This window comes from Diplotaxodon limnothrissa, linkage group LG15 (assembly GCF_057381915.1).
Source record: "Diplotaxodon limnothrissa isolate DT_005_m linkage group LG15, D_limnothrissa_male_GT1.1, whole genome shotgun sequence".
Lineage (NCBI taxonomy): Eukaryota > Metazoa > Chordata > Actinopteri > Cichliformes > Cichlidae > Diplotaxodon > Diplotaxodon limnothrissa.
The window spans coordinates 18,173,080-18,314,912 of NC_140610.1; the positions used below are offsets into that span (position 1 = coordinate 18,173,080).

Here is a 141,833-nt window from a genome sequence, read left to right on the forward strand (position 1 = left end):
AGGCCACCATACCTGCTCCTGTGCCAGTATCATTCTCTGAATGTCTTCAAACTCTTTCTTCAGTTTACTGATCTCCTCACTGTACAGAGTTGCATCCAGGCAGCCTGAACAGTTAGATGTGGTCCTCACATCTGGGATGGGAAGTTAAAAAGGACGTGAGATGGCACAGGAAAAGAGGCAGGATGCTCTAAATTACTGTATTTGACAGCTGACCACACAACCAAGTTCCTAATGTGTAATCAGGTGAATAGAAGAAGAAAACTAATGTATAAACGATCAGCTGAAGCTTGTAAGGTAAACCTTCCTGAATTCCAATATGTTAAAATGTGCTGATCCATGTGATAATATTCACAGACAGCCAACTCCTGTCATGCTTTAAATTGAAACACAATTAAAGCTGTTTTAGGAATATATAAAATCCCAGAAGTTAGTAGGAATGTAAGTAAAACAGTTCAATTCAACAAATGTGCAAAAACTTTGTTATCTGTGAAAAAACAATTATTCCTTGATATTTTCTCATAGTTCTTATAGGATCAAAGTGAGTATTAAAAAAAGTTACTTTACCCTCTATTCCTTGCTGGACCTTTGTGATCTTTTTGTAGTAAGCTGACTCTTCTTCAGAGAGGCTGTCCACCTTCCTGAACACTGAGTACACAGAATTACACATAAATATTTCAAAGTATTTTTAAACAGTTGTACTTATATATATATAACTTATATATAAGTAAAGGAACAATAACAGTGAGCGATCCGAGTGCTCTGGGGTAAATGGGGAATGAAATCATTAGATTTAATCATGTAAGGAGGAAATAATTAACAGCAGTAACTTGGTGTTAACAGGAAATAAGAGATATTTAAAGGAGTAAAAACAGGAAGTTGTCATTTAAGCCCTGACAACAAAACACCTAAAGTTTTCATTGGCCTAAACACTAATTATGTATGATGGTTTATCCAGCTGGTCAGGTTATAATCCCTCAACATATTTCCCAAGTGACTAACAGCAGTTTAGCAACAGTTAGCTTTTTAACATCCTAAGCTTTGAGCCAGGGCATTATTAGAGGCCGTTCTGTAGTTTGTTTGCATATATAAATGCTTCCACATGTGCGCATACTAGCAGTGCAGTTGAACATGGCCTGTGGCTTCTTCTATTCGTTGAAGCAACAGAATATATTTTAAATGTATGAATGTGAATGAGTAAATCTTTTTTTTATGGGTATGCAGGGGTGTGCATCTGGTGGCATATGTTTCAAAATAATGCTTTCAGTGTGACAAAACACATTTCATTCCCCAAACTATTTTTTCCATAAAGGGGTAAAACTGTGTCCATATTTTGTGCAGAAAAAAAACTGTTGCTAAAAAACAGATGTTCATCAGGGAATTGAATATCAAAGGTTACTGTTTCTCTTCTTGTGCATATTCACGGATGGGATTTGCGGCCAAGTGCATGACTTCTTCCAATGGTATTAAAGTTTTAGTACTTTGGTGCTGCACAGCTGTACTGGACGTTGACACAGTGTCAGTGTGTGTTATTCAAATGTATTTTGCAAAGCTAAGCCATGCTGTGGTGCACTTTTTAAAAAGAACTGGATTTCTCATAGCAAGACTCCTGGCAACTCTTGCAAACAAGCCATACGTCTTCAGTCTTTTTCTAATTGCGTTGTCATTAACTTTAACATGTAACATACCAAATGAGGGATGTAGAGTCTGAGATGTAGATCTTGGGTCTTTTGCAATCTTTCTGGCTATTGCACAGGATACTGCTTCTCTAAACTTTGGGTGAATTTGCTTAGACATTCAGTCCTGGGAAAATTGCAACATTGTGTTAAGATATGCAGTAAACTTCCAAAACTGCCCTTATAGAAGTGGTTAAACTTGCTGATGATCAGGTTTTAAAGGAAAAAGTGATATTTTTTATTCTTTTTGCGATTTGAGAACCTTTTGCAACAGTATCAGCTGTCAAATTAGTCAGCTAATTGTCCTTTATAGTAGAAAAAAACAAATGGTAAAATATGCATTTGATTTTCAGTGTAGCTCTGTATGAATTAGAGACAAGAGAAATACTTGAGGTTTCCTCTTTTTAGAGTTTGGAACAGTTTCTGGGGGAACAGTTTTGCTTCAGTAAAATAGTATTTTTGTAAATATAAAGGGAGAAAACTAAAGAAAAATCAAAGGCATATTTCCATCTGATATTCTGCTAAAACTCTTAACTAACTGTGGTTTAAATCCTACACTGAAAATGAATGGTGTCTGATTTGTGTGCTTTTCTTTACATGCAAAATAAAAAAAAACATTATTAGGTGCAGAAATGGTCTAAAAAGAAGGAAATTAAGCATAAAGGGGTCAAAAAAGTGGTTTCTCCTAACAACCAAATGTTTGCTGAAACCACTTGCTGATGGCAGATGATGAACATGCACACTCCGTCCAGGTTTCCAGCACACGTGCAAATGAAAAATTACACAAAACGCCCACACGCATTTTGTGGCACACCTAATTCAAAACTGGGCTTTATTAGGATGTGTATCTGAATGCAGCCTTCTGTGTGTTGAGGGATTTTGAATCAGTTCTTGCCTGACTCTGTCCTCTGATGTCCCTGAACAATTGTAAACCATAAAGATTTACGGCTTTCAAGCCCAATAAAAAGTGATGCTGATGTAAAAAGCACCTGCTGCTGCTGAGTAACTGTCAGGTAAAACATGGGCAACAGAATCCTGGAACACATTCACTTGATCTATGGGAGTTTGGGGAGTGCACTATTCAGGCAACTAAAATGTATGTAGAGAAATTTGATGTGCTTTTCACTCATTTTAATGCACAGAGCTGAATGCGTCCAACCAATCTCTGCATGAGGAAGACCTCTGTGTTTTCATTTAGAGCAAATCAAAAGTCAAGTTGAGCTCACCAAGTGAAGCCAGCACTGCAACAGTTATGATTAGGAAGGCAACAAATCCATAGAGGATTTTGACAGCCAGTTGAAGAGAATGGCTCTGCTGGCACCGCACACAGCCACCTCGACTACGACCTGGAGATCAAATCACACGAACAAAGTCAACAAAGTGAGTAAATTAGCAAACGAAAAACAAAATTGATTTTCTGATCTGATCGTTTAGTTGTAGCTACTGTAAAATGAAGCGCTCATAAAAGAAGTATCCAGATTCTTTAGTTAAACAAAACAAAAACAATAGTAGCTAAAACATAGAAACCACGTTCCTAAGGCAGAGACTGAAGCATCTCCAAAACGGTAAGGCTTGTCGGAGCCTTTAGTTGGCAGATACTGGAGGTACATGTTGAACTGATATGTATAGTATTTAAAATATCTACAGCTAATACCCTGGTCCAAGATATCATCTCCAAAGTTCTTAGTGGGACAGATCAGATTCGGCTGCAGGGACTGTCGTGATGTTTTGGCTCATCAGCACATGATTTTAACATTTAAATCTTTTCATTTTATTTATTTTCTCCTGCTTGGGGGCAACAGGAATAACACCAAACTGACTTATTCAGTATCATCTTAGAGTTAATATGAGAGACACACAACTATTCCATTTGTGTTTGTATTCATATATGCATGGAAAATGTAACTCCATTATTTTTTGTTCTTTTTTTCAATCAACTCCTGAGAAACAAATGTGCTCTTCAGCCTCTATCGTCTAACGATGTTCACTTAATCTCTGAATGTGCTACTTTAGAGGGTTTTTTGTCAATATTCTGCCATTTATTGACTCGACTGATGCAACTGATCTATTTAGTCAGTATATAGTGAATAATAATGTCCCAAAGCTAAAACTGATATAAAACTTGAAAATTGTTCACATCTGGTATTTTATTCTCTACGAATAACATTTTTGCTAAAATGCTTCAGTTAATTGTAACTTAACTGGTACGATTTCAATTACAAATAATGGATTGATTGGACTGACGTTAGGCAAACTTTAAAACTGTATTACTGGACTGGAGCTTTTTAACATAACAAACTCACCAAACCTACAATTTGTACACAATATGTCACTGCTGGGGGAAGAAAAAAAAGCCCATCCTAAGATGATGCTGTTTTTCATTGTTAGATTTGTTCATGTGGCCCTTACCTCTAAATGAAGGCATTTCCTCCTCCTCTCCAGTGAAGTCCTCCTCTGAAGAACAAAGAAAATGCAAACAAAAGAAGTTGAAAAGATAAAACAAGTTTTATTCATCATTATGTCATTTTCAATTCTTTAAATCTTCATTCCATGTCATAGAAAGGCTTAAAAAGAAGCACATAAGGGTTGAAAGGTGATGGATAAGTTTTCATATCTGAATAGTCAATGTTGATCCATTAAACAGGCTAGTTTCCACACACTTGTTATTAAACAGAGCTGTAATCATAGGTTTCTTATGATAAATCTCACAGGCTATGGATGTAATTACATCAGCCGAGAAGTTTACTCGAGGCCACTATTTGCAGTCAGTGTGAATGTGGTTTATGTCAACAGAGCCACATAACCTCCAGTATAGGCAGAAAGACCATTTTTAGTCCAAAGATATCCAACATGATTTGTGGAGAAACCCAGCAGGTAAAACAGTATTCCAAGGGACCCTTAAATTAACTGACTGGGTTCTGACAGCTTGTATACATGCTGTCCAATAAAAATGAGGTTTCTCCGAGGCTTCTTACCAGGAGCTTTAAAAAAATCCTACTTGTAGTTATGATCTGGATGTCAATATCACTGCTTTTACAAGTCAGAAAGAAGTAACATGAATACAGCACATGGCTTATTTGCTTTTCTCTGAGACCAGTTAGCTTGATTTCTCAGGAGAAAATTAAACCTGCATCTGTTCAATGTTAAATTTGTGTCTACAGAATGTGAATACAAGTGAGGGCAAATTGACAGTCGTGCATAATGAACTGGTTCACATCCATGGCTCTTCACCAAGGACAACAAAAGAGCTTGATCATTACCTTTGAAAAGCTGGTTCTCATATCCACCATAGTTGTCTGTCAAAGAGACACAAAAAGCAGACGTTTAAAAAATGAAGCTGAGTGAAATTCAGCTCCTCTGGAGCCACAAAGAGGTTTTATTACTCCTCTCATAAATCACACAAACCAGCTGCCTCCCTGTTTCCCTTGAAGTGTGCATTGTACCGAGTGCACACAGCATGAAGCTGCTGTCCCAGAAAATGCATGTTTTTGTTCTTTTTAGATGTTTTCTCTGAATTGTTGCTCACTCAGGACAAACCAGTCCCACGGTGGTGCAAAGCATGAGAAAATGTGTTTGTTTGTGAGTCTGAGAAATTTGTTATCACACACAGTCATGGAAAAGGCTGGAGTAAGCATGACTTGATATGACCACAGAGTGCCTAACAAACCAAATGAAGCTAGATTACTTAAAAATCCCCAGATGCATTTGACTTCATGTTTTCATAGCTGTAAGTAAGTGCTGGGGCTTTATTGCACGTTATTAAATGTGCAGCATACAACTGCACCTGGGACACTGTGGGTGTGGAGCTGGAAGTTTAGCAATCACTCATGCTGACCACAGGGGAAACTGTTTCTGAAGAAGAGGAGCTGGAAATCACAACAACAGTCATCTCAAGGTGATTTGTATTGTAAGGTAGACCCTACAATAATACATACAGAGAAACACCCAAGAATCATATTATCCCCTATGAGCAAGCACTTTAGCGACAGTGGGAAGCAAAAACTCCCTTTTAACAGGAAGAAACCTCCGGCAGAACCAGGCTCAGGGAGGAGCAGCCATCTGCAGCGAGAGTCTCCTGTTTGAATGATAGCTGTGTTTGTCGCACCTCCATCCTAACCGTCTTCGTGTGGAATCCTTAGAGTGAAAAACATCTCTATGGATTGTTTTTGGAATGTGACATTAAATGATTACTTTGACTGTTTTGTTGGTGACTTATTAGTCCCTGAATGTTTCCTTCAGCAGCAACGTAGCATGTCTAGTATTTCTTTCGTGACATTTTGACAAAGATATGGACATTTATTTAGACTATGTAATGAATGTTTAGAGCTATAAAAAAACAGTGTTTTTAAGGAACTACTCCTTTGCACAATACAGCTGTGGGAAAAAAGAGTCAGAGGTTGCAGCATTTAGTGAAAGGTTTGCCACATGCTAATGAGCAGGTGTAAGAGTTGTTTGGTCTGAGATTTCCACTGTGCAACATAACTTTGGTCTCTTTTGTGCATTGTTATATAAGTGAAAACTGCCTTAAATGTTTCTGTGTTGCAAAAACATGTTGGGGAATTTCTGCTATGGATCAGTCTCTGCAGTTAGCCACAAGATCATCTCAACATCAGGCGAGGTCTGGCCTCCGCTAGTGAGAAAAAATAGGACAAAAAACAGCAGGAGAATTAAACTAATGGTGGACTGTAAGACATTAATTTTTTTTAAACTAGAGAAACGGTTTTAGTACAACTTTTGTTGAAAAAAAAAAGAAGAAATGCCTGTGTAATGCAGACACACACAGTTGCCCTTAGATGACTGGGTTCTGGTTCCACATGGCACAAATGAGAAAACAAACAGGGATTCAAGGCTTGGATGAAATTAGGGAAAATATATGTTAGGTTAGGTCAAATGAAATTAAACCATGGGATCTATTTGGAGAACAATGTTAGTGAAGTTTTGATAGAAGAAAGTATACACTTGCAAAAGCAGCAATGAGGTAAATGTTTATGTGAGTCAGTGCTGAAATGGCTGAGGTCAGGTCTGGGTGGACAAGTCACAAAACACTGAGGCTGACATAAGGATGGGTGGAGGCAGAGAAAAGGGGAGGGAGTAGAAAGGGGAAAGAGTGAGAGAAAGAACTTCAGGTTAATATGGACTGAGGCCATGCTTACAGTGGCAAGAAAGACTTTTTATAATAATCTGCACCTGGTGGCCAGCTACTCTGATCAGCAGAAAATCTTTTTCATTAGCTTTCACAAATGTGTAGCTGTTACTGAAGTGTTCGATGTGATCTGCAGCCTGTGCTTGTTTAACTAAATACCTGCAACACTTGGCACTTACTGGTATTTTTTTTTTCTCTAACGCTCTTTATAAGTTAAAACCAAACCCGTATTGAGGGCCACAAGTGCCAAAGTGAATTAACTATATTTATAAATAAATAATTGATTGAACATGTCATCAGTTAAATTAAATTAAATTTGTGTCATTCAAATCATTTAATTATTTATCGGTAATTTTAATTAATTAATGATGCATTTATTGATGTCCCTATTTCAGTTAATTATTTCCCATTTTAATTAATTAATTATTTCATGATTTCTGTGCTGTATGGAGGGCCACAAGTGCCAGAATGGGTTAAATAAAAACATCATTAAATAAATCATTACATAGTAACACGGTGGTTAGCACTGTTGCCTAACAGCTTGTCCCCTCCATATCTTTCAGCCATGACTCATTTGTTGAATTTGTAATTTCCACTACTAGTTAAACTGGGACTCTGAAGTCTCTTCTGCTGACCTAAGTTGGCCAAAACACTAAATTTAACCCTGCAAACAGCAAGCAATTCAGAACTTTGTGTTCAGAACTTTACAACATAAGGTAAAAACAGAGTTTGTGCAATTCTATCTCCCATTTTCCTGACGAACCATAACGAAATTACGGATTGCTCAAAAATCTTGCAACTGGCTTCATGTTGTAACAGTGAAATTAAAAGTAGTAATACATTTAAATGGGGGTTTTAGTGAAGAGCCCTCATGTCTGTCTAAAAGAGGTATAAATCCTGTTCAGAGACCTTCCCACCCTGACTAAAGCACATACTTGGTGGAAAACTGAATTCCTGGAATTCTTTTGGACTTTTGTGGTATAAATATGTTTGAATGCCAGCACACTGTCTGTTACTGGAAGTTGAAATTCAAATTCTAAAACTGTATTCAACAAGAAATATCGAACAACCCTACATGTATGACTCTCCTTTGCTTCCTTTGACTTGCGCCTTTTTTTAGTCGTGTTTTCGCTTCTCTCAGTGGAAAAAAACCCCTCTTATGTCTGTCTCATTAGTGGGGAAGCTGTCGTGTCCAACACACACACAGACCAGAACTGAGCTGATCTGACAGCAGCACAACACAACCCTGCCATATTAAAAGGATGTTTTGGTTCAGTGGAAAGGCAGTCTTATTAATTTGCGGTGCTTCACAAACCTACCACCTATGGTCTGAAAGCATTTCCCTCCAAATTAAACAAACACAGAGCATCTGCATAAACAGCTCACATAAAACCCAACCCTTTGTTTTCCTGTCACTGATAAGGTCAGATTATTCAAAAGCACCCTTGCAACATTGATTCAGCTGGTTCAAATTTCATCATTAAGGGAGAATAACACCTTCAGGGTTTAGGATAACTGCTGCGAGGTGTAATAAGATAAAAGTGAAGAAAATGAAAAACAGATTTCTATCTAATAAACCAACCAAAACAATAAAACCTTCTGAAGGGTATTATGTAGGTAATCCATGCTGCTAAACAGCTGTGGTAATGGACACCTGTACATAGGTACCCCATCCTCCAGTTCATTCCAGTACATCCCAGGCATACTCAGCAGCAGTCAGGGGTTAGATCTCTGGCTAGACCTTTCTCCCTGAGGATGTGGTCACATGCAGATTACTTTTACACCCATAAAAATCTCATTGCTTTCAGATCCCAGTGCATTTATACTTCACATAACTGGGCATTTCCCCCCTGGCAGGTAAGTTATCTTGAAAGCAGCTGGCCCTGATTATATGGTAACTGTGCTTGTGACCTATGTAACAGAGTTACAGACCTTACATGGATATAGAGTAGTCAGAGTTTTCAGCATTGTTAATGTACATGCAGTTAGGTGTATATATTTTTGGACATGTGAAAGCACAATTTGCGTATAAAACATATTCAGGTCACAGTTATTTGATGAATGTGGCTATTTGCATAAAAAGTTTGAGGTCCACAGAGGACCAAGGTCGTGGATGATCATAGGATGCTTTCCATGGTCAAGCAAGGTGGTCGAGCCTTATCCAGGAGGAAGCCATGTCAATTTTCTATTTTTAAAAAAAAGTGTGTAATACAATACTTCACTATAGAAAATAGTTCAGAACATTCGCTCATTAGACAGATTAAACTAAGATAAGGATCAGGAAGATTCAGCTGGCTGCAGCTGGATGGTGCTCCACAGCACAGATTGGTAATGACCCAACAAATACAGCAAAAGCAAGCCAGGAATTTTTGAAAGATAGGAGGTGAAATATGCAGCGACGCTGGAGTTAATCAACTGATCTCAAATCGATCAAGAATGGATTTCACTTAAAAGAGAAAGCTGAAGGTAGAAAGACAAACAAAGAAATGGAAAATGAGGAGTTAGAGTTAGGAGAGAAGAACTAGAGGCCTGGAAAAACATCATAGTAGAAATTCCATTCTTTGGTGGTCCCCTGATTCCAAACTTCAAAGACCTCATTCACAAAGGATTTAAAATAAGTCTTTTGAGCCATGGCTGTGAAGGCATGGTGGTTAATACAATATTTGTTTACAATCTTTCAAATTAAAGCAAAGCCCATACTCATTATATGACGTTAGTATATTTTGTTAAACAGCTAAAAAAAGTGTTTAAAAATGTGTGAACCTTATTATATACAACAGATTTACACAGTTTAGGTAAACAAACATCACTGAACTCTTTGCTTTTTTAGAGGAAACATGTGAAGGACAGAATATGCAACATAAAGATGCATCATAATCAGAAAACAATCATAAACCAAGGACTAGAAATAGAAATAGATACATTCCGTGTCCAACAAGATTAAAAATAAGAATAAAAGTACAAAACAATCAAAATATATTTATATTTTGGACATTCTTTGTGAGACATTTGAGACATTCGGTATTTCTGTGCGCGATGAATAGTTCATGTCCTCAGTGTGAACACTAATAGGAATAAAGATTATAAAACACAGCCAGAAATGCCAAAAACCATCTGCTGCTACAACAGCCTCCATTCTTCTTGCAAAGTTTTTCTTGGTCCCGTTCACACAAAGTGGTCTCGCAGTCTACATTCCCATTTATCCCACAGGTGTTGGATGGAGCAGAGATCAGCTACACTTCCACACCAAACTCTGAAAGCCACCTCTTGGTGGACTGGTTTGGGGGCATTGCTTTATGCTGTAGCTTTACCATGAAAGCCACAGACAAAAACTACTGAGTCATGCAGACAAGCATCCACAGGTAACTCCTGTTGCTGTCAAAGCCCTCGTGTGTAGATGATGTACAAATATCAACACTAGCAGTTTTGAACAGCCTTTCCTGTGTCCCTGATATACTTCTAAGGGAAAAGTGTGCAGAAGAAAGGTTAAAATATATATAGAAACTTTGTGAAGTCTAACAGTCAGATCTCAGGATGTCGTTCTGATCTTTTACTCTCTGACTTTTAGTGTTCGTGAAAGCAGCACCACTTCAGTTTGTGGTTCCTTTGCTGAGGTTTTATCTCAGGGGGCTCTGGACTTTCCAAACCCCATACCCACCCTTTTTCTCCCTTTGGACTTTACTTTCGCTACAGGCATTGTGCAAAATGTTATCCTCTGTAAATAACAGGCTCTGTATGCCCTCTGACCTCCCCACATCACTCACTGCATTATCCAATTTTCTGTTCAAATAGAGATGCCTACTCCACATCATAATAGTTTTTCATGTTCCCATCCTTCATTGGTTCATTCTGCTGTTTTGACCAGTAAAATCTCCTCCTCCTGCAAATCCAAGCCTTAAGTGGAACCAGAGTTAGGAGATGGGGCCTCCTCCAGATCAGAGTGGAGGTCTTGACCACAACTCATAAAGTAAAATGAGTCCCTTTCTAAAGCTTTGTTGACATCTCAGCCATTTAGGTGCCCTGTGACTGGAATGCGTGGTTTCTGCAAAAGAATATAAATGGTCGGTATGTGTCGCTGCAAACTGTGAACCAGAATGTATAGAAAGGCCATTTCAATAGAGCACTCTTTTATTGTGGTTAGGCAGTAAAACACAAGATCTTTGCAGTTAACATCCAGTAAATGGATGATGTTTTTTCTAGATTAAACTGCTTTGGAAAACCAGGCTGAGAAAGTAAAAAAAGAAGCAAGAAAGGCCTGGTTAGTTTTATACAGTAAGACTGCAAGGCCAAAGGAAATGTACAATCTTCAACAACTAAGCCTTTCTGTATTTACTCACCCTCATATTTTATAATCATTTCTTCATCTTTTCACTCCAAAGGTTTTCTAGCCAAAGTGTACAGTTGACAGCTTGGACATCATTTTTCATTTTTTATTCTTTTTGTTCTGGAGTCTAATTAACACCAGTGTTTGCTCAACTGTACCAAATCAAAATAGGCCGCACCACAGAAACTAGTACTACAAAAACTTGAATGCCTTTGTTTGGCTCGACTAAAAACAACAGCAGCATAAGAAACAAAACAGTAATGGATCAAAATCCTATTAAATAATAACATCTCTGTAAGGATTTCAACTAAAACTCATAAAAATTAATCCAGTATACCTCAGAGTCCAAAAACTTACCTGCAAAGCTAACAGAATAAGCTAAATTAGCTACATTACTTGCCTTGGATAACTAAGAATCCATTCAAATTAACCTGCTTGAACCTGGGTGTTTTTTTCATCGTCATCTTAGTTTCAACTAGTGTGTTTATCCAGTCTTGTTTGCACAGATTAGAAACATGGCTGAGGTCAGACTAGTTGGTCCATGTAATATGACAGCTTATTCACACCCTCATCTCCTCCAGATTCGACCACTGTGATCACTGAGTTGAGATCAGATATGTCTGTGCATCTGTGCAAACATTTAAAAACAGACTCAAAACATTGTTGTTCATAAAGGTCTACACTTACTAGTCGTGTTTTTGCTTTATTATATTTTGCTGTTTTTACTGACATTGTCAATTAAGCTGCTGTTAACGCACACAGGATTTTATGTTTTTATCTTCATCTACCATTGCCATTGAAACTCACTGTATACATGCCTAAATGATCCAGCAGTTTCCCATTTATACTGTATAAGACACTGGCCTCCCATTCCCTACAGAAACAATTTAAGATTTTCTGATTACTTTTAAATCTGTTAATGGTATGGCTCCATTTTATCCATCTCAAAATGTCTAACACCATGTACTGCCACATACCCAAAAGATGGTAAATAGACCAGTTATTATACAGCACTTTTCCACAACTTGCCTCATTCACCAATTCACACCCACTCGCGCAGACTGGGATTGAACCCCTGACCTTCCAGTTAGTAGGTGACGCTACCACCTGAACTGCACTGAGCTACTGTTACTGTAGTTACTGTTACAGGTTCGACCGCCCAGGCTTAAAACAAAGGGGGACCATGTTTTCACAGTTTTAAGCCCAATGCTGTGGAACAAACTTTTTCAGCTAATATTAAACAACCTAAAAAAATCTATATCTATCTATTTGTATTTGGTTTTTTAAAATGATGTCATCTTAAATTTGTTCTTTTGTGTTCTTATTTTAGCTCATTTCATGGATTTTGGAATGTTTTAATGCTATTTTTTGTCAATTCTAGGAAGCAGCATGTAACTCTGATTGTGAGAGATACTGAGAGATGTAGAAATAAAGGTAATTAATGCTATTATTAATTAATTACACTAAAACGGTAAACAAGAGTTTTTGGTTTTGTTTTGGGTGTGGCATGGAAAGAGAGCAACATTTCAGTCAGTAGCAGGAGGCTTTGCTGTCTGTCTGACAAATTCAGTATCAAATTCTATTTGGGCACTGCCGTTACCTTAGTTTTGGCATTGTTTGTGTTTGTGTGAGTTAAACTGTCAACTACAACTAGAAGAATCTAGTATTTTGTGCAGTCAGGGGCTCAACAAGTTGCTATGACCCTGTCAAAGGTTTTTCATAAACAACTTAGTATGTAGTCCACATGGTTCATCGAAGTCCGGTAATGTAAGTATCCGAACTGTGATGCAGTGAAAGAATTAAGCTCTGTTTGCACATAAAAGTGGTGAGAAGAGGGAAGAAAAATAAACAAACAGCCACTGTTATAGCTGGAACTTATAATGTTGCTAAGGTCTTAATTAAAGATCAAGTTGCAGATTCAACATCACAGTCAACATTTTGTGCTGCCAGCTCTAGTGTGGAAACATGAAAATGCCCAGGAGAAACATTTAGATTATGAATCCAAGCTAGTAAAAACAAATGAGGAAACGCACTCTGAATACAGTGACAAGAAGCCAACACAGCTTCCAGATACTCAGTGTCCTTGTTCTCCTTTCACTTCAAATTCATGATGCGTTGACTGTAAATTTATATAAAGCTTCCACAGCAAAAATTGCACTCAGGCCTCCACTTTGCTCACTCTTTCCTTTTCCTTTGCCAGCCATACACCTGTCTGCCTGCTTTTCCTTTCCCTGCACCTCCTTGTTTTTGGACTCTCCCTCTCCTCTCCATTCTGGGAGGAATGTATGAGGCAGCATGTTTTGTTCTGGCTGGGCTGGACTGAAACCACTAACAGACCTCCTGCATTGTGTGGCTGAGAAGAGTACTGTTCTTGGAGTTAATTTGCTGTGTCGCCTTGTGGTTCATGTGCAGCTTCTCCCCCATTTAAGCTCGATGTACCAGTTAGAGGTAGAGATTGATATTTCCAGTAAATATACTCTTCTTATATGGTAAACATAAAACTTGAAAGTTAAAAGAGATCATTCAAAGTAAAAAAAAATAATTATCAGTTATGATAATGAATATGTGAGGACATCTCCACATATTTTCAAGCTGTTAGTTCTGTTTGGCTTCTCCCTCTCACTCCTGCTCAGTCATTCCCTCTGTATCCACTCCCCCACGTGACTGCTGTGCATACTGTATCTCTGGAAACTATCTAAGTACTTCTGCTTTCTTCACAGCTGTTGGCAGTTTTCCTTGCATAGACTGTTGTAAAAATACTCAAATTCAACTCGTATATTTTCACCCGCCCTATCTTAAGCGGAATATTAATTCAATCTGCGGTAGATTGGCATGGCTAGAGAGTATCTAAAGTTTTATGAGACCAGGCTGTGGTGCACGCATGTACGCATTACAGAGATTTAAAGATGACTCATCAAAGTGTCACATCCAACAACAACACACGTGCACTTTCTCAGGATCTGCACTGCCAGGTTTCAGAGATGATGAGAAGCATATGTGATTGCTAGTGCCCTGCGCAGGTGCCTGTCTGCATCTCACCATGAGACATAATGTTTCTCACTACATTTCTAAGTGTTTTCCACACTGGGAAATTCACCTACGTTTTCATCAGATGGATCTTTTGCATGTTCAAAAGTTGGTGAAACAGGGCAAAGTTGCATTTCTAGATGCTAAGATGTAATGTTGTAGGTGAAGTCTCTTTACCTTTCATGATTTCTGGCTCCAGATATCGTCTGCAGTATTGCCAACTTGTTGCGGTCTATTTTTTTTTCTTCTCAAAATCAAGTGCAAAGGAAAAGCAGAAGTAGTCAGCAGTGTACCAATGGCTCATTCATGCGCATCGTTCCAGTGGTGACCAAATTTCCAGAGAAAGTGAGAAAAAAAAAGCACCTCCAAATTTGAAAAAAAGAAGCAAATCATGCACAAAAGATGTTCATTCACATCCAGTGTAGTGAAGAATAAAACAATCTTTGTTAAAATTTAGAAAAAAAATAACTATGCAATATCTGGATTATTGGAAATATTCTGAAAAAATTGTCGATGCTGAAGGTAGGTGATCAAAGCTCATCTAACTTTTGCACATTTGCCTGCAGCTCTCTGGCATCATCCCTTCCCCATCCAGAGCCTGATAAAGCTAAACCTCCTTAGACAGAAACCATGTGTAGCTTTATAGAGGGAGGGACAACTGGAGCATGGCAGGATGAAGAGAAAGCACAAGATTGGTAAGAGAGATATAAGCAAGAAGGCAGGGAGGCAGAGAGAGAGAGAGAGAGAGAGAGAGAGAGAGAGATGGGAGGGAAACAAAGAAAGTAAAAAACGAGGGCGGGACAGGGAAAAGGACAGAATGCAAAGGCAAAGGGAGGGGGAGAGAGAGGCAGGGAGGGTCCGTGTGTTTTGTTGAATGTCAGTTTTGTGGCCGAGGCTAATTGCTAACAAATGTCAGAACACTGTGGAGTGAGCACCTTGAATATCTGTGGCCTGTGGCCAGGAAAATAGTTTCTTTGAAAACACACCAGTGCACACACTACAACACACATGTCGAGGCCATAATCCAGACCTGGCACCAGTTTGCAGGCCTCTCAGTTTGCTCCCCTTAACCTTGACTACCAGCGAGTTAGACTAACAGCAGGTGTAAATTTTGCACCAACACACACACACACACACACACACACACCCGGCCAGTCAGCTGACGAGGCAGCTCCAGTGGCCGTCTGTCAGACTTACAATTTTCGCTCTGTCTTCCCTCTCCTGCACTCACTGTGCAGTTTAATATAGCTGTTTACTGTTAAATAAATAGATAACTGTATTAGTTTTGAAAGGCAGGAAATGAAAAAGTCTCATCACATAATTAGTCTGAGCTGCAGTTCAGAACAGAAGGTCTATTAACTGTTTATGGTGTACTTGCTGATATTATTACTGATAAAGTATACACTCACGAACCACTTCATTTGGCTTCATTAGAAAGGTGATTTAAGTGGCTCTTGGTTATTGGTGTCAGATGTATTTCAGAGACTGCTGCTTACTGACATTTTCTCTCACAACCATCTCTAGGGTTTGCCGAGAACCATGTGAGAGAAAAAACATCCAGTGAGCAGCAGTTCTCTGGGTAAAAATATCTTGTTGTTGATGCCAGAGATCAGAGGGGAACAGCCAAACTGCTTCAAGTTAAAAGGAACGCAACAGTAACTCAACAGGAAACTGAGACAACGATTACCACAAGCTCTCTAACTGGACTATAGAAGATTGTAAAAACATTGCCTGGTCTGATGAGTCTTGATTTCCGCTGTGATGTTCAGATCGCAGGGTCAGAATTTGCTAAAAATGATATGAAAGCATGGCTCCATCAAGCCTGGGTTTAGGCATTTGCTGGTTGTGCAATGGTGTGGGAGATATGGACTCCCCTTTATGACCACAGTGTAGTCATTTTCTGATCGCAAAGCTCAAACCATCTCAAACTAGTTTCTTGAACATGATAATGAGTTCACTGTACTCTGATGACCTTCACAGTCTCCAGATGTAAACATTTAGACCCACTGGACACCTGGAGCCTAATGAAGCCTGGGGCTAAGCGACAGGCTGCACTCTGGAAAGGTCACCAGTACATCACAAGGCTAATAGAGAGAGACAGAAAGCCATTCACACTCATAGCTCCTGGATATGGCTGACATGAAAAGGAATGTTGAATAGGTAAGAAAAATAATACGAAGATGTTTTCATATAAATTGTGGCAACTGGGATAAGCTCCACCAGGATAAGCAGTTAAGAAAATGGACGACTGGACTTTCCAGTACAGAAATCTGTAACAACCCAAAGGACATTCTTTGCAGTCATTACTATGGTAAATATTCTTATCTGGATACTTCAGTGCTGCCAAATTGTCATTGTCTAAAATGTAGCCCCGGGAAATGCTCTTTTTCATCAGTATAAAGGTAAAAGATGCTACAGTTTCTAAAAAGCTTGAATTCCATGAGGTTATTTATTGTATGAACCCACCGGGCTTTGATCACACTGTGCAGTTTTGGGGTTTTTTAATCAGCTTCGTTGACGCACATTCCAGCGCACTCACACATCCATCCACACAGAAACACATTCTTCCCTAAATTGATACCAGAATCATCCAAATGTTTGAAGTTCCATGGTCTGTTAGCCACGGTCATTCAGCACGCCAGTGGGACCAATTAAGCCTGTTGATAATGATATTTTGTGTTAGACATCAGCGGAGTAAGCTCTCTGCTTGCATGTGTAGATACTGAAATACTCAAAGTCATGGCACCAACTGAGGGTTGGCTCCAGAGCTGGATGGTTTCAGTTCAGTATTTATCCAAGTGAACACAGCCGCAGCCCAGCAGTTGGCACACACACGCAACAGTACACCACACTTTGTCAACACCTGTATGAACTAACGCATATTCACACTGGGTGTAAAGTACATTTGCTATGGGTCACGCAACAGATAATTGGTTTAGCAACACTAGATCAGTTGCTGGTAAATCATCAAAACTGAGGAAAACAAGTTGAACATACGTGAGCGCTGCTGGTGTGCGTGAAGTTAAAATGTTGAATTTGTGAAAAACAAATTTGCAGCCTTGTAGCGTTTGGAACTACATCACACAGCTCAAACAAAGGAAGCAGCAGTGAGTGCGGATGGTTTATCTCACATCATCTGTAGTGTACAAGTCAATTAGGAACTGCATTTAAGTCTGATTTTGATCTATAAAATCGGTTTTTGGCCACTTAGTGCCAAAAACTGAGTAGGGGCAGGGTTTGGTTGGTGTCTACTCCTTTGTGAAAGGAAAGAGAAACTGTAAACCACAGTGTGTGAGGCTTAATTTGAAATGTAATATCTTCTCTTTTGAAAATATGCGTATGTGGCTAAAACCAATTCCATTTGTTTGAAGTTGTGTTTTTGACATCTTAGCAAATGTATGGCTAATCTTCTTTTACCTCTGTTTTGGTGTTCATCAGCTCATGTGGCAATAATAATTACAGGGCACTTTTTGACCAAAACAAAGATGGTTGCTCAAGCAACACAACACAAACCATAAAATGTTTCCCTGGAAGCTAAATGCTTCACTGGATGTGTTCACCAATCAGTTGGTGAAATAATGAAAGTTCAAGTATTAACCAGTGTCACGCAGGTCATGTGTAACCCAAAAGGCTTAATGTGAGTTGCAGATGACAAATTCATCCGACCTTTCTGACCTGGTTTTCTATTACAAATTACAAATTGTAAATTTAAAACACATTTCCCAGAATGCCTGAGTATGATGTTTCACTGGTATAGTATTTCTCTCGCTTTCACTCTCTGTTACCTCTCATTGTCAGGAATTCTGAAGGATGAGGTCATTGCTTTCTTACTGTTGTGTTACATACAGCAGATGTCCTGCATGCCTTGTCTAATGTCAGCCCACCACTCAGAGGAGCCAGATCTTTGCTTTGGTTCTTTCAAAGGACTTCTTTAAAGAATTTAAGCACAGCAGTGTTTAATTTGGTTGCTATATTTGTCTTACCAGCCACTGGGGGCACAATATGGGTAGGAAGGACAGTAAGTGGAGGAACTGGTAAAGGGATGACGTAGTGTTTGGAGATGGTGGTACTAACAAAAAGACAGGAGGCAGAACTGGAGGAAGATGCTAAGACTTTGGGGGGAATGACCGGGAGCAACAAATTTAGAGCGACAAGGCTTAGGTGGTTTATCCATGTGTAGAGGAAAGATGGAAGAAATACTGGACAAAGAATTTTGAAGATGGCGCTGGGAGAGTAAGGTGGAGGCCAATGAGCCCCGATGTTGACCCCTAGAAGGCAGCTAGAAGAATGTGCTATCCTGAATACATCACCTGCAACAGAGTTCAGAACACTTCATTCGCTACACCTTGCAAGTACCAAGTTGGACGGAGTTAAAATACTCAGACCAGCGCATTTGGCACCAAGAACCATGCCACTTTCAAAACTCTTAAATTAACTTTTTACCCAATTCTAATGCTCAGTTTGAACTTCAGTAGGTCATCTCCAGCGTGTGTACATGCTGAGCCGCTGCTATGTGATTGGTTGATTAGATATTGTTACGGATTCAAATATTGGGGATGGTGTTACATTCTGGGAGGCTGTGGGAATGTGTGGGCGTGGTGTTGTCTTCTCCCTCTCCTCCTCCTTCGTTCTGGCCCCTCCCCTTGTCTCTCTCTGCCCCTGCCTTCTCCTTTAGGTCACACCTGCTGCTCATCTGCTCTCGTTACAACCAATTACCCTCAGGGGTGATATAAGCTGGAGAAGAGCAGTGTGGAAGAGGAGGGAGAGGTTTCTGGTGGATTTCCTCTGTGCTGGTCAGAGTGTGCTACTGGCTTAGGTGTGGAACAGCCTGCTGTGTGTGACCAGCCTTCTGGTGTGTGGCTCTTTGTGAGTAGTGCTTAACTGAGCAGTGATTGCCCATGAGTGACGGCGGCCTTCACTAGTTTGTGTGGCCTGCCTGGATATTGTTTGCTAGCAGCGTTGCTGTCTCTTTCTGTTGAAGCCTTATTGTTGCTTTCTTTGTTGAAGTGGTCATTACCACTTTGGGTTGACCTCCCTGATTTCTCGTTAAAGCAGCGGTGCTGTCTCCTTTTGTTGTTGCCATTTATATGATTATTGAGGTGTTTGCCTACAATAAAGATCTATTTTATATTAAATACCTCTGCCTGGCGTTCTTTTCATTCCACCTGGATCTAACTGTTACTGTCCCCCACCCTCATCGCCTAGCTTTTAAGTGGGGACGTAACAGATGGATACAAGAGGAAAACCACAATAACAAGACTGGTCCGGCCAGGTTGAGTCAAAAGATGATTTTAATGATGACACGCGTGGGAGATGGACACCGTACGCAGACAGCATCAGATCTCAAAATGGTGGCGCATTGATCAAACTCTTATAGCCTCTAGTGGCCCCCACCTTATCATAAAAGCCTAAACATTCACATGCTTTCTCTCACACAGCGCCTAAGCTACGACCTTGGCTCCCTGTTTATCTGCTCCTGCTGAGATGGGGCAGAAAACTCCAGTATGTTCTGTTCTCTTCTAATCAGACAAATAAGGCGATGACTTTCTGCGAACAGTATTTCTTATAACTCAGCAGTATAATGCATCATAAAACAATATCATTCATTCACAATAAATCAGCAGTCTAATGTAATGCAAATCAGTTTAACAAATGCAATAGTTATCAGCTTCTTCTAATCCAGGAGAATAATGCAAACTAAAACTACATAATTCACAATCTTTAATTAGGGGTATAACATGGCATAAAATAATATTATAATCCAACAATATTGTGTTGAACTTGAGCTTAGATAAAATAGTGCATGTTTTTAAAGACTGTTTATCAAAACTGCTCTTCCTGTCAATATATTCTCATCTCATCAGAATTGTGTGCCTATTTGCGTAATAACCAGCTCTGGCTTGTAACTTCACAGATTAAATAGCTTAAATATAAGACTATTTAACATGTTTATATTTAATATAAACAGGTTAAAAAGAAATAAATGCCAAATGTGTGTTGTCATCTGAATTTTTCTATTATTTCAAGGTCAAGATGTAAAATATTTTAAGTTGGAAATGTAACCACGAGTGTGCTAATGATGTTTGGAAAGCATTAAACAATCCAGTCAAGTACCCTCACTGTAAGTCTTCAAACTTTAAGTCCTGGGAGGAGGAGACCTTATAAGAATGGAGTTTGTGCCACCTAGTGTAGCAACTTTACTTTTACACTTTGTCACAAAAAAGCATGGGAATTTAGTATACTGTGTGTTTATTGCTGTTTCTAATCTATGAATTTTAGTTACATACAGTTGTATTTTTCCAACTACAACTCCTGCCTGACCAAAGAGCTTTACACCAGTTTGATCAAACCACTCAACTGCTGTGACTCTAAGAGGACACGGATGCCTCTATGAACAACTTTACTAAGGAGTGTCGAACAGGTTAGTCTGTACTTGCGTTACACTGATCTAAACCACACAATTTAAGCTGCAGAGCTGTTTAAAGACTAACATCTAACTAACACTGCCGATCACAGCTCTGCAGAGACATGACTGCAGCTGACGCACAACAAAAGAATTTGTGTTTTACCCGCTGTGTTTGTGTGTCTTTGTGCGTGTCCATGAGATTTACTGGAACATCCGTGCCCTGAGATGACACAAGCCCTTGTAAGTTGTTTGTTAGGAGGATTAATTGTGTTTAAAGACACTAGGACTGTAACTACATTTGTATTTGACGTGCATTCATGAGCAGATTCTTCTGTTTTAACTTTCCTACATTCCTGGGTCATATGTTTCAAATTTCCATAATCTCACACTTCTCACACTCTCACACTTATGGAAAGCAGGTGCAGAATGACTAGTGTCAAAACAATCTCGGTGACCTCTGAGTTTTTTAACTAGAGTTTGTATTACATTGCTCTCCTGGGACAAACATGCAAGTGCAAAACATCAGCTGTAGATCAGCAAATACATGCAGCTCTGTTTTTCAGTTTTGGGAGCTTTTGTTTTTTAGAATTATCTATTTTTAAGATAACACTTAGTCCTTGAATTTATCTGAAAACTCACTGTCATCAGCAAAACAGGAGCCTACTCCAGCCTTGTTGGGTCTTTGTGTTAAGTGAAGCTTTAAAAAATAGAACGATAACCCCCGGTAACATTCTTACATTACACTAGTATTTTCTGTCTTATAGAAATAAACAAAGCTTTTCAAGTCTTTTCAACTCAGCCCAAATTCATTTAGCAAAATCAACCACATTATATATTTACAGAAGATCAGCACAAACGTCATTTTTTTCTGAATTCATTCATTCCTCATTCATTCTTATTAGTAACATCAGGCATCCTGTTTCTTTAAACAGTGTAAATCCTTTTGAACTGCATCTGTTGCAGAGAAAGTACTGCAGAAGAATCGTGTGATTATGACTAAACACAAACACTGTATATACAATGATACAGCAAACTAATTTAACCCAAATATTACATTGTGTACTTTTATATTTATACTTATATAATAGTATATCCATTAGGAAGCTTACATCCTCAGTAGTTTATTACAGGCAGTTATTGTTGGTTGTTATGAAACAGTGTTTTTCCAGTGTGGTTTGGTAAAATGCCAATAAAGAAACGTTTTAAATACTGAGTCACTGTCAGGATGAGTCAAATGTTTCTGTGTCTGCTCACCACCTCTGAGAGGCGCCAATAAATGACAAAAAACTTCTGGAAAAGTCTTCTCACTGATGTCAAGCCAGAAGCAATTGAACGCAACCATGACAGGAAACATTTTTTTATGTCAAAATAAAAGTCTGCTTTCCGTAATTTGTGGAAGAAGCATGTGGGGGGGAAAGTACATCAAATTTATGAATGAATCTGAATTTAATTTAAATAGCGCGTTAGTGAACACAATAACATATAATCAGTTATAAAATATTAATTGAAGACTATCTTGAGCATGTGTGTTACATCTTACAAAAAAGGTATTCTACACAAAAAAAACTCAACATAATTAATTGGCCTGATTTTTATTTTATTTTAGGGCCCTCGTTCATTCTGGGATGTACCACGTTAAAGGTGTAGGAGTCTCATATTGTTATTACTGTTGTATTAGTTTTAATACAAATACATATTATATGAAGGTCTATATATATGTGTGTGTGAAAAGTTTTTGTTATTAATTTTATGTTACAGCCCAAAAATATTATCTTCTTACTAAATGCGTCATTTTAAAAATATCAGTTTGTTTTAATTGTTCTTTTTTGTTATTGTTGCTGTTCAATAATTTATTTATTATTTTGTTCTTTTTTGCCTTTTTTTCTAATCAGCAGAGCAGATGTCAGTGCCAGCTATTGAAATGTTGTGCTTTTATATTTTGTAGTGTTGTTACATGATCTTAATCTTCTAGTTTTGGAGGTTTCTGACAGGCACTGTTCAGACTTATTCAGATGATTCAGTTTTTAAAAGAAGGAAACACGTTTGGCAAGTCTATCCATATTTGTTGTTAAAGGTTTACAAGAGGTAAGTAGAATTACTGAACTGCAATTCCTAAACTGGAACTGAGCAATTTGCATGAAAATATTTTCGTTTTGTTTTCTAAAGGTTTATTTTGAAGCGTATTACAGGAAGTTGGTGTTCACATTGCGGTACTTTTGAGAGCTGGATGCGGCGGCAGCAGGATGCTCGGTCAGTGAATCACATGTCTGCACCGTCCCCGTTATCCGCTGGTATAAATAAGAGCAGCAGCGAGCCTGGGGCAGCTTCGGACGAGCTGGAGTCTCAGGAAACAAACAGAGGTGAGTCAGAGGAGCTTTGCTTTTTGCAGGTCGGTGTTTTTGTGTGCAGACTGTGGTGGTTACATTTTTATATAAGCTATAACATATTTAAACAAAACAGAACAGACCTCGTTTGCATTTTTGCAGGTTTTGCAGAGAAAACGTCAGACTGTAAATATCACTTCTAACTTATTAATTAAAACCATGTCGTGTTATTCCCTTTCATGCGGTCGTGCTGACTGAAGGTGATTGCTGTTTAAATTGCTTACTCATGGGTGTGACCTCCATCTCTGGATCAAAACAACTGGATTAGGGGGTATGACGTCCCGCTGTGGTTTACTTCAATAACACGCTTCAGCATTTTACGCAGTGCTTGGTGCGTAAATAATAATAAAAACGTGAAACTAAATTATAAATCTGTAATCACATGCATGTTTGCAGGTTTTAAAATGTTAAACTATTAAAGCATTGCTGGATCTTTATCATTATTGTTACATTTTCTGGTTTATAAATAGAAATAGCCCTGACTCCTTCATGCCTATAGGACAGTTAAGTCCTATGGGTGAAGAAGTCCCCAAACACTTTAAATAATGAGGCCAGTGTCCCATTTTTGACAGATTAGTCCATTTTTTTCTTCTTATTTAAGCACTGGGAAAGTCATTAATGGGGGGACAGAAGCAAAAGGAGCAAATCCATCAGGCAAGATATTTTAGAAATACCTGGGTAATTTCACTGTCACTGTAACACTAGTTTAATAAAGAAATAGTAGAATAAAATGAAAGAAATTTAATTAAATCATTGCACAATATTAAACATTATAAGTGAAATGTGCGAATAGTTGTGCAGCAGTATACTGTAGGGCAACAACGTCATAAATACAAAGGTATGGTAGTGTAAGCTATTTTAGAGTATAAAGTGTAATTTGTATGAGATAAATGTTACAATAACAAAATGCAAAAAACAAAATTAGCAAGACATTTTGTATTTTTCTGATTTTATAAACATAAACTACAACATCAGACAAACACATTTGTTGTGTTCCCGATGCTTAAAGTGGCCGAGGTTTGCTTTAAAAATGAACAAAATTACTCTTCAGCAGCCAAGATTTCATTTCTCAGTACTAAATGTCTTTTAATAGTAATCTAAGTGTCAAATAAAATATTTACAATGGTAAATAAATACTTCCAGAAAATAAAGGTGACATGTGGGAGACTGAGCAGATGTTGATGTCATACTGGTAATGCTGAACTTTCTAGAGGAACATCTGGAGAGGAGGAGTGTTGGTATTTCAGTTGTGTAACCAGGATACTTGCAGTTGTTGTTCAGCAAATAACACAACTGGGCCCGTGCATTGTTAATACTTTTCATTTGCCTAACTTTCTCTCCATCTCTCTCTCTCACACTGTTTTTTCTGTGCTTTTCATGTCAGCATTGCTCATTCTTTCCCCTCACTGAATGTCTGGCCTTACTCATTAGTTTTTTCTCTCATTACAAAAGGCTGGATTGGAAATAGTGTTTACAAACCTTCTAATTCCGGGCATGCTCTAATTAAGCAAGACGTTTAGTATTATGTGGATGATGACCTCACTGTGTTTGCTGTATGTTTAAAAACGCAGAAAGTTCATATAAGCAGCAGAAAGTGGGACATTTTATCTGCTCCCAGGTGGACGTCCAGTCCAGCCCTGCTGGATTTAGAACATCTGATGACATTTTGCAGTTTTTGAAGGACTGAAAAAAATATCCAGGAAGGTTACATCAGCGCTGATTTAAGACTATACTGTGTACTGTAACAAGAACACAGACAATGGACACAAAAAATCTAAATTGAAACTCTTTTAAGATGGCATAAACCTTTTCTGATTAGTAATTATTAATTCGCTGTGGGCATTTAATCATATAGTGCAAGCAGACCCAAAAAGTTTCCAAAGATAGAGAGCTTTCATACTGATTCTGGGGAAGAGTGTGTAAGCTGATCTGCAGGTCATCTTAAATATTCTTATTTGACTGAACCCATGCAGAGTCATGGGTATGAATGGCCCTCTTTCAGTGGGATGATTGAATACATTCAGTAGGAGAGGGTTGAATAAATAAAGGGAACAGGAAATATAAACATCAACTACCAAACAATGAAAAAGTTCTTGACGGTTTTTGGGATGTTGCAGCAGATTTGTATGCATACTGTACTCTGCTTGTTTCCATAGAAACAGGAGGAGATTGTGGGCGAGCGACTGCAAACAAAAACACACTGTAGAAGATGAGCAAGACGCTCCTAAGACCTGTGCTTTTATACTGGGTGTGCAAACGCTTTGCTTCACCTGAAGTACCTGGTGCTTGCAGTGTGTCTGCATGAAGACACACTCATTAAGAACAGAACTAGAGGGGTAAATGCGTCGTTGGCTGAATCTTAATTCCAGCAGTTTAGAAGAAAGAAAAAGATGTTCATCTTGTCTCAACATGACAGATTTGCCCATTCACAAATCTTGTGGAAGACATTGGCAATCCTCTACATCAGTGATTTTCTTGATTTTTGGAAACCAACGAATCCCTCTTTAAATGTTTTCACTATACTTTCCTATTAAACAATGTCTGCTTTTTATGTGATCAGTTAGCTCTTTAAGCCTGAAAGCATCTGTGTAGCTACCCTTTTGCTCAATCAAAACTCTAAATCAGGGTGAAGAGCTTCATAAGAGTCTTGAAAAATTCTTAGTCGTAATTCTGCCAAATCTGATCCACAGCAAAAGCTACGTCCGGTTTAATCACCATAGAAATGGGCAGCCTTTCCACTGTGTGCGCCAAGTTCTGCAAACAAAACAAAAATAGCCTTTAAAAAAAGTCTTCTAAGTAGATTTTTTCCTTTCTGTTATGTTTTGTGTCAAGTAAGCATGCGCATTATCTAATGGTGTGTAATTGTGTAAGTGTGTAATTTTGGTTATTATGGATGGTTAAACACTGAGCTAATCCTGATAAAGACTAATCTCCAGAAGGCTCCAGAAAAACAGCAAAATGAATCAGCAAAGTTCAGCTAGACTGCTGCATGTGGCCATGTGTTTTTAGAGAAAATAAGGATTATTGCTGACTGCAGAAATAATCAGCAGAGATTAGACTCCCACATGGGAGAGATTATTTATGCTGCTTGGGGAAAAGCTGCACAGAGAGGAGAGAAGCCTGGTCCAACTGACTGGTGAACTTCTCTGTCTTTGTCCGTCTCATGTCAGCGTGAGTGGGGGGTCATACACCACAGACATCCTCTGCTGAATATGTCATTGTTGGGTGAACGGGCAGCTGACCAAGCACACGTCAGAGAAGAAATGGGTAAATAGAGAAAGAGCCTGCTGTTCTATTATATAATGCCTCTGAAAGGCACTTTGGTCATTGCCGCAGGAGAACGCTGATCTGAACTCAAAACATCCTTTAATGATTGAAACTGGGGACGAATAAGATGTTCATCAGTTTGAATTATTTAGTGTTATTGATTGGTTATTTTTAGCTGTTGCCATGTAAGGGCACAAAACCGCTGAGCAAACGTGATGATTTTTTACTGCGTAGCTCCCCACCTGCTTTTTCTCCAGCTTCCATCGCCCTCTGGTGGAGATAAGGAGTCTGTGCAATGACATTTTTCACAGTCCAGAGTCAGTTTGGACTGAAAGTGTGTTTGATTTACATTCCAGGTCTTTGGCATCATATTCACATCATTACCTGCTGGCCCTGCAAGAGTCAGAGAGGATGCTAATGATGATGATGATGATGATGAAGAGGAAAGGCTCGAAAGAGTCTTTGACCTTGGTGGCTCTTCTGGTGGCCTCAGCCAGCTGTATCCTTCCTCCGACAAAAGAAGATCTTAACCGTAAGTTTGCAGGGTGTGGAAAAAAGGGTTTAAAGGGCCAGTTCACACAAAAGGATTGATCTGATGACGTTAACAACTTGGTAGTTACGGAAGTAATGTTAGGGTTATCTAGATAAATAGCTTTTAATAGGGCAACAGATTTCTTTTCATGGTATTCCACTAATAGGAATCTTCCATTAGTGCTATAAAACTAAAGGTATTGAAGATGATGTCATTTTTTTCAAGCATATTTGTTAAAGTTTAGTCAAAGAGCAGCTTAAAAGATTAAAAAAATAGTTAAAGGAAATATATAAACAAAAAAGGTGTTAACAATAACCAATAAAAGGCCCCTCAATTAGGCCTGGATATTTAGTATTCATGCAGATCTCCTTGTCTGTCAAATTTCTGTGATTTGTGCAATGCCAAGAGCTTGTAATATGCATGCATTACTGTTATGGAGGTCCGTGTTGTGTCTAGACACAGGGTAGTTGATATTCTATCTGCATGAGCACATTTGTGGTCTGTTAGTCTGCCCTTCAAATGTCTTTTGGTTCCTCCAGGGTGATAAAATACTCTGCAGCTGGGACTCTACAGACTCTGGAGTCTGTGGATGACAGACAGGGTGCTGAGGTTAATTTAATGACTAAATTCTAAATTCATTATTAAAAGATAATGCATAAATGTCCAGGTCTGTGTTACATTTGTGCTGTGATTCTACATACCGGACCGCTTAGGATATGTAGAATAAAATAATCGCCTGAGCAGAAGTTGACAGTGAGCAGAACAAACAGAACAGACGTCATGTAATATCAGTAACATTCAAGGCCATTTTATGGAAGTTAACATTTTCTGCGTGTTGTTTGTGGTTTACAGAGATTTCCATTCAGGGAGAAAAGTATCTGGACAGACAAATTGAAAATGCCATCAATGGAGTGAAGGAAATGAAGAGTGTGATGCAGAAATCTTCAGAGGAGCACAAGAGGTTTTTGGATGATCTGGAGAAAACCGAGCAGAAGAAAGAGGTAGCACTAATATTAAGCACTATATGTTTTAACAGTATCTTTGTTGGCGATGCTCTAGGGGAATAAGTGAAGTAAAGATGTCTAGTGATTTGGGTTTTTTGGGCCACAACACACAGAAAAGTAATTTTTTAATGTTCCAGAGGTTTAGACTTTGTTTTTAAATGTTTAACAGCGAGAAAGTGTTCTCTTTTTTCACTTAAATCTGTCCGTGCTGCAGATAAGAACATATTTCCTGAGAGAATTTACTCTAAACTGACAATTCTCACATTTAACACAAAAGGACGAGATAATTATTACCAAAGATGGGGCCAGAATAAAGTTGGATGTTTTAATGTATAGGAAGCGATGCGTACAGCTCAGGAGATGGAGGCCAAGCTGGAGAAGGAGGAGGAGGTTTGTAACGAGACCATGAAGGCTCTGTGGGAGGAGTGCAAGCCTTGTCTGAAGAACACCTGTGTGAAATACTACTCCCGAACCTGCAGCAGCGGATCTGGACTGGTGGGACGTCAGGTCAGACACTAAAGGAGATACAACACTATGCATATTTCATCCTTTCGCCTTCATCATTCTTCTTCTCTCCCCTGAAATATTAAGCCATGAAAGACATTTTAAGTTTGATTCAAAATGATACCTGCTCCTTCGGTCTGCAGCTGGAGGAGGTTCTGAATAGAACATCTCCTTTCTCCATCTGGATCAATGGAGAGAAGATCGACATCCTGGAGCAAGAAGGACAACGGCAGAACAGAGAGTTCAAGAACCTGGAGGAAAAATACACAGAGATGGCCGACGGCGTGGACAACATATTCACAGATAGCATGAAGGTACAGTTTACCTTTGCTTGTTTATGTGCAGAATAAATCTTTAAGCACCACTTCCTCTTTGAACAAGTATACAGCAAACACACTCACTCACTACATCAGTACCAGCATCAGCTCGGTCTCTGTATTTGTTGTTTTCAGGTGGCCGATTATGTGCACTACAGCCCTCCTGTGATCTATTTGCCTAACTTCCTGTCGCCGTACGCTCGCCGCGGCAGAAGCATCCGCTCTCTGTTCCACGATCCTTTCCACGGCTTCCAGAACTTGTTCTCCCCTATGATGGGAATGAGCCGGAACTTCTTCAGTTCCATGGGCTCCATGATGGACATGGACAGTGACACTGTTCCCAATGAGGGTCGGTTTTTCTGTCAGGTTCAATGTTTTTATTCAGAAACTATCTAGAGAGCTATCGGCTGCAGAATCACACATGCTGTAAACTCAAAAACCCCTCGTTTTAATGAAAGTAATGTGTGCTGAGAGCTTTTAAGTCTAACTACAGACTGTCTATAAAATGTGGACGTCGCTTGTGGACCCTTAAGTTGCATTCTTTGTAATGACCAGCAGGGGGGGTTCAACTCATCTGGTTGCAAAAGGTAGTCAGGGTATATAGAAGCCTTTAGTGACTATATATCCACCATTTACTTGATCTTTGATCTCAGTGAACAGGTTCGTGATCAGACTATAGTCTCAAGTAATAGCTTGAGACCATAAACATAAAATTGTATTAATGACATTAGAGTACCGTTTGGTCTGTGATTTTAGCATGTTGTTAGGCGTTTTTTGTCAAAATGATGATATAATTGAAAATGCATAATTAAGGTTTTGTGGCTATAACTTAGATGTAATATATACCTGTGCAGCTGTAAACGGCATTGCTGCATTGGCTGGTAAATAACTTACTAGGTAATAATTGGTTTAGCTTAAATAAAAAGCAAATCTCCTCTGGTTTCTGTGGAGTCACATGACCAATAGTGACGTTCAGACAAGAAAAATTTAATTCGTGTGCAGAGGCACATCACTGTTGGGTTTTATTTTCACATGAAACGTTCATAACGCGCGTTTGTGTCATTCACACAGATGGTAACGTAAATGAGGACGTGATCATCACCAAACCTTACGGTAACGGCAGGATGACCTGCAGAGAGATCCGTCGCAACTCAGCCGGCTGCTTCAAGTTCCGCGACGAGTGTCAGAAGTGCAAAGAAATCCAGCACATTGGTAAGATGGTGTCTCGTTCATTGACTAAAACCTTTTATTCCCCCTGTTAACATGGATACAGGAGTAAAAATAGTTAAGATGGAGCATATGGGAAATATTACCAAAATAAATTAAAACATCATCCTTCATTATTTTAAAAAAAAAAATTATATAAGAAGCCATTTAACAGCTATGAGGGCCTCTTCAAACTGCCTTTCATCCAAATTCGACTGGCAGGAAGCCAGGCTCAGAGACCTGAATAATGATCCAGGGATGTCTTGATTAGAGCAGCACAATTAATATTTATAGAGAGTGTAATTTAATCATGTGATCTCTTCCTTTGTGTCGATGATGCTATTGTTACTCTTCCATTAAACGGCAGGACAGAACTGGGCTCTGACACAAAAGCATCTATTTATAGACTCTTGGAAAATACAAAGAGCTTTGTTTTGTTTTTGCGCTCAGAGGGATCCATCAGCTAGTTGATTTGAACTAGCTATAAATTATAGTTTCAATTTTAAACAATGAAAAGCAGCTGGAACTCTTTGTTTCCCTGTTTTTCATTTTTAAATCAGTGGCATAATATCAAGGCTCTATGTACGGTTGTCCTAACTAAAATACTCCGGTCTGGACAGAAGTAACGGTCTGCAGTGTCTCTTATTCTTGTAATTCAGGTGTTTTTCAGTCCCATTGCTACATTGTATAAAGTAAAACAGTTAGTCATGCAGTCTGTGAATGAACGGCTCATTCTAAAGACCTCATTCAATGGAGTGTGGTGCTATTATTGGATGCCACTACTGCAACAAATCAGTTCGGGAAATGACTTTGCATTATTACCACCTACAGTTGATCATGGGAAATCTGGGGGGAAAGTGGAAGAGTTTAGGAACCAAAGCAACTCAGCCACAAAGTTATAGAACAGGGTCGCTAATTGCTGAGGCAAATAAGGCAGAGCTCCAATCCTCCTCTGGCATCAATATCAGCACATAAACTGTGCACCCGGAGCTTCGTAGCATGAATTTCCATGACCAAGCAGCTCCTTTAGGTGTTTGTCTATGTGGCGTATCTGAGATTGAGACCAACAAAACTTGAATGTACAGATGTAGGATCGCAGAGGATGAATAACCGTGACCTGTTAAGGAGTTTTACCACAACCAGCAGGTTGAACTTTTTGCCTTATGTTGAAATATGGTAGTAACTGTTGCAAAAGTGAGGGTAAGAAACGTCATGTAGCTCAATTGTTTGGACAAAATTAGCTACATGTATTTCAAACATTTAAAAGAATAAAGAATATATGGGCATTCAGCAAAAAAAAAAAAAAAAAAAATCCGATGCATTATTGTCTGAATATAAGTAACTCAAATTTATGCTCAAAAAGAAGCAGGAAGACATAAACTACCCCTCTTTCCTGTCTAATAAATGATAGCAATATTCATCCAACTTACCAGTGACCTACCACTGGCCCATATGCACATGCAAGTGCATTCATACCTACACATTATGTGCAGTCTTGCATATATATAATAGTCACAGCTGCTAAATATCAGCGGGTCTGCTTGCCTATAGCATAACTGCAGACTATTCTGAAATTGAAACATGTATGTGTGACAACGCTTTGGAGTTAATGCCTTAGAGATGACTCACTCCCCATCTTGTGTGTAGTACTTGTGAGGATAAGTTTGCCTTTCTTCCTCAATTACAGCAAGCACAGAGTAGTATTTTATTTCATTGTTTACTTTACTTTTAAAGGACTTTTTGGAAAGTAGTAGGTAGAAACAGATGTGCCAAACTAGGAGACCGCATTAGTGGTTGAATTTTTTTTTTAAAAAAGAGGGGGTGGGGTCAGCATTTATCTAATTCATTTAAGCCTGATGTAGCAGTTAAGTGATTTTCCAACTTTACTCAAGCTCCACGATGATGTTTTTCCCTCACAGACTGCTCTGGGAAGAAACCTCTGGAGGGCCCCCTGAAGGAGGAGCTGGAGGAGGCTCTGGCCTTGGCCGAGCGTTTCACCCAGCAGTACAACTCCCTCCTGAAGAGGTTCGAAGAGCAGATGCTCAACACCTCCTCCATCTTGGATTTGTTCAACAGTCAGTTTGGCTGGGTGTCTTCTCTCGCGAACAACACCAGCGACGGCATCTTCAGTGTTCAGGCGGTAAGCACTGTTGCTTCATTTGACCTTAATTTAAAATATGCAATATTATGGTTGTAATTTGTTATCTAGATATCGTTATGCTTTTCAACACTTCTATTTTTATCACCTGAAAAACTTGTGTTAGGTGTCTAAGTACCGGTATCTGCCCACAGCTATTACAAGACAAAGAAAAACACCAAATCCTGCAAAATTATCCAACTTCTGAAAGATCCAGAAACGATTTTTCTCTTTATCATCAGTCATTTTAATCATTTGTTTCAGCTGCAACTTACAGAAACCCCCTGAAAAGCTAAAACCCCCACCTCCTTATGCTACAGGTGATGTGCAAGGACTCCGAGAAGAAGGTTGATGGGGAGGAGGAGCCTGGAGAAACCAAAGTGAGCGTGAAGCTCTTCGACTCACCATCCATGAACTTCACCGTGCCGAGCGAAATCCCCTGGAACGACCCCAAGTTCTCTGAGGTGGTAGCTCAGGAAGCTCTGGATCGCTACAAGGAAACCAGTGTGTGAGTGTCAGAGAGGACTGCAGCAGGCTGAAAATCATCAATTAAAGGATTATTTAAAAATGTTAGGAAGAGGACTAGGATTCAAAAAGATTGATTTTATTCATTTCCTTTTTCCTAACCCAGCACTGCTACTTTGACTTGTTGTGACATTGATTTAATGCCCTCCGTGACAGTTAACAGCCTGTGGATAACAGTTCACAGATCAGTGATAGATTCTGATCTCCATCTCTGTTGTTTCTTCTTCCACAGTGTCGTCAAATAAGCTGGATTTACTCCTGAACCTGCATCGTCTTCTGACCACAGAATGTTCTGGATTCATCAAAACACACCTGAAACCCTGATGCTAACCCAATGTTCCTCTTCAAGTCCTGCCTTTGCAAACGACACAGTTTAACCTCAGAGGTTTATATTGTTACATTAGTCCTGCTGTAAGAGAAGATATTTAGTAGATAACAGCTCCGCTCATGTGTATAGTACTTCCAACAAACGCACTTGTATTACAGGCAACATGGGGGGGGCACTAAGCGACGTTTTTTTGTGCAGTTTTATTTTTGTGGAATTTGAAATGTATTCTTTTTGCATTCAGCCGCAGTCACACGTGATTAAAAAGATGGTACAATCTTTAATGGAAAAACAAAGTTTTGAATGGTTGCAAAGATTTGAAGAAAACTGGAGCACTGAAGTAACTTTAATGGCTTGATCATTACTTTTGCAGAGCTCAGATACTTCCTGTATAGAGTTGATGAAAGCGATTTATTGGCTTTAATTAAAATCGTCGACCAAAGCTGGGAAGTTCAGGATTGCTTTGAGCCGCTCAGTAAAACAACCTAGAAGTGAAGCAATATGTAGAAACTGAATAAAACCTGCTCTAACCTATTCCACTTCCCTGTCTACTCTTATTCTGAGTTTGTGTTTTACTTATAAGAAATTGATCAACGGCTCCGGTGGACAGACTACAACAAACTACCTCACAGGTCAAAGTTGAACTAAACCAGATAATTAACAAAAAGTCTGCTTTTATATTTTTTGGAGTAACTGGGGTGGCGTAATGCTTCAGTGCTTAGCATTGTGTTCCTGTGGATGTAAGAGTGTGAATGGTTTCTGCGATAGGTTTGGTGTACCCCTCCTCTCCCTCTGTGACAGCTGGGATGGGCTGCACTCTCCATAACCCTGTTAGATAATCATCCATCTTACAGTCTTGCTGTGATCATACTTTATCGTCGGAAGTTTAAAACAAGTGACGCTGACCAAAATCAAAATTTCTTGTTAGGCAAATATATAAAAACGGCTACACTATGGAACCCATTTTCTTCCCAACACCATTAAACCATGGGGTGATAAATTTCAAGTAAATTAGCGTCTTACTCCACATAGACATGATTTCGTCACATACTCTCGACAGAATTGTCAGATGTACATCCCTGCTGGCTAACTGGGGAAGTCTACCAGCATGGTCATAAAGAGTTTGAGACGACTTGTTTGGTGACTGGGTGCATTTTCTTTTAACCATTTCCAGATAAATTAGTGAGTAAAGAGAGCAGTTTTTAAAATATTGTGCCGTTTTTTTATTTTTGTGTAAAAATCACACAGCTGCTAGTTGAATCTGCAGAGATACAGTACATCCATGCAGTTAAACATCTAGGGTTCCCACAGCCAAGAGAGAAGGAATTAAATAGAATATTCTTTCGCTGTTAGTCAGCAATTAATGCAAATTTACATATGAGTCCAAAAGTGTGTATCATATACAATATACAACACAGATCTGGGAGCGAATAGCATTCAAAATCCCATCAAAGACTTCATTACCGACTGATTGTTTCTGCCTGCCTGTATTGCCTTTTGGGTTAAAGGATGATGAGGGAGCTGTTGTGCTAGCAAAAATAAAATCAATCCCACTTGAAGGTGTCTAACAGGGTTTTAAATGGTACTAGTTCCAGGTCTGGAAACAACATGCGCACGCACACACACACACACACACACACACACACACCAATTACATCATCGTCCTCAATAGCAGAAAAAAAAAAAGAAGGCGAGCCTTGATAAAACAAGGAAGAGAGGTCAGTCAGCCGCTGTGGAAACCTGAACGCCGTCGGGGGAAGTAAGGCTTTAGAAGAAGACTGATGCTTCACCAAAAAAAAAAAAAACAAACAACAACACAAGGATAAATCATTAATAAAAGAAAAATTCACTGACCAAAAACGGGGCATTTTATGACACTGGCACAAAAAAAACCAAAAAAAACCAAAACAAAAACATGAGAAATAAAACAAGTGGTTCATCATTTTTTTCATCTTAAAGCATCTTTTTAAATACACGTGAAAGACAACATGCAGATTAAAAGTAAGCAAAGAGAGACAACAAATAAAAGAAATTGTGAGGGAACAAGAGGGGGGGGAAGGTGGGGATTCAGTTCAAAGTGCAGTTGGGACATTCAGGTCTCCCACTCTGTTGACTGGTCTCCTGTTAAGCTTCATCTACACCCACAGATTTCAGGTGAAACTGCCCTGATACAACACTGATCTGGAGTTTACTTCCCTCTGGAGCCAGGAGCCCGGGGAAGTTGACTGCTCATCAGTACCACCCCAAAAAAACACAACAAAAAGGCAAAAATACATCACAAACATACAGTAGATGAGGTTCTGGAAGAGCTACGATACAAAAACCAGAGTATACTGTTCACATGGTTGCTACTATCATCGGACAAACACTTAGGTATAGTTGGTCTGTGAGGATGTATCGCCCATTCTTGCATAGTGCTGACTGCCCGATTGGAAAACAGCTGTTTTGTTGTTGTTTTCTCTCTCTCTTTTTTTTTTAAATCATCAAAAATCACTACCTGCTGCATCAGTTTGGATCTGTGCACATGTTTGCTGAAGAGAAATCACAGGCAAACTTCTCCCCAATCAGCAACAAATGTATTCTTCATAAACGCCGCTTCCTGCAATCAAACAGCTGGAATATCTTCAAACCCTTCATATGAACGTCTGTTCTTGACTCATAAAGGTGAAGTTAAAGTTTGGGAGAGAAAAAAAAAAAGAAAAAAAAGGAAACAAAACCCACAGCGTTAGAAAGAAAGCTGAAATGTCAAGCCAGAGCTAGGTTTGAAAGTAAATGAAGAAAACTTCAGGGAAAGAAAAGGTGGTGCATTTTTCTTCAAACACAGCCCGAGCGGAAGTGAAAGAGAAGAGTGAAAGTTCAGTCATTTGGCATAAAGTGAAACCCTTCAGTCACCACGATCCCAAAAAACAAAACACTGTAACACATAGAAAACAAAAAAAAAACAGAAGACATGGCACTTTCACTCACTGCATCATGCCATCAACCACGCAAATGTTTACATGTAGACTTGAAGGGGGCGGTAAGAGAGGAAGGGTGGACTGAGTTCATGTCACAGGATGCGTCACCAAAAAAAAAAAAAAAAAAAAAGCCTTCACCGTGTTGGTTTAGTCATTAAGCCCCACACAAACACACAAAAGGTCCTGTCTGGAGATAGCCCAGTATGTTTCACAAATAGAGAGGCGACTACACCAAACTCCATTTAGAAAAAGACAAATTTATCCTTACTTGCTTATTGACCGATGTACCGACGGATGATTTGTGCTGTAGACTTCCTTCGGTCTTCATGTGTCCCATTGCAAGCCCATAAAATCTGTGTTCTTTGGATTATTTCACAATAATGGACAGCCATGGGTGCCACGTGTTCAGCAGAACAGACCATTCATGAGGATTCAAAAACAAGAAATGCCTTCAGAGCACTACAGTAGTAGCACGGATCAAAAAGTGAAAAGAGGAAAAATGTAACCTTTTTTTATAAACCAGAAACTTCTAAGTTTTAGCATATAATGCTCACTTAAAGCACAATTTGCCCGTCTTTACTCTTCCATGTCAATTTCGGTGTAATAAACAAGACCCAACCTGTCGAGTTTGTGACATCAGACGATATTAGAAGGTCTAAAATCTTTATAGGTCGTCTCAGTTCACTTACACAAAAGACGAAAAGAAAACTGTTTCGCCCCCTTTTTAAATTTTCTGCAGGAGTTTGGTGCAGCCGAGTCAAGCATACTGGTGCCAGCCACCAGGAACACAAATGCACAAACAGTCACACAAACATGACAAATACACTCCGCGTTTCTCCTTCAGTCATTCAGAGAGTGATTTAATCAAGACACCAGCAGTTTTATCTTCAGAGCGAACTTGGAGCTGGAGCGCTCTGCCTCTCAGTTTGCCGTCATCCTCCTCACCTTCGCCTCTCTTTAGCAAAAAGTGAAAAGTGCCAGTTTCTAAGATCCCCTCCCACTGGTAAGACTGTGCCCTCAGGTCTGTCCGGTTTACGATTGAGCAGTGTGTGATTGAGCGTGACAGTTTTTAACGGAATGCCCTGAGGCAGGTTGAAGCCTCCGGGAAAAGCCGAGATTGATGGAAGGAAAAGGAGAGGAGGAAGGGAGGAGTCACAACGAGGGCCACAGCCTTGATTCAGATGAACTACAGTAGAGTTGCTCTCCATATGTAGGTTAAAGATGGGAAAAGGGTCTGAGCTGCTCCAGCTGGACTTCTAGAGATATCCTTTCTTCAAGCAGATCCTGGGAAAAGAAAACAGGTGTGAGCAAAGCGGGAGTTAAAAGGAGAACAAAGTCTGTTTGCTAAAACTAGAAAACACTACTAATGTCTTCCATACCTTCAGCTGCTGCTGGAGCTCACTGTTAAGTCGTGCCAAAACAGTGTTTGTCTCCTTGTTCCTTCTGATTGAAGCCTGAATCGCCTTTTTATCCTTTCCAACTGACCTGCAAACAGAGAAATATGCTTTTTCTAAAGTGCTGATAAACACAACGCCCTGTAAAGTGTCCCCAACCAAAGCAAGTTTCTCCACCTGGGAATGGAAGGCTGAGTGGCCAGGACGGCGGCTATGACGTTAGATTTCTGTGGACCGTGCTGCTCGTCCTCCGGCCTCAGCTCGTCTTCAGACTTCAACCTTCGACGTACAGGTTTGGGGGGAGGAGCCAGGGGGCCGGAGGAGCCTTTGGCTCCCTGACGGGACAACAAAGAGTTTACCTCACTTTCACACAGTCTAATAAACAAGTGTGCCTATGAATTTCAGATTGCCTCTTGATGTTCCACACAAACACAAAAAGTTTAAAAACCACTGGTCTTATTGAGTTTAAAGTTCAAAGACGTACAGAGTTGACTGTAGCTGAGGGTCTCTCATCAGCTTGGCCGTCACTCTTAACTGTTCTCAAGGGGCCGGCCCCCTCCGAAGGCTTGTCCCCCTGCGGACATAAACAAACAATGCATGTGAAAGTGAAAGTGTTTACTCAAATGTAACACAACAGCCACAGTTAAGAAATTAAAAGATGCAGATTGCAGATGGTTTGCAACAATAATATTTCATAAGAAGTCTAATATTTAATACTAGAAGACAAAAAAAACAAAAACAAAACAAAAAAACGGTAACATGGATGAAATCTGTCAATCAATGTGTGGGTTTAGAACATTATATAACAAAGGGAAGGAAAACTAAAATAAACAACCAATTGGGGATTTTGGGAAAGAGCAAAAGAAATACATTCAAAAATCAAAAGAATCAATACATTAACATCAACATATTATACACAAAGCCAGACTATAAATGCTATCTCTGAGAAGAACTGATGTTGTCTAGAGGAGCATCATTCTATTTCCAAACCCTGACCCTCCAGGATCGACCTACCTGTCCTGGCTCGATGTGTTTGTCCACCTCTGGTAGGCTTGAGGGCTGCTCAGAGGCTGCAAAGGCCTGAAACTGGCTGAAATCTGCAAAGTTGGGCTGCTGGGGAATCTGCTGTGGGGATGTGGTGGTGAGCACCGCCGCGCCTCCTGGTATACTCTCCGCCTCTACGCGATGCCCGGTGAGTGGTACTGATGTCTGGGGAGGGATGAAAGGGTGTCGTGACAGCTTTCGTAGTATCAAAATCACAAATAATGCCAATGACACATAAAATACTTTTCTTACTTGTGTGGGAAGCGGTCGTGGAGGCACAGCAGGAGGGTAAGCTATCGTAGAGGGTTGGGGTTGTCCTGTGGCAGACGTGGCAGCAAAGGTGCGATTCATGTCCAGAGATGAGGAGCGAGAGTGGGAGGGGTGGGGACGGGGTGGAGGGGGAGGCGGGGCTACCACCTTCAAAGCCTCTGGGGACGTACCCGACTGAGACCTGAGCACATTAATGTTTAAAGATTTACACACAGGATACAGTGCTTTATTTACAACACGATTCATCACAGTTCAGGTCTGGAGTTGATCATTGAACAGAGCTGCAACATGACCAACTGAGTAACAATGTGAGGAAGTAGAAAAACCCAAAAGCATCACTTTCAGTAATTGTCAGAAAGGACAGACAGAAAATGAACGAACCTCTGCCTTGTGATTGGCTCCTGGTCTGAGGTGAAAGAGTCTGAACTGCTGTAACCATCACCTTCATGAAAAGAAAAGAAAAAAAACCCACAAGCATACAAATCATGAGAAAATTAACAAAATGGTAGTTTTTTTTTTTTTTTTTTAATTCTTCCACAAAAAATTGGAATCTTAGTCTGGACTATCAGCAGCTGAACTGAGGTTATGAAGGCACCACCAAGGAAAGACAAATGTGAAATGGTACTAAGATAGTGCCTTTCTACCAAATTTAAGTATTTTCTATTGTATTCACCCAGTTACATGCCAATGGATGCATTTGGGGCAACTTGGGGTTCAGTACTTTGACATGTGGTATGGAGGAGCAGGGATTGGTAGACAACTGTCTCTACCACCTGAGCCACAGACACCTTCCAACATATAAGGGAAAAATACTTCCATTTTTATTTATTTATTTATTTTTAGTCTTGATTTTTGTATGTTACTTTAAAGTATCAAGGGTTTTCTTTTGTCATTAAATCGACTGCTTGCCAGATTTCTATCTGTAATTTTGTTCTTAATGATGTAACCTATGGCTGGGCCATATCATACCGTTCACGGTAATACCAGTATAATGTTGGGCAACGATAAGAAAATGAAATATCGCGATAGAATATGGGTAAAACGCGCATGCGCAGTGCCTTTGTTTTCATACACACATGGCGTAAAAAGCATGGCGACGGCGGAGAATGAGAAGGGCGAAAGTGGATCATTGAATGAAACGGATGAACCAGAATTGGTTTGAAAAAATGCTGCAACTTCAGTGGTGTGGAACTGGTTTAGCTTTCGTCCGTCAGATACACAACAAAGCACTATTTTTGGTAGCGCATGCTAGCGGGCCGTCGTTATTACCGTGTTTTTTGGAAAATACGGCACACTTAAAATCAATCCTTTGATTTTTCTGAAAATCGACAGTGCCCCTTATAATCCTGTGTGCCTTATGTATGAATTCTGGTTGTGTTTACTGACCTCGAAACGATTTTATGTCGTACACGGCACTCAGCAATCTGTCAAATGTTTCAGTACGACTTTGCTAAGCTACAAACCCGCACCGATTGATGGATTGTTGAAGCATTACGACTATCGTAGGCAGGAGGCTCGCGTATTGTGTGTGTATAACCTCTTTTTAAGTTTTGTGGATATTATACATGGTTATGCTGAGGATATGTCGGCCAGTTTCCACTGGAAATGCCTTTTGGTTAAACTGTCAGCAAGGAATTTGCATTTGCACTGTTAAAGTTTTCTATAACTTTAATCCACATAAAAAACAGCTGCTTGTTTAAGTGAAAATACATTGCTGGGTTTTTTTGCACTAATAAAGTTGTGGAGTTGCAAAGTATTTTGTCTAGTGTCAATTATATCGTCATCGCAAATTTTCAAATGTATATCGTGATAAATATTTTTGATCATATCGCCCTGCTCTAGTCTGTCCTTAAAATAGAAAGTGGATTAAAATGGCTAAACAAATAAATAACTGCATCATGTGTCGGATGATGTTTTCGGAACACCGTAGTAAAGCTCCCTGCCATAGCAGCTCATCTTTTACTCACCTACAGTGTTGGCAGCTACAAACTTCATGGAGGCGGGTAATTTGGCTTCTTCAGACAGTTCTGGAGGTTTAGCCAGCAGAGGACTGGTAGGATGATTGTGGTCTAAATATTGGAGGAAGGGGGAGATCACAAACAGGGGAAAGTGTTGAAGCAAATGCAGTCAATCAACAGGGAAAATTAAATGTTAGCAATCGGCTGTTAGTTTGGACAAAACGTGCTCAGTTGCAGAAAAACAAAAACATGTATATGAGTAATAAAAGCTCCTGTGAGGCGCTCTTTGAATCATTTCAAATGGTGACCTTTTGGATTTTTATTACTTTCCCAATAGTGCGCACTCTGCAAAGCACAAAGTAAGCTGACTGTATTAGCACAGCTGGATGTTTTCCCACCTGTTACAATATGTTTTTTCTTCAGTATATAAAGAACATACTAGCATGCTTTCTAATGCAATTAGGTCATAATTCTGTTTCAGTCATATTAAAGTTCCTTCACGTTGCTGCCCACAAAAACAGATTTAGAGGTCTGCCTGTTGCTGCACATGTGCATCAATATCATTATTATTTATTCAACTGTAAGTCAGGATTTGGACAGTCAGTTTAAGGTCAGAGAGTTTCTCACCACTGCCAGTCCTCTTCAGCTCCATCTCCTGCATGTGAATCTTACTGGGCGTCATCCGGATGGGAACTGGGTGAACGATGGCCGTGTCCTGTGGAAAAGAGACACAGAGAGGGTCAAACCGACAGGAAGAAGATAGGTAATTTTTTTTTTTTTGCTGCTGGTCCTGTGAGGAGGAAGGGTCAACATGAAAACCTGTGTGGCACTCTTTTAGCTGACATGCTCACTGAGCATCTCATCAAACATGTTTAAATGAGAAGATGTGAAAGACCTGGAAACATATTTTCTAAATAAGCTTTTAAAAAAATAAATAAAAATAAAAGACGTGCCCATACAATTATTACCCCCTCCCCCCCCCATCCTAACGACAACTAAAAACAAACAAAAGACTGTTATTGTTTCAAAAATTATTTTCCGCTCCGAGTGTGTTCTTCACAGTTGGACAGCAAAGATCCTATGCACCCATTAAGATTTGGTGCATGGATGGCAGCGGAGAATTTAGCCACAAAAAACAAATTAAAAAAAGAATTTGTGGAGCTGTTTGGGCCTGCTGTCGGTGCAGGATTTTTCCACAGCAGAGAGAGATTTGGGGCTTTTTTTACTCCTACATCAGTGGGGTTACATTTACTTAAATTCTAAATTATTCAAATGGCTAAAAATAACTGTATTAGCCTTACATTCATACACAAACTGACTGCAGAAAATTCAACGGTCAATTAAGACTAACATGGAAAACTTTGATAAATCTAATTTTTGGGAGATTTATAGGTTAAGCTTGATAAGTGTTTTGTTTTTGTTTTTAATCTTGAGTTTCAGCTCAGAATGGGAGTACATAAAAGCAGTCTAAAAACAGATGCACACTCCTGCAATATAAAACCGTATTTGAAGTCAGAGCTATTTTTGGGACAATTATTTGTTTACGGTTTAAAAATTAAAAATACATAAACGTGAAGAACTTTGACTGTTCAAAAGTAAATGCACAACAGAATTGTGCACAACCTTTAGTTCTTAATCATGTGAGGAAAAATGCATCTCTTACAATCTTAAAATGTGATTGGTGGATGTGACTCTAAAGAAAAAAAAAAAAAAAAAAAAAAAAGGTGATGTCCAATAGAAACTGAGCAAGCCAAATCACAACACACACTTCTATTGCTGATGCACTTAATTGCACTTTGAAAGAACATCATGCAGGCAGTGAGACAGAGAGGACCTGAGAGAGATAGAGAGAAAAAGGAGAGATCTGGAGAGGGTTAATGTCTGTCCATTAATGGTGAAACCATGCATGCTAAGTGATTGACTTACAGGGTCAGCTGGTGCAATGTTAGAGTCAAATTGGGTCAGAGTTTGTGAGCTGGAGGAGCGCTCGCTAAACGTCTCCCACTGCTGCAGGAGACAGACAGTGAGAAAAAACATGTCAGTCAGTCAGCCAGTGCAGTGACATCACACATTTACATCATCAGTCTCAGCCTCTGCCGTGATGCCACACCGACGCGGCATCATCAGCAGGCGTGGAAACAAAACGGACATTGCCGACTTTCATACACAGTCTCAAGAAGTGAGAGAGGAGGTGCTGAATTATCAGAAAATATGTTTGATGATGAATAGGATGACGTGGCACTCGAATTATAATGGATGGATAAAGAGAGAGCAACCTCACTTAATTAACCCTGAGCAATTAAGATGAATCAAACGCAAACGGAGCAAAAGCAAACAGCCTCGAGTTTAGAGGATGTGTAAAAACGACAAATATAGTCATGTGGTGCGTGCACGTTGGAACCTCGTTGCTCTGGTTCATCTCTGGCCAGGCTTGATTGAGCGAAGGCATAGAGGGAGACTTGTTGGGGGTCACCTCTACTGGTGACGCAGAGTATCCAACATCAGCAGTCTGCTCTGGGACTTCTGGAAAAAAAATAATAGACACGAGTTAAATACACATAAATAAACTAAAAAAATCCACACAACATTACTTTTGGTTGGGATTCTTCAAAAAGATGAACTTCAGAGAAGAGCTTGAGATAAAACATTTTTTTCATGCAGTCAAAATGCCAACTACATTTAACCATCAATGGCAAAAATCGTGAAACTTCAAAGTGCAATCGTTTCTGCTTCTGAGTATTGCATAAGCACATAAGAAAGACTATTTCTCTGCTGTTTTCCTGATATGTAAAAAAACAAGGTCAACACTGAATTATAACACTTGATAAACATGTTTGTTATGGCTATCAGCAACTGAGTCAATGTCAAGTTAAAAGAGGGCAGGAGAACACAAAACTGTGTCCTGAAAAGTGCAGCTCAGCCCAAAAATCAGTTAACTACTTCCAACATGCGGGTTTTGCACAATAGCGCTGTTACCCTAGGTCTAATGAGGTGTGAGATAAGAAAATGAATAAAGGGTGCAGCAGAGAGAGGAAGAGAGAGGCAAGCCTGAGCACCTGCTGAGTCATCGAGGTCAATCAGCTTTGGCATCAGGCTTTCAGGAAGCTTCTCGGGGAGGTCGTAGCCATTCTTCCTGGCCACAACTAAGTGAAAGGCAGCGCAGAATTCATCCAGGGTCAGCGCTCCATCTTTATCAAAGTCTGACAGCTCCCTTTAAACACACATTAGACAGTAAGAATATCATATCATATACGGCATTACAGCAGACATTGAATCTGATCCGACTTGCCCATTTACATGCCGCGTTTGCTGCTTAGAGCTAGTGATACTAGTCATTATGAATCCTGTCAAAACAAGTTGTGTCAACTGACACTGCACGCTTCTTTGGAAATAATCCCATAAACAGGAACTGACAACTTGTTTTTGATGAGCTCGATTAGCCACAAACGTCTTACTCATCAGCAAAATAAAGCCAGGTTGGTTTGGAGTTAACAAAGAACTGGTGAAACACATTTTCTTTGCACCAACTACATATGGTCAAACCTTTTGTCTTTGTTGATGTTTGGCATTTTTTTTTAGTAAAAATTAGTCTTGAAGTTTAACAGTTAACCATATCCAGGTTGCACATGCTGTCCGATCAGTGATGATACATTCTGATAAAGAGCAAAGAAAAGCTTCTTGGTGTTTTTAGGATTAACTGCCACACACTGCACTTGTCTAAAAAGTAAATAAAGCTTTTACTACAGCTTCCTATTAAGTTTTATAAATATGAAATTAGGGATCTTTCAATAGAACAAAGGAGCACTGGTGCAAAGATCAATGCCCATCCTGCTCTAACCTACAGCATATCCGCATGTCAAACTGTTAAATGTGGCCATCAACTCCATTCAGGTGGTGAACGCGTGTTTATGGTGCCCTTAATTTCCCTTAGATACACAAACACACACAGAGGCCATAAATAGCAGAAGAGCAGTGACTCACCAAATATGTGACAATTCTAAAATCGGTAGCTTTGATTTAGTGAAGAACTCTTTTGCTGCTGAACCTGAAACACGCAGAAACCACAGTTTATTAATAACCCATGTTTTATCCTGATAGCACGTGTGTGTGTATTTTTGTTCCTACCAGGTATGAAGCCAGTGAGGTCAGGCTGAATTGTTTTAAACTGGTTAATGTAATACTGCCTCTGCTCGTCTGTGATCTTCCACGGATCATCGTACGTGCTGGACTGTCGCTGGATCTCATTGGTCGTTGCAGCTGAGGCTACTGTTCGTATTGTTGTGCTTTCCTACGAGAACCCATTTACAGAAACATTTAAGAAAGACGAGCATAATTAAGTATTAAGAATAACACTTTAACCTATGCAAATCCAGCTTCTTCACTGTTAGTATGTACAGTGCGTGTCTCCCTGGCCCCCTACTCATACATACAAACTTGGCACTACAAGAAATCAAACCTTTAAAGAATAATATTCAAAACTGAAACAAAACAATGGTTACAGAACTTTCAGCCTAAAGTAGAACTGACTTTTTGCTTGTTAGCTCAGAACGACAAGAAGAAACTAAAAGAGGGCATGATGTGTACCTATAATTAGACAGTGGGTACAGAGGCCTTTGCCTGAGAAATGTCACAGAAGCTGCTCATGTTTCAGTCAAGCAGCAGCGTTTGCAGATAAAGTACTGATACAAGATGCTGGCTGACATTCAAGGCCCGATTGTGGTTACTGTGATATCTCGTGCTTTATGTTTGCAGTTTCTGATGGCAGACATTTGCATCACATTTTCCAGCTAAAATACTCTGTGTGGTCATCTTGTAACTTGCTGATCTATTAATGCTCTATTGAACTGTATCACCTTCTCTAGGTCTGTATTGTGAGGGTGTACATGTGTCCTTTAATTTATAGCCTCACTTTGCTGTCTTCTCGTCCCATCTCTGCATAGTGATTGGCTAATGGTGGTAAAGATAGAATAGATCCAAAATATTTCTGAGCATTTCAGTGTTTTTATATTGGCAATGATTGACCTTAATTTTATCTCAGCTCACTTAGTAAGTGCAAAATGTCAAAAACTCCAAAAGTGGTGATTGTTGTTACTAACTGTGGGCTACACACTACCAAATACGCACACAACACAAGAGTGTTGAGTAGTTATGTTTTTAGGGGTTGTTTTTTTTACCCAAATCAAATGTTTGTTTGTTTGTTTGTTTTTTATATATATGGCCACGATTCACCTTATAGCTGTTTGGTTTAGTTCAAGGATTTCACTGGTGAAAATGAAAAAACTCATTTCCGTAATCAGAGCCCTTATTTAAAATAGTGGGTGTTCACTGTATTGTGAAAAAGAAGATTTTCACAGGACTATATGCTGTTTTGTGAAATCTGAACAAACGGCAAGACTTCTGGAACAATGACAGATAAAGCTCAGCCTAAACTTGGTCACGCAACAGGACAATGATCCCAAGCAGAGCAGCAAATCTACATTAGAATGGCTGAAAAAGAGAAGAATCATGGCGATGCACTGGCCCAGGCAAAGTCGAGATCTCAACCTGACTGAAATGTTGTGGCGGGGCCTTAGGAGAACCGCCCATAAATGAACTTCAAACTGAAGCAATATTAACAACATTGGGCCAAGTTTCAGCCACAATGATGTGAGAGATTGACAAAAATCATACGGCAACCCATTACTTCACATTATTGCTGCTGAAGTACTGAATCAGTGTAGTGTATCCAACATCCAACTAGCGCCTTGTAATTTAAGATGGAACGCTGATGTGCATCTTTCTAGCTTGCTTGTATAATGAAGCCTGTTGCAATAGGAAGCGAGTCGAACCAACAGTGCTGTACCTGGACTGATGATGGATGCATTGCTGGAAGCGTGCTGGAAGGCGGTGTGTCCGCTGTAAAACTGACCCAACTCTCCTGACCTGGAAGAGGTGGTGAGTGGGACAGCCACATGCCATCGCCAGCCACTGGACCTGAAAGGAGAAGGACAGGAAAGTATGTTTTTGCAAGTAATGTTAATTAAGAAGTTTTGTTTTCATACCATTCTTTGTAATATCTCAACTACTTTTTATGCTGGAAAAAAACAAAAAAAAAAGCAGGCACAATTACTTTGGTCCCCTAATGACAAACTGCAGCAAGTGTCTGTGTCAGCAAATATCATTAACAGCATGTAGGCGCTGCAAACAACAGGAAGTGGTACAAACGACAATTTATCACTGGAGTCAAAGCTAAAAGCAACTTTTACCACACTGTCACTTCTGTTTGCCCTTAGAGATGTTATTGTTATCATCTGCTGCTCGTGAGTGCTTGCAAGTGAAACCCCTGTCACATGCATTACCTTTTTTTTCTTTATTGAGGGCAAAAAAGAAAGAAAAAAAGCCATTTTAACTCAAATTGTTGCCACTTTTCTTTCTCTTTGTCCTTATTTTCATTATCAACAAATTTGCTCATCATCATCTTAAATAATTATTTAGTCTATAAAACATCTGAAAAGATTTGAACATTTTCCAAGATGAGTCCAGAAGCCCCACGTGCCTGGCATTCAGACCTTCTGTTTACGATGGGCACCCAATCAGAAGATGGGTCAAGGGATGATTTGCATCCGTATAAATAATAAGGATTGCTTTGAACTGTGAATGGAAATAAATGCAAATGCAAAGCTACTCAAGCAGAGTCTAAGATTAGAAATATGTTGTTGGAAATAGGCAGAATAGTTCTCCTTTTGAGAAACTATCATTAAGAAGTGGGTCACCTGTTTGTGGTTCTCTGAACTGCGTCCACACGGCTCCAGTTGCTGCCACCACAGGTTGTCGCTCTGCGTTTCCTCCACTGTGTTGCCGCTTGTGCTTCCTCCAGGAATGAGGTGAGGTTGGGGGAGACTGGTGAGGGGAGACCACTGGGGACGTTGGTTCAGGCTGGTGACATATTAAAAAAAAGAAAAAAAAAAAACAAACCGATGAAATAAACAAGCAGTTAAAAAGACATTTAGTACACATATAAGGAATCAGCAAACTTTAATAAGCATGATTTGAAGGTGGTAGTATTACTGCTTTAAAACAGTTCAGTGTTTTGGGCGTTAACCTTTAGATCACATCTAATACACAACAAGACGTCAATCTTCAACACGCCACATCCAAACCAAGACCAATAACTGCTACATCAATCAGTTCTTATCTGCATCATCACAGATAAGGGATGCTGAAGGAACTAGTGAATGATTATGCAGCACATACAAGTTAAAACTTGCGAAAGAAATCTAAATAACTGACACACGTGTCAACACACTTAAGTCCGCAGCAGAAAACTTCAGAAAGGAATGTATTCAAACATCAAAGTCCTTCCAGAGGCAAGTCTTCCCACTCTGGACACTTATTTGCAGTTACTTTGAAGCAACATTGACTTTAATTTCAATGAGTCATGGACACATAAAAGCGACAAAGAAATTCACCACTCGAATCTGGTAAAGATCACTTAAAAATTTCATGACTTTTCCCCCAAATGGAGGCTTTGAAAAGAATTTATCATTTCCACCACCACTTTGTTGCTCTGCTATAGATTTCAATTCAAGATGCTTTGAGTGTCCCTTTTAATGTCTCTGTCAAGTATACACAGGAAAAACACAGGAAACACAGCAGCTTATCTCCAAGTAACCACTGGGTTCAGTTGTTCAAAGAAATATTAAGTTTGTATACAATCGTCCCTGCAACATCGATTCTTGCATTTGCTACTACCAACCTGTGATTCTATAGTAGTTGCCAGGGGCTGAATGACCTCGTGGACAGGAAGTGAAGTGGATGAGGGATGTCCTTTCTTGTTCTGGTGACCCCTGCCAGGTGGCCTGGGTATTACTGCAGTACCGGGGGCAGGGTACAATCCCTGACTGTCGGGATCTTGGTACAGTGCAGCATGTCTCGCTTCTGCCTCATTCTTCCCCACCACAAACCTTGGCAACGGTAGATCCTTGACTGTCAAGACACAAATTAAATTCAGTTTCAATATTTGTTCAGCAGCAGCTGAAAACTTCAGTGCACTAGAGTCCAGAAGTTGCTTCTGGCTTTCGAGAGAGAAAAACCGACTACTGACTCCGTAGATTTCCCAGAATCCTTGTGCCTGCTGCAATCAGCTGACGTTTATAGGGTTTGGAAAGAGAGTAACTGCTGTAAAATGGGAACAACAGTATACCTTTCAGAAAGAGCCGTTTCCTCAAATAGAAAATGAAACACACTGCCACACCGAGTGTATGTTTGCTGTCTCTTAACTCTTAATGCTGAGGACTTAAAACAAAGATCTGTGATAAACAAACACAGGAATACAGTCCGTGCCAGCATGCCTGCTCTAAGACTGAAAATTTCTACCACACTGTAGATTGCCCATTTTTGTTTTTCTTTTTTTCCCCCTTGGGGAATGTATTTTTTTCTGTTTGCTCTATCTTACAATGCTAAAGACACCTTTGAAAAAATCCTGGATCCAGACCAAATCAAACGTTAATCCCTTCTATGTTGGGTCAACCTCTGCTAAAAAACTAATGCAAATCTGTCTCAGGCAAACCAATCCAATCTCAAGGAGGTAAAGACGAGCGAGGCAGGACTTTCTAAACTCCACAGTTATTTAAAAAAAAAAAAAAAAAAAAAACTGATTCAAAAATTCAACGTGTGCCACAAAACTATGGTTGAATGAAGCAGGGTTTGTAGTTTTTAGGCAGCCTCATTGGCAGATACTGAACTGATACTGGTACTAATATTGTTAACCCTAACCCTTTCTACTGGTGTTTATGGCTTTCTCAGAGAGTGGGTAAGCAAACAGACCCAAGACCAAGACACCCAAATAAGCTAATCCTGTTGTATATGACCCCACTATGGTTTCAGTGACTCAGCAACAAATTGATTAGCTAGTGGGAAGAAAGTGATCTGGATTTTTTTTGCCATACATTTTTTTCTTCCTCCACCAAAAGTACAAGTCGTTTGCTGCTTCAAGCATTGTGAATATGAGAATCTACTTTTAAGAAAAATAATCAGTTTTAACAAAAGGTTGAAATTTCCTTTAAACCTACTAACAATATCCTCTTATATCTCTAAGTTAAGTCTGGTTAAAAGAATTGTTTCACCACAGGATTATTATGTGCAGCGCTCTGTCTTTTAGTAAGCACACAGAAACCAAACCACCGCCTTTGCTTCTGAACGCCTGTATTATTACCCCAAAAGCCTCCGCTCCAGAAATAACTTTCTATTTAATATTTTGGAACAACTGTGGTGACTTCAAGCTTTCTGAAAGCACTGAGTAAACTAAACATTTTTTCCAAATCCTGTAATTAACTGTCTACTTCTGAGAAAGCACCAACTTTACAAAGAGAGAGTTGAGGGCGAGGTTTACCGAGCTCAAACATCCCTAAATCTTTTGTTAGAAGGAAGTGACTTGTTTGCTTCCTCATATTGTTGTCAAATTATGAAATCGATTTTGCAATATATTCAGGCCAAACTGATCATGTTGCATAGAGGATGAGTGTGACATCATGCGCCGCGTTTTTCCTTCTCTTTTTCCTCGAGAGAACTCAACAGGGACAAATAGAAAAGCGCAATTTTGCAGTCAAACCCACCATGGCTTCATTGTTTACTTAAGATAAATAGGGAAGTCATCGAAACAGCTCATACTATTACAATCATCTGGTGACACAAATAAATGGCCAATACTATTCCAATCAGCAATGTGATGCCATCTGCCCCATCAACTAATCAAGATGAGCCATTTTTCCATTTAAAATGTTCTCTTTTTACAGCTTACTTTTAATGTACCAGTGTTTATTTTCCCAGTTTTAGAAACACAGGGTTATGAGACACCCTATGTATCAAACATCCAGCGTATGAAATAGATTATCCAAAAGCTAAAAAGTTCCTTTTGGATTCTTCTGGATCAGACAGCAATTGTTTGTTTTCTTTACATAAATACATTCTCTAATTTGATCCATTTTCATTTAATTTCAGAGGGAGGCAGTCGTAATAGTGAAGACGCAAGGAGCAAAGGCAGTCACAGAGTGAATGAGTTTAAATGCCTGGGGTCAAACCTCTAAAGCGACAGACAGTGCACAAGAGAGGTGAAGAACAGAGTGCAGTCAGGGCAGAGCGGGTAGAGACGAGTGTCAGAGGCGATTTGTGACAGAAGGATAGGCCCAAGAGTTAAACTGGAAAGTTTACAGGATGGTAGTGAGACCGGTTATGACGGAGATGAAGGTGGCAGACTTTTTTCCTCATGAGTGACAGGATTAGAAATGAGTACATCAGAGGGACGGCTCAGGTTGAGCAGTCTGGACAAAGTTAGAGCGGTAAGGCTGAGATGGTTTGGACATGTGCAGAGTAGGGATAGTGGATACAGCCGACAAAGGATGTTAACTATGGAGCTGCTAAGCAAGAGGAAAAGACAAAGAGGAGTTTTTTCATGGACGTAGTGAAAGAGGACATGCAGAATTTTGGTGTGACAAAAAAGGACATTAGGAATAGGGTGGGAGCCCTGCAGGGATCAGGCATAAGAAGAAGAATCTGATTTGTGTCTATGAATGTAAAGAGTCCTTCCAAAAGCTCTATTAACCATATCTGGATCTATCCCAAAAGTTACTCGCTTATACAATGGCCCAAGACTCAAATGTGGTAAAAAATAAAATAAAAAAATAAAAAAGTATTAAATAATCCTGCTAACATACAAAGAAACAGCTTTAAAAAAAACATGAGAACATGCTTGTATGAAAATCTTAAAATACACTGCACCACATGCATGCAGTTCTGAGATAAATACCTTTTTCTTATCAAAAAAACCTTTAAGACTCTAATTGACAAATGATAGCTCTGCCATTAAATGTAATTGATTGGTGATGAAGAGAACAGCTGTCTCTGAAATTCATGAAACTCATTTCTAACCTGAAACATTTTAACTAGCCTGAGAACAACAGTATATCTCTATATAACCAAAGTCTAAAAGTACTTCAGAGAGGACCTAGACCACAATTGTGTAATGGTATTGTTTAGAAATCAATGCACAACAATGACAATGACTCACTTCGATTTATGGACTCACCCGAGTTGAGGCTCTCCACCCTCAGAGGCAGCCCTGACTGGGCGATGGCGATGAGCTTCAGAGCGATGTAGAACTGGCTCCGACCAAAGTGACCCAGCCGAGTGGCTCCACATAGCTCTGTGATCTAAACCCACGCACACAAGGACAAGGGAGAACAGTTAACAACATTGTATTCATCTGAAAGAGCAGCTTTTTCCTCTAAGCAAACATAGCATCCAAGTAATAAAAAGGAGAATAAACAACAGCTATCGTTTAGTGTCTGTTTAAATTATCCGATGAACTGTTCCCTTAAGAATGGTCTCATCTGCCATGTTCACAAGCAGATGTCCAGTGTGTTCTATGCGTAAAAAGTCTGGTTATCATGTTTTGTAGTCCTTTACAAAACAATGAAACGGCCTTCTACACACAAAAGATAAAGTGGTTAAAAGAAACAACTGAAACCTCAGGATTAGTACTACTGGTAAGATTTTATAACATGAGGATAACTGTTTAAGAGGGTGCCCTTAAGTGCTGCGAGTCACTCAAAAAAAAAAAAAACTGCCACAGCTGACCAGCGATCCTTTTCTTGCCGATGAGGGACTTTATCCAAGTATGACTGGATACAAAGCAGCAGTGACTTTTCTCAGCCTGTTACAACATGACACTGTAGCAGTATGTGTCTCACGGGCCAACACAGAGCTCAGTGTAGATTCTGGAAGTGGTAGGATTACAACGCTCCTTAATTCTCCCACCACACAGCCCCCCCCCCCCCCCCCCCCCCTCTTGACCTTGAAAAGGATGCTGACTCACAAACTGCAAATATTGGCCATGCTGAGAGATCTGGAGTCACAAGAATGGGCTGCTGCAGTTTAACTGGCTACTCATGACTCAAGTTGTCAGAGCAGGGACACTCTGCAATCTGACCAAGAAGGCAATCCGTATTTGAGGGTTAATAAACAAAGTCTCCACTTCTGTGGATCACAGGCGTGCAGGCACAGGCATTTCCACCATGTTAGCCAGTAATGAACAAAAAAGGCAGATGTTGATGGAGGGAGAAGACAGGAAAGAGTGGGCAGCAAGAGCAATGAGAAGTATTTAGTGCGTTAGATACACAGTTCAACACATACCCACAGAAAGGTAACTGAAGAGGGCATGCCAGCTTTTATTGCATGTATAATATGTCAGTTAGAGAAAAAAAAACTCAATAAAGAAATAAATTGTGTGAGTTGTCTACCTACTCTGTTTAGCTAAGGCTAACATTAGCCAGAAGAAGGTGTGTCTCTCTTGCTGCGCAGCTCTGCTAAGCACCCGGGCTAAATAACCACAACGACACTGGCTGACAGGACAGCTCCAACAGTCAGCCTGCCAGCCAAGTTTACCAAAAATCCCCCAATGGCCCTTCGTTTCACGCACACCTTCACAGTCTGAATGATAACACGGTTACGCTAGCTTACCTGCAGGACAACTTCGCTGGGTAGCTGGGCCGCCCGGAAAAGGTCAAGAACTCTCCCGTTGGAAGCCACTTTTTTAGTGTTGTCCGTGTCACAGTAAACGAACAAATCCGAGTAATATTTCTGCTCGACATCACTCAGCGTTAGACTTTCCATCGTAGTACCAAATGAGCCTGAAAAGAACACAAGTTGGCTGTTGATTAGCCCTTAGCCAATGGCTGGGGCAGGATCCAAAAAATGGGCGAGACTTCAGGATCCCAACTTAGCTAAGCCGAGCTAACGTTGAGGTTAGCTGTTGTAATGATGTTCCCAACGCGCCTTATCCCAATCTCTGTAAACGTCCCTAATACTGTGTACCAAGCAGGAGCCGATCCCAACTCGAATATTCAAATAAAGGTTGCTTTCACACAGTTAATAACTTGTTGGGCCAGCCAAGCCAAGTAGCCAACAGCTGGCTAGTAGTGCAGCGGGCTAACAGCTACCTTGAATCAAAGTCAGTGGCACTAACGTTAGGCTAACTAGCAAAGTGCGTCTACCTCCCCGACCCGGACATCTACCGCCGTGATCTCACGTTACAGCACTTCTTCTCGCTGTAATCCGTTACAGGAGGGTGTTTCTGCCCTTCACTAGAAACACATTCCTCTGCGGGGCCGTCAGAAGTAAAGTTTCAGGGTCTCTTGGTTCCTTCCTCCAGTGATCATAGCCGCCATTCCTGCCACCAGTGTCAAGTCACGCGGAGTTAAGAGGAGACTTCCGGTCCGAGTCTTCAGATTAAAGAAAAACATAGCGTTCACTCAGAAGCATCTAGTTTTATAGATTGTATACATGTATTATTTTTTATGTTATTTTTTATAAAATATCATTTTGTGCTGGAAGAGTAAACTACATATAACTATACACTTGACAACTTTTGTATTCACTTCGCCTGCAGTTCAACTATTTTAATATTTTCATAGTGATTTAAGTTAAATTATTGTTTTGCCATTAAAGTACCAACATTTTTAGGCCTTTGAAAGAATATAAGAACTGTATTTAGATTTTACAATTTTCACTGTAATTGAACTTTTTTGAAGTCCCCTTTTATTTTCTATTTCTTTATAAACCTGTTACAACCAGTTGATGAGAAAAGGTATTTGCCTCCTTCCTTGTCACACTTAACTTAAATGTTTCACATCAACACACACATTTTGTTAGACAAATATAACCGGAGTAAATATACACTGCAAACTGTAAGTGATGGAATTCTGCTCTTTACCAAAAAATCCTGAAGGAGATTGTCCAACCATCAGTTTGTTCAGTTCTTGGGTTATGCAGCAGGATAATGATCCAAAACAATTGAGCAAGTCTGCTTCTGAATGGATTAAAAAAAATGAGGGTTTTGGTGTGCCCTACTCAAAGCCCAGACTTAAACTTGAGATTGGGATTCTTTGGCATGACCTTAAAAAGGCCATTAATCCTCAAAAACCCTTCAGTGTGGCTGAATTATAACACAAGCACAAAACAGTTGATCAAAATTCCTCCACAGAGGCGTGAAAGCCTCATTGCCAGTTATGACGAACTTTGGATTGCAGTTCTTGCTGCCAAGGGTGGCACAACCAGTTATTAAGTTAAGGGGCAATTACTTTTTGAATGGAAAAAAAATGAAATATTTATGTTAAAACTGCATTTTATTTTTACTCAGGTTATCTTTGTGCGACATTAACAATAGTTTATTAATCTGAAACATGTAAGTGTAACAATTGCAAAAAACTTGGAGATATTTGACCCTAGGTATTTAGAATCAGATAACAAATGTAAAAATATTTATGATTAAAACAAAACATGCAATTTTGTGCAGTTATTTTTGTTTAGGATAAAACCACAAATGGATGACAGAAGTTGTGGCATATTTCTGTGTAAATCTGTGCTCCACATTAAGCCCGAGGCCTCATGTTTGTGGCATCTTTGTATTTATAAAGGAAAACGCCCAATTTAACTTTTACAATCGGTAACAATTAAATTGAGCAGTCTTTCCCTAAGTCTTATCATGTGGGAGCCTTTTAAAGAAAGACAAGAAAAAAATCTGATGTAATGACATCTGTTCAGATTTTCCATTAAATGTTTCAATTTAACTAGTGAATCATAAATGAGATAATTAATTGTCAAGTTCTGTCACTGGTGTCAAACACTCAAAGCATTTTCTAAAAATGGAATAGAAGTTTTCTTTTATAGCGAAGTCACACTCTATACACTTCCGGTCTCAGTTCAGGTTTCTCATGAGATAGCTTGACACTTCGCGACGTCCGAGTTAGCGCGAGCTTGCTTGGGCTCGGGGACCCGGATGAGTAATTTCCAAAATAAAAGCTGCACTCATATCATGGTTTATAATTGATAGAGACGCGACTTGATACTGCAGTGGCTATACAGATGTACATGTCCCCCCCCCCGCAAATAAGTTGCCCATTGTTGTTGTTTTTTTGTGTCTGATATTCTGACATTTAACTCCAATGATTAGTTGTGTGGCCATTTGAAATGTTTTCACACATAAAGTCGTTTCTTGGAACTATGTAACAAAACAATAAATTGTTTTCTATTTATTTCACTCTGGTTCTTGTTGGAACCGTCTTGACGTCTTGGTGACACATTTGCAACAGTCAGCTACTTGGGGGAAAAAAACCCTTTTCAAGATCTGCTTCTCACTAGTTCTGTATAGTGCTCTTTAAACATAAAATAAAATAAAGAACGTGTTAATTAAACTGCATTTTGATACATATTTTTAATAAACTTGTTGAATAACTGCAACTTTTTGGGGCCCTCTGAGTTTTTATGCCTTTGCTCGGTTAGTAATCCTTCACATATGTAATATTTTCCATTGTTCTAAACACTATGATGATGGAGTCACTGCTTTGTTATTTGCAGTGCATGCATAAGAGGTATAGGGATGGGGTGGAGAAGAATAGAGTTCAATGTGCAGAACAAAAAGTAACAGCATTTGGAGTCAGCACACTATTCTAACAAGCTCTTTCTGTGTTGCAATGGGACTTGTGTTCGCTGAGCACCTGTGTGTTTCTTGGAGACGCAAGAAATAGTTTGGAGAGGCCGAAACGTAGGACAACACGCGGTCTCCTGCCTCTTCAATACCTTATATGGGCCACAGCCCATCAAACTATCGGCAGCGTGTCACGATGAAGTCAGATGAGCGCTCGTGTTGCCTTCATATGTTGTAGGGAATTTGTCACATCTACTCAAATTAAGCCAGTAAATGAAAACAGTTGCACATTTTCACAGCATTCCACTACGAGTAGGTAATTATTAGTTAATCGCGGAAATGTCTGAAATTTGTGGCTTGTTGGACAAGAGCTTCTGTACTTCTGATTTATGGGGGGAACATTATACACATTGTAAACTGCAGTTTGTGGGGAATAGCATACATTTCGTGACTTTACAGCATACAAGGAGTGTCCTCAAGGGAACTAGCTTTTGAACTAGAGTTAATAATTACCTCATTTAGAATATAAACCATTACTGGATTTGTTTACGACCTAAGTACTAGTGTTGGCTCCCAAAACAAAATATTGGTTGGGCTCTATTGTGAAGGGATTTTTGTTGTTGTTGTTGTCTTGTGTTTTGTTGTAGAATACTTTGATCCTAAGGTAAAGACATCTCAGGACATCGGGTACAGATCTTTAAATTGCTCCCACAGGTCAATTACAGCTGTGTGTACTTAAAAAAACAGGCTTAAAACAGGTGTGACAACTTCTATCTTATGTGTTTGTAAAGTTTTTGTTCTGTTATTTTTATTGCCTGGAGACATTGTAGAGCTTCACACATGTGCTATATAAATAAACACTAACACTGCATTATCTTTACATGCATATTCTTACTAAGATAACTTAGTGATCTCATGCTTCTGTTTAATATTCTTATTTTTTGAATATTAAACACATTCACTCCGTTCGTTTTACACCACTTTGTTGTTCCATTTCTAAAGGGTGGAGTTCTCCGAGCGCACTCTGAACGCAGCATCATTTTCCACCGGTGCCGATTCATCAGAAAGTCGTCCCTCACCTCATTACAAGCAAAAACAAGCCCAAGTAATCAGGTAAAATTCATATCCTTGTGTCGGTGTTATATTCGCTTGTGTTACATCGTTTTCCATCATTTATTCCAACCGTTCATCGGTCTGAATAACTCCTCGCTCCCCTCTCAGCGGAGGATTTGTCGGATGTTAGAAGCTAATCATACCGGCGAGCTCACATCTGCCACTCAGAGGAGTCTTTTCTTTTGCACCTGAAGTCGCGTAAAACATCGCCGAGCTGCTAATATTATTCAGCACTTGAGAATGTCTGCACATCTCTGAAATAAATCAACTGCAAGAAGTATTTATTAGCAGGTTTGGCTAGCCGTGAACGCTAATCCCTTACTTCCGCATTGATGAGTCCGCCCTGCTCGTGTTGGAGCTTGTTGCATTGCTGCAGTCAGTCCTCCTTTTATATGTTGTACTCATACCGAGTGCCTTTATATGTGTCTGATATATATATAATTAAATTGCATTTATTTATGGGTTTACTGGACTTTGAGTTTGTTTTCTTTTAATGAAAGTCCCCCAGCTCCCAAAACACCCTTCACAAAAGGAACAAAATTGAAAAAACGCCTTTCTGATAATCCCAATTTCATGATTAGAATAAATGTTAAGACTTTTGTCTAAAATGTAAAAAAAAAAGAAAGGAAAATTTGGCGCATATTTATTGACGAAATACAGCTCTTTAACTTTAATTACTGCACTTGCTGTTAAATCTAGCCTTGTTTTTCCAAAGTCAGAAAATTCCTCTACTGGTGGATGATCACTCAATAAATCAGTCAGATTTTGTTCAGATGACACCAGGTATGTCTGTTTACAGTGCTACACGGATGTTTATTAGACAAAAAGTAAGTACCGGTAATGTGTAATGGTAAGACTTTCAACGTGTAAAAAGAAAAAAAAACAGATCTAAAATTACATAAAAAATGGCCTGTAAGTACAATAGAAGACATTAGACAAAATAAAATGCATCACAGTGCATAGACTTCATTGTGTTTTAATGCACAATAATCTATAAGCTCTACTCATTGATTTAAAAATGTAAGGTAGATCAAATGTAACAAATCTACAGATTAGATCAAATGAGGAAAGTGTAAATAGAAATAAATTGTCTGTTTACCATATTCAATCAAAAGCTGGGCTGAAGATGTTTAAAGATTTCAACACTTCAGCTGCTCTCTTTCTCTACAGCAGACTGCTTCGTGACTCAGAGTGTAAAAGTTAAAAAATCTGCCTCCTCAGCTGTGTTGTCGTGCACTTTGGAACTACTCACAGGATGTAGCATCCATACTGCACCCTACGCACTGAGGATGTGAGACATGAATACTGGAGCAAGAAGACCATCAGGGGCTTTTAAAAACAAGTAAATAGATTTTAAAATCGATGTAGGAGCTGACAGGCAGCCAAGTTTTATGTAGTCTGGCCAAACGCCCTGGCAGCAGAGTTATAAATCAACCATAATAATCTAAAGCACTGCAGTAGTAAATAGACAAGTTGGGTCAGAATTGTGCAATACAGGTTTAATTGTTTAGTTTCATGTCTAGTGCACTCAAAACCGTGACGTCAGATTTAAAGCTAATGCAACTATTTGCATTTTGTTTCGCCTGCAGCAACAATGAACGTCTCCCATGAAATTGATTTGCTGGTTCAAGAGATCCAGCGACTCGGCAGTAAAAGTAAGTCAAAACTGTCATTGTATATTGCTGAATGACATGGTTTGCCTTGAAGTACTTTGATATATTATCCCATGAGCTTTAATAAACAACAATCATGCAGTCATCCAGTGTTGATTTGTGGTTCTGACCACTTCTAAAGCAGGAAACAAATAAACTCAGAGTTATGCCATTTGCAGCAGGGGTGTGTCAAGGTTTTTTGGAAACAGGGTGGCACTGCCACGTTTGTGGAGGGTGGCCTCTATAAACACGGCAGTGGATCAAACCACTCTGAGTTAATGCAGGTGTGTCCATTAGTTATTTTACAAATACACATAATAGGCATGAATGTCTGTAATTGTGGGGATCAATTGAAATGATTTGGTACTTTAATTGGAGTAAAAAATTAGGTTGTTTCATTTTATTTTGAAATTGAATTGAGATTGAAATCGCTACAGTCATTTTAATTGACTGCCCGAAGCTGTAACGATCGTTTAAATCTCTTATTTCAGACGCTGACGGTAAATGTAGCGTAAAGTTCGGGGTCTTGTTTAATGACGACCGTTGTGCCAACATCTTCGAAGCGCTGGTGGGCACCCTGAAGGCCGCCAAGAAGAAGAAGGTGATCGATTTCCAGGGGGAGCTGCTTCTGCAGGGCGTCCACGACAACGTTGACGTCATCCTGCTCCAAGAATGAGAAGCCGGTGTTGGGATAGGACAGCCTTCTAGCAGCTGCGGATCTTTCCTTCACAAGGCTCAGTATTTGAACTGAACTGCAATAACCAATCGGATTTGACCTAACAGTACACCGGCAGACTCAGCTGGCATGTCTGCATAGGATTGTTTTGTTTTTTTTGCTTTCTATGTGACAAATTAAGTAGTGATTTTGACCACAGATCAGGAATATAATACTTTGTGCTAATGCATTCACTTGCCTCTCTACAGTTTATTATCATAACCTGAGATGACCCACAGGACAGCATGCTCACTAGATTTAGCTGCTTTAGCAAACTACTGTACACTTTTCATTTGCTCTCTCTAATTGTTTGTGACTGATACCAAGCTGCACTAGGCTAATCCTCCCTTTGGTAGTGGGAGTTACGACCTCATTACTTGGTGCGTGTAACTGCTTTAAAATCTTGTCCAGCTCTGAGACAAAGGGTAGTGTGTGCTCTCCAACTGTGCCACCAAACGGCCATTCCAGTAATTGTTTACACAAGACATGTCTACTACCTCTTATTTGCCCAGGGCTTTTGGAAATTCAAGAACATCTCCGTGATAGAAACTAACTAAATGACAGCTCAAGTGCATTAAAAAAAAACAACAAAAAAACCCACTTTTTTTTTGTACTGCGATGTGCTAAAGTCGTTTTTATTCCATCTTTTTATACGTAGTCATTAGTGAAATTTCTCTGCTAAACAAACTCCAAAAATTGCCTTTTCATAGAAATAGCTGATGAGCAATGGCGAATGTATTTTTTGTGCAGTTTTTATTAATGTATAATTACAGGGTGATTGGTGCCAAATGCTAAAGGTGACTCAGGACCAAAACAAAGCACCCAAAATCTGTTTAACTATCGTGCTGCGGCTTAAATTAGAGATACAAAAGGTGCATTTGCAGTTTTGTTAGTTTCTTTAATTTTAGCACTGTTTTGTACTGTAGGTCAAACAAAACTTAGCAGACCAGGCATGACCACTCTTATATCAAAATTCAGCAGTTATAGGTGATTTATTCTGTTTTAGCCATTTTTGTTATCAGTTTTTCTGAAATATCATCAACAGCCATTCCTGGCCCACTATGGAGGCCCAAAGCAGTTCAAATTAATAGAAAAAGAAAATTGTGAGTTAAGTAATTTCCTGAATAACTATTGATATGGTTGATTTAAAACAAAAAACAGATGTTTGAAATCAGCATGGAGTATTAATCAAATGGTAATTCCTATTCATTTTGATTTGGAGCAAAGGCAAGACACATCCGGTTGTAAGAGAGTTTATTCTGACTGAAAATTTGGGAAAATATTATTCACAATGTTCTTGTTTTACAACTGCATCACTCTTTCCTGGTGGTGTCGATGGACAGACAAGACACAGCCATGAAAAATTACATTTGCAAATCTTTACAGATAAATTCCTTTGTAAACTAAAATTTAGTTTACAAAGTTTAAACACAATTTATCTTAGTTAAGTCATTTAATGTAAATTAATATCGTTTTGAGCACTTTGGACCTCCATACATTTGGAAAATCTTGAAGCTGTTTGAATGTGTAACATCTTGTAGCTGACACCTCTTTAATAAAGTCATATCCTTTTTTTTCTGTTTTAAAATTAGGCCTCCATCATGTTATCAGTCACATTTTTCTGCTTCTCGTGATGCGAAGCTGGTTATCAGCCTTGTGAAACGACACCTGGTCTGCTAGTTTTTTTGACCCATGTCACGTTCACTGCTGTTGTGTCAGACTTGCTAAATATTTTACATTCAGGTGTATTTGTTTAAGCTTGACTTGAAATGTGTATTTCTCTCTTTCTCAGTATCAATGGCACAAATGGATCCAGCTCGATTATGAATGAAACTAAACTGTAACCTGATCACAGAAACGTGCTGCTTGCCATCCTGCTGATGCTCAGGCGTGACTTTCGGGTGACTTTCGAAGCACAAATGCAAATTACAAGCGAACGTTTGGCAGGAGGGAGAACGTAATGATCACTGCCGAGCCAATACCTCGAGCCATTTCTGTGAACAAGTGGGACGCCTGTGTGATGTGTTCAAGTGTGTCATTACTGTGTTTTCTATTGGCAATAACACATTCCTACAAGAGGTTTGTGTTACTGTGGAATACATTCCAAGGAATAAAATCTTTACATGCGAAGCCTTGAAACTTCTTTGTTGTTTGTTTCCTTGTGTGTTTTATGACTCTAGATGTTAAACTGAGGAAGATACTCATCTAAGCACTGTAATAAAAGATTGTGTAATGGTTTATGGGCCACTATGGTGTGGTGTGAGAATACTGTGGTAATGGCAAACTTATTAGCATCATTATGAAAACATTTGTTGCTTGGGGTGTTGACTGTAAGCTGAATTATAGCATGATGGCTGCTGTTTCATAAATCATCTTTAGTCAGGTTTTACCAGCTTTGAGCAGTACCCTACAAGCAAGGTCTGTAAATTGTCTGATTTATGAATGGAGTCTGGTTCCTGCTGATAACATATTCTCACTTCATTTCAATCAATCTTTTCATTCATCCCTGTTGTAAATTATCTGATTTAATTACTTATATTGGCATACAGATTCAGCGAGTTACACATTTACTGCACCCTTGAATACTGTTTTGCTGTGAAGCTGCACATTCAGGTATCCTGAATGAGGCAGTGATACTTCCCCACATGTATGTGGCGCTGATTACTTCCCATCCTCTTCTATCGTTCACTTTAGTGCCAACTGAGGCTGCCGCTTCATGTAAATAGTTAACCAGAGGCTGTGTAACGTGTGTGTGTTTTAATGATCACCATTTATGCTTATCTATGGAGATAAGTATACATTTACAATGCTATTGATAGCACTGATAGTTACTATTGTTGTGAACACTTCAATAGCAACTTGGAGAATGAACTTTCCCATAACTGTAATCTCGAATTGGCATAATTATTTTTTTTAAATGAAGCATTAAGTGGGGAAATTTTGAGGATGGGTGATGACGCTGGAACACTGTCATAACAGCACTGTAGACAAATAAAAGTACTTTTATAATGAGGTATAACAAAGGTACTGACAAGTAACAAATTACCGTATTCTCCTAGCTTAGAAATAACATAATTAATTTACTAATGCAATCACAGTCAGTCAAGAATCTGATTAATTTTTAAACTACTCGGCCACATGTGTCAAACTAAAGCATAGTTCTTTGCAAATGTAAATCTGGCCCACCAATTCATTCAAATTCTGAGAAACAGCAGCTAATTTGTAGTTTTTAGGGTTATTTTCTGTGCATGTGGCTTCACACTGGAAAGGTGGGCTGTATGGTACATTTAAACTATTTATTTATTTTACTTATTTTGGTGAAATTCACCATAACCATGAAATGGTCAGATTCAGGCTTTTGCCTTTAAGAAAGATATGAAAAAAAGATTCTTTATTTAGTTTTTAAAAATAAATAATGGCTAAGTAAGCTATGATAGGACAATTAGGGAAAAAATTAAATTAACAATAACAAGTATATAACAAATGGCTTGAGAAAGTGGTAGAGTACATAAGGCAATAGTATATAATGTGACATAAAACTATAGCTTAATGAAATTAAAAAATTTTTTAATTAAAAATAAATACAGTACAGTAAAATAAGTATAGAGAAAGATATTATATAATAATATCATATGGTGTGAAGTTGAAGTAACTTTTAAGGCTTTGTTTTGCTAAGACCTTTCTGTGAACTTTCTATGTATGGGGAATAAATCTGATACCTGACTAAAAACCGAAACATGCCTTTAGAGGCAGCAAATTCCGAGCTTTCCCACGGGACGCAAACGCAGCCTAAATCGCTGACGGTCAACACTAGGGGGCGGGGTCCCGTGACGTCAGGGGGTGGAAGAGAACAGCAGAGCAGGAATCAAAACAAGAGACGGACACGCCTTCGCTCCTAAAGGTTATACCAGCTTATTTCTTAGACCTGCTGCACTAAATTCAACCCGCCGTGCAAGAAGAGGCCCAAAAGCATCACCACAAAGAGAAAAGCCCGCATTAAAAACAAAGCACTGCAAGGGTCCACTGCTGAAATGGAGTCCACAGAAATGTCAGACAGCGCTGACAGGAGCCGTTGATAGAGGTCGAAAATAACACTTGACACTCGAATCCTGTAAAATGCCCAACCAGAAGAGCAGCAAGGGAAAGAAAAGCAAACGCACGAACAGTAGCGGAGATGAGCAGGAAAATGGAGCCTGTGCGGCCGCACCAGGAGGCGCGGCCGCGGCGGCTGCACCCAGGAGCGAGCGCTCAAGTGGTAAGAGAGGAAACGGACGCAGATGTAGTGAAGTTTGGTGATGCTGCCTTCCTGCCAGGGGGGAAGCCCTGTCTGTCTGTCTGCACGACTGTGACATACGTTCACTGCAACGGTGCAAATGTCTCGATCCCCCCCCCATCCACTTGTTCCTTGCAGCTCAAGCCCAAACTTCGTTTAAAATGTGCGGCATTACGGTTCCGTGAATAGTGGCAAACATGGGCCACATTTGTCGAGCACGATTTCAGGCCTTGCATAATTGTAGCTGTTGGAGTAGCTATTGCTCAACTGCGCTTAAATCGTGGTTGGGAAACTGATTTTCTATTATTTTTTAAAGGTCATTCGGGGTTTGTGTGGGCACAGGACGAATGCCGAGCAGGCGGCAAAGCAGTTGAAATATTGCTGAAGTAGTAGGTGTTACTTAATGTGTCGGATTTAAGGCGAACTTGACAGCGGCTGTTGGTGTTTCTTAAGTCGATTGTGGTCGTAGTTTGTTATTGGCTTCAGAGGTGGATGATGGGAGAGATACGAAATCGTGAAATTTATGAATGGAGTTCGGCTCCTCGGAACTCCTCTAGGAATATAAGGGATTATCGCCCGTGAATGTGACGCGCAGCGCCGTAAAAAGTGGCCATAAGAGGTGTTAACGACACAGCGCGACCCTTCTTTTATTTCTTTGTCTGCACGTGCACGTCAGTGATCGCGGGCTCTCTCGCAGGCCTCAGCTGTCTTTTCCTGACGGGCACCTTGTCCACAACAGTTTTTCGGTTGTGGCCTTCCTCCTCCAGGGTAATACTGACAGCTCACCGCTTGTGTGCGCACTCAAGTTCAAATGCAGTCCACACGGACGTGGAGCTGCTGGAGGTGCGTGCATTCATACAAACTGTACAGATTAAACAAAGCTTGAGACTGGAAACCACTTCACAGCAAACCTCATCTTAACTGTCAGGTATTGCTAGTGCAGCATTACACATCCAGTGACAACAGATTGTTCTTATGGTGTTATAAGACTAAGTAAAGTCCTGCTTTAACTTTTTTAAAAGGGAAAGCAAAGCACAAATCGGGATTTTTACCGTGTAACTCATCAGAGAAACTTAACGTATATACTGTACAGGTAGTTAGTAATTACACTTATTTATTTATTTTAGTTCAGAGTGTAAAGTGCATGTTTGCAAAACCAGAAGGTAGGCGGTTCCAAGAGGGGGTTTGGGCCTTTTAACAAAAAATTACCTTTTTGCTGTCATCTATCTTTTGCAGCAGGTTTCCCCAGATGTGGATTAAGCCTGTTCCTGCACTAAAAAAGAAAATTCATTGAAGACCTTCACTGAAATAAGTTTATAGTCTAGGACTAGGTTTATGGTATGAAAGATGCCTTTAACTGGAAGTTACAAAATCTCTGCAAAGCTCTTGTTCTGCGGATGCTGAAGCCTGAACACACTTGTAGACACCAGAGTGATACACGGTGCTAAAAGTGGATTGTTTTCTGCTGTGTGGTGAGTTAGAAAGTGAAGAAGAAGAAGAAGAAGAAGAAGAAGAAAGCCCTGCAATTGTACCGGAAAAGGAAGGAGGAAACTACCCCCCACACACACACACGCACACACACACACAGTGTATTATCATGAGCTACTCCTCTCATAGAGACCGTGTGGCCACATTTTGTTTGATTCACATCCAGATTTGAGAATTGGCATCCTGTGAATAGAGCTGCTCACAGGATGGCCTACTTGAATTTCATAAATAGATGCAGAAGAGGCAGCAAGGACACCGAAAGCACCCGTTTAACATTTTCACCCCATGTTGTGTCTGTTTGCGATGAAGCTTAGGATGGAGAATCGGAGGGAAAATGTCACCCAAAATGCATTTGTGCTGAAGACATGAATAAATTGTTGCCTTTAGTATTTCAGCTGCACATAATGGTTGATTAAAATAAAATAAAAAATAATAATAAAAATCCCAAAGTGGTGTATTCAGTTTGTGCGAAAGAAAACCCCACAACTCTCTTCAGTTTCTAAAAATTCGAGACACCGAAAAAGCTTTTAAGAAGCTGAAAGCGTCATAAGTGCAGTTTATGAAAGTAAAATTCGCTTCTAGGGTTTGCTGTTGTTTTGTTTACTTAATTTGAAGACTTCTTCTTAGGCTCTTGTGCAGTAAATGAATAGTAAAAGTTACCACTGGATTAAACAATGCTGTAGTTTAATGGTTAACTTGTAATTAGAATTTTCTCTGGAGGACAAAAGGTGCCAAACTAAAACAATTGAATTATTTGAAAAATTAAATGGAAAACCGAATAAGCTGGAGAGTCAAAGTGAAGGTAAATAAGGAGGAAATTAAAAGAGCAAAAATACTATGTCACATTCTATAATATAAATAATGCCTACACATATGTTAATTCAGTAAATAGCAAATCAGAATGTTCAGGGCTCGCAAAATCGCTAGCCCGACGTCCCGGGGCTAGCGATTTTTCCAGTCGGGCTACCAAAATCTATCTCTGCCCTGCCCGTCGGGCTATTGTAGGAAGGAAAAATATATGCCAATGCTTTTGCATTCTTTCAGAAATGTAGCTGGGTAATTATGTCATTGGCATCGGTGAGCCACTGTCAATATGTGACATATTGAAATTGAGTTTGAATTTGCGCTTGTTTTTTGCTTTCACTTTGCAATCCCGCGAACTGTGTATAGAGAGCGACAGTACTGATTGGTGAGTGAGGATAATTTGCGCACCAATTCCTCTGACATCGTCTTATCAATCGTTAGCTTACTATGCAAACATGACAAGTGAAATCTCCCGCAGCTTAAACATGTGAGAGGTTGATTGAGCAGAGAATCGCTGACCGTTATGTGTGTGTATGTAAAAGCAGCAGGATATATATTTTAGTTCTGCTGAGCCAAATAAGACAGGTCAGGGTGAAGAAGTGACAGCCAAAGAAAAGCTTACCACAAAACGGAAAAGTTATGACAAATCAGACTATAAGGCAAAAAGAAAGTGCAGCTTTATGGTTTCATGGACAAAAGAATTTCTGTGGCTGCAATATGACGAGCTAAATAACCAGGGCTGCACATAAGTGGTCCGCAGGTGCGCATTCGCTGTCAAAATAAAAAACGCGCACAAGATATGAAGTTGCAACGCGTGTTTGCATACATAAGATTTTCTGGAGGAGGACAGACATTTGTTTAGAACTCTTAAAGATGTCGAAGAAGCTCCTTTAAGCAATTACTTTGGTGTTCCTCCACCTCCAAAGAAATGTCAGAAGGAGTCCGAACCACAAAAGAAGCGCGTATTCTCAGAAAAGTGGTTGCAGGAGGTGAGCTGGCTTCAAACAAATGATGAACGCACAGAGATGTGGTGCGGAATGTGCCGTGAAAATCCCACTCTAGCGGACAAAAACAGTGCTTTTTATATAGACGCAAACGTACGTTGCAACTTCTTATCTGGTGCGCGTCTTTTATTTTGACAGCGAATGCGCACATGCGGACCACTTATGTGCACCCGTGTAAATAACATAATGTTCTGCCGGGTGTGTTGTTGGTTTTCTCTCGATTTCTGAGTCGACAAGCGCCTTTGTTACTGGGACCAGTCATTTTAAGAAAGGCCCACATTAGAACCCATGAGAAATGCAAGAAATGCATTATTGCTCAGTCTGCAATATCTTTCCCAGAACAAACACCAATTGCAAATAACATACTAAAAATAAACCTGAAAAATCTGTTTAGAACAGCGTACTATGTTGCAAAGAGTGAACTACCACTGGCAAAATTTAGCAGTCTTTGCAAACTTCAAAAAGCAAATGGCCTCGATCTTGGTTCCACTTGTCTCTTACCCGTGACTTCAGCGGAAATTTCAAAGTCAGGATCTGACACAGACTGATTCATGTCCTACAGTTCTTACAAGTTCATAGAAATTTCTGTTCAATTAGAACCAAGTATTTGAGTTGATGATTGTAATTTTTATACAATGTTGTAATTTGTTTTTCAACATTTTTTTGATTAATGTTTTGTTTCCTTTACAATATTATACTTTAATGTATAATATTGTAAAGGAAACAAAACAGGAAACAAAACATCAATCAAAAAATTGCTCTCTTTTTTTATTCGGGCTACTTACATTTATTTTGGGCTACCAAAAACTGAAGAGTCCCTGCCCGAAGGGCTACCAGGGATTTTGAAATTTTGAGAGCCCTGATGTTTATTAATACTTTTATTCATTTATCTTTAACTTTAGCTATTTCCAATCTTCATATTTTAGTTTTATTTTATGTATTTTACATTAACAGATTTATTGTTTGCAGTACTTGAGGTTTATTAGAAGAGTTAAAGAAATAAAATAGGCTGTAGACTGAAAAGAGCAAAGTCACCCTAATTTTGATTGGCTAGGTTACATTTGTTGTCAAATATCTGATAGGCGTAGATCAATGTCGTCATATATCAATCTTCAAAATAACATTTGAAGATTGGCTTGAGAGGCGAGCCTGAGATGGTTTGCAGAAGAGGGATAGTGAGCATACTGGACAAAGGATGTTGAATGTGGAGCTGCCAGGTAGGAGAAAAATAGGAGGATTAATTGATGTAGCGAAGGAGGACATGCAGAAGGTTGGTGTGATAGAAGAAGATGCTTGAGAAAAGGGGAGCTGGAGGAAGATGATCCGGTGCGGTGACCCTCAAAATGAGCAAAAAAAGATGTTCACATTTGGCTTCTTTCTTTGCAAAATAGAGGTTAAACCTGCATTTGTGGATGGCATGATGAACTGTATCCCTGAATAATGATTTCTGGGGTAGTTCCTGAGCCAATGCAGAAACATGGTTGTTTTTAGCAAAGATTACGGTCATCAAATATTGATTTTCAGCCTCGTCTCTTCCACACACAGATTTCTACAAATTCTCTGTATCTTTTGAAAATACTCAGTACTGTACATTATGAGATGTTCACACTTGTCACAGTTTTATGTTGAGGAACATTCTGAAATTGTTCCAGACACAGTAGACACACTTATTTGCAGAGTGGTGAACATCTGTCCATCTTTTACTTCTGAGAAACTCTCAAAGATGCTCTTTTTATACCCAGTCTTGTTACTGTCCTGTTGTGTTCCTCCAGGGGTTTCTCTTTGGTACTTTCCCCACCTTTTGTTGTCTCAATTTAAACCTTCAATATGTTTTGTATGCTTTGTTGTGAATAAGATATGGGTTTATGAGATTTACAAATCATTGCGGTCTGGTTTCATCTACATTGTACACAGCTTTTAAACTTTTTATGAATTTGAGTTATAAATAAATTCTTTTCCCTCCTCTCTTCTCTCTGTTCATTCAGAGGCCCAGTGTGCAACCCCTCTCGGCTGCAGCCTGAGCCGTGCCATTGATCTGGAGAAGGACGACTGCCAGAGGGTTGTTTGCAACAGCGAGCTCTGCCCTTATGGCAACTGGATGCATCTACAGTGTTTCTACGAGTGGGAGAGCTCCATCCTTGTCCAGTTCAACTGCATCGGCCGTGCGCGGTCCTGGAATGAGAAGCAATGCCGACAAAACATGTGGACCAAGAAAGGCTACGACCTAGCCTTCAGGTTCTGCTCCTGCCGCTGTGGCCAGGGTCACCTGAAGAAGGACACCGACTGGTACCAGGTGAAACGCATGCAGGATGAGCGTAAGAAGAAATCGTCGGAAAGGAGCTCAGGCAGGACTGGAGCCAGCGGAGGGGCTTCAGGGTCCGGGGATGGGTTTTTTGAAGAGCCCAAGAAAAGCAAACCACTTGGAGGGGCTGTAGGAGGAGCCAAACTAGCTAATAGGGCCTCTAGTCAGGAGATGCCTCGTAGACAATCAGTTGATCGACAGAACTCCACAGAGAGAGGTGGAGCAGCAGGAGGAGGGGGATATGCAATAGGAGGGCCTTTACCTTTTGGGCCTCCTCAGAAATCTCCATGTGACTCCCCGGGACAGTCTCCTCCTACTGGCTTCACCTTCTCCCCCACTGCTGCTCTCGGATCGGGAGGTGGGGGAACAGGTATGCGGGGTTCCCGTCAGCTGGGAGAGTTCTTCAAATCAGCCGTCCACATGGACGCACAGAGGAAACACCTGTTGGTTGGGGGATCTCTCGGTCGGAGCGGAGGCTGCTCCCTGGGAGCCTCTGGCGGTGCAGCTGGTGCTCCTCACTTAGATGCAGGGTCTGTCCTGCCGCTACAGCTATCCTTTACCCTCCCGCTTCATCACCGGCTCACCTCTGGCAGTGTGGGTGATGGTAGCCACCCTCACCCGGTGCAGTTCCTGAGGAGGCTGGACCTCTCGGAACTCCTCACCCACATCCCGCGCCACAAGCTCAACACCTACCACGTCCGCATGGAAGATGATGCCCAGGCAGGCCAGGGAGAGGAGCTGCGCAGGTAGGGCTTTTGGGAAATAATATAACAAATCTATTTCTTGCAACATTTCTTGAACACTAAACTTGCGACACAGTGAACACATGGTGAAAGTGATCAATCTGAAATGTTTATTTTGCATGCAAATCTTGAAACTTTAAACATATTTTTTAATCAAAATGCTAAATAAAACTCAGAACTTTTAAACCTACCAGATGTGCCCATGCAATGCACGTGATTCACTGTCAGACAGGCCAGGTCCTATATTCATGTGCTTAGTACAGGTAAAGAACGAGCAGGCTGCACACAGAGCAGGTCGTCACATTCACAGCTGCTTGTGGCACATGTGGTTTTAATATATTGTAACTGCAGCATTTTGCAGTTATAACATCATATAACCACACAGCGGTTAAAGTTGCAATATAATTACAGCATTTGCACAGCACTCATTCATGTATACATTTACATGCAGTACTGTGCAAAAGTCTTAAACCACCTCTTATCCTTAGATAAGACCTAATCTTTTTCAGAGAAAGGCTTTTGTTTGTTTGTTCATTAAGCTTAATACTGAACTATGACTTGTTCAAATTTAAAATAGGCATCTAGCCCAGTGACCCAGTTGTGTCTACACACAATAGACGATTTAAGAAACACAAAATTTTTAAATTATATCTTTGTTACTAGCAGACTGTCACAAAAATGCATGATTTGTTCCAATTTATTTATTTGAATCTATAAAAAAATTCTAAGATAGCGCAGCTTGATAGGCATAAAGTATTACTTTTGTACAACAAACAGCTATTAGCTGAAAACCTGGCATATCACAGCATGGTGTGAAGTGTGTGCCTAAAAATATTGAGGAAAATGGACAAGATGAGGTCAAAAAAAGAAGTGACAGGCCTAAAAACGTGGATATCTGAAATGATCTCAAAGGAATGGTGGCTGTCAAGAAGCCATTCTTAGGGAAGGAAAACACAGAGAAGGCTGAGGTACTTCACAAGAGTGATGAATACAAATTTGAATTTGTATGCACTGAAGACGTCAGGACGAAGGTGAAACACTGTGTCTACAGCCATCTGGAAAAACCAAGTGGTGGTGAGGATCTTGTTAAAAGCGATGGAAATATAAATGCTGAATAGTTGTATCAGATTTTGATCTACCATCTGGATCCATCATCCTGAAAGTGTCTGATTGGCGACAGCTTGATAGAATTGTACAAACTGTTGAAATACATATTTATGTTTGCACATCTTTCACTAAATCACTGTGTGTATTTCCAATCTTCCTAACAAAATATAAAGAAACGAGCGGTGGCCAGAGACTTTTGCACAGTTCATCGTTCATATTCAGAAAAAAAAGCTTCTTAAAATGGATCTATGATATGGTTTTCTTTCCTCATACATGCTTCCTCTATTATAATTCTGTACCTCCTGTAAACAGAGTGGCTTATCACTGTTTTTAGCAGAATTTTGACTGCATGCACTGATTAAAACAAAGAAATGATTGTTGATTTAGGTCACGAGATGCAGTGCCACAATCATTTCTGCTGATATCCTACATAGAAGAACTGCCTGAACTTTCAGTGCAAGTGATTTGATGATGGTTCTTCTTACTGTGTCGCCACCCTGTAGGTTCATCCTGTCAGCTCTCAGTGCGAGCCAGAGAAACGTGGTCAACTGTGCACTGTGCCACCGGGCGCTGCCTGTATTTGAGCAGTTTCCTTTGGTGGATGGGACGCTGTTCCTCAGCCCTTCACGCCATGATGAGATTGAGTACGATGTGCCGTGCCACCTTCAAGGTCAGACATGGTTTTAACTGCATGGAATGAGGCCTGTGCTTAATTTGTGGAGGTAAATATTCATGCATGTAAGAGTCTGAGATGTATTATTTGAGTTTTCTGAAATTTCGCTCAGCATTGAGCGGTCTGATTTTGAACAGCAATCTGTCAGAACTTCTGCTTTTTCAGTGGTCGTCACGGTTGCTAACCATCAATTAATCAAGTGTATTTACAATGCCTGGCTAGAAGATAGACAGAAGATTAAAATAGCGGAAGTAGAGGACCTCGCAAGATTTGTTTCATCAGCTTATTTTGCCTTTAATGTATAGCGCCAGGAGAGTTGAGAAAGGGGGGAATGACATCAGATTTGGTGAGGATATACAGCCTGTGTATTGTACATGGGGCAGGGAGAATAGGGAAAAATGTATAACAGAGGCTTCTAACCTCACCCATTTTCTATCAGATTTTTATTTAGTGGTGCAAATTGAATGAAACCTTTAAGTTTACACAGACCTTATTGTGATTAAGCTTCTGACTTGGGCAGTCAAACTCAAAAGTGAGCAAACAAATGTAATAAAGTCGTAATACATCACGCAATCAGACTATTTAGAGTAAAAAAAGATATTTAAACCTTTAAAGGAAATGAAACTGATCTGTGAATCATCTTGTTGTGTACTACGTTTTCAAACTCATGAGAATAAGTTCTTCATTTGTTTTTGTGTATTTGCATGTTTTCCTAATTGGCAGCGCACTGAGAGCTCAGGGTCACCGCCTTGTTAAGACTACCGCAGAGTACGACAACAGGACTGCCGCTAATCATGAAAAATGTATATTCTCAGTGGTTATAAATAAATTATTAGTGCATCATGATGCTCAATTATACATTCCTGCTCCTTTAAAGTGTTTTCAAACTGTGTTTTCCTTATATAAAGAGAAATTGATCCATCAGTAAGCCCAATATTCACTGTGTGAATACACATGAAAGGTTTTCTGCTGGCTTCTGCACAGTCCTACATGAATGTAAATCAGCGTGAAGCTTCTTTGATGTGCTGGCCTCCAAGCTTTGATATGTATGTCCTTGATATGCATCAGTATGAAAGGCTTATTTATTCCATTTTTGCTGCTTTTTGTCAGGCAGAATTTAAATGTTGGTGAAGGAGTAGCTTAATTTCTGTCCAACAGATGTGAAAAAAAAAAGAGTTCAGTTAAATTATACTAGCCATGATACTTTTCTATATTTGAGCTAAAAACAGAAGAAGTAAGTAAGAACCCCCCAGAAAACATAATCATAACTCAGGCTTGAACTGTGTGGCAAAAACATGAAGAAGAAGCACTCAGAGAGTTCAAGCCTCCGCTAAGACAGCTCACTCTCTGGGCTGTATTTACCTTTAAGGGAATAGTGCAGTAAAAATGACATAAGGGCAGAGTGACAGGTGTTTACTTTGAGTACGCAAACATTATGTAGGAGTAGGTAATGGATATTGATTTGTAAATGTTAAGCGAATAACTTGAGCTCAATATATAATATTATATTTCTACATTATGTTTCTAACTTACTGACTTTAAGATGCAACAATTTTTGGGGTCATTTTAAGAGGAAGGAAGATGTCAAACATAAAAGTCAGGTCAGAGGTCAAATGTGACATGACATTTGGATGAAAACTATAATGTGATATTTAAAATCTATGCCAGTATGATTTTCTAAATGTTTGCCATTACAAGTATAGTCTTGTATAGATACAAGACATTTTATGAAGTCCAAAATAACACAATAATTAGAATCCCCATATATCATCCCCTACAGTATATGCCTTTATATCGTCAGTACAAACAATAAAAGTAAAAAATTGTTTTAAATAGCTTTGTGCAGCATTATTATTCCTTTGGCCTTCAGAACAATCCACTGACCTTGAAGAAGAGGTCAGAGGTCAAATGTAACATTATATTAGAACTCTTTTTATGGTACTTTTTTATATGTTGACAATACACTTCTGATTTTTTGACAAATTTTCACCAATAAATCATTAAGTTAACCCTGAAGACCTCAGTGGATGGAAGTAAAATTTGAATGTATTGTTAACATGACCCCACTCTACACCAGTCCAAAGGTTTTTTTTTTTAATTAATTGAGCTATCATCATATCACAAATGCTGCAAAAAAAAAAAAAAGCCTCCTTGGCGGCGGTAATAAAATGACTCTGTATAATGCAGTGGAGTGGAAAAACACCAGAGCAAGAAAAAGAATAATATTCATGAAGCAACGTAAAGGTCTGTATATACTGCAGGGATGTGACAGTGGACTTTTGAGGAGGCTTATTGTTTTATTTTATTTTTTTATGTATGATTAATTATTCCTTTTGGTTCTTTCAACAGGCCGGCTGATGCACCTCTACGCCATCTGTGTGGACTGTCTAGAGGGCGTCCACAAGATTGTCTGCATCAAGTGCAAGTCACGCTGGGATGGGAGCTGGCACCAGCTGGGCACCATGTATACCTACGACATACTGGCTGCTTCACCGTGTTGCCAGGTAGAAACACTGAGGGGCATAGAAGAGCATGCTACTGAAATAAATAGAAAAGAAGAAGAAGAGTAATATGACAGACAAAAGCGATAAGAGCAAAAACCAAAGACCTTCCCCGTATTAGTAATTTCTGACAACAAATAGGTACAGTGACATGATGCTTTATCTCTGCTGGGTGTGTAAGCAGGTGTTTGCTAAAGTTATCAATTTATGAGGTGATAGCAATTCAGTGTTGTGTTTACAGCTTTCTCCTCTGCCACTTTGAGCCAAAAAGTTAATTAAAAAAGCTCTAAACCAAATCTAGAGATTAAACAGCTGCAGCTCCTACAAAGCTGTGACCATGTTACTTGCAGATGCCAACATTTGCTCATGGACACCAAAATAACTGTTAGCACCGATCTGACAAAAGTTAAATGATTCAATACCAATTTAAAAAGTCAGACAACGTATAACTCATTTTCTGAACTACTGACTCCACGTTGTTAATATAAAGTTTTGTTTGTCTGACTTGAAATTGGATTATTAAATCTTCCTTTCTGGGGTTAAATAATCTCAATAGAAGCTCCGCTTACCTGCTTTTTAGTGGAAATGGATTGTTTTTGGCTTTGCAAATTCAAATTTTATTGAACATACCTCCCAATGATAACCATGTTTTTGCAGAAATAAAACAAACCTTAAAAAACACTGTTCTAAACTATTATGCACAATAGAGTTTCAAAAATTTTTATTGGTTGTAAAGAACTGAAAATGGTCATTTGTTGAATTTGCAGTATTAGGTCACATTTACTAAAAACCAAAAGCTATTTCTATCAAAAACAAAAGTCCTTTTTTGATATAACCTTCACAAGTCCTGCATCCATTGAACTTGTGAGTTTTTGGAGAGTTCCTGCTTGAATTTCTTTGCAAGATGTCAGAATAGCCTCCCACAGCTGCTGTTTTGATGTGAACTACCTCCCACCCTCATAGATCTTTTGCTTGAGGATGGTCCAGAGGTTCTCAATAGGGTTGAGGTCAGGGGAGGATGGGGGCCACAGCATGAATTTCTCTCCTTTTATGCCCAGAGCAGCCAGTGCCACAGAGGTATTCGTTGCAGGATGAGATGGTGCATTGTCATGCATGAAGATAGGAAGAAACTCTACATACCAGTATTTTGCAGAGGTCATTTTCACACCTTTGGGCATCCTAAAGGGGGCTACCAGCTCTCTCCCCATGATTCCTAACCTTAACCCAGGGTTGCACGACATCCATTAGTTTGGAAGACTGTTTGAAAATGAATCTTGATGTATTTCTGCTTGTGGGAGATGGCATTTTAACAGCTGCTCTCTTAATCTGATGAATTTCTCTGGCAGAAACCTTCCTCATTAACCCGTCTGTGCTGTGAATCAGCCACAAAGTTTTTCACAGTACAATAATCGCTTAAGTTTTTGTGTCGTATTGAATGTATTCATACCTTGTCCAAGGCATTCTACTATTTGAAACTTTTCTGCAGCAGAGAAATCCTTTTTTCCCATGTTGCATGGAACCTGTGGTATGCTTAATAATTTGGAACATCTTTTTTAGCTAGTTTTCCTTTAATTGAGCTTGCCTGGCAACCTAATTATGAAAGCTGTCTGAGATTCATATCAGTGATCCAAAGAGCCCTGAGACACAATACCATCCACAAGTTTAACTGAAAACGACAAACTGGATGTTTGCATAATTTGGAATATGGCGTATAATATTTTTATTGCATTACCTGCATCTACAAAGTATCTACCAAATAGCAAAAAAACCACAGCATTTGTTTGCTAATTGTAGCGCTTAATTTGTTACTTAATTTGTTACCAATTCATAGCAACAGCTATCCCAAGGCTCTAGAAATGTTAAGGCAATTTTAAACCCCAAAAGTTGGACGATCTCCTACAACCAAGAACTTGGCAACATAGGAAACGAAAAACTCCCTTTTTAACAGAAAGAACCCTGCCGCAGAACCAAGATCAGGGAGCTACAGCCATCCGCTGCAAACTATTGGAGCATGAGGCGAAATAAAAAGGTGAAAAACAGGAGCGTAGAGAGACCGTGAATGACAAAATACAAAACACAAACTACAGGAGAGAGTAGACTGACGTTAATGTCATGAAATAGTGGCATGTAAACACATGGGGAAGAGAAATGCTCATTGCATCATGGAAAGTCCCCTAGCAGCCGGTTTGAGCCTGTCCTAACTATAAGCTTTATCAAAAAGGTGTTTGTCTCCTGAATCCACTGGAAGCTGGTTCCATGGAAGAAGAGCCTAATAGCTAGATAACCTACGCTAGTCTAAAAATAGTGATTGTATTATAGTAGTAAAAGTGCATCCAGTCTGTTATCTAGTTTCACCGTCACTTTTTGCATCTAAAGACCCATTTAAAGCTGCTTGGACCCTTGAATTAACATGATTTTGTCACACTTAGATCCCAGGGAGTCACGAGTGAACCTCCATGCTGATATCTTGCCTCTTTCCAGCCTCTTGTTTGCTGACCTGTGTCCTGTATGTCCTCAGGCCCGTCTCAACTGTAAGCACTGCGGGAAACCGGTGGTGGACGTTCGAGTCGGGATGCAGTATTTCTCCGAGTACAGCAACGTCCAGCAGTGCCCCCACTGCGGCAACCTGGACTATCACTTTGTTAAACCTTTCTCCTCCTACAAAGTTCTTGAGGCTTATTGACAAATGTTGCTCTTGCATGCTAGTTGAGCTGCTTTTTGTTTGTTTGTTTTTTTCTAACACAATCTAGGAAAGATTTTATTTTTTGGGGCCTTAAGGAGGCTTTTAAGTTCTCTCTCTTTTGATTTCACGATTTCAGTTTTTTTTTAATGTATAGGAAATGTATGATTCTAGTTAGAGAAAAGTTCCATGGCAGTATCTCTGCGGTTAGAGATAAGTGTTGATGAAAGTGTTGCACTGACATTTCAGTCAAGCAAACACATTTATCCGTGACGAGTGAATGTATCTGTATGCCAAATTTACTTTTATTTTTTACCAAAAACAATCTTGAATAAAGCTGAGAGAAATAGACACTGGTGCTGGTTTGGTGTGCTCCTCTTTGTTAAAGCAGCTTTTGATAAGAATATGTTCTATCTTGATTAAAAACGTCATAAATAAAATGTACACCTTTTACTCTATGACAGATTCATCAGTTTATAAGTCTGGTATTACCATGTAGTATGTTCCTATCTGAGCTGTGAACATCTTAGAAAACTTTTACACTACATCCTGAGAGACCAACCTGATGTACACTGTGTCAACGATTTCCACATATTTTTTTCTCTCTCTCTCTCTATATATATATATATATATACACATATATATATACATATGTGTGTGTATATGTGTATATATATATATACATATATATATATATATATATATATACATACATATATATATATATATATATATATTCCAGCGATAACTACAAATGTTAGGTGAAAATTGCAGGCAGTGGTTTCAGTGGACACTTTTCAGTAACATGGGCCTGTGTCATGTTAACACAGACCAGTTATATCCCATTTTTTAACACTATTCTCGTCTGACAACAAACACTGTCTGCACGCTGCCATCTCTCAAACATAAAATAACCATTTCTTGGTTAAACAAAAGCAACGTTGACTTACTGCACTACCGTGTGGTAGAAACAGGTACAACTGGACCTCAGTTTGATTTCAGCTGATCTCACTTCAATATAGATTTTGGACATGAAGTCATTTCTTCACGTCGTGTTGATGGTTTTAGTGAGTTTTTGCGAATTTAAAATGACTTTTAAACTCAGACATTTACAAAAAGTAATTTCAAGTTCCCGTCATAGCTTCACAATAAGAAAACATTGAAGACATGTTGATTTGCTCAAGAAGATCTTATAAATGAATCCAGATGCAGATTCATCCCGTATCTGGAACGCTACAGTGTACACATAACTTTAAGTCAAAACCTGCACGTTTCAGCCTCTCAAAAATGCCCTTAATCCATTTATTCATAATTAGAAAACAGCCTTCCCCCTCACATGGAGGCCAACAAATAAGATGTATAATTGTTTTTTACTGTTGCATTTCTGCATTTCTCACTGCTTTTATCTGTCTATGTTTGTTTCGCCCTCTGTTCATATTGCTTAATCTTGCTTTTATTGCAAGTGTTTCTTGCTGTATTAGGTCTTTCATTTTTATTGTTTAATTCATACACATTTTCTCCTATTTTAAGTCTTGTGTTTACCTTGTTGTTACCTTGTGTTTAAAGCTATGTTTTATCTGTTTTGAATCGTTTTGTGTCTCTTTTTGATGTCTTTTTTGTCACTTTTGTGTTTATTTTACATGTGCTTCTAGTCATTTTGCCTTTTGGTGGCTGCCTACATGAAATATTTTGTGTATGTCTACATTTTGTGCGTTTGTATCTCATTATGTTTCACTGTTATTTTGTTGTTTGCAGTTTTCTGTACAGTCATTTTGTGGCTCTGTTAAGCAATTTTGCGTTTGTGTTTGTGTCTACTTGGCCAAAGGTTACATGACAGCCTGGTCTTGTATCCCGTGGGACCTCCATGCCCTGGGTTATAAACTTTTAAACTACAAAGTCTGATTGACGAAACAAGTTGTGGCACTAGGCACAGACTCCAACTTGCTTTTGTGAAAAAGTTTTATTTCTGTCACATCAGTGCTGTGTGGACCCTTGTGTTGTGTCCGTGCTGCCAACAGGAGACGTTTCACTCTGAGCGGCCTCTGAAGTGGAGTTGGCAGGCTGTGCTTCTGCAGCCTTGTTCTTTCCTTTTTGTGACAGTTCCTTTGCTGAAGGCGGTCGGAGGATGCACACGGCTGCTTGGCCATCACGTATCACTTTTGGCCTTGAGACAAATCCCACCATTACTTCCATTTGTTCCACGATTTGCTCCAGAGTGGCATCCTGTGGAAAGAAAACACAAAGATGTTTCTGCATAAAAAGCTTTTAAGGAAGAAAAAAAAAAAACCTAAATGCGAAAGTAATTTTTACTGAAATATGAGCAATACTGAGTTTTTACTGAGGATTTTACTTACTCATATTTTACTTTAATTTTTTTTGCTATAAACAGCCCTAAATTGCTGTGCAAAGTTTTGTTTAAGTAATTAAGCAAGACCTACATCTAAATATTTCTGAACCAATAACAGGGATTTAAAAAAAATACATTAGCTTATTGCTAAATAAGCTCCTTACTGTATTTGAAACGACACAGGGGACTTCTCTGAGAAGCCAGAAATTAATCAAGCAAAACAATTAATCTCTAAAACTAATTTTTTTGTTCATCAATACAATTGAATAATTGTAATTTGGCATCTTAATCAAAATAATAGCGTGCTTTGCCCATTTCTCTGCTTTTTTGTGAAATAATGAATTTGAAAATTGACATAGTGGTGGATTAACCACTGCAACCATATATGTATATACATTTGTTATGTTATATTAGTCACAACTCAGACCCTTACTGAATAAAAGAATAATCAAGGAATTTGCTCAGGTTTATAGGCGTTCTTCCTCACCAGGTTAACTGCAGATTCACGACGCACTGCCCGCAGAGTGATCTTCACATGGTGTTTCTTTTCCAGCCAGCTCTCCACCTGCTTCAGCTTTGTGGTGAGGTCATGAGACGCTATGCCACCTGAAAAGCTGAGCTCCTTCACCTGCACAGGAACTGGAGCAAAAAAACAACTATTTTTGGACTTACAGCTGCTTGTCAACCTGTCACCCCAAAAGTGCTTTTCTAAAGTCTATGACAATTTCAAGCAAAGAGCATGACTTTGGTGTAATGTAACTCTTTATTTCTTGAACCGTCCTTAAACTGACCTAGGTAATGCCTCTTTTCTCATTTCTCAGTTTGTACATCCCCAGTTCCTTTCCTCACATCCTCTCCTGGAGCCTTATTTCCCCAGCGAGGACAAAGAAGGAATGCAAGTAGAGAGAACTGGCTGTGTGCCATGCCTCGTTAATATGTTCAAGGTGAAAACACTTCTGCAAAGGATACACCTGAGCATCCTCAATTATAGCTCCTCTGCCTTACCTCCCCTGTCCTCTGTCCTTCATATACAGTTTAGGAACTGAGATATCCTTCAACATAATGTCTGGGTTGAAGGCAGTAGGATAGAGAGGAATGAGAAAAGCATCTGGTAACCATCTACCTGCTTTCGCTTTCTTCTTCTCCCGCATTTTTAGTTGCTCCTCGTGGATCTGTTTGCCGCTCATCAACTGGTAGACTGGTGGGTCTTTGTGCTCACTGAGTAGCACTAACTTGAGACCCTCCTCATCCATCATTCTGATGACATCTGCACGGTGCATGACGCCCAGGTTCTCACCAGCTGCACTTATCACCTGTATCTGACGCTCAGGGATCTTACGGCCGATGCTGCTGATCGAGGCATTTGCTCGGGGATCTTGCTTTTTCTTCTTTGGCGTGGCTGGAGTTTGTTCTGTATTGTGTACTTCAGTGGAGAAAGCAGACTGTCTCCAAGAGGCAGCGATGATATTACATCTTTTGCTGCATATTGTAAATCTTAAGGCTGGTGGCGTATACACGGGACTCCCACCACACACCGTTCTCACTGCATGGCTTAGCACCCATCTTACACAGCCTGCAGACATATCCTAAACCTTAAGAAAAAAATGATGAGATTATTCGACAGTGCATTCACAATTTAAGAACTAATATCACAAAGCTCAACATCAAACACAATTTAGACATCAATAATTGTCTTTCAAGCGAAAAAAACAGTTTAATTATCCAGTTTTCATAATCGAGCCAGCCTCCATTCGAAAATAGTCGAATTTAATTTTCTTTGCTTGTTTTACTTTTACTTGTTACTGAACAAACCACACAAGTTACGAGTAAAAACACTTTCGGGGTCCCATCTGTCATTCGGGACACATCAGCTTTGTTTCATCGCTTGACTTTGGGCATTTTACACTGGGACAATGGATAGTCTGGCAAACTGGAATGCGATGGTAGCTAGAAAACCTTGATTATTTGCGAAGTATATAAGAGTGAATGTCTTTTAATGAGTGTGAAATTAGCACATAAGTGTCTGGAGTGTTACAGTTCACAGAGAAAAGGAATGCACTTCGGGTTGGTTGTCATTAAGTGTCCTAGACAGAGCAGTTTGTCTGTGGAGCCAGCGGGTTACAAACATCAATGCATGCATTAATTAGAGAAGCGCAAGAATCCAGACAGAAACTAAACCTCCCCGTTTTATCTCCTGCAGTGCGTTTTTGCTACTCACTCGTGTCAGTGCCGTTTATTATTGCTCTCCGCATCAGGGTGACTACTGTAACTCCTTCCGCCATGCACTTCTTCGTTTACTTTGTTTCAAATAACCCCTATACTGCCCTCATGAGGAAAACCTAGGACACTACACTCACTGGACAAATCCTTGCTAACGCCGATGTTTCTATTTCTTTTGTTTTTGTAATGTCTAATAGCTTTGCTTATGTTGGTAAATGCACTGTAGTGAACTGGATTTATGAGGCTGTTGCACCTTCTCCCTTTTTGACAGATTACAGGGGGAAAAGTCACAACATTAACAACAGTTTAAATTCCTACAATCACCTTTTGGCAAATACTTTTTTGGCAGCTGATCATTTTCCATGATGTGACTCTCCCGTTCCACTGCATCCTAAAGGTGCTCTATTGGAATGAAATCTGGTGGTTATGGAGGCCATCTGAGTACAGTGAACCCTCAGTCATGTTCAAGAAACCATTGTGAGAATACTGAAACCTTGCAATATGCTGGATGCAGTCATTAGAAGATGGTTACAGTGTGGTCACAAAGAGATGGACATGGTTAGCAACAATACCCAAGGTCGGCTGTGGTGTTTAAAGAATGCTTGATTGGTACTAAGGGCCCTTTAGTGTGCCAAGAAAATGTTCCCCACACACTACACGACCGGCTGCTGTAGCCTGTCTGTTTTTGGTGTGATGTGTTGTATGTTCAAAGATGCTCTTCTGCTGCAACCAGTGGTTAATTCAGTTACTGCTGCCTTCCTATCAAATCAAAGTGATTTTTATTTTCTTCTGCAAATCAGTAAATCTAAATATAGTTTTAATTGTATATGAGAAAATATTTTTGTGACGTTATGTGCTAAGTTGAAGGCATTGTATACGTTTTTGTTGTTCAAATTTAGATTATGAGGAAATGATTAAGACGTAAATCTAAGAGGGTAGGGCTAAATAAGTATATACTTCTGCCTACAACTTTTCAACTACAACTGCATGGAATTATATTATGAAATGTTGGTGAACGTATATGTTTGAAATAAAAATGAACTGAACTGAGCTCTGTTAGAAATCCTAGCAGATCAACAGTTTCTGGAATAATCTGACCAGCCTGTCTGGGACCAACAGCCATGCCATGTTTGAAGTCACTTAAATCACCTTTGTTTCCCAATCTGATGCTCAGTTCGATTCAGTGTTAGACTTTCTGCCACCATCTACTAGAGGCTGACTAAAGTGTGCAACCAGTCTAAGGAGTGTGATTATAGTTTTTGTGAATTTATATGTGACTTGGCAGTAACAGATGTATGCCTGTGTGATGCACTCATGCAGTCTATGGATGCAGTTTGCTAATAAAGCTTGCCAGTTTTAGAACTCAAACATGGACCACATTAAAAAAAAATTGCCCTTGCTTTCAGGTAAAATCAATCCAAATTTACTTAAAACTGCTTTTTTTAAAAAAAAAAATTGCCAACAGGGGACGAGTCCTGTGGTTATAAAAGACTAAAGAGAAAATGGCCTTTGGCTCATTTGCTTTGTGATAAGAGTAAACACCTTTGCTGATAAGCTTATAGGCTCAAATACTAGTGTCAAGTTTTACTGATTAAAACATGGTATTCATTTTATTATTGGTCCTCATTATTGATAGAGAGGCGGTTACAAATACAAATTTTTATTTGTCACTTACACAGTACAACATATAGCGAAATGCTTCTGTCCTGAACTGCAGGCAGGCTGCGCCTCTCCAGGGCTGGTTTTTAGCATGGTGGGAATTGAACAGGCGTGTATCTTACCACTACACTGTCCAGCTGCTATAAAGTAAGTGGTTCCACTGGGGGTTGAACCCAGGACCTTCTGCGTGTAAAGCAGACATGATAACCGCTACACTATGGAACCAGAAGAATACATCTTCCCTTCATCGCTCATCCGCATTCTACTGTGCATGCATGGAATAATATGTCTTTTATTTAGTGTAATAACATTTTCATATCTGTCCATGTGAGTGTTTGCAAGAGTCTTCTAGCTTATATTTGCTCTTTTCAGTCATTTTGATGTTTATCTATTAATGCAAGAAAAAGCGTTGCTTTGTAGCTGCTGATAAACGCTCCTCTGTGTGTGGCATAGAGGGGGATTTGGCTAAACATTGACTACATGTGTGCTGTTTTGTGCTGGACAGGAAGTGTTCGGTGTGCTTCCAAGAGCTTATGTGCTCAACAGGTACATACTTTGCCTGTTATTTGTTTATGTGTCACTGTTGGTATACGAAGAGTTGCGTGCCACACTATTTCTTGACTGGAAAAAGTCACTCCGTGGACTGTTAATACCAGGTTACACTAACCTGACTGGAGACAGTGCACAGATAATGTGAGGTTTTCATCATCCAGACTAATACTGAGACCCTGAGGCTTTTAGTGAGCGTGGGAACTGAAACATAAACTCATAAATCTAAAAGTTAACATGTTTATTTCAGACAGCACAGGCAACTGGTAAGCAAAGAAAATGCAAACTAATTCCAGCTCAACCACAACAGCATGCAAATATTGTTACCAAGAAAAAACAAAATACAAAATGTAAATGATTTTGTGTATATAAGATAGTACTATAAATACATCAGCAGCAAGAGCTTATCAGCAAGCAGCCCCTATGGGCCCCTTTTTTAGAAGAAAGCAGAAATGGAAATAACTGGCATGCATGTGGGAATTGCCAGACAGTCAAATTCCCAGTCACACTGACTACAATAACAGCAGTAACTTCAAATGTTGAGAAAGAGAGTTTCAAAATTAAATTCAATGGAATACCTTCAGGTTATTTGTGCAAATATGAAATGTCTGCCTTTTTTGGAAAGCCAACAAAATTCCAACAATGTTTTTCCAAGAAATTCTTTCATTCTCAGGATGCTTTAAATACTGTTTGGCAGATGTGTGCCTTACAAGAGTCATCTTCTAACTTCTAAGGCTGTATAACATGAGTGTTGGGCTCTTAGTCACATCACTGAGGGTCGTTATTGCTCCATCCACTGCCGGTTCAGATAGAGGGGGAGGAGGTGGAGGTGGTCAACAAGTACAAGTACCTCGGGCTGTGGGTGGACAATGAACTGGACTGGTCATGCAACACAGAGCACCTGTATAAAAAAGCCCAAAGCCGACTGTACTTCCTCAGGAGGCTGAGGTCTTTTAACATCTGCAGGAAGCTCCTGAGGATGTTTTACCAGTCAGTGGTTGCTGGAGTACTTTTCTATGCTGTGGTGTGCTGGGGGAGCAGCACAGCAAAGAAGGACTCATCCAGGCTGGAGAAACTGATCAGGAAGGCTAACTCTGTGGTCGGCATGAAGCTGGACACTCTGGTGACAGTGGCAGAGAAAAGGACACTAAAAAAGCTGCTGGACATTATGAACAATGCTGGGCATCCTCTGCACACGGCCATTAACAACCAGAAGAGTCTGTTCAGTGACAGGTTGCTTCTCCCCAAGACAAGAACTAACAGACTTAAAAACTCCTTTGTCCCACACGCCATCAAACTGTTTAACTCCTCTCTGGAGGGGAGAGGGAGGGGAGACAGGAGGACAAAGGAGGGGGGAACAACTAAGCTGTAGTGCCTCTTCACCTCACTGTACAATACCTTTTGTGCAATACTTTTTGTTAATAGTCAATGGTGCAATAGACCTCAATACTTGAAATGTGCAATTCACTTGTATTTTTATTTTTATTCCTATTTATTCTATTTATCCCCTTCATATATTTTATTTATATATGTCTCTGTATTTATATATATATATATATATGTGTGTGTGTATATATACAGTATATATAATATTCTGTAACTCTGTAACTTTTGTTGGTGCTGTGCTTTTGGAAACCGAATTTCCGAGAGGAACCCACCCGAGGGATTAATAAAGTTTTATCTTATCTTATCTTATCTTATCTTATCTTATCTTATCTTATTAACAGCACAGATTTCTTCTATCTTCCACTGATGCTGTTGAAGTGGTTTTCTACCCTCCCCCGATCTATACCTCCATCACAGTTTCATCATGGAAGTCTACAGAGTGAAATCTTATATACACTGTGACTTTATAACTGATGGGTAGTTGATTAATGATGTCACATTAGGAAGCTGTTACATTTCAAGACAAGTTGCAGCCAACCCCAATTTGAGGTGCCACAGCAAACGATCTCCACACTTTGTTAAAGAATATAGTTGATCTTCTGATTTTTAAATGGCACGGCCAATAAAATGCTACAAATCTGAGCACATTTTCCCTTGGTCATTATGAGATAGCCGTCACAATTCATCCAGCTGTTTCTGTCAGCAGTCACATCATCATCATTATGCCCGTACCGTAACATTACGGCAAAATTTATATGCACCACAAATGAAGATGATGCAATACATACATACATGTATACATATACAGGTGCAGTATATTTTGGATCATGGACTATTACTTTCCTGCTGTATACTTTTCTTATCATCCTAGGGCGAGTTAATCTTCGTTTTCTTTTCAAAACTAGACAGATGCTTTCTAATCAGTGATTTGTACCTCACTGTAAAATCACAGTATGTACATTCATGAAGGTGTCTGCAGATTATAGTTAGCTATAGATTATAGATTATAGTTTATAGATTATAGATTATAGTTTATCGTCATAGTTAGAGTAATTATAATCCTGAAATTTTGACTTTCTCTCTGATAGGTTTGTTGTGGTTTTTCAGCCTAATGATGGTCTTTAAAAAAAAAGTTTAATAGTTAAAAATTAGCTCCAGATATTTTAACTGCTTCATTTGTAATGAAATGACAAGGAAACTGAGCTCGCGTGGCCATAAAACCACTTATTACTTTTGAGCCGCACTGAAAATAAGAGGAAATATATAAAAATGGCTGTAATTCATTAACAGTTAATGAAATACTTTTGTCAGACCTTTATAATTACGGGCAAAAATCAGGGCTTTGATCACATCCTAAATGTTCTCTGTGGTGGTGTCCAGTGGCCAAATATTTAGCCCAAAGAATTTGGACTACATATTGCAATATTCATATAGTTGTGTCAATAAATGTGGTTTACTGAGCAAAACAGGTCAAATCTTTCATTTTCCACCCACTGTGATACTGATTTTAATGTCACACCTTTGAAAACGTGGGAGGTTGTTTGTGACGCAGACTTGTTTCCAAAAATATAGATTGACACTGAAACTGATAACCTCCACTTTGTTGTTAAAGGCCATAGTCGGGTCTTTACTCCAAGTTTTAATTTAGCTCATTGTAGTTTTTTGTGAATAACATTATTTATGTTTCCATTAAACTTGGCAACACAGATAGCATCTGAGCTGTTAAATAATATGAACATATTTCATCTGCTTGAAATGATGAGAAATGATCACTTATGAGAGTTTTAGGAAACAAATCCTCCTGAAAGGTTACGCTTTTAACACGTCTTCAATGGAAAAATGATGCTGTATGCACAACATGATAACAGCCAGTGTGCAGCTCACAAAATTAGACCTGGATCCTCATCCAAGCACATCACAGTTCCTATGCCTGCTTTGCATAGCACACTCAAGTCTGATGACATATTCAGAAACTGAATTTGCAAGACAAAATTTGTGCAGTGGGTATCTACCCAAAGTTTGACAACAAGTGCACATTGCCAGAGGTTCAGTTCCTCTCCAGGTGCTCTGCTGACTAATGATTTGACTTCAGCCAGAGAAAGGTAAAAAATGAAATGCTTGGGGCATCTTTGGCTGAAAGTTCCTTTTTAAAAATGGCTTTTGAACAATACTTGGTATATGTTAACTGCAGGACTGAATGAGTCACACATCCTGACTCACATCACATCCCATCCAAACATGACTCGGCTCAGTTGGACTGCTTTGGTTTTGTTATTGAGCATTTTGCAGGGTCCAGGTGAGTACATGAATTCTGCTGAATCTTTACAGGACATTTGTTATCTTAGCTAAACGTTCAGCAAGTGCTAGTGTATCACAATTCATTTTTCTTTAAATGAATTATACTTTTGAAACAAGATGACCAAAAATTTTGAATATCACAAGTTCAACTATGGTAGCTATAATGTCAGTGTTAACTAAATCGATAAAAATATTTGTCAATTTTTATTTCAGGGTCATCCAATTCTGGACATGACTGTTCAAGAAATGGAAATTCCAATAAAAATAATTTCAAGAAATGTTCAAGAAATGGAAATTCCAATAAAAATAATTTCATGGATATCAGAAACTGTTTCAAGCAGAACAAAAGTTTTGTTGTTGTCGATAGTTTCTATGGCAATATCAATGCAACAAACTACTGGGGACAGAGTAAGTCAAATACACGTTTCAGTTACAACTGCTTCTCATTTTTCACAAGTTGCGATGAAATGAGATTCTCTGTTTTTGCAATCACCGTCCAACAAAGAGGAAGTTAAACAAAAGCCAAAGATTTGACCTGTTGAAATTAATTGGACTGGGATTGAGATTTCTGGGAACTTTGATTGGAAATGCAACATATAACGAACATTTCGGTTTGACATTTTAATATGAGACCTGGTTCGACAAGACTTTATGGAGATTAATTCATTTAAAGGAGCCTTTTGATGTGTTATAATCAGGTAACTTGAACAGGTTACTTAAGCATGTTGGGACAAACTCCAAGTTTAGATAAACATGAAGTGCAACACATTTACATGGATGTTTTGTCCTGTGTGAGATGCCTCATCCCTGTAAATGCACTTTATTTAGACCTTGTTAAAATGTCAATCCAATAAAATTCTGAAAATGTTTTTTTTTCTAGATATTGATTTATAGTTGTTAAGGCATGTAAAAGATTTAAATGTATTAAAAACACACACTGTTCTTTGCCTTTACAGCAAAAGTGAATTGCATAGTATTTGTAGAGACAAACGGAATTGAATTGGGTGAGTCCAGCTTAGTTTCATATTGTTTTAGTTGCCAATATTTGACTTTCTAATCAGCATTTTAGCAAATAAAAATGTATCTGTATGTTGTTTTTTAATACCAGAAAATTATACCAGAACAATTCAGGACACTTGGCCAAAAATTAAAAACAATAGCAACATTTTGAAACTTCACATTTCAAAATGGCATATAGATCAACTTGTGCATATGTACGTTCTGTATGGGACATTCTGCAACGACACACAATTGAACTTTCCAGGTAAAACAACTCTTCAGTATTTTATATTTTTGAACTTCTTGTTTTTTCAGCATTGTTAGCAAATTAAAATAAAAAAGATTAAAAAATGATAAAATATGATAAATGATAAAATAAAAAAATATCTAATTAACCAAACATTTTTGTCATCCAGATCGAGGTGAAAACTGTAGCTTCAATACCACAGACACAGGTAAATTCATATCAATGAAAAGATAAAATGCAGAGCTAATAGGAAACATTTAAAAGTTGAAACCTTGAAAATAAGGATTAGAATGCAATGTTAATTTTTTTTCTCCTGCCTTTCTTTCTCTGATTGTGGTGGTAAAATCTGACAAAATAATGCTGAAGAGTTATGTCACATCAGATGTATCAATACAAGCACGGTGTGTAAAAACTCTGCCTATGATAAAGAAGAATGCAGTACCATGGGTAAGTTTAGATAAGTGCAGGCAAGTATCACACTTTCATAATAGTCATTTTTCCTGATGAGTGCACAATGAATCGGACAAATCTTGCCTAACAGAGTCTTTGCATTACGCCATAATTTGATTAAATAAAATTCATATAAGTAAAATGCTGAGAGTAAAATAACACCTTTCTTTATATTTTGTTAAATGTTGAGTTCTTAAGTTTAAACCTAAATTCTCCACCTTCCAGCTCCAAATCTCCAGAATGAATACATAATCGACATAAACTCAACAACCACCAACTGTATAAACTGTAACAATCCAGTGAAAAAGCCTGAGGAGAAAAAAGTACTTAATACAACACTTTCTGAAAAAGGAGGAGAAATTATTCCTGCAAATGCCGCGTAAGACACACTCACTTACCAAATGATATACTGCATGTATTCGTCATTTATTTTCTATTGAGTTATTTAAGAAGATCTATATCTAGAAGATCTAAATCTGAGTTTTCCACTCGGTTTTTCTCATTTTCCACTCACTGTCTAGTTTTGCTTTCACTTGCTACTTAGATTTAGGCACTACTACCTACTGGGCTCAGGATCAGTAAACCTTACTATTGAACTGAAGAGTTGAAAGTGATCTCCATATCTCACTAATACAATTAAACTGTGCGTCACACATTGCTGCCAAAAAACAACTTACGTGTAAGACATTCTAGCAGCTTTGAAAAACTCCTACATTATTTTCCCCAGAAGGAAAATGCTGAAAAGTTTAATTTGGTTTTTGACATTTAACCACCCCCCCCCCCCCCCCCCCCCCCACTGTAAAACATGTTTTTTTAAAAACTGATTTTACGTACAGCATCTTACATTTATAGTATAATATAGAAATGTTCTCACATCTGTCTGCAGTAAACTAATGAATGACATGAGCAACTTGGCCGCCAACATAAATGGATCTTCAGCTGAAATATCTGTAGGAGAAGGAGTCAAAGGAGTTTTGGTGAAAGAAACACATAAAGACGAAGTAGAAGAAGTATTATTTGCTTATCGGTCTCCAAATGACAGCATAAATGTAGGTGGAATTAAATTTATTTTGACTTTTACACGTTCTATTGTTCTGTCCTAGCATTTCCTCCACTAAAATCCCAGCAGTAGCGGGTTCCCAAAATGTCATTGCTTTGATTTAAGATTTACCTAGAAATCATGACACCTACAAACTGGAAGGGGCCTTTGTCCATAATTGCATGTACAATCCTACGACTTCCTTTTTATTATAGATTTTTTTGTGCAATTGAAACAGTTACAGCAACTAAAAACAACAGTTAAGATTATTATGTAGTTATTATAGTATGTTCAAGTTACCGCTTACTTGGGCATCACATTGCAGATTTTTGTGGTATTTTGAGTAAGATCCAGGTAAATATGCACTGAGCCTGACTCTTTCTGTGTTCTTTCCTGCAGATTATAGACAACACAGAAACTTTGAAAACATTTTCAAGAGCCGTTATGCTGCCAAAAGAAGCTTTTGATAAAGCTATCGCTCAAAACGTCAGTATCCTATTTGCAGCTCTTTTCCGATTTATTAATATGGCTAAGGTAAGGGGCTACAGGCTAATTCAAATGTAAAATTTCATGTTCAGTGATGGATTGACCATAAGTTGATTTTTCAGGATGAGAAGAACAGTACTGTTTTAGGGAATGAAGTTTTAGCCATTGAAATGGGAGCTGCTATCGCCAACCTCACAGACAAAATAAACATTGTTTTTACGAATATGACATATGTAAGTGAAAAGTTTGGGTCTTTTGGGTCTTTTTCTCTATTTTGTTTTCCATTTTAAGAGCATAAATTCATTAATTTTCTGTTGATTTGTTTGCAGAGAGGGATACCGTCTTGTCATTCATGGAATGGTCAAGGTAGCTTCTCTGCTTCATTTGCACATTGACATAAGGCATTTACAGTTTTGTGTGTTACATATTATTTATGTATTGCTGAGAAAAGCTGAGCAAAAAGTTTCTTCTCTACATTATTTAAGAGAGAAGTGTTACAGTCTTAAGTGATCAGCTCAATGATGACGCCAGTGAATTCTGAGCCCACTCTCTGTAAAAGTCCAAAATATGTACAGAAAAACACTGTATTTGCTTGTATTGGTAGACACATATTTTCAGGACAATCAACACAATTTTGTAACTCTCGTATTTCAGTAGGAAGCATACACTCATCAGCCATGTCATTAGTTACGCTTTGTCTTGATAATACTGGCTTTGAGCAGTCTTATTTCTTCATGGCATAGATTCCACGAGTCGCTCGACACATTCTCCTGAGATTTTGGTTCGCACTGGCGTCACACAATTGCTACCGATTTTTTGGCTGTTCATCCATGATGTGAATCTCACATCTCATCTCACCACATCCCAAAGGTGCCCTATGGGACTGGGATTTGGTGACTATGGAGTCCATTTGAGTAAAGTGAATTTATTGTCAGAGCCGATCTTCTGCATATATACTCTGACCGGCCTACGTGACATCAACAACAATGCCACATTCAAAGTCACTTAAATGACCTTTCTTCCACATTCTCATGCTCGGTTTCAGGTCATCTCTCTATGCTTAAATGCACTAGATGCCTGCCATGGGACTAGATATTTGCATAAACAAGAATAAAAGGGCATGATTTTTTTTCTATCCCTAACCGAGTAGTTTTTATATCCTAAAGCTAATCAAGTTAGCATTTAATGCTAATTAACAATGTATTATTAATTAATCGTATGGAAAAATATGAAACAACTCCAACCTTTAGTTTTTAAATGTGGAAAATATTAATTGAATGACAATGAACAAAAATCAGTACCGGATGAGACCGAACTAATAAAAAACATGTTTAGGGACATCAAAATAAGGTTGGGAAAGAAGAAGAAGAACACTTTAAGTACAGAAACACAACTTAATAGACTGGAGGTTGTGTCTTCTTTTTTCCAAACTTCTCTGAGACTGGATTTGGTGTTAGATGGTTATAAAAACACAAAACTAACCACATTGCCATGACTTGTCATGACTAAATAAACTCAACATTTCTTTGGTTTTACTGGAATCAGTATCAGACCAGTTTAGCCTGCATTCACAATAATACATGCTGTGGTGAACTTTAAAAAAAAAAAAGCTCATGCAAATGTTTTAACATGGAAAACACTGCGAGAGATAATGAAAACAGAAACCCAGTTTCTGGTGAGTGCCACATCATAGCATGAATAACTAACAAAGTAAAAATCAACAACAGGGTCATGGTTTCCACTGCAAAGGCCACGTATCTGATGGCCAATTTAAAGATTCAGCTGTATCATGGTATCAAGTAAAAATCAGAAAATGGACATAAACTGATCACATTACTTTTATGGTTTTGAAAGTGTGTTTCCTCACAGATGCATGCTAAAAGTTTTTGGTGTGAGTTTTATGGTGCTTTCAATGTGTGGAATTATTTATCAGGAAACAGAAGTTGAAGTTTTATTTTAAACCAGTCTTGAAACCATTTCTCATCAGCAGTACAAATGACACAAGCAGATAAATTCTGACACTTGAGCAAACTGAACTTATGGATGGTTAGGCCGTCATTGTGTTCCTTGTTTTATTTCTCTTAGGAAGTCAACCAAACTGGACGAGTGATGGCTGTGTGACAAATGTAACTAAACATGGCATTACGTGTCAGTGTTCACATTTGACATTCTTCGCTATCTTGATGGTATGTTTTTCTTCTTCTGTAATGATGTACAACCCCACTTCCAAAAAATGGGATGCTGTGTAAACCGTAAATAAAACCAGAATGACGTGATTTATAAATCATTAGTAAACCCACATTTTATTAACAATGTATCACAGAAAACATAAGAAATCTTTAAACTGTTTTGAAATACGAGCTCATTTTGAATTTGACTCTTTAGGCGATAATCAAATTGGTCACAATTTTATGTTGAGGAATATTATTCAGACATTTTCCACAGTTTGTGGACTTAATTTTTTGCCCATTTATCTAATTAGCTACTATTACTGGGGCTGTACTTTCTGTTCGAGGCACTGTTTTCATATGAGATGTGCTTTGCTGTGCTTTTTGCAGACTCCTCTTAATGAAACCATTTCAGATTCTGATTTTAAAAACCTCACAATCATCACCCAAGTTGGCTGTGGACTCTCCATGTTCTTCCTCGCCATAGTCCTCTTCATGCACTTCCTTTCAAGGTAGTAAGTTGGGCTTTTTTTTCCCAATATTGAAGCATTTTAACTATATAATAGTCAGAAAAGAAAAAGTGTGCATTAATACAGATGACAACAGAAGAACAGAATAAGCTTTACAGAGAAAATCTATTGAAAATTAGCTGATATAATAAGTACTGCGCTGTATAGGTCTCTAATACTTATCCCAGGAAGAAGATATAAAATCACTCTAAAAATCTCTGTAAAGAGAGAGACTCAGTAAAGAGAAACTGTAAAATTCATCATCAGAGGTCAAAATCCTTAATTGTGAATAGAAATATTGTTTAGGTTTTAAATAATTTGGACCTTAATATGTAATGTTTATTGCACAAAGGGGTATAAGAGCAAAGTCTTGCTGTTTAAGGGTAAGCAACTAAGTCTTTACCAGATTAATTCACAGCTCTCACTATAACTAGGTGATATATTCCTGAAAAAAACAAAACATGATTGGGATCTTTATGAATAAAATAGAGCAAAATTGTTATTGATGCAATAGCCTCAAACACTGTACAGAATTTTTTTTAAAATCTTGTTTAGAAAGACGTGCTTTTCTGGCAGCTGGTGTGATGAAGCTTCATGTAAATAAGGCTGCTTTCCAGGACAGTGGAACACTGTGATGAGGTGTTATAATGTTTACCACAGGGAAATGAGATTCATCAACAGGGGCCTGATGTTATGTAATGGAAATATCAGCAGTATGTATCAGTGTACATCTTATGCAAATATAATACTTTCCTTACCTGCCATGTTTCCTGGGGTATTTCTAAGTCCTCAGCACACAACCCTCTATGAATGAGCATTGTTTAAAGAAAAGCAGGTGCATGTTACCTGCATCTCTGTAGATGTATGACACACATCGGCTAGCCTACACGGGCACCACCTGCGTTTTTTGCCAGTTGCATAGCATCCCCTCCACCATGACTAATATGTGACATTTTGCGTCATTCTGATACAAGTTAATATTGGTTTCGTGTGGCCGAAGATTTTTTTTTCCCCAGTAAATTCCAGATATAACACTGTTTAGCTGACCATGGCGCAACACACATGCATACACAGAGTTCTCAGTTGCACTTTTAGGTGACGTTTATTTACACACTGTCCAGAGCTGACCGCTCAGTTCTGCTCTGGAGCTCTCTCCTGCTCAGCCCAGCTCTGCTCCGCAGTCCGTTCTCAGTCCATGCTGCTTCTCCCCAGGCCCCAGCAGCTACTGCAAGAGGTTAAACAGATGATAAAAATCAGCTGTGTTGGCCAATCTCCCCTGGCACTGTCCCCTGAACCCTGCTCGTGCAGCTAACCACATCCCACCACACCAGGTTCTTGGGGATCTTTCTGGAAAAGCTGACCAGGCCTTCTTGTTCTTGAATGTAACCAGTGGTTTGCATCTTGTTGTGCTGTGTAGATTCTTGTCTCCATTTCCATTCATGAAGATGTCTCTGGATTGTAGATCTTGACAGTGATCCACGCACCTTCTCAAGAGTGGTCTTTACTTGGTTAGATTTTGTGAAGTGTTCCTCTGCGGTCTTTTGATGTTCCTGAGCTGGGCAGAGTATTGCATCTATTTAAGAAAGCACCAGATTTTAGATTTGCAAACTCCTAACTTTTTTTGCTATCTCCCACATAGGTCTATTGTGTTTTTTCAGCTAAAAAATGGCACGTCTCTCTTATGCTAACATCTCTTTGGCCCTCCTATACAAAATGTTAACATTTAAAAGCTATAAAGTCCAAGGGTTTGAATCAACTTCAGGTATTATGTGTGCTTTACTTGTCATGAAATAACAAGGGAACGGGTTTTATTGGGCAGTGAAACTGATTGTCAGTCAATTTTCAATCTAAAATTTGAGCTTCTGAAAACTTGGGACTTTGTATTAAAATGGCTTAAAAAGGGAAGTTCAACTGTAACTTGAAATGATCGTCTATACTTTTTGTTTGAGGCTATATCACTTTTATCATAATTTCCCTTTAAAACAGTTATTTGTATGTAACATCTCTCCTACTTTTACTGTCTATAACCATGTTTATTTTACTGTATTTGCAATATGGAAATTTGACCTTTTGTGGTTGCTGATATTCAAAACCAAGTTTCTCTCAGAAGCAACTTGCCCTTCACATTTCTTTGACTGAATTTAACAGTTTGTAAAAGACTAAGCAGGCTTTAGTCTTTTACAAACTGTTAAATTCAGCGAATCTCCACATGTGAGAATATTGAATTTGTCAGTTTTTCCCAATTTATATTAATTAAAAATGAAATAATTACCAAAATCAACAAATACCTTGATTGCTAATTATTTAGACCCACAGGGCATTATTATTTCACGCTTTGTTTCCTCTCTGTTAATCATCTCCCCATACAGGCGGATCAAGGCCACTAATGCCACAAAGATCCTCATCAACCTTGTGTGTGCCTTGTTCCTGCTTAACCTCACTTTCCTGGTCAATAACTATGTGGCGAACCTGAACAACAGTGTGGGCTGTAAGATCATGGCGGCTCTAATGCACTATTTTATGCTGGCCACTTTCACCTGGTTTGCTGCGCAGGCCTTCCACCTGTGTCTGAGCCTGTATACAGGAGGGAAAATCGCAATCCATCGCTACATACTGAAAATCGCCATTACCAGCTGGAGTAAGTTTATGTTATAATTAAAAATTGAACATCTATAGACTTCTTGAAAGTTTCACTCTTTCCTTCTTGCTGTTTCACCTGATTTTTTTCCCCATTTATTTTTCCAGTACTGCCTTCAGTTATTGGGATTGTCCTGCTCTGCATTGGGAAATATGGTGAACAAGTCATCAGCTACCAAAACACTGGAAACGCTGCAGATAGAGTGATGATGTGAGCCTGCTACACTATCACGTACCATTACTATTCCATTACATTTCATATTAAATTTCAGAAAAGCTGACTTGTCTTTTCCTTCTAAGGTGTTGGATAACAGACAACAGTGTCCACTTAATCATCAACATAGGCTACTATGCTTTGGTCTTCCTCTTCACTTTTACCACCTTCATCATCATGATGTCCTGGCTCTGTTGTCTCAGGAATGTCAAAGGAGCCAAAGCAAAAGGGGAGCAAAGTAGCATAAACATCTTAAGCGTCATGGGCCTGTGTTTCATGCTGGGCATTACATGGGGCTTTGCTTTCTTTGCCTATGGTGTCTTCCAGGTCCCCGCGCTCTACCTTTTCACCATCCTCAATTCTTTCCAAGGTACTGACAACCAGCAAGCACCTTTCAATCATTCTAAGTCAACCGTGTTGCATAATAACACTCACAGGATAACACTTGATGTTTTTATTGATTAAATTCAGTTTTTAATATTAAAAACTGTGCATATTTATTTGAAAGAACAAAAATATTTCATATTCTTCATGCAAATTGCCTTTTCTCTATACACTACTGACCATGTCTCTCTGCTTGCCAGGTTTTTTCCTGTTCGTCTACTACTACAAAACCTCCCGCATGTTACCTCCAGCCTCTGATGAGAAGTCAAGCAGCGTCAGTAACATCACTGATAAAACCAGTCTAAGCAGCTTTACAAACCCCTACTCGAACTGGCTGAGCTGAAGAAACAGACACACTGAGACTGAAGACCCGTACCGTTAAGTGTAAACTGCTGTAAAACACTCTAATAGTTAATAACACACAGAGTCCCAGTTAGGTTTGTTGATATTGTAAATACATGTTAGAAAATGGCTTTACTGTTAAAGGTCTTAATTTGTCTTGGAAGCAATGAACTTTGATAGTTTGAGAAAAATCAATAGAATAAACTTTTGTCCTTCTTTTAGCCATTTTAAACTGTTAATAGTTTTATAGCTCTAGTCAAGTACTAAAGACTATAATAGCCATGACTACTAACTGGCCATATCTCCTGGCAAAGGATGTACCTCAGGTTGCACTTGGTAGCAGGTGAGTGCCTTGAACTGCTGCTTCTGATGTGTGAACGGGTGAATAAGAGACACACTGCCTCTATACAAGTGCCAGTCCCTCTTAAAAAACAAAACAAAAACACAAATTGGGTGACATTAAATTTTGTACACTGACATAAGAAGGAATGTGGAACGTGTGGAAATGGTTCTTTATTCAGTTTCACTCACACTGCCATAGAAATACATATCTGCAAATATATATACACAACGTTTACTCTTTAAATGGACACAATTTAAATTAAGAAATCAATGAAAATGTTCAGAGTAGAAGAGCTTCCGCTTCTTTGAGAGCTCTTTCCAGTTCAGCTGCTTCAGAGGAAAAGTTCTCCCTTTCTTGAACCATTTGTTCTCGTGCCTCCTTGAGGCCTCTCATCGTTTCCTGGATTTCCTAAAGGTTGTAAAAATAATTAAAAATAATAAATAAAACGTAACTTTTAGTGACCTGTTACTTTCACTGAGCAGAGTTTTACTCACCTCTAGTCGAGCACGTTGCTGTGACGCAATATCACCAAAGGCCTTTATTTCATTCAGCAGGTCTGCAGAGATGCTCTGAAATACAAGGAGTAAATATTTTAACCTGGTGTTTCTGTAAATGATTATATAAATCCTGTGGGTGTCTACAATACATGTATATTGGGTGCATTTATAATATTTGTTCTTTATTTGCACATTTATTTTTGCATGAAACAAACTAATAAGTGCATGCTTCTGGTGTTCCTTTATATTCCAGCTTGCGGTTATTTGCGTGAATATGATTTAAAGTTTGCTTAAATGTTTAACGAATAAAACCCAAGTGTAAACATATCATAATGTAAAGTGAAATCAAATAAACATACCATAACCTCTTTCCTCTGACTTTCATTCTGCCGTGCAGTGTCTCCAACTCTTTCGCCCAATACTAAGAATGAAAGATGTATTTCTGTTAAGTCTCTTACAGAAACCACTGAAGAAACTGAAACTGATAAATATATTTTTGTATTTTTTCTACCTGGGTCTATTTTGGCAGTAATCAGAAGAGCATGGCAGTCTTTCAGGTTTTTCTGAACCTCTGCATTCTCTTTTTGAAGGTCACAGCACTGCAGCTCCAGCTTAGCTACTCTTTGCTGTAATAGGAAAATGAATTCAGAATTAAATAGAATATGGTAAAAAGATAACACAGAAGGGCTGTTCAGCTGTGGCTGATACCAAACATGGCATTTATTCCGCTTGGGTTTTTGGTGTCTTTTGTGTCAGATCCATCCATGAAGTAGCCCTTTTGCATTTTCTCCTATAAACTTGTACCAGATAATGTTAAAGAGGACAGATGCATAAAGAAAAGAATAGGAATTAAGAGAGTAAGTAGCAGCCAGGTGCTGCTAATAAATGCACTTAACCGAGCACCAGTTTTAGTGCTCAGTTAAGTGCCAAAAACAAAACCTAATCAAAACAAGGGCTACACCTTAGATTCTGTAGGCCTGAAATAATCATATTTTAAACGATAAAGCTCATGACAGCACAATTTTGAAGAAAAGAAAAAAAAGAAGCATAAACTGGTTCATACAACAGGACAACAATCCAAAGCATAGCAGTATCTACAGCATCTACAACAGAATGGCTAAAAAAGAAAAGATTGTTCAAAGCAGTCAAAAGTTCAACTTCAACCTGATTTGAATGGTATGGTGGAACCTTAAGAGAGCTGTGCATAAACCAAAAGCCCACAAACATCAGTGGGCAGTCATGTGTGGTAGCGATTACTTTCTATACCTGTGTGTCTGTGAGGTTTTTCGCCAGCTCCTCATTGGCAGCAATCAAACATTGATTTTGCTCTTTGAGCTCTGCTTGTTGTCCATATCTAGTGAAGACTCTATGAAAATGTGCATCAAAGTTGTTAGGAAAAAAAGCAAAAACCAACAGGCTTAAACAATACCCATGTTAATGATTATGAAAGACTCACGCCTTCTGAACTTTAGGAGCAACATTTTTCCTAAAAGACAAAAAAGTGAAACAAAATTAGAATTCAGCAGATCTAAAGTCTGGCATGTACTAAGAGAATATACACATTTAGGCTTACTAGCAAACGTTTGATAGTCTTTACACTACATGATGCTGAATAGGTAAGCCAGGAAATTATCAGGCACAGTTTTGTTACCACAGTTGACTCCTAACATCACTAGGGAAACATTGAGATGCATGCACTTGGTAACCTTTATTGTTCTCATACAACTGTGACCATTCTACCTGGTCATAATTTGTTACCTTGGTGCATTTTCTTTATGTGGTTTAAGGACACCATCTGGTCTCTGGGCAGCAGTGCTTGTTGTGGGTGCAGTTGCTGTGTCTTTGGATTCTTGTTTATGACTGTTTTTCTTTGTTTCTGTAGATGGGTGTATACCTGGAAGAATGACAGTTGTTAACAAAATTAAAGTAATCCATTGAAATAACTAGAAAAGTTCAAATTCACCTCACCTCTTGGAATTTTTGAAGACATGACTGTTCCTAAAAAGTATAATGTCAGCAATAATAAAAGGCACCTGCATGGGAAAAACAACACAAGACAGTAAGACCGTATTTGTATCCTGGGTGTTTTCATTTCTTTTTTTCACTAAGATGTTGTATAACAGTAAAATAAAATTAACTGCTGTAAGAGGTTGTTGTTGGGTTTGTTTCGCATTCAGGCTACTCTAAAATCTTGCGACTGAGGTATGTAACAATAAACTTTCAATGAATGTAGACCAGGAGTGGGGAACTCCAGGTCTCAAGGACCAGTGTCCTGCAGGTTTTTGATATCACCCTGGGTCAACACACCTGAATCAGTTTCAGTTTTATTTGTCATATGCAAGTTAGCACAGGATCAACATTGCAATGAAATGTGTTTTATGAGCAGCAGTCACTCAGCAGCATGATACAGTGGGAGAAAATATAATAAAATAAAATAAAATAGAAAAATAGTAAGGAGCAAAATATTAGAGAGACATGGTAAAAGAGAAAAAAATTTCCCACGTGTGGGACTAATAAAGGTTATCTTATCTTATCTTATCTTAATATATATGCATCTATAAATATATGTACACTAGTGATTAAATAAGAAAATCTTGAAAAGAAATATGACGGGAGGAATGAGCAGCAGAAAATTACAGTGTTGCACTTTTAAATATAAATATCAATAACAATAAAGTGGAGTGACCAGTGCAGATTAACAGAGTACTTGTGAAGCTGCAGGGTAGCTTCTGAGTGCTGTGTTGTGTGTGTTTAAGTGTTGTGGTTGAGGTGTCGTATGGCTTGGTGGTAAAAACTGTTTTTAAGTCTTGTAGTCCGAGCAGACAGGCTCCTGTAACGTCTGCCAGATGGTAACAAGGAGAACAGCTGATGTGCTGGGTGGCTGTGGTCCTTGATGATGCTGTGTGCTTTACGGAGGCATCGCTGGAGATAAATGTCCTGAATGGCAGGAAGCCTCATGCCAGTGATCTGCTCTGCTGCCTTCACCACCCTCTGTAGTGATTTACGGCTGCTGGCAGAGCAGCTTCCGTACCAAACTGAATCAAATGATTACTTCATTACCAGGCCTCTGGAAAACTTCAAGTCATATTGAGGAGGTAATTTAGCTATTTGAATCAGATGTATTGGATCAAGGACACATCCAAAACCTGCAGGACACCGGTCCTTGAGGCCTGGAGTTCCCCAATCCCTGATGGAGACAGCAAAGACTACATAAAACTCTAAACTATCTGGATATCAGTCATGTTAAACTACTTAAATCAGAAGTCTGACAAACTGACCAGATAATTCAAAAATCGATGCGTTTTATTTAAGTTTATTTATTTCTTCACCGCAGCCTCACTGAGATCCCTCTAGGGGAGCTTGACACATAAAACTCTGTTAAAACGACCGACCTCTATGGAAAAATAGATATCGGTCGTAGTTTCTTCAATACTCAACAAATCAAAAAAGCAGTACTTAAATAATAGTCGCTTACTGAATGTGATCTAGGTAATTAGCACAATATCAATGCTTACCTTTAAGGACACTAAGTATGCAAGCTGAATTCTCAACAGACAAATACCAGTTGACAATTTTTAAAAACGTCCCGCCCTCTGCGACCATTTCCGGTTTTAACGTTATTTCCTGTGTAAATAAAATAAATTTTCAGTAATTGTGTTCCTCAAAAGATTTTTTTTTAATTAAGCTGAGTTATCAGTTTTAACATTTTAATTGACAGGCTGTTGTTAACTACACTCCAGTTATCTAAATAAAAATTAAGCTACAGACGGACCTCAGTGCGCACGCGTGAAGGCGGCTAAATTCAAAACTCAAGACGTTAGCATCGAGACTTGTTCACATTAGCTTCAAAATTGTTACGTATCGTATGCAATGTGGTTGAAGATAAACGACTTGAAAATGGTTTCAAGTTAGTTAAGAAGTAATAATAAAAAACGTATTTGTCTTAGAACGCCGCAACATCACAATCAACAATAGCAAGGTAAGCGCCGTAATGCTTCTTTGGTGTTCGGTTGTTTTCTTGTTTGATTACGTGAATGGGAAGCTAATAGTAACGTCAGAGTTAGTGGTTATCGGTTTGTCTATTTAAAATATGATTTTTACAAGGGGAAATGCAGAACGCTGCCTAGCTTTGTTTATTATTTCAAATAAGTTACGTTAGCAGTATTTATCGAGCTGCATTTGTTCATAAGGTCTTGGTAAATTGAATGACAGTGTAGTGGTGGTTTCCCATTTCATGGCTGCTGGAGAACAGTGGCGTTACTTTTGCACACCTGACAGGTGTGGCGTAGTAACTTTAAGTTTTCAATTTTTTTTAAAATCAAGGTTGTAACTTACGGTCATGTGAAAAAGAAAGTTTGCACAGGACTCTGTGCAACTACACACCGAGATTCAGGAGCTTCCAGAACCACCTTAGCAGCAATAACTGTTTGTTGGCATTTGTTCATGTACAGCTCATAAGGTCTTACCCCAGCATTTCATTCTGCTTAATAAAGTCTTTTAAACTTTGTTAAACAGTGGTGAATTTATTGTAATTATTGTCAAATAAAACCATTGCCACTACTTTAGAAACAATTGTTTTTGTGTCCAAAGATAATGCTTCATTTTTACACTTATCATGTCTGCTAATCCCAAATACCCAGGACAAATTAAAAATGCTTCTTAAGCAACATTTTGGGTTTCAGGAAGACACTGCAGAAACAATGATTTCTATATAAAGCATTATTTTATATTCGTACAGTTGACGATGGAGCCTCTGGATCCTCCAAAAAATAAGTGAGTGCGAAATTACTGTATTAAATAAAAAGGACATTGATATCGAGGCATTCCTACTTTACACCTTATGTTAACAAATGTATTGTGATATTTATGTAATAGTTTTATTGTTCATGCTTTGTGTTACAGTGAAGGCAGTGGATTTTCAAGGCGCCGCCTTTCCTCGGTAAGTATCTTAATCAGAGGTGTGATTTTATTTATTTCTGTACAAATGAACTAAACTGTTTGCACCTTGTAATTTTCAGATTTTAAAAGCACCACGGAAATCAGCCAGGTTCCCTGACCAAGATCAGCAAGAAAATGTGGTAAACAGAGAGTCTGATATAAGATTTCCAACTGCCTGTGGCAGTAGACACCCTTAAGGTTTAAAAATTAAAAAGTGGTGATATAATTTAGCCTTTTTCCTCTTAGGTGGAACGTGTCAAACCAGTGGAAAAGAGGAATTCAAGACGAGTCAGTTTTGCCCCTGCTAATGACGTCCTTCTGTTTTCTAAGTGAGACACGAAGAAATGCTCCTTTTACAAAAAGTACCTAACCACAAGTTGACCTAATCAGCGCTTCTCTCTTTATAGGGATGTCAAAAATGCCTCCCCTGTCCGAAGCCCTTTGCAAGAAATAATAACAGCAAGTATGTAATGTAGTATTATGTATAAGAATGTAATTTTTAAAACTTTTTGTAATTTTTATAATTATATTGTATGTTATTCTACAGCAGGAGCAACAACCACACAAAATAGGTAAGGTGAAATGAGCTATTAAGGTCCAGCCTGTCATGTGAATTTCAAGTCTTATCACAAAGAGTCAAATAAATCTCTCACATAAATGCTTTGGATTTTTTTGTACAAGGGTGCAAGAGGGAGTCACTGAAGATGGGAGTGAAATAATTGGTAGGATCATTGTTTTCAATGTACTGTCCACATTATCTGTTAGATAGTTATAGAGATTGCTGTTACTAAATTCAGGTCTCCAAATGTAGGTATGGAAACTCTTTTGAATGCTCCTCTACATGTTTCCCAACAAAAGGATAAGGTAAATTTGAAGTCGATATTTGCATTTATTACATTATTATAATGCTTAATAATAGCAGAAGTATTTTAACTTAACATTTGTTGTTCCCATTAACTGACCAAAGGTTGTTTACCTTTATTAGGCCACTGGAGATGACTTTGGGGAAAAAACAATGATGTTTTCCACAGAAGATGCAGCCATGGACATGACCCAAAGCCACACTATAAATATTGCTGCAGACATACCTGAAGATATACCCCTTCACAAGTATGACATTTTCCCAGTTCTTGGAGAAAATCGCTTGATAAATGATAAAGCCACAGTCCCACCACTATCCACAGGCAGAAATGTCGATGTAAGCACATCATTGTCATGTTTGGATCCTGGATTTGAAAACTTCCTTGCAAGTCTGTCTAAACCAAGTGGCCAGAGCACTAATGCTGTAAACATAACGATGACTCTTCCTGCTGAAGCATCCTCTGAAGAAACAAAAGGCTCCCTGGTCCAGATTAAAACACAAAGGCCTAATTTGGATAAAGAAAATCAAGTTCCAGTGTCCGTTTCTGCTGTGATGGAGAAGACACCACATAACACCAGGAAAACTGGAGAATCCTCCTACAGGAGTGCACTCTGTCCAGAAGATGATGTGAGCATGGATATGACTGAAGCCCAGACAGGTCGCATCCTGGGAGTCTGTGATGATGACGATAATCCTTTCCAGTGTCTTTTTCCTACTCAAGACATGTACACCCACTCACAGATGAAACGGCAGCAGAGCAGTAAAGCATCAGGATTAACCAACCCAAAAGGTATCACATTTATGTCTGTCACTCAAATTAAAGGACAACTCTTCAGCATTTATACATCAGCTTATAAGTGATAAGAAGAAAATATGGGATGCCAAGCAGAGACGACAAATTTGTGTTCTGCCACGGTTCCTTTAATGTAGACCATTTTTCATAAATATCTTGTCGTCTAGGCTCACAACTTTATGAAAGTCTAATACTAGAGCAAGGAAATTATCCCTGTATGCATTGTATGAATTTTATGCTTCATCAGTTTTAATGCTAATTGAATGGAATTTCAAATGGCCTTAATTTCATTTCACTTTTAATTATCAGATAAAGTGTCCTTGATAAATCCTCTCGTACCTGCTCCTCATCAAAGACATAAGGTAAGTTTGGCATTTCTTTTTTTTAAACTTTGCTTTTAGATGAAATAGAACATATAAGCAAGTCATGCATGGGAGGTTTTGTCTTTAGTTGCTCGTAACATAGTATAGATTTAAAATGTTGTCTTTGAATGCTAATAATTGTTATTTCAAAGTAAAGTTTTGGTTGGCATGTAGTAATTGTTTGTGTTCTGTTCTTCAGGTGAGCTCTGATGCGAAAAACGAATGCAGAGAGAAGACAGTAGTGTTTGCTGCAGATGACGAGTTTATGGACATGACTGGGTGTCACACAGTAAACATCGCCTGTGGTCCCTTGGTTCCAGAGGAAAAATCAGCAGATATTGATAAAGAAAACTTGCCACTAAATACCACTCAAAATGTTAGAGAGCCTTTTAAAGCCGTTATCATCTGTCCTGAACTAAGCATGGATATGACAGAAGCTCAAACTGGCCACGTTTTGGAAGGTGTGCAGGACGATCCTTTTCAGTTTCTTTTTCCACCACAAGACATGTACACCCACTGTCTCAAGAAAGCAGATGGTACTTCAGGACAGCGGATAAGTGAAGCACTCAAATCATCTAACCATAAAGGTAAGGTGCTGTTCGAACCCTGTTGTTTCTGAGAGGGGGGAAAAGGGTAATCTAAAGTGAGGAGGAGCTTAAACACAATTTCAGACAGTAGATGAATTTAATTGCTGAACCAAGACCTATTGTAAGAGAGGGGGGAAAAGCAAAACTGAACTGTAATCCATACAAAGTTACTCTACCAGAGCTTAAGAATAAAAAAAGGAAATGACAGAAACTTTAAATCTTCGTTTCAGGTCATGTGAATGCTTTTGTATTTAATTTCCTGAAATTTATTTTCCAAAACAGATTCTCCTTTATTTATTTATTTATTTATTTATTTATTTTCAACCAGTTAATTAATGATTTCACTAGTTTTGCAGTGTTCTGGTTTCTTTAGCTAATCTATTTATTTATTACCCATTTCCACATTTAGGCATTGAAGCTTCATCTTCAAAGGCACTAAAAAATCAGGTGAGATTAAATATTTTCCCCTTTTATTTTTCAACGCAATACTTGTTCTAGCTGGTCTGGAAGATAGAACATATTGCCAAATCAAGGTTGATATTTTGCTGTATACTCAAAGTATTTCCTTTCCCATCCACAGAACAAACCTGACATTGAGAACAACTACAGCGAGAAAACAGTGAGATTTTCTGCAGATGATGCCTGTATGGATGTGACACGAAGTCACACTGTAAATATCCACCAGTTGCAAGTACAGTCTGACCAAAATTTTGACTTTTTACCTGCTAAAGAGAAAACTTTAAGATTCACTCCAGATGACGGTATTATGGATAAGAATTATGGCCTCACTACCAACACTGCCAGTAATTCAGCATCCAATTCAGTAAATTCTGAGAAGAAACAAGACCGTCAAATATGTGATCTGCCTAGGAACACATCTTTGTCAGCACATAGTTTGGATCCAGGGTCAAAAAACCTTACAGCTTCCTCCAGCATTAATCCTATGATTACTAAAATGAATTCTAATGGAAATGCAGTATGTCCCAAAGCAGACATAAGCATGGACATGACTGAAGCTCAAACTGGCTACATTTTGGAAGGGGATGCAGGCACAGCTACAGATGCCCGTCTTCAGGATCATTTTCCCACGCAAAGCATACACGCCCAAAGTGGTAATGTCAGAAAAGCTGACTGGCAGAACAGTAAAGCAACTGGATTATCAAGCTGTAAAGGTATGAAAACGGCAAAGTTATTGGGCTTTTTTGTTTGTTTTGTTTTTTTTACATAGAAAATGTACAGAGTGCCTCAGTTAAGTTTTAATAATTATTATATATTGAAGTTATGGTCAGGTAGCTGTTTCTCACTCAGTTTTACCATGTCCACCTTAAGGTAAAGAAAACTTCCTGAAGACTTCTGGAAACACAAAGGTGCAAAGACAGCAGGTGAGCATAAACATGTCTTGATCTTTTTGTGGTTAGTTTTATTCAGGTATCTGCACCAAATAATGCCTTTGTTTTAACAAAGGATCAAATAAATTTAAAGAGACAGGGTCATTTTGGTCAATATTTGCTTTACATTAAAGGCATTTGTTTTATTTTTATCAAGTTTATATGGTTTCAGTAAGACATTTTAATTTTACTACAAACCTGAGATGTCATAAAAAGTCAATCAAATAGTGAGGCCTCTGGTCTGTGTGGAAACATATCTTCATGAACACATGTGCTCTGCTATACTGTCTTTCTCAGGTTAAGCTTGATGTGGACAATGACTGCAAAGAGAAGACAGTGGTTCCTGTTAATGATGCCCTTATGGAAGTTACACAAAGTCTCACAATGAACATTGTCAGTGATTTAGAACTGCAGTCTCACCAAGACACAGGCCTCTTACCTGCTAATGGAGAAAAGACAGTGAGGTTCAGTATACATGATGCTGCCATGGAGGTGACACGAAGTCACACGGTGAACATTGCCACCAACCTAAACCTGCAGTCAGATCACAATTCAGACCTTTTACCTCCTCTTGGAGAAAAAACTGTGAGGTTCGGTACAGATGATGCTGCCATGGATGTGACACGAAGTCACACGGTGAACATTGCCACCAACCTAAACCTGCAGTCAGATCACAATTCAGACCTTTTACCTCCTCTTGGAGAAAAAACTGTGAGGTTCGGTACAGATGATGCTGCCATGGAGGTGACACGAAGTCACACGGTGAACATTGCCACCAACCTTAACCTGCAGTCAGATCACAATTCAGACCTTTTACCTCCTCTTGGAGAAAAAACTGTGAGGTTCGGTACAGATGATGCTGCCATGGAGGTGACACAAAGTCACACGGTGAACATTGCCACCGATGTAAAGTTGCTGTCAGATCACAGTTTACCTCTCAATGTAGAAAAAACTGTGAGGTTCAGTACAGATGATGCAGCGATGGATATGACACGAAGTCACACTGTAAAGATTGCCACTGATTTTGACAAGAAGTTACATCAAAATGTGGATTTTCCACCTACCTCCGAAGAAAAAACGGGGAGGTTCAATGCAAATGATGGAGCAATGGATATGACAGAGTGCCTCACTGAAAGTATTCCAAGTGTTTCTGCACCATACCTGGTTCTACCATTGCAAAAGGTTCTGCCCATCCAGGAAATCCAGGGTTTTTCTTTTAAAGTAGAGAAATCAAATAGTGAAGCCTGTGGTCTGCGTGGAAACATATCTTCATCAGCACATGATTTATATCAAGAATTTAAAAACTTGTCAAACACAAGTGACCCATGGACTGATATTAAATCACAGGACAATGATATACCATCCCCTCAAAAAGCTACTGACCCAAGGGACATACTGATACAGCTTAAAACACAGAAACCTGCTATGAATACTGAAAGTGAAGCTCCAGGTTTGGTTTCATCTTTCATAAAGAAGCCAGTAAGTACAACCATGATGGACTGTACAGAAATCAATTTGAGCATGGATATGACTGAAGCTCAAACAGGATGCATTTTGGGTCAGACGTGCACAGATGACCCCCTTCAGCGCCTGTCCTCCACACAAGATCCCAATTCAGACCATTTGCGGCAAACTGGGATTGCATCACAGAGGAGTGGTGATTTGGGGTTATCCAATCCTGATGACCAGGAAATTATGAATGTGCCAGATTCTCTTAACTCAAATGAAAGGGAGAACACAGAAGAACCTGAACCAAGAACTACAGCTTGTCTGATATCACAGGATATGGAAAGTTCACCCAAGGTTCCTGGAAAGGATGTGGATGCATTGTGCTCACGAAAGTCTAGACGAATCAGTTTAGCTGATATTCAGTCAAAAGTAAGGCGTTTGAGTCACATGATAAGTGCAGCTCCCAGTGCAGTCGTAACTGATAACTGCACTGCACCTTTGCATCATTTGGAACAAGACCTGGGGAAAAACTCAAAAGATAAAACGTTACCTGTCACTATGGCAGAACCAGAAGCTGAAATGGAATTGGTAAACACTGAAGACAATGCACGAGCTCAGTGTTTTATAGAAGCAGAGCATCCCAGTGATGCTATTACTACAACTCCTTTCAGCTCAAAGACCAAACAGCTTATGTCAAGAATCTCACTGGGAGGCTTTAAGCCGAAACTGCCCCAAAAATGCAAACCTGATGAGTCAAAGAGAGTGAAATCTTCAGGAGACCATACAAAGACGATCACCGTCAACGTTGCCAAGGAGCTGAACAACTTTGATGATGATGTTAGTGATATTTATGATGAAGAGCTGGGTAGTTATGAAGATATGTCAGAAGCACTGGACACTAGGAGTCCTCAGAAAAGTCAAGAGTTCAACATGGTCGAGCCTTTAGAGAACACTGTGTTTGAAGAAGATGTCATTAGCCCTGTTCATGGACAAAAGAGACTTCTGCCAGAAGATAAAACTAATGTGGAGGATCAAAAGAGAATGAAAACATCCTGTGTGACTGTTGAAGTGGTAGGTCAGCTTTCTCTGTTTTACGTAATTTACCTTTAATATGGTTTCTTTTATCCCATGTGTTTTGTTTCTTCTTGTGCATTGCAGTCAGAGGTCATAGAGTGTGACAGTAATATTACTACAGCTCGTACGACTACACAGACAATAGATTCCTCCAGCAATCACACAGCCAGCATCAAATGTGAAACTGCATCTGAGTCAAGTAAGTTCTTATCTTTGACGTTGATGGGCATCATTAAGATCTTGTATTCCTGATTGAAATAATGTTTCCTTTTACACTATTATTATTAAATATCTTTGTTTTCTTTTGGTTTTGTTTTTTAGCTTTTAAACACAGCTTGTTTGAATCTCAGCTTGAAGACAGTGCTGTTGATGTGCAGATGGTAAGAAGTTTTATTTTTAAAAATTGATTTATTTGAAATCTGAAAATGTGCACTAGCCTCATATTTGACTGCATTCGATGCCTTGATTACAGAAACTCAAAGATGGCACCATAACGGTCTTGGAGTTCTTTAAACTCTTCGGCATTGACTTTGTCATCCATAATCCTCGGGAGAGTGTCCTTCCTGGCAGAGTAGGTCAATCTTCTGTGTTAAAAACTACTTCCCCATTATATATACACAAAAAAAATATTATGTTATAGTGACTTCTTTTTGTTGTTTTTTCAGTTTTTGTCAGACACAGAGGCCTCACCAATGGATTTACTGAAAGACCAACATATCAGTCGTCCTAAACAGATGGTTTATGAGACGGATGTCTTTAACCTCAACGAAAAGGTTGAAGGGTATGTGCACTTCAAGTTTTATAACATATACTGTACACATGATTAAACCTACAGAAATATGCTGAAAACATTAAGTAGTTAAATACATTTATTCATCTAAACTTGTGGTTTAGATCAGCGGTCCCCAACCTTTTTTGCACCATGTTTGACAATATTTTCACGGACCGGCCTTTAAGGTGTCCTGGATAAATACAACAAAATAAAACCAGTACCGGTACCAAAAAAAGAAAATTTATTCATAACACACGGGGTAAGACCCAGAGAAACTGAGTGTAACCATAAAAACAATTTAAAAATTAACGTTAAAAACCCTGAAAACCATAAAATTCACACCTGAGTCTCAACACTCACAGCCCGGTACTAAACGACTCACGGACTGGTACCGGTCCGTGGCCCGGGGGTTGGGGACCACTGGTTTAGATGAATTGCGCTGTATCGCTGTAAACTGACAAAATCACAAGGAAAAACTGGGTGTAGCTTACAAACACAATTATAACTCATTAGAAATTGTACAATTCTTTTTATGTTTAATCTCATACGTTACAATTGAAGTTTAAAAACATGTCTGTTTTGTTCTTTCTAGGCTGAAGGTGCGAATGCAGGATCTAAACAAACCTCTTAATACTGTCAATAGATCTTTGTGGGAGGACATGAGATATGCTTCAGATAAAGAGGTATTAGTCAAAGTTTTTTTTTTTTATGTGATATGTTTACATTTATTTGGGCAGGATGAACATTAAGTAATTTACAGTGTATATTTTTTTAATTGCAATGCATTTTATTTAACTTTATTTAGCTATTGGCCTTTGCTGTGCGCTTGTGTGTGACATGAATTTGGCATCTGTTCCCACAATTCACCCAATGCGGCGTTTGTTTGAATCAACAGCTGAAATCTTTCGGTGCTAAACTAAAGGAGAGAAATAACTTCTTCAGAAAAACAAGCAAAGTTCAGTCACATGAACTGAAGGAGGTTCTGTACTCAAATCTTTTGCAGGCGAATCTGGTAAGAACTTCCACACATTTAGAAAAAAACACTAAAATGCAAAATTGGGGACTTCTTTGAATGCAAAATGAAATTGACATTGTTTTGTTTTGGGGTTTGTTTTTTGTTTTGGTTTTGTTTCCAGGAGGAGCAGCAGAAGTTAAGAGGAAGAATTCAGGAAGCAGATGAGATGATAAAAACTCTGGATGACTGTATTTGTGAATTAGAAACAGGTATAGCTACTTTGAAAACATGACTTTCCTGTTTGTGATATACCACAGAGTTTGCTCGTTTTGTAGATATTAACTAATGTTTCAGTCACTAACATATGTATTTCTCTATCGTTTGGCTGTTGCTAGATGAAATCGATCGCAAAGATGGTGCTGCACCGCAAATCTCTATGTGATTGCTTTTGTTGCTGGCACATTTCCAAAGTTGTCAGTAGTTTTGATGGAAGATGATGACCTGTTAGCAAACCTTTCTCTGGGGGCACAAGTAGGTTGGATGTGTTGCTCTAGCCTAACATATTCTCCTTCATTTAGAATTTGCTGCAGTTGAAGAAAAAGGGTTTGAAGACAAACCAAGTCTGAAGTCGCTGCAGGAAGGTAACTTAATACAGTTTCATCTATTTGTTTTTTATTTTACGTCAGTTTAATTGAATAAGTCCTAAGTGCCTTTACTGGTTCATTTTGTTTAACAGAAATGAAGAGAGTCACTGAGACGACGGCTGATAATGAGAGGTCGGTTAAAATTAACTATCCTTTTTTCTTCTTCTTCGTTGAATTATGCAGTGAATGTTGAGAATTACCAGTTTTGAGCGGTCTCGTTTATTTCTTCTTTGTTTTCTTTGTTCCTGCTAAAGACAAATACCTGAACTAGAGATGCAGAAGAAGCAGAATTCAAGTAAAGTCAAAAGGCTTCGAGCTGAAACGAGGAACCTGGAGATTCATATGGGCCTTCTGAATATGTCAGTACCAGGAACATTTTTTACAGCTTTAGACCAGTCCTGTAAACAAATATGATAACGCAAAACTGGTTTTGTACATTGTTTACATCAGGATGAATGAATGGAAGCTCAGAGAAATGAGGGACAACTGCAGAGTCTTCACTTTCCTCCATGAGACCATGCATCTGCAGCTGGTGTTTGAAAAGGCCAATGGTATTTCTTTTTTTCATGTTTTCTCATACAGTTTAAAGCAGTTTCTAACAGTTGTGAATATCTTGTACTCATGGTTGCACCTCAGTCAGTAGTGTTTGCGCAAACCTTGAACAATATTAAAATTTAGATTTTGCTTAATTCTGTTGGTTTGGGGTTTTTTTTTTTTTAAGGCACACTCTAATAACTTTGTTTTTCTGCTTTTGAAGGTAATGATGCCGACACTGAGCAGAAAATAACACACATCACTTTTAAACTGGAACTCGATGGTAAGAAAATAAGTACAAGAAGCATTCTGTGATGGATGGTTATTAGATGGTTATTCTTTTCATCCTACCTGCCATGCTAAATTAATGGCCTTTGGCTACCTTTAATTGCACTTACTATGAAGAATATGTACTGAAAGCAATTATGTTTCCTACCAGATGAGAAGTCGCAGTGCCATGCACGCCTTGTTCACAAATTGGTCTCCGAGTACATTGAAGGTGAAAGTTGCTGGGTAAAGAAATACCCAACAAGAAGACAAGTACCAAAGGTAAGTGTAAATAAACACCAGATGCATACAAAGGACAGAAACAGGCTCATGTAAAATAGGTCAGATACTTAACCCCGAGTTGCTCCCAATGTGAATGCGTGTGATAAAGCACTAGAGAAAAGTGCCTGTGTTTAATTAGATCAGGCCTGTGGGCTGTTTCTCGCATACTTTTGTTGCATCTGCAGTGATCGCCCCCTGGTGGCCATTAAAACAAATGCCAGTTTAAATTACTCTGTTTTAGCTTAAGTGATGAGACCCAGAAGATGTATGTTTATTGTTTATACAGTCTGTGGTAACGTATTTTGCCTGCTGTTGTTCCCAGCTGCTCCGTGATGTCAGCCTGGTGGTGAGTCGCTGTCGTCTTCTGGGAGAGGAACTGCGTCTCCTGAAACTGTGGGGAGGGCTACGGCTGGATATACTCGACATCAGCTGCATGGACACCAAGTAAGAACTACAGTGCTTCACAGAAATAACAAATATTCCACTTTTTGATCCAAAAAAATCATTCACATCTGCATGCAGTTTTGCATTTTGCAATACTGAGGTGTATAACATTCAATTATTCTTCCAGAGTGCGCATTGTCTTCAGCACTCTGAAGAAATTTTCCAAATTTGAGGTAGTCTTTGGCATCTCTCTCATCAACCACTTCTGTGTCCTGCAAGTAGAGAGCTTTAAAAACTTAATTGGAAGCACAACGTAAGTAAAATTTTAATATAAATCAAGAAATTTAGATTTAAAAAACCTATTGTTTATTTAATGAATACTGACAGAAATTACGTTGTTTTACGGAGCATATTACTATTGAAGGTAACCGTGTCAAAGGAATAATATATTATCTTCAAGTATAACATTAAATTTTTACATTTTTGTGTATTGCTAGGATTCAACAGATTGAAGACATTGTGGCTTCGTTCACTCCCGCCAAGAACCTGCTGACAAAGACTGTCAGAGAGATTCATGAAGTGTTATTATGTTGAGACCAGGAATGAGTCCAGGATCACATTTTGATTCTAGTTGTTTGTAATTAAACTCTGTTGTACAGTATAGAGGGGAAAAACTAAAAACTTAAATTCTTTTACAAATCAAAGAATAAGTATAATGTACAGAGTCTTAGTCTGTTTCTTCTGGTGTTTGAAAGATGTGCTGTTTTGCCTTTTGCTGTACACACAAACAGTTCTCACTGTACAAATCTGTTCTGTTTCTGCAGACTTTAATGTCCCAATATGGGCAAAAAAATAAAAAGATGAATTGGCTCAAATGAAAGCTATGTTGGGAGGCAAAAGGATTTGCAAACATTGAAATCCCAACTCTTTAAAAAAAACAAAACAACAACAACCCAGCATTACTGACTGCACGATTATGGTCACTGTAGTTTAAAGCATAAAACCCTATTATTGGTGTGGTGCAGTTCCCAGAGTTGCCTCTAGATGGTGGACATTACCCATCACCTGTTGGAAGTTTTTGCTGAACCTCCCACATGTAAATATCAGTATCGCTTCATTTTGTTTATACTGAAATGATTATAAGCACATACTCTCTTTCCAGGCCTTTTTATTAGACAGCAGTAACTGTAAAATAAACATGCTTTGCATTATAATGGCTGTGCGAGTATTTTGTGCCACATTTTCACCCAATTTTCTTTGTTTGAAAATGGATCACAGTAAAGAATAAAACAGGGTGTCTGTTAAATTGGCTGAAACATGTGACACGTGCTATGATCAATAATACAAATTAAAATGTGAAATTAGATTGCAGGTGAGTAGACACCACTGAGAATAATCCATCTTCATTAAGCTTAATTTAAAATTTCCATGACCTCAAATGATTCAATAAGTCTTTGAAATGGTCAGTATTTCTAATTCTTAAACATATTTCTCAAGCATTGCAAAGGACATAGGGTAAAAACTGACTTTTGCAAAACAGCTGAACTGCAAGCTTAAATGTGCTAAAGAAAGCTCTACAAATAAGGCATCAAAATGCATCTTCCTCTGCAACTGCTGTACTTTGGTTAGACTTCGGAGGTCACTATGGGTCTGAAATATATGGTGCTCTGGTAGCTGTTGCCTTTGTTCAGTAAAAAAAATCAAGATATTTAGAAAGTTTTGTCCCACATTTCAAATGATAGTGTTTGTCCTGAAATAAAAGAAACCTTTAAGATGTTATATGTAGTTTGTAGGTAGATAGAGTATGCAGGTTATGGACCTATATTATATACTGTGTCCCTATACTTTAAGGCAGCGGTCCCCAACCCCCGGGCCTCGGACCGGTACCGGTCCGTGAGTCGTTTGGTACCGGGCCGCGAGAGTTGAGGCTCAGGTGTGAAATGTATGGTTTTCAGGGTTTTTATTGGTTTTCAGCGTTATTTTTGTTATCGTTTTTATCGTTAACTCTGTTTTCCTGGGTCTTTTCAGGTGTGTTATGAATAAATCTTCTTTTTTTCGGTACCGATACTAGTTTTATTTTGTTGTATTTATCCGTGACACCTTAAGGCCGGTCCGTGAAAATAATGTCGGGCATAAACCGGTCCGTGGCGCAAAAAAGGTTGGGGACTGCTGCTTTAAGGCATGTTTGAAGGAGAAAAAAAAATCATACTATACTCTATCTTACCAAAATTTGACTACATTTTTTTTTTTAATGAAGCATCCAGTTTAGGCTAAAGGCTGCTAAAAAGTGGAACAGAGCCAGGATCTTGCCTGATCCTGGCTCTGTTCTCAGCCAAGACATGACTGACATGGACAGTGTCCGGAGTTCATCTGAAAGGTCAAACAGCCAGAGACGAGCCTCTAAGAAGACGGATGGGGGTGGGCAATGACAGTCTACTCCCCGAGCCCCGACATCAAGGGTCAAAGTGGATGTTTCCAAACCGTCACCCTCGAGTGAGCCACAAGGGGAGATGAAGTCCTCCCTTCCTCCCCCAGGAACAACGGCTGCTGTCAAACCAAATAGAGGACAGCAACATTTGGGTCTCCTGACCTCCTGAGGGTCAACTCAATTTGATTTTAATCGATCAACCGAAGGATTTTTCATTATGTGTGTGAGCGATTCATTCGGTCATTAGATTATCATACAACACTGAGAACAGGAGCAAAGTTTTTCCTCAAGGTCACGCTTGTTATATTACGTGATTGAATTTCACTTGGTTTTCTTTTTGTTTTGCAAATACCTGAGAAGAAATGTGGCTCAGTCATTGCTTCCTTTCCTGCTTGAAAAGATTTCCTTTCTAACGTATTTACCAGTTTATTGCAGTTATGTGACCACCTTATTAGCTGTGCAATTAAGTCGTTAAAAACAGATTCCAGACTTAATGTATTATTTGATTATATGATTATGTAATTTGCTTTAAATCCTGTGACAGACTGGCAAGCTGTTCACGGTGTACCCTACCGCTCACCCTGTGCCAGTCAGGATATGCCCCCATGTGACTGACAACTGATTAAGAAAATGGATGGACTGATTGATGTTTTAAATCTTATTAGCATGGCCTTTCTTCACTGTCCATAATTATGTGTTGGATATTCCTGAAAAGTGCCTAATAATCCACTTTGCACAATTATTTACATGGGTATTCATCACTGTAATTTCAGTGTTACCCCAAAATGAAATAATGGTTACGGACAAATTCGGGTGAAAAGCAACTGAACATTTATTAAACCACCTGAAAGGTAAATAATTCAGATCAGTGGGCTTTCCTTTGTACTTAAACACATTAGAAGACTAGAGTCAACAGATCAACCAGCAGCATACAATTGATATGATGCTGCTGCTGTAATGCTCACCAGTTACCAAGCCATCAACTTTGCCACTAAATACTAACCTGATGTTTGTTTAAAGAGTAAGGCATAACCAATGTAATTCACAAACCTATGTGCTCCTCAAGAAGAAGAAACCAAAAATTAACTGGATTCAATATCTCAATACTATGAAAGTCTTAGAGCTACAGTACAGTGCTTTTTAAAACAAGAAGTCAGTCACAAAGTGCTTTACAGAGCTTTTTTTTTGTTTTTTAATCAACACGTAAGAACACGTAAGCATGAGTACAATAACACAAAAACATTATCCAAATGTCTGAATAGATGAGTTTTAAGCTAGTTTTTCAAAAATACCACAAAGTTCCAAAAAGAGTTTTACAGTGTTTCACAATTTTGGCGCTAAGGTTTGGAATGTACAGTCCCACTTAGTTTTTAGACAGATACGTAGAATAACAAAAAGGTCTACGGACTAAGGATCCAGCTTGAAGAAAAGTGGTGGGGTAGATCAAGAATATAAATGAGAGCCATTAAAAGTAAAAAACACAATTTTAAATTGATACCTAAAGCTGACCGGAAGCCAGTGCAGGCACTTTAAAACTGATGTGATATGAGAGTAAGTTAAAAGCCTCGGAGTGATGTTTTGGACAGATTGGAGGTGATTAATTAGTAATTACCACATGAAGGTGAGAACTAGAAGGGCATTTAGACACTTGGCAAATCCTCCACCAAGGATGATGCTGCTTTTTAAGTGATGCCCCTTCTTAGAGTTTTCTAGAACGTGATCGCGATCTATACCAAAATTTAAAGGGTTCGTTTTTTTGCTGAAGCACAGACATAAAAACAACACTTCGCACAAAAGTTTACTGATTTATAAAGAATTCATTAGAAAATAAAATTGTGCTTGATTGGAGATGGTCCAAGTGAACCTAAGCATACATGTTTCACATCTTTGTATGAGATACACGGTATATGAGATTAAACACTTTTTCTTTCTGGGAGACAAATATAAAGTCACATTGTGATTTTGGATGAAATTAGGTGGTAGCATGTTGTCACTGCAGGCCTAATTCTCTAAAGTGGAACATTTGGCCTCATGTGGCCTCATTCAAACCTATTTATCCTCTGATCTAGGAGCAGTATTTCACCTTAGTAACCCTATCAGTGTCCTTCACTGACATCAGAAAGACGGAAGGTTTGAGGTAATACAATTGGTTTTGGATGATGGAAAAGTTCATTGAGCGTTTATTTGTATTTAGATCTAAATGCAGCCATCTGTCAGACACACTGGAGAACTAGTCCAGAAATAAAACATGCATGAAAATGAAGAACATAAGCACTTTATTTAGGTCTGTTTTCCAAATTTCCGTAACAAGAATAGGATTGTATGTAACTTTTGTATATCCAGTTGACGGGAATGAACAAAAGGGTTAAAGGTGTTTTTGCAACAGGGGATATGTGCAGGCTTTCTGCTGCGATAGTGTGTTGATGGTAGGGAGCTGTGTCACTACACAGTTTACTACTAAGCATTGTTGTTATCACCATCAGCCTCTCCCCACTTCCCACTCACAGCCTTCCTGCGCTACTGCAAAGCTGAGGTTGGGGGCATTGTTGTTAGGGGGCATTAGAGGGCGTTCTAATTGATCCTTCCAGGCAGGTAATTAGCTCTGATGGCATGTGCACCCATGGTGATGAGAATGACAGAGACATAGCCACGTCCTGCCCCTCACCCCAATCATCAACACTCAAATAAAGACTATGTGACCCATGGAGTTGCCACATTCTCTGGTCATTCTTAGGAAAAGACAATAGGTCTGGCTTGTTAAAATAGGCTCCCTCTCAGCGGGGGAACACAGGAGCCACAGCAGCTGTCCCATAGTATAAAGCTTCAATAGTCTGAGCAACCACAGAACCTCCAGTACAAAGATTTGCTTATTTTATACTTCTGTGAGGACATACAACATCTCATTAGGAATGAAATATTAAAAGTATTAACATAAACCTTCCCTAGATCTCCGCTGCTATGTGAGAATGTTAGAAAGGTTATTGTTCATAAAAATGTGAAAATTAAAAGTCTGTTTTTATTTAACGGTAATTTTACAATAGGGGTAAAATGTACAAAAAAAGGGATATTTGCAATCCAGGATGTGGCATGTGATAGGACCAGAGTGAGTCATCCAATGTTAGACCACAGCCTTTATATAATATAGACTGTATATAAAAGATGAAAGAATGATGACGTCATCCACTAGCTAGACAAGTCCTGTCTTGGAGCCACAAGCTGAGCATTTTGTTGTTTTGTCAGAATCTTAAGGTTTTGAATGGCCATAATGAGTAGAGGTGGGCGTGACTAAGACACTGAGGGACACGAGATATTCATATTGTTACGATTGGTTAATCTGAGAGTGGCTCCACTCTAAAGCATTTCCTGTTTTATTCCTCCTATTTGACTCCAACTGGAGCCAGAATTTGTAGAACATACATTGTTTTCTTTCTAAAAAAAAAAAAAAAGAAAGACTTAAAACAGAGACAAACAACTCAGCAAATGTTTACTGAGGTCATAGCCCAAAGAAGGAAAAGGATCATTTTTCCAATGGCTTCTAATGAACGAGCACTTCTTTTTGCTACCACAGGTGTCGCCCCCTGCTGGTCCCTGGAAAAAATGCAGGGTTAAGGCACTTCTGCATTGACTTGCAAAGAATGTAACATTCAACAGAAAAAGGCAAAAACTTTAGTCACGAAAAGTTGAAATTTTATGTCAGAAAAAAACATTTGTAATAAGGTGATAATAAAACATTGAGAATTTATGTGTAATGTGCAGAAAAATTAAATAAAACACTAAAATATGCTGTATGTTAAGATACAGAAGTTCATGTGATTAAAGTAATTATTTTGTGCTGGGGTCGGCCTTGGGAGATTCCAAGGATATATGAATGGAAAGGAATCCTAACTCATCTATCAGATAACTTCCAGCTGAGTTCAACTAAATCTGTATGTTTCATCCAACTGCCATTTCAGGTCTGTTTGTATTCACGGAAGAAAAACAAGTATCAGGAGCCCCAACAACTGAGAGCATTGTTGTGGGTGAGATGCTTATTCTCTGGTAGAACGATGACATAGAAGGAATCTTGATCTTGTACAGGGAAACACATCCTGGGGCACACGGGCAACAAAGCAACACGACAATGAGAGCTTCTTCTAAAAATATAAGAGCCTGATTGATGAAGCTTGCCATTACAATGGAATCAGTTCTTGCAGAGGGGATTTCTTTATGCAACCTACTAGGTTAGTGCTCATGGGATCAGCTATGGTCAGAGTGACTGCCAATACACTGTCAGTCAAGGCAATTTGTTACAGTTTGTTTTCACATTAATGGATTAAATTAATACTGCCAGTGCAAAAAGTCTGGAAAGAATACAGACATTCTTTAATAGAAGTACAGATACAGTGGATTTACCCAACTGCAAGCAGTTGTAAGAGTTGTCCTGGATAATTTCCACCCTCTACACTGACGGTCTACTGTTCACACTGTCTTTATACAAGACAGTATACAGTTGGTATGTAGGTGGAATTCTGTGAATAAATCTAAGCGTCATCAATTTAATTTCAAATCCATCTCTATTACACTTAATGTAACCTAACCCTGACCACAAGCACCACAGCCACTTTGCACCAGTCCAACAAACTGTTCTTTGCTTTAAATCCCTCACAGTACAGCAGACTAACCTGTTTATGCTGCACTAAACTGCAGAGTATTTGCATGGAACCTTTAATAACACAAAGTCAGTCAATACACACCTCAGATCCAAGATATGATTTAACAAAAGAGGGCTTACATCTAAACTTTAAATTTTCAGTTTATTAAATACCACTGAGCAGTACTGTCTTTTTTTTTCTTTTTTTTTTTTACATCTTTCTCCATCTCTGAGTGAAGTTATCTCACATTCACTTCTCTCCTTGTGAAATACAGCAGCTGGAGTTTTAGCTAGCAACACATTGTGGGACAAACTGCACACAGTGTTTGCTGATATTTGTTGAGCTGATAGAAACATTGCATTTTAAATGACTTGACTTAAAAAGTGTTGCTCCCCTTTATGTTCGCTCCTCTTCTGTAGAGCTGGCTGGATGCTGAAATACCACGACTACAGCTTATGGACATTTGTGCATAAAAAACGATGCCCACTTTAATCCCTGACTGTTGGGTTATAAATTATGCATAAATTGTATGGATTTTATCTCTTTCATCTCTTTGTATGCAATAACCCTGGTGATTGATACACCATTAGGATTGCCTTTCATGTTTCGTGTACTGTTCAGGTTCAAATTGGTTTGATGCTTGAAGGCCCACAATAGCTTGAAAGAATAACTTCTCTCATATGTCTTAACCCAAATGTTTTGAAAATGTATGGAGTAGAAAGTACAAATATTTCTGTAAAAATGTAAGGCTTAAAAGTATAACGTTGTCAAAAAGATACCTGATAATTCTGCTTAAGTACAGTAACCAAGTATTTGTACTTTATACAAATACTTTTTCCCAGTCACACTCACAGGTTTTCTGAAATACAGTCTCAAAATCCCTTATTAAATTTACCATCCAAATCCAGTGAGAATTAAACTGAATTGTGATCAGTTTGGAATGCTTGCTTTAATGTAGATGAATTGATGATGTAACTATTTTGGCTTATTATTTAGCATTATTTCATGTTTTCATAAGAAATAATCAATACTTTTTTTATTTTACAATTTTAACATTAAGTGGTGTTAAAGCTTTTCCAAGATGTAATAGCATGTTTATAAATCCTGCAGGTATGAAATCAATATTCATTCTGCCTTTCTCCCTCAGCCTTATTTTGCTATCTGAACTTGCTTCATGAAACAACTACCTGCTGCAGCTAGAAACACAATGATAGTGATAAACCAAAACAACAAATTCGTGGGGTCTAAAAGCCCACTGCTTAAATCTGACATTTAAGTCTCAAGAAAAAGTTTAATGTGTCTCAATGTGAAAACTCCAGTTCTGTCACTCTTTCCATCCTCGCCATTTCATCAACTTCCCACACACCTCTGTTACACAGAGTTCACATTTCTGTGCTGCGTTATCGAGTGCCCTTTTGACACATGGGGCTATTTTGAAATCCAGGCTTGTGTGGGAGGATTTAGGAGCCTCTCCTGAACAAGGCCGGCAGTGGTTGATTGTCCAGACTGCTTGGTGGACGGATACTGGTCATCTTGACCCACACCCTGAGCCCACTAACATCGACGCAGCAGCCACCTTTGCTAAGTGCATTCCCAAAGGCCCCAGCCCAAATCCCTGCTTGACCCTGACTGATAAACTACGCTATGGATAGACCAAAGGAGAGCTTTTACCTTTGAAATAAAGGTTAGTGGAAAGTTTTTACAACAACAAACTGGACTATTGTGACTCAAAATATGGGCCCCAAAAGATTTTCGTTCTACTCTTAACATTGAATAACGCAATTTTATTAATAATTAAACGCTTTCACAAAGTCGTGTTGATTTTTTTGGTTTATTTTTTTTTACATATTATTGGGTGTGAATCATATCTACATAAATTTAACAAACTTTTATTTTCAATCAATATGCCATAAAATAAAAATATACTAAGTAGGATGAGCTACATGGACAGACAGAAGGACCAGGTTTGATGACTTCAACAGGCTCCAGGTTTGGAGTTGTACATAGTCCAAGGAGATCTGGCCTGCATCATCCGCATGCAGACAATAATTGGTCATGACTGAGAAGCTCCTGTACCCACATGTTCTTGGAAGAATGGAATTAACACGTTATGGATGCCCCGGGTTCTGGCTGAGGAGCTGATAAGACTTTTGGAGGCCTCTTGTGCAGGTTATGTTCAAATGAGGCCTCAGAGAGGAAGTAGTATCGTTGGGTGATGGCATTAAAGTTCACCTTTTAGGAAGAAACAATAGTAAATATAAAGAAATATAAAACAATTAAAAAAACGAAGAAAAAAAATCAAAACATGAGAGAAGATTTAGTTATCCAGCAACATTAGCAATAAAAATTAGGATAAGATTTTGGGTCATTTATAATCTAACAATATTACATATTTTTACAGCTAAACAGGACTTTTCTTTGTAAATGTATGGACTTTTTACACTGTTGTATTGTTAGTTCACATGAAGTGAAATAGTCTTTTCTATTGACCATTTATCTTGAAAGTATCAGTATAAGCATGTGAAGTGGTACTTATTAACTGAAACATGTAACGACCCTCTTAAAACAGCGTATTGTCAAACTTCAGTTTTCTTTCCTTCCCTTATTTCCACTTCCTAGAAGGAAATATACTTAAGAAAGGGGGGGAGTCTTTTGTTCATATGGCACTGATAAATATCTTTTTAAGTAGTTCTGTATATGTCAACTGAAAAAAAAAACCATTGAATTTTTTGATAAACTTTCTACTTGTTGTATTTAACGTTTTAGGTTCCCATGAAAGTTGCAGGAATTACAGAGAATATCTTAAACATATAAAAATTGGAATTTCTAACCAGCTCACACCACCAGCAGCCTGAATCAATCATACAAGGCTGTGCTTTTACATTACAGCAGAAATTGACACTTGTCAGACCAGCAACATATTTTCCAGTTTTAGTTACCCTGCCAGAGAACTGAATATTTTTATTGTGGACCTTTCTCTATAAACCCAAGAGCTGATCATGTGGGAACAGCCAAGTAGTTCTGCAGTTCCAGACATACTCTGATATTTTGCCACCAACAATCACGCCGCTGTAAGATTTTAAAGGATAATATTAGGGAATTATGTAATGTTTAAAATTTAAGTCCTCCGTAAGAGCAGGTGAAGAGATGATGAGCTTGGTGAGAAATCAGTTCACACATTGATGGTTTTAGTCTTTTCACTATTTTCATGCTGACAATGATAACTAGAATTAGGCACATACACAACACCTAAACCTGGCTTTTGTCCACCTAAGTATTATTACTTCAGAGTTCCCGTGGATGTTCAGGTACTCCAAGAATATACCTTTCAGTGAGACAGATGTATCATACAAACAGGTGAAGGAACGACCTGAAAATACAACGCCTGCTACAACAGTGTTCTCCAGCATGGAGGCATAAAAATATGGATTATTTCCAATGTTGCCCTGCAAGTGTATAACATTGTGTTTCTATGGTCACTTTGCAATCTCCCTTGAAACCTCTACAACTGTTGAGTACTGGCTGCACTTACTCTTGGTTGTTGACTTTTGTGCTTTTTACTTTTTTTAGACTTCACTCTCATTTTATCCCCTTTGTCATTTGCTATAGTCCCTTTGTGTTCACTTTTCTAAGTGTGGCAGCAAACCAGAGGCGGTGACTCCTGTACAATGCTTTAATTCAGCAGTCCCTCCCGTCTTATCGTGCCCTGCAGCTTGGCCGGATTGGGCAATATAAATTGAACTTGCCCAGCAGAGAGACGCCGGTTTCTCTTTTGGGTCCGCACATTGTTTCGTCTAGGCCTGTATTTATTTAGATGTAAATCAGTTTGCAAAAGTGTTACGTCCTGCCCTTGTGTAGTGGGCGGAGGACTGGTGCTCATTTGTTGGAGGAAGTCAGCCCCATCGAGATTGGAGCTGTGCAGATTGTTTTCCATTATGAGGCTGTTATTGATGTGAGAGGGTGACATCATGCTGCCTCGCCCTCACAGGCAGCGTTGGTGAGAAAGAGCCTATCTCTTATTCATTACTCAGCACAGCGAGGAGGATGGACTTGTCTTCATGTTTCATCCAAAAATAAGTTGAGTGGAGGTTTTAAGAGTCCCCCCATCCCGCAAAAGGGTCACTCCAATAGCTAAGCTCAAAGCAGAAGGCTGGAGCATGGAAATTGACTAGCAAGTACCTAAATGTGCTGTAAAAGCAATAGTTTAACATTCTGGTGAATCAAGCAGTCAAAGCTATAGCCAGGCCCAGAGAACGGACACATTTTGGCTGAATCTGGGTTACTTTCTGGCACTAATGACTCACTTACTGCACTTGCTAATGCTGAGGGGGGCCAGATGTGGTCCAGATGTTGTAAAGAAGGCTTGTCATGGGTCAATGCAAGTATTGTGGTTCAGATGTAGCCCAAATGCCACAGCATACCTGGCCTCTGGTTCACACAAAATGGACCTGTGGCTGTTGTTATATAACAGAATGACTTTAAGAAGGATGAATAAGACTTCAAAGTTCCTATGACTTTCAAAAAGCACTTTATGCACCAGTCTGAGCAACAGAAACCCATAAAATACCAAACCTTTCTTTTATGTTTCAAATCTAAAGTGTAAATTTTCTCACTTTTTCAGGGCATTGCGGTTACATTTCAAAGGCTTATATTTACCAATGAAGACAGTGAAGACTATTTAATAGCAGTTTGAAAATCAACCTTGCACTTTTTACAGTATGTGTTAATCAGTGGCGTAATCTTGCATAAAGAGAATATGCAATGCCATTTTTAGTACATGAAATATATTTAAGGCCATATTTGAACACAAAGAGTTGTCTGTCTCTCTATGTTAGTCCAGGAACTGATTTGCAACCATTCCAGGTTGTGCACCGCCTCTTGCCCCATGATAGCTAGGATAGGCTCAGCCCGCCTGCCACCGTGCATTGGATAAAGAGAAGAAGATAGATGGATGAACGGACCATGTATAAAAATATGAAGGTACAGGAACCCTCTTTCATTAGATAGATTAAAATAGTGAACTACTTTCAGCTTCCTCTGGCAAAAAATGCCAGACAATAACATAAGTCATGCTGCGGCCTGTGAATAATGCAGTACTAATTTGAGACTGTTGGTAATAGCTATGCCACCTTTATGTGACCCTAGGGTTGCCAACTCCCTGAAAAATAAATAAGGGACACCTCGTGGCCAGGGCCGGGCAACCCAGTTGTCTTCACCCTTCCCAGTGTGGTAGCTCTTTTTTTGTGTGTGAAATTATTTTTTAACCATTTGACTTGAACTTGATTTAAGCAGATGCATATTCTTTGTGATATGACCATATGGGAAACAAATGATCATTTAGCCATTTATTTTTAGCTCACAATGACAACATTAACACAGTAAAACAGGTCTCTTTCTTAAACAGAAGCCTGTCATGCTTAACTTTTGAGAATATAAGTAAATCTTTCTTTAAAAGAACTCTGTCCTACTTAACTTAAAATTATATAAATTAATAGAAAACAATAGAACAAAATCATTCTTGTAACAGTGCACATTTAGTGCATTTAGTACAGTTGGCTTCAGTTGAGGTATTATTTCAGCTTTTCTAAAGCTAATCAGCTGCTCCTGTTTGTAAACCCACTTGTTCCCATGATTACGCATCTTAAGTCATCATCATTATTCATCTATGTATTACTTTTATGTATTAGTGATCTATTTGTTGTAATCATCTATCCTTGCAGTTGTTTATTACACAAAATAAATTATATTATCACACTTCTGGCCACATAGCCCTGATATTCACCGCACATGCCCATATTAACCTTAACCAGAGGGTTTAAAAAAAACAAACCAGTGTTTACATACCATATCTGCTTCTGCCGTGGCCTGGCGGACAAAAAATTGGTAAAGGGTTCCCCGAGCTTTCATGCCCCTCGTGTTCTTCATGTGCCCACCAATAGAAGCATGCCTATGGAAAAAGTGCGCCGGCACACAGTGCAGTGCGCTTTATAGTGCACTTTTCCAGCCAGGTGTTTTCCTTTTCCCATTCCTCCCTGTACTTTTGCAGCCTTTTTTTTTCTTTCTCTGAGCGAACAAACATTGCTGCTCTAATGCTGGGCTCACACTGTGCGATTTTTGGCCCATTTTGAGCCGATTTTTGAGTCGTGCGACCGATTTGGTGATCAGCCCGATTTTGGCCTTCATCGTGCGTCGTGTAGTATACGTGGGGTAACGAGAAGCGATTAACACCTCACGACCAGCTCCCGATCATCAATCGCTCGTGAGGGTGTCACCGCAGCTGCTCACGCGCAAACACGTAAACGTCGGTGAAAAAGACGTTGCAGCACAGCTGTGCAGCGTGTGATCTGGACACAAGCGATGGAGGCACAACTTGTAGAACTTTGGAAAGCTCATCCGAGCCTTTTCCATGTGGCATCACAAAATTATCACGACCACAACAACCGTGAAAATAGTTGGATTTACATCGCTGCTCAATCACAGCTGCCTGATCATGTTTTTCATTAGCAATTTAGCAAAGTTGATGGTGGTGTGTCTGTGTGAGTGAAAGACAGAGAGAGCGAGCGACAGATTTTCTGTTATAACCTTCATTTTATGGAGGCACAGTGTGCCGTCCGAGACTTGCACCGCAGTGTCGGCGTTTGTTTCCCTGTTGGCCATGCTTGTTGTTGTGGTCATCGGTTGTCTTCCGGTATTTTCTCCGTAAGCGACCTTTCCTCAACCAATGAGATGAGCGGTAATCTGACTTGTCATACTCGAATTGTCATAAGTGTGCTGTCAGCTCATTGGTCACAAAGCAGGAGAGGGGCTGGGAATTATGTTTTCAAACAAAGCGTTAATTCCATTAAAAGTTATAGACTACTTTTGATTCTCACTGTATTACGGGACAAAGTGCGTCCCTTATTAGCTCAATACGGGACGTGTACTTTTGTTTCGAAATACGGGACGATTCTGTTTTTTAAGGGACGGTTGGCAACCCTATGTGACCCATGACTGCAGACTGACACACAGCATAACCCTTCTTCTGTTTAATTCTTAGCTTAATCTTTGTAGATATATAGGTACAATCCAAATATTTTTTCCTGCATACTTTGCCTTTTTTCCCTTTTTTTAGAAAGTCTTTCCCTCGTGAAGACATCTAATAGGCAGGCAAAGGGGAACGAATTAACGGAATGCCAGCTTTATAATAAAGGCAGAGTACCACCATGTCCTGGCTTGCATGGCCGCTCATAGCTGGTAGAAAGCTACAGCTATGGGTCCAATCAGCAGCTGGTTACCCTATTTGAAGCCTGTTAGTACTGATCAGGGTTTTATGACAAGCTCAAACCTGTTCAAGTAAAATTGTAGAAGACTTATAATAACATAGCCTATCTTCATGTCTTATGGGTTTAATTCAAGTGCTCACATTTTACTCACATGTCAAAAGTTGCCAGCAGGTTTATTTACAGCAATAAATTGGTGTCTGTGTTACGATAATAGCACTCGGTCTCTTGTGATCTTTCACAGGATAAAGTAACTTTTATTTGTATGGCCCAATATCACAAGGCACAAGGCCTCAAGAGACTTTACAGAAATCTTTGCAGCATAAAATACCCTCTGTATTCACAGTCTTGATTTAGATAAGGAAAAATCCCCCAAGTAGCAAAAGAAAGAGAAAGGAAAAAAGTGTGTACAGGTGATGGACAGACATAAACAGTACTGTAATAGTTTGTCTTCCAGACACATATCAGCTACAGCTGCCTGTCTTAGAACATCTGCCAATCAAAGTGGGCTCAAATCCATGACTGAGTAATGAAAAAAGGAAAATTCACCCAGCACAGAGGAAAACTATCCACACAGATCAAAAGGCAGTTAACTTAACGCTGTTAACCTTGGGTTCTGTGCTGAACTGACCCAAGTGGTATTATTAGGTGGGATAAATGAACAGTCAATATAGGGTAGAACCTCATGTGGTTTTGACTGACTGGATTTAACATCCTGGATATGGTTGTCAGCGGTGATGTATGCATGGAGTTACAGAATGTACAAGTCAGGGTTAGGAGAACGGAAGAGCTTTTTGAGGTTTTTGTTACAGTAGCCTTTTTTGCAACGCAGTCACCTTATGAGAGCCAACCAGTCAGAGAATACAGATTTTTCCCTAGTAATCAGATGCTGTCAGAACAGTCTCTAGGCCTGCGTGAGTGAAGCCTTAGATGGTTTGACTGCTGTAGCTGGCTTTGAAAAGCTGACAACTGCAGGCTGTTGCATTTTCATTGGTTTCAGTCATCAGCCACCACGTTTCCCTTTGCACAAAGTACATTGTCTTGCCATCTAACAGGTATCAGAAGATAGCTACATCCTTTATCCTAGTATTATGGGCAGCACTGGTGAGTGACATAGAATGTATAGTGTGCAATATTGCATTGTCCTTGGCTCTTTAGGTTAATCTAGACTAATCATTTAAAGATAACTGGGGCTAAGATGATGCAACAATAAAACATTGTTCTTTTCTTCTTTATTTCACATATATTTATATTGTTATATAAATTTAACGCCATTCATTTCACTCCCCCCTTTGTTGTTCCCTTACTGCCAAGTCTCATGTCCTTTCCCGGCTTCCGTAGGCATTCCTTCACTGTCAGTTAGTGTGCGGGTGACAGACAACAGCGGTGAGCCTCCAAATCTAAGCTCCAAGTGTAAACTATGGAAGAGATTAACAACATTGAAGTGGTTCCGTGCACAGAGTCTGACTATCTAAAGCCGTTCAGGGTGCACTATAGCCAGGTGAGTTATTATTGAGTAATAACGGCTAGTAGATGCTGTTGGATGATGTAGGCTAACCCAACCCCCCCCCCCCCCCACCCCCATTCATTTTTTTTAGCATAACATGAAGGCTAAGCCGACCTTAAACACAATCACTGACAGCAAAAATTGGCATTACATGCACCACGACGACCTAAAGAGGTCTGTATTTGGTCTGGTTTGAAACGCAGTTACCTCTGTGTTTTACGAGACAGCTAAGCTAACAGGGAGCTATGAGCTACCATGCTAACGGTAGCCTGCTGCTACTGCAGAGGGTTTTTTTCATGGTTTAACAGAGGCACATGCTTTATATTAGAGCGAGGAGATGTAGATGGCTCGAGTTGGTCTTTTTAACGTGAAAAGAGAGGGGTTTTTTTCGCGCTATTTGCACTGTAAAGACAGGCGAGACTTGTTGATCTCAGCTGTCAAAGTGACCCAGTCTGGTGGGTCTAGTAAGGTCGAAGGTTTTGAAAGTTCAGATGTGTAGAGAGCTAAGTTGCCCAGGCTTGTGTTTGAGCGACACTGAGTAGTTTTTCCTTTTCATATCCTTTCGGGATTTAAAGTGTTATGCGTGTGTTTGTGTTTTATTGACCTGCAAAAATGTGCAGATCATGGACAGAACATTGTGCAGAGAAACATGCTCCTACCTCAGATCAGCATCACTCTTTTGCATTAAGTTTCAATTAAGAAAATATAACTATAAGTCTTTTTGTTAGTATCAACGTCATGCTCCTGTCTTAAATATAAACCATAGTAGATGTGCCTTTATATTCAAACGCTTTAGTTTAATAAGGCTTACCCAGTTATTTTGAGTACCTAAATTTGGTTTTTCAGTTATCAAGCAATTTGAGTCAGCATTATTAAGAGATGCAGAGAGGAAAGGTTGAGATTGTTTGGAGGTGTGCAGAGGAGGGATAGTGAGTATATATTGAACAAAGGATGTTGAATATAGAGCTACCAGGTAAGAGGAAAAGAGGAAGACTGTAATCAGTAAGATTGGACTGTTACTGACCATGCCCAATAAGTTTCCTTAGTGAGGATGAATAGAAAATAAGTCAGTATATTTTTTGCTAATGTGATTACTAATTCTGCTTGTAGGTATTTTTACGGACTCTCTTAGTGGCTCATCATCAATTTTAGGTGTGGAAAAAAATAAGCCTACTTAACTTTTTTAGAAGCACTGCAGTTGTTACTTTCACTGCACCTGAACACATGGGAAAAAACAGGAGAAAAAAAGTATTTGCAAAAGGAAAGCTACTCCTCTGAGTTTGATTGTTTTGAGAGATGTAGCGTACACTGATGAAATGAACTGATAAGCTCGTGAACTGGTTTTGATTCCCATCCCCAATAAAATTTGGTTTCTTTGTCAGTGCCATAATGATATTCACTGTTTCTTCCTATCAGTTACAAATTATTCATTCAGTCATTCATTTAGTCACGCTGTGACTCAGATCATAGTGCCACAGTTATCTCACATTTTTCTGAATATGAATGCAATGCAGTTCAGTGAGGTTGAAATAGCAAGTGCTAATCTCCAAGTCACCTAAAAGAGGGGAAAAATGTTTATGCTCATGTTGATGGGATTCATTTTTTCTAACTAGACTTTGTTATTCCTAGTTAGCATTCAGGTGTAAATATGACTTAATCGTTTCAAACACGTCCTTGCTTTTGCAGCGCTTCTTGTGCAGAGTCAATTGTCTTGTAGGTCGATAATATTTATTATCCAAGGACATAGGTGTCTCAGGGGCTTGCGGGTGCAGTTTTAGTCACTATTCATCCATCCATGCCAGCATCTATCTATGATCTATCCACCTTTAGCTTCTTATCCAGGTGGTGGTAAAATAATTTAGGCAGTGCTGATTATCTCTGACCAAAATCTGATATTCATTTTCATCGTTTACCTCACTGCACTGCTTTATATATGCATCTTAAATATGAGAAGGTCTGGGCTTCCGAAAGTGTCCCCGCCAATGAACTTTGATTGACTTTTTTTAGGTTAGCCATTAATAATTTACTATAAAAATTGTCCTCCCACTAAAAGCAAAGTGTGATGACTGTGTCCCGATGGTCTCCTTGCAAAGTGAGAAGTGCTTCCTTACCCAAACACGGGCGGCAGTCCAGGATGAATTTATTTTTAGGTTTCAAAATATTTGTGCAGTTTCTCTGTTGCTGGGCTATGGATATGGTTGTGTAAAACCTGGATAGTGACTGTGGTGCTGAACTCATTCTTAAAACTTAGGAGCTGCTGCGTTACTTACACAGTAGATTATAAGAGCACGTTAATGACATCTGTTTCATGTAATTAGTACATGCCAAAAAAGACTCTTTTGTATATTTTGTTTTGGAAACAAATGAGAAAAAAGGGCTTTTAATTGGTACTTGCAGTGACAAATTGTGGTTTACATGTATGGAAGCTTCTTTTTTGTATTGTTGTTTTCAGTGTAATCCAAAAACTCAAGTACCATGGTACTCTTTTTGGGAGTTTGTCCCATTTGGGGTACACACCTGTGACAGCAGAGGGGGAAGGTTAAGCCTGTCAAGAGGATGGTGGAACGGCTAAAGACAGCAGATGGACAACAAAAGAGATGACGGGTGGACCCTCTGTGTTTCTCTCTCTGTCCTGCCTTCTCTTTCATTCTCATCATTTCTGCCTTGCACGTCAGGAGGGGCTGTTCAGAGACTCCCCACAAAGGCTTTTCAGTCATGCCGAGGGAGCATCTCTCCCACAATCCTTTTATGTTCATCTGTACATCTTCAGCTTTTGCTATTGGCCATTAACAGAAATCTACTCACACTCACAGCAACACACTCCAAAAGTACATAATGTCATGCATAAGAGACTCTCTGCATCATTAGTGTTTATTGGTGCTTTCTCCAAAGCAGGTGATTGTGCTCTGTTGACTCTGGGAAACCCCTCTTATGTTTGTCGCCTCGTGCTGACAGCGAATCACGAGTTGGTGCTTAGAGCGAGATAATTACCTTCTATTTATTCATTATAATGATTTGAATTATTCATCTAGAATTATGTACCTTGTGCGTCTTTCAGCCAGTGAATGAATATGAGATCTTTATGATCTTGAAGCGCACATTTTCTTACGTGAATGGTTATTTATCTGCTCGTGCTTGAATCACAGCAGTTAACTGATTGCCATAGTGATTATCTGCTTATAAATAAGGGCACAGTTCCAGGAGGATATAATTATTAAAATTATTTGTTCACAACACAATAACAACACGGGTTATCACAGTTTAAACAGTCTAGATTTAATGAATAACGGTTCCATCAATTGTAATTATTTCAAAATTTGATTTTACAGGTTTGCCATGAGATAAATGCGTTAAAGTATTTGATTTCTTCGATACTCTACGAAACTTTTCTTTCACTGAAAACACTATGTCCTTAACATAAGCACTATGTTATGTTCATTTAGACTCAATTTAGGCTAATGATGACAGAAGATAGAACGTTGGTGCACTATGGTCAGTTTAGTTGATCCAGAGAGAGCATCTAGTTTTTGTTCCCCTGTGAATAAGTTCCAGAAACTAACTAAAATCCACCAGAGTTGTCAAAAAAAAAAAAAAATACATCAATACTGAAATATTAATCAGTACTAAAAATGTTACTATTGGATACTCAGTTGCAACAGTATTGATACCAACAGTGCTGTCTTGCCTCCTGCAGTTGGCATACAACTTCAAACAGTAGTGCTGGAGACAGATTGGCAGACAACCCTTCCTTCAGTAGCAGCTGAAGTAGTTGACATTCACAACACTTTATAAGGAATTTTGAGAGGTCAGTAAAGCTCCTGTTTCAAGAAGAATGACGTATTGTGCTTGCTTTATGGTACTACTTTTGTGTCTGGTGAGGCTTAGAGTTAGGAACACGGCGGTTGTGACTGCTTTAGCCTCTTGTCTGCTAATTCGTATCACTGACTTGGACTACTCAACCTTGTTCGTGGTGTTTGTACCTTTTGGAACATTTTTAATGGAAGTATCTAAATAAAATAATATGGCTCAGTGTGTGTATGGTACAGACCAGGCAGGAGGTTTGAAGTTCAGTTTGGTGATGGCACTGATGTATACTGGCCTTGATTTGAGGTTTATATACTCTCTGTGGATTTCACTGGAGGACACAGTCAGTTTGTACTTGGAAACTGCGTCCTTGAGAAGAAACTGCACATGCTGGTTTTTCCCCCCCCTGCACGTGTAGATGCTTTTTGTTACTTTTAAAACACGTTGACCGTTGTAATGATAGTCCTGCTGCCTTTGTCGAGACAGCAGGGTCAAACAGAGAGACTATAAATGAAACCAGGAAAAAAACTGGAGCGCGCATGATGAGACTCAAAGGGAGCTATTGTATTTGAGGATGGTAGTTAATTTTTTTTATTCTTGCTGCAGCTGTCTGCTTTATAGTCAGCATAGAAGGTGTGTGTGTGTGTGTGTGTGATGGTTATTAGACTTTAAGCACCTAAAAGATCAAGACCATACATCCCTCCCTACAACAGCCATTCACGTACGAGCCTGTCATTTCGGATGGCCAAAGCCAGAGGGACCACATTAATTTCAAGGTCCTGTGTAGCCTGCTTCTGCTTGCCTTGCTCTCTCTCTTTCTTTCTCTGCCTGTGTCTCTCTCTTTCCCCCCGTGGGCTAATCTCTCTGTCGTAATCTGTGTCGGCCATGATTCTCCATCTCCCCTGGGCCATTCAAGCTGTCCCCGCCTCCCCTCTCTCAGCAAGTGGCCTGAGTAATGAGGGGAACCCCGCCATCTGTGAGTGGTGACAGGAGACTAAAGAGGGAATGTGTGTGCGCTGACACATTCATGCGGTGCAGTTTTACCTTATGTAGTAGGTCACTGCTGGAAGATAAATGTGTTGTATCTACAGTGTTTTTAACAGTAATCATGGCCAATTAATGGTGATGTACTGTAAACAAACCCTATTCGAGGTGTTTGCTAGTCTCTTTGTGGTGCTGTCTGAAATTGCTGACAACATTAAGGTATTTCTTTAATCTTGAAATCCAGATGACTTTTGTTCTTTTTTTCTTTTTTAAATAGAAAGACCTTCTTGGATGTTATTTTTATCCTCACTGTTTCATAACCTTGAGTTTGTGTTGTTACCAGAAATGTCTGTATAGTAGTTGCAGCTTACTCTGAACTGATGGTGCACCTTTCCTGCACATTTCTTCTGCACTGAGCAAATTCAGAAGCCTTTAGATGCATTATTGACCACCTAAGCATTTTTGACTCCTTTTAGCATTTGTTCCAAGAGATCTGAAGGTTTTCTTCTGAAGGTTCAGTCTCTGTCTTAAAATCTTGCTCAGATTCTTCTTGTTTTGTGTTTCTGTACCGGGAGGTTGACCAGGTTGTTCTGGGGGTTCTCGAGATTATTCAGCTGCCTTCACACAGAGGCTCTGGTCCTGTGATAGATCTTGTTTTTGTACTTGGCTGTAGGGCCACTTTAACCATAACCTGCCGTAGCTGGAGGACTGGATTATAAAATGCCATTTTATCTCAAAGTATAGCTCTATTGTATATTTTAATGTGTCTGCTGTACAGCAATGCAATGTATAGCCTCAGTTTGACAAAGGCTCAGTTCTGAACAACATGGATGGGTTTAGGGGCCCTAGTGCATGCATTTGTAACCATTTACTTATGCAAATACCCTGCAATTTCCATGTAATACGTTCAGTGATGGCAAAAATACTCCGCCTCAGCAGAGCATTTTCCAGAGCCAAGCATTTTTATAAAGCAACAAGCTACGAGACGTGCATCCCTACCTCAGTCATGACAAAATGATTTATCACACACTCCATCACCATACCAGCTTTGCTTTCATAAGGAGAAGTGAAAGGGCTTGGTTTCATATGATGGCATGTAAAACACATATACCAATTTCTGACATGGAAGGATTTAGTGAGTAATTACACCCGCAGCATGTCTGCAGTGTTTTAATCACATAATATCAGGCCTTTAATAATGGCTGAACATGAGATTATGTATGACTCTCATTGTTCTATCTTTTTTTTCTTTTTTTAGTCACTGCAATTGGAGTAAAAATGTATTTTTATTTACAGCATTTCTGAGTGACTTCATTGCAGTGACTTTTTCACTCTTTCATGATCTTTTGACAGGAATTCCTCTCTTATTTGACACAGAAAATGCCTTCAGTTAATCACTGAGTGTTGCTATCTCAGCTTTAAAATAAAAGTATGCAGTAAAATTGCATATGTAAGTGGGCAGTCTTTTACTTGTGGAGCCAAATAAATGAACATAAATGTTTTATGCTTCCATTTCACACCAAATCAGGACAGTTAATGGTGCATGAACAGAATTATCCTGGCTTGGCTTCATGCTAAGGTCATGTGACTATGACCTCTTACATCATGCGCTGGATGCCGTGTTCTTGCAGTAGCTTGCATTTTGTTGATGTGCATTTTAGTTCCTTTGCTTAGACGCAGATTTACAGAGGGGATAGTAATGTAGTAACACAGCTATTGTACAGCGCAAATTATGATATTCACTTGTCTTCAAAATATTTATCAAGCAAAAGTAATCAACATAAGACAGAACTGTCTCCTAAAATGTGAGGTTTTCTTTGGTCTTGTAAATATCATAGTTTTGAGTCATATTGCTATTTTGTTTGTTTGTTTGTTTGTTTGTTTTTTGGTGAAATCCGTATACCTCTTTATGATTAATTATACCTGGTTAGTTCCAGCAGTCACTTGCCATTTGGTGAAGGAATATACATTTTATCTCAAGGGATTTGTAGTTCCCAGAGAGTCACTGACCAGTTTGTAGGATGGAGAGACTGGGATCTAAGGCATTGTTTTCATTCAGTCATCCATCTTTTTTCTTCCGCTTTATCCCATTTAGGGTCACAAGGAACACCCGGACAGGTCGCCATTTTATCACAGGGCTAACACAGACAGAGAACCACATGTGCTCACATTCATACCTATGGGCAATTTGGAATAACCAGTTAACCTAACCTCACTAACTGCATCTATTTGGAATATGGGAGGAAACCAGAGCACCCACAGAACATGAAAATTCTATACAGAAAGGCCCCAGCCATTTAGTTACTACGCTACAGATGAAACCCTGAATGAATGAATGAATGAACTTTAAAAAAAAAAAGAAATGAGTAACTGATAATATGGGTGCTAAATAAAGCCTCTTCCTTCCTTCCAAGCTTGCCGTTCTCATTTCTTTCTTCTTTTTTTTTTTTGGGCTGATTTTGTTTGTGGAACATGCTTTGAAAGGAAATTAACTTCCACACAATCAAGTAGTTGTGATTAAACTTTTCCCTTTCAGATAGAAATCTTTAAATTCCATATTGCAGCTTTAACCACAAATCATGTTGCTACAACAGCAGTTATGTTGTCTGATTGAATCAGTGAAATTAGCCGTACCACCTCCCTTTTTCTTGGGTGGTACTGAAAACAGCTCACTAACACACCGTGTGTTGTAGCTGGGATAAGCCTGTTCTAGTAAAACTGTCATCCCTGCGTTTGAAAGAGCTCGTAGGTGGAGAGGAGGTGCAGCCTAAATTTGAATCAAGGCCATATTTCTTCAGGCATAGAAAATGTAGGCCAACTTTACCATATTTAAACAGCACTGGATGCAGAGATAGGAATATGCTAGGTTAATGTGGTTATTTCACACAGGGAGAGCTTGTTGATGGTACATGAACCAATTATTTAAATGACAAGTAAGAAGTCAACCTTTGGCAGCAATGATGGCCTCAGGTCTTCTTGGTAATGATCCTATAAGCTTGGCACACCTTTTCTTTGGAAGTTACTCCTGCTTTTTCAGCTGTTTTCGGAAAACAGACGAAAAAACGCTGTTTTCCATTACTCATGTAATTATAGCTTTGATGAATGTTGTTTTCATCTGCCCGACTTATTCTTCAGTGCCACTGTATTGGCTGAGTAAATGCTGGAAATAGACAAACATTTTGGTATTATTTCACCTTGAGTATTGTAGCATTAGGTCATGCTAGCTTTACACTGGCCTTGCTGTATGTAGAAAGCAGGTTGACCTTGAGCCTTATCCTGACATTTTGACCCATGTAGCTAAATGTAGCTTTAGGAATTCAGTTAATTGAAGCAATGACATGTATTGGCCAATACATGCTAAAAGAAGTGGATATGCCAGTTTTTATATTTTCAAAAAGCAGCAAAGCTTAGAGCATGTAGCTTTCCATTGAACAAATTTGGCTTTATACATTTCGGAACAAACTCCTAAAATCTTTTCCAGCCATTTTTAATGAAAATAATGTAAAAGAAAGGAAACCAAACTTTCAGGATGTTAGCTCATCATTTTACAGATGAGAGTCACATGCCAGACAATGCATGTGTCACAAGCTATAAATTGAAGCCCTGTGATTTCTGGAATATTTTTGTCTGTCTTTTGTGTGGGTAACACACCTCCTTTGCAGCTTGATCATAATTATACAGATGGAAATTTACTGAAAGAGTGAAGCTGCCTGTTATGCCAATGTGCTGATGTGTCCACAGGGCTTTCAAACACAACAACTTCTGTCACTTAAGGGTTTTATTGTTTAGTTATCGGGAATCTCTCTCTGCAATTGTGAGGCAATTGCAAGGCATAAAAAGAAAACACGTTTTTCGTGGTGCTTTTCTTTTGCTTTGCATCTGCAGATGTTTTTATTGGGTGCACTTTTTTCAATAAGACAACATTAATTGTGCAGCAAATATTCTTGTTAACCAAATGAGAGGGGATTTGATATCTTGTCATGCAAGTCATATGAAATAAAACAGGTTATAATACACTGATTGCAAACTGTAGGCACTCTTTATCTTTTTAAACACTTTGATTGATACAGCTGGAACCCAGCAGTGTTTGAGAATTACTATGAGATCATACTTTTTTTTAATTTATGGTGTTTTATTGTCATCTTATTTCTACGCAGAATGGTACAAAGAAATCGTGGGACTTCATGCGGACCCATGACAGGTAAAAAACACTTTCAATTTACTTTTACTGCTCCTGTCCTTTACTTGCATGTATATTTACTCAATACATCTTATTGGCAAACTAAATGGCTAATAAATAATACCAGACTACACAGAAGAGGTAAGAAAACATTAATGTAGCCTGAAATGAGACCTTGACACACAGCATTGTTATTGTTGAGAAATTGTATAACATACATGTTTATGTCAGGAGAGGTTATTCAATCTCGAGAGCTTGTTTTAAACATAAAGCCGTGCTCAGAAGTTTTCTCATTATTGGCAGTTTTTTTCCATTTGTCGATAATGGCTCTCACTGTAGTTTGCCTGAGTCCCAAAGCCTTAAAAATAGCTTTGTAATCCTTTCCAGACTGATAGATGTCAATGACTTTGGTTCTTACTGGTTCTCAGGTTTCTTTAGATCATGACAAGATTTGTTGCTTTATAAGAATTCATAATTTCACAAGTCGGAGCAATAACATTTTTAACGTCACTGGGATAGACTCAGTTTTGGGATTCCATTTCCGAAGTTTAATGTTAGATTGCTTTATTCATTCCAAAACCTGTTTTGATGTGTGTTTAGCATCATTCCAGTTGTGTGCAAGTTTCAGTTGTCTAACTGTTGAGTAAAGCTTTAAGAATTTGGAGGTAGTTCTCGTTTTTGATTATTACATCCACTTATGCAGTGTATCAGTACTACAGGCAGTAAAACAACCTCAGAGCAAGATGCTAATACCACCATGCTTGGCAGTCGGTCCAGTGTACTTAAGTTTAAAAGCCTTTAGTCTTCCACACATACCTCTTGTCATTCTGGCTATGTAAAACGGCAGTTTCCAGACCATGGTAGGCTTAAGCCTTATTGGTTCCTAGATTGCTCCTGAACATCCAAACCAATTTCCTCTCATCTGACTTCTCTGGTATTTTTACACCACAATGATCTGGTTTCTCTTAAAAATGCATTGTATTTGGAGGATCGTCAACCTTAACACACCTTGTTTTGAAGAAAGCAGTGCCATGCAATTATACAGGGAAAGTGGCAATAAATGTCTGAACTTTAGTGGGGCTCTGTAAGAGAAATATCACACATTTGCGTCAAAGCCGTAATTCCAACTCGCAGTCTGCCATAATGCCCTGAGGTAAGTCTCGGGTTATTTCAGCCCCATTTTGTTCTCCTAATGACCCCAAAGAGAAGTTCTTCTGAAAAATAGTGCCACAGAGGGAAGAAGCAGTAAACCCAAACCTGCATTTCTCTACCCCATGTGGATATTGCGAAACGGGTTATTCCCCGTGGGGCATATATCAAATAGACCCTGGATTGTTTTGCATTTTTGTGCAAGTGTGCATAGCATTTTCTTCTCAGCAGGATGTTGTCTTTCAGAAGAACTAGTCAAAGATTTGAAAGACAGATTTTTTTTTATCAAAGGGAACATTAGACTAGAAGAGACTGTAGTCAGAATGCTATGAGATGCGTTATTGAATACATTTTTTTCAGCTTGTTTCTAAAATTCTTATGAAGATGAGTTTGTGGCGACGTGCACAGTTATTCATCTGCTTCATAAGCATGCACATTTACCAAGATTTGCGGTTATTTGATAAGTGGCCTCCTGGGGAAATTACAGTAGTTAATAGAAATTTCATTTACCAAGATTATTAAAAGGTCTTGACAGTACTGCATAAATAAATACAATTAAACTGTAAGGTTAACTGATAACCTGGGTTTTCATGATATTTCATGATGTTTCAGGGTGTATCTGGTTCACAGTCTTTGCTTTTAGCTTCTTCTGAAGGATCCCAAGGGTTTTCCCTCACTATGTGGATTATCCACCTATTCACATGTATTCCACATGTTATGGATTCATCTTCTTGTTGGACAGGCCTCACCTCTTAAGGCCTGTCAATATTTAAATATTGTGACAGTTGGTTGCTACTGGACATTCCAGGCTCTATTTGCCTTGTTAAGCCTTTAATGCATTTGCCACCCATGTGTTTTTCAATCGACTGCTGCATATCCTTTGCTCTCATTGGTAGTCACTTCGATTGCTCTAAGATGGGAAAAATTTACCTCTGTACCTGTCCATATCGTTTTGCCCGGGGGTTATTTCTCCCGTTGTCACTTGAAATTGCTCAATGTAATTGATATTCTATGGGCTCTGATTGCCACACAACTGCTAATAGCTCCGTGTGTGGATATTGCCTTAGATATAGTACTTAACTCTGCACAAGGGGAACAATTTACTCTCAGTGTAAATACGACAGTTGACTGTAAAATGTTCAGTGGCTTTTGACTTAGAGGTGCAGATCGTCAATGCAGGAGCCAAAGATTCTGGAAGTACATGCTTCATTAGCTGCCACTTATCTAGAGCAAGTGCTTACTTTGTTTGCACAAGCAGGGTTTGACCTGAAAACTACAAAAACACATGAAACTGAATTGCTCTTCCATGGGACACATTCAGACACAACAGCACAAATTACTTTATAGGTGAGTCATGGATGACAACAAACTCTGCAACATTTTTAACAGAATTAGTAATAAAGTATCTGAAGAGTATATAGTTTTACCTCTTTAACTTATTTAAGAAACTGCTATTTCTATAGAGCTTGGAGAGCGTTAAAACTTTACAAAGCTAACTGAAGTTTGCATATTGCCTTCTGAGAAAAGCTACCTGACTGTAAAATCACACTTGACTGCGTGGAAATGGTTTTCCAAACAAGACAAACATAAAAACTACACTCTAAACTATAATTTAGATCATTCATACTTATGGGACATCAGCTTCATGTCCTTCTTTGCCTGTTTTTATATATGTGTATTAAGATGCTTGCTGATAAACCTTTGGAAATAGGTGGTTTCTCATTGCACAGGTGCCATTCTTATTGGTTTGTAGTCCTTATTTATAACAGAAAGCTTCACATAATGAATCTGAGAATAAAAGACGCCCAGAGGCAACAGAAAGGCAAAGATAAAAATAAAATGATTACTGTGTTAAACCCTTGTTTGTTTGTTTGTTCTAATGCATTTTAGCTTGCTGTGAGTTTTATTAGTTCGTAATGTGGCTCTGTTTATATCAATAAAGAATTTGCATCTTATAATTCATTTAAAAAATGTAATATTACGACACTTGACTCATTTAAACCAAAGCTGGTAAATGAAAGAAGGGATGTGGTTATGTCCTTGGCTCCGATCTGACAGCAGAAGATGGATTGTGTAGCCTTTAACCCATTTTTTTTTTCTAGTGGGACTTGGGCCAAATAATAATATCCTTAAACCATAAGCTTTCTACCAGTAGTCACCTTAGTCCTGCGTCTCATACGTCTGCCTTAACCCAGATTTCCCGCTGTTCAGCCAGATGCCCCAGAGAGAAAGCTTAACCGTGCATGAAAAGTCCTGAGTGTCTGTTTAGCCTGCTTCTTGGTTTAACTGTTAGAGCTCCTTTTTTTCACCAGGAAGCAGTAGAAGAGCAGTAATGGTGTGTAACAGCACTATAAGACCATGACTTGCCACAAGGGACAGCTCCAATGCCTCAGGCCTGTGACCCACTTTTTGTCTACATCCTCCTCACTTGTGTCTTGTGAGGTGATATTGCCCTACAGCGCAGTCTTCTCGTGTATATCTGCAATCAGCTTCAGCAATATCAGTGTGAAAAAGAAGCTCTAGAAAGATGCAAGGGAGGAGGTGAAAATGGCTGTTCTGTGTTCTCAAGGTGAGAGCAAACAATGGAGTATGGCGAAAGGAGCTGAATAGATAAGTCGCAGAGTTTGCTCACTGGATCCAGATATGAATCAAAGGCTTTTTAATCAGTAATAGAAAGATGGTTGACCTTTTTCTGAAGCTGTTTTCAGGGCCATGAGATGGTATATTTTATGCAAATTTATAAGGATTTATAAGTTAACCCCACAGTTAATTCCAGCTTTGATTTTAACTTGTTATTGCTGGAAGTGCAAGTTCAATTCTGCAATTTTGAACACAAAAGTGTTTTGAAAAAGGACCCAACAAAGCAGCAAGCATGTTTGAATTTGTAAAAATGGCAGTTAATGGCTGTCATAGT

The 141,833-nt window shown here is 38.9% G+C and overlaps 10 protein-coding genes and 1 non-coding gene across 15 annotated transcripts in view; 6 read left to right on the forward strand and 5 right to left on the reverse strand.

The window, feature by feature from the left end:
- The window catches only part of scara3 (scavenger receptor class A, member 3), a 17,294-nt gene extending 2,921 nt beyond the window's left edge, over positions 1-14,373 (reverse strand). The window contains exons 1-6 of the mRNA XM_085372646.1: positions 14,345-14,373; positions 4,934-4,969; positions 4,083-4,127; positions 2,900-3,019; positions 565-645; positions 13-131 (exon numbers count right to left, since the gene is read on the reverse strand). Coding sequence (XP_085228772.1) covers positions 13-131; positions 565-645; positions 2,900-3,019; positions 4,083-4,127; positions 4,934-4,969; positions 14,345-14,351 — 408 coding nt within the window. The 5' untranslated portion in view covers positions 14,352-14,373. The remainder of the gene's footprint in view (positions 1-12; positions 132-564; positions 646-2,899; positions 3,020-4,082; positions 4,128-4,933; positions 4,970-14,344) is intronic.
- Positions 14,374-22,896: 8,523 nt separating this feature from the next.
- clu (clusterin) lies at positions 22,897-33,304 on the forward strand. Of its 2 annotated transcripts, XM_085372697.1 has the most exons (10): positions 22,897-22,933; positions 26,581-26,756; positions 27,609-27,757; positions 28,097-28,267; positions 28,408-28,578; positions 28,717-28,930; positions 29,653-29,793; positions 31,707-31,927; positions 32,245-32,432; positions 32,682-33,304. In XM_085372697.1, exons 2-10 carry the CDS (start codon positions 26,636-26,638, stop codon positions 32,692-32,694), a joined length of 1,389 nt encoding a protein of 462 aa, XP_085228823.1. In that variant the 5' UTR covers positions 22,897-22,933; positions 26,581-26,635; the 3' UTR covers positions 32,695-33,304. The 2 variants fall into 2 exon arrangements, with proteins under 2 accessions (XP_085228823.1, XP_085228824.1); XM_085372698.1 differs by lacking the exon at positions 32,682-33,304 and having other exon boundaries at positions 32,245-32,436.
- Positions 33,305-35,422: 2,118 nt separating this feature from the next.
- Positions 35,423-53,607, reverse strand: reps1 (RALBP1 associated Eps domain containing 1). Of its 2 annotated transcripts, XM_085372807.1 has the most exons (20): positions 53,426-53,607; positions 52,893-53,062; positions 51,460-51,583; positions 48,133-48,362; positions 47,150-47,312; positions 46,240-46,370; positions 44,523-44,685; positions 44,379-44,442; positions 43,454-43,608; positions 42,799-42,920; positions 42,324-42,404; positions 41,025-41,112; positions 40,407-40,508; positions 38,821-38,881; positions 38,422-38,620; positions 38,140-38,334; positions 37,610-37,699; positions 37,303-37,460; positions 37,111-37,216; positions 35,423-37,015 (listed from the first exon to the last, which is right to left on the reverse strand). In XM_085372807.1, the coding sequence occupies exons 2-20, from the start codon at positions 53,043-53,045 to the stop codon at positions 36,947-36,949; spliced, it is 2,454 nt and encodes an 817-aa protein (XP_085228933.1). In that variant the 5' UTR covers positions 53,046-53,062; positions 53,426-53,607; the 3' UTR covers positions 35,423-36,946. The 2 variants fall into 2 exon arrangements, with proteins under 2 accessions (XP_085228933.1, XP_085228934.1); XM_085372808.1 differs by lacking the exon at positions 42,324-42,404 and having other exon boundaries at positions 52,893-53,607.
- Positions 53,608-56,913: 3,306 nt separating this feature from the next.
- On the forward strand, positions 56,914-59,298 carry abracl (ABRA C-terminal like). Its single transcript, XM_085373019.1, has 3 exons — positions 56,914-56,970; positions 58,560-58,625; positions 59,114-59,298. Exons 2-3 carry the CDS (start codon positions 58,565-58,567, stop codon positions 59,296-59,298), a joined length of 246 nt encoding a protein of 81 aa, XP_085229145.1. The 5' UTR covers positions 56,914-56,970; positions 58,560-58,564.
- A 3,927-nt stretch (positions 59,299-63,225) lies between these two features.
- On the forward strand, positions 63,226-77,244 carry heca (HECA ribonucleoprotein granule regulator). The gene is made up of 5 exons (XM_085372499.1): positions 63,226-63,592; positions 68,892-69,954; positions 71,562-71,728; positions 74,081-74,235; positions 76,751-77,244. The coding sequence occupies exons 1-5, from the start codon at positions 63,454-63,456 to the stop codon at positions 76,913-76,915; spliced, it is 1,689 nt and encodes a 562-aa protein (XP_085228625.1). The 5' UTR covers positions 63,226-63,453; the 3' UTR covers positions 76,916-77,244.
- Positions 77,245-78,862: 1,618 nt separating this feature from the next.
- mtif3 (mitochondrial translational initiation factor 3) lies at positions 78,863-81,539 on the reverse strand. The gene is made up of 4 exons (XM_085373186.1): positions 81,478-81,539; positions 80,383-80,851; positions 79,747-79,898; positions 78,863-79,135 (listed from the first exon to the last, which is right to left on the reverse strand). Exons 2-4 carry the CDS (start codon positions 80,840-80,842, stop codon positions 78,887-78,889), a joined length of 861 nt encoding a protein of 286 aa, XP_085229312.1. The 5' UTR covers positions 80,843-80,851; positions 81,478-81,539; the 3' UTR covers positions 78,863-78,886.
- Positions 81,540-83,290: 1,751 nt separating this feature from the next.
- On the reverse strand, positions 83,291-83,363 carry trnav-uac (transfer RNA valine (anticodon UAC)). The gene has a single exon. It is a non-coding gene; the product is annotated as a tRNA-Val (tRNA).
- Positions 83,364-87,311: 3,948 nt separating this feature from the next.
- On the forward strand, positions 87,312-96,847 carry LOC146617376 (adhesion G protein-coupled receptor G2-like). Its single transcript, XM_085373002.1, has 17 exons — positions 87,312-87,369; positions 87,585-87,779; positions 88,328-88,375; positions 88,480-88,635; positions 88,787-88,825; positions 88,984-89,064; positions 89,293-89,446; positions 89,954-90,116; positions 90,506-90,640; positions 90,715-90,825; positions 90,922-90,958; positions 92,678-92,778; positions 93,151-93,272; positions 95,639-95,907; positions 96,015-96,117; positions 96,207-96,490; positions 96,705-96,847. Exons 1-17 carry the CDS (start codon positions 87,312-87,314, stop codon positions 96,845-96,847), a joined length of 2,199 nt encoding a protein of 732 aa, XP_085229128.1.
- Positions 96,848-97,468: 621 nt separating this feature from the next.
- knstrn (kinetochore localized astrin (SPAG5) binding protein) lies at positions 97,469-99,676 on the reverse strand. Of its 2 annotated transcripts, none has more exons than XM_085373362.1 (8): positions 99,655-99,676; positions 99,445-99,562; positions 99,143-99,172; positions 98,953-99,052; positions 98,198-98,312; positions 98,046-98,107; positions 97,684-97,758; positions 97,469-97,597 (listed from the first exon to the last, which is right to left on the reverse strand). In XM_085373362.1, the coding sequence occupies exons 1-8, from the start codon at positions 99,674-99,676 to the stop codon at positions 97,469-97,471; spliced, it is 651 nt and encodes a 216-aa protein (XP_085229488.1). The 2 variants fall into 2 exon arrangements, with proteins under 2 accessions (XP_085229488.1, XP_085229487.1); XM_085373361.1 differs by having other exon boundaries at positions 99,445-99,580.
- Positions 99,677-102,430: 2,754 nt separating this feature from the next.
- Positions 102,431-113,571, forward strand: knl1 (kinetochore scaffold 1). Of its 2 annotated transcripts, none has more exons than XM_085373131.1 (31): positions 102,431-102,459; positions 102,589-102,625; positions 102,705-102,764; positions 102,871-102,953; positions 103,032-103,087; positions 103,172-103,196; positions 103,306-103,346; positions 103,436-103,488; positions 103,610-104,276; positions 104,589-104,641; positions 104,841-105,228; positions 105,638-105,675; positions 105,809-106,400; positions 106,558-106,610; positions 106,914-109,136; positions 109,224-109,338; positions 109,461-109,519; positions 109,612-109,710; positions 109,805-109,920; positions 110,504-110,594; positions 110,807-110,923; positions 111,048-111,135; positions 111,445-111,507; positions 111,603-111,642; positions 111,765-111,869; positions 111,961-112,061; positions 112,268-112,327; positions 112,484-112,593; positions 112,916-113,037; positions 113,165-113,290; positions 113,475-113,571. In XM_085373131.1, exons 1-31 carry the CDS (start codon positions 102,431-102,433, stop codon positions 113,569-113,571), a joined length of 5,907 nt encoding a protein of 1,968 aa, XP_085229257.1. The 2 variants fall into 2 exon arrangements, with proteins under 2 accessions (XP_085229257.1, XP_085229258.1); XM_085373132.1 differs by having other exon boundaries at positions 105,809-106,394.
- Positions 113,572-128,665: 15,094 nt separating this feature from the next.
- Positions 128,666-141,833, forward strand: part of nudt14 (nudix (nucleoside diphosphate linked moiety X)-type motif 14) — an 18,640-nt gene continuing 5,472 nt past the window's right edge. The window contains exons 1-2 of the mRNA XM_085372590.1: positions 128,666-128,796; positions 137,748-137,791. Of these exons, the coding sequence (XP_085228716.1) occupies positions 128,716-128,796; positions 137,748-137,791 (125 nt within the window). The 5' untranslated portion in view covers positions 128,666-128,715. The remainder of the gene's footprint in view (positions 128,797-137,747; positions 137,792-141,833) is intronic.

Bases quoted from the DNA above. Each gene is read 5' to 3' on its own strand.
- clu (XM_085372697.1), top strand. From the start codon at position 26,636: ATGCTAATGATGATGATGATGATGATGAAGAGGAAAGGCTCGAAAGAG. The intron at 26,757-27,608 runs GTAAGTTTGCAG...TGTGGTTTACAG, and splicing joins GACAAAAGAAGATCTTAACC to AGATTTCCATTCAGGGAGAA. The intron at 28,579-28,716 runs GTACAGTTTACC...TGTTGTTTTCAG, and splicing joins TATTCACAGATAGCATGAAG to GTGGCCGATTATGTGCACTA.
- reps1 (XM_085372807.1), bottom strand. From the start codon at position 53,045: ATGGAAAGTCTAACGCTGAGTGATGTCGAGCAGAAATATTACTCGGAT. The intron at 37,217-37,302 runs GTGGAGAAACTT...CTCTGTTTGCAG, and splicing joins ACTCAGCCTTCCATTCCCAG to GTCAGTTGGAAAGGATAAAA. The intron at 37,016-37,110 runs GTATGGAAGACA...TTCTTTTCCCAG, and splicing joins AGCTCCAGCAGCAGCTGAAG to GATCTGCTTGAAGAAAGGAT.
- abracl (XM_085373019.1), top strand. From the start codon at position 58,565: ATGAACGTCTCCCATGAAATTGATTTGCTGGTTCAAGAGATCCAGCGA. The intron at 58,626-59,113 runs GTAAGTCAAAAC...CTCTTATTTCAG, and splicing joins CCAGCGACTCGGCAGTAAAA to ACGCTGACGGTAAATGTAGC.
- heca (XM_085372499.1), top strand. From the start codon at position 63,454: ATGCCCAACCAGAAGAGCAGCAAGGGAAAGAAAAGCAAACGCACGAAC. The intron at 69,955-71,561 runs GTAGGGCTTTTG...GCCACCCTGTAG, and splicing joins CAGGGAGAGGAGCTGCGCAG to GTTCATCCTGTCAGCTCTCA. The intron at 74,236-76,750 runs GTAGAAACACTG...GTATGTCCTCAG, and splicing joins CTGCTTCACCGTGTTGCCAG to GCCCGTCTCAACTGTAAGCA.
- mtif3 (XM_085373186.1), bottom strand. From the start codon at position 80,842: ATGTCTGCAGGCTGTGTAAGATGGGTGCTAAGCCATGCAGTGAGAACG. The intron at 79,899-80,382 runs GTAGATGGTTAC...TTTTTGCTCCAG, and splicing joins GAAGAAGAAAGCGAAAGCAG to TTCCTGTGCAGGTGAAGGAG. The intron at 79,136-79,746 runs GTGAGGAAGAAC...TTCTTTCCACAG, and splicing joins GTGAATCTGCAGTTAACCTG to GATGCCACTCTGGAGCAAAT.
- LOC146617376 (XM_085373002.1), top strand. From the start codon at position 87,312: ATGACTCGGCTCAGTTGGACTGCTTTGGTTTTGTTATTGAGCATTTTG. The intron at 92,779-93,150 runs GTATGTTTTTCT...TGCTTTTTGCAG, and splicing joins CATTCTTCGCTATCTTGATG to ACTCCTCTTAATGAAACCAT. The intron at 93,273-95,638 runs GTAGTAAGTTGG...CTCCCCATACAG, and splicing joins TTCATGCACTTCCTTTCAAG to GCGGATCAAGGCCACTAATG.
- knstrn (XM_085373361.1), bottom strand. From the start codon at position 99,676: ATGTCTTCAAAAATTCCAAGAG. The intron at 98,313-98,952 runs GTATAGAAAGTA...TTCCTATTACAG, and splicing joins AAAACCTCACAGACACACAG to CAAAGAGTAGCTAAGCTGGA. The intron at 97,759-98,045 runs GTATGTTTATTT...CTTGTATTTCAG, and splicing joins GTCAGAGGAAAGAGGTTATG to AGCATCTCTGCAGACCTGCT.
- knl1 (XM_085373131.1), top strand. From the start codon at position 102,431: ATGGAGCCTCTGGATCCTCCAAAAAATAA. The intron at 104,642-104,840 runs GTAAGTTTGGCA...TCTGTTCTTCAG, and splicing joins CTCCTCATCAAAGACATAAG to GTGAGCTCTGATGCGAAAAA. The intron at 110,924-111,047 runs GTAAGAACTTCC...TTTTGTTTCCAG, and splicing joins ATCTTTTGCAGGCGAATCTG to GAGGAGCAGCAGAAGTTAAG.